The sequence below is a fragment of the Heterodontus francisci genome, unplaced genomic scaffold (genome assembly GCF_036365525.1).
Source record: "Heterodontus francisci isolate sHetFra1 unplaced genomic scaffold, sHetFra1.hap1 HAP1_SCAFFOLD_275, whole genome shotgun sequence".
NCBI lineage: Eukaryota > Metazoa > Chordata > Chondrichthyes > Heterodontiformes > Heterodontidae > Heterodontus > Heterodontus francisci.
Genome location: NW_027142264.1, coordinates 1,146,794 through 1,290,972, shown reverse-complemented (window position 1 = coordinate 1,290,972; position 144,179 = coordinate 1,146,794). Strand labels below are relative to the sequence as shown.

Sequence of the window (144,179 nt, the reverse complement as noted above, 5' to 3'; positions counted from 1 at the left end):
GGTAGAAAACCTCAATCTATTTAAAATATGTCTGGATCTGCACCTCAAATGCTCGAACCTGCAGGGCTATGGACCAAATGCTGGATGGTGGGATTAGACTGGATGGCTCGTATTTTGTCCAGCCCAGACACAATGGGACAATGGCCTATTTCTGTGCCATAAACTTTCTATGATTCTATGTTTCGATTTTCTCACAGTTAAAATTATCCAATCCTGCCAATATCCTCACAAATCTCCTCTGTACCGCCTCTAGCAGGATCACATCCTTCCTGTAAAGCAGTGACCAGAAATACTCTAGCTGCACTCCAACTAGTGTTTAGCACTGCTTTAGCATCATGTCCCGACTCTTCGACTCTTTGGCAGTGTGTGAACTTATAAATACAAGCAGAGTTATAATTCTGTCAGTCTCTGGTACAGTATATGTGCATTGAATTAATTTTCTGTTTATCAATCCCTGGCACACTGTGTGGTTGCAGAATTAATGCTGTAACTGACAATCTCTGATAGCGTGTTTGAATGTGGGACATATTTTGCATATGCCAGTCTCTGTTACTGCATGAGACTGAAACCTTCATTCTATATCAGTCAGTCTCTGGGACTGTATGTGCGTGTGAGATTCGTTATTTTTCTGTTATTTTCCGATGGTGGCGTGTCAGTGTGTGATTCATTCTGTATCTGACAGACTGTGGTACTATACATGAATGTGAGCCTCATTCTGTGCCTGTCAGTCTTTAGTTCTTATGTGAGTGATGAAATCACTTTGCATTTATCAGTCTGTGGTCGTGTATGTGAATGTGAGCCTCATTCTGTGTCTGTCAGTCTTCAGTTCTATACGTGAGTGATGAAATCACTTTGAATTTATCAGTCTGTGGTAGTGTATGTGAATGTGAGCCTCATTCTGTGTCTGTCAGTCTTCAGTTCTATATGTGAGTGATGAAATCACTTTGTATTTATCAGTCTGTGGTCGTGTATGTGAATGTGAGCCTCATTCTGTGTCTGTCAGTCTTCAGTTCTATATGTGAGTGATGAAATCACTTTGTAGTTATCAGTCTGTGGTAGTGTATGTGAATGTGAGCCTCATTCTGTGTGTTTCAGTCTTCAGTTCTATATGTGAGTGATGAAATCACTTTGTATTTATCAGTCTGTGGTCGTGTATGTGAATGTGAGCCTCATTCTGTGTCTGTCAGTCTTCAGTTCTATATGTGAGTGATGAAATCACTTTGTATTTATCAGTCTGTGGTACTGTATGTGAATGTGAGCCTCATTCTGTGTCTGTCAGTCTTCAGTTCTATATGTGAGTGATGGCTTCACTTTGTAGCTATCAGTCTCTGGTACTGTATGTGACTGTGGGACTCACCTAGTTACTTTCACTCTCCAGGTCAATATGTGAGTGATGGCTTCACTTTGTGTCTATCTCTCTTTGGTCCTTTATGTGAAAGTGAGACTCATTCTGTTTCTTTCAGTCTCCAGTTCTATATGTGAATGATGGCTTCGCTTTGTATCTATCAGTCTCTGGTTCTTTATGTGAAAGTGGGACTTATTCTGTGTCTTTCAGTCTCCAGTTCTTTCTGTGAATGATGGCTTCACTTTGGATCTATCAGTCTCTGGTACTGTATATGAATTTGGGACTCACATAGTTCCTTTCAGTATCCAGTTCTATATGTGAGCGATGGCTTCACTTTGCAGATATCAGCCTTTTTAAAAAATTATTTCATGGGATGTGGGCGTCACTGGCAAAGCCAGCATTTGTTGTCCATCCCTAATTGCCCTTGAGAACTGAGTGGCTTGCCAGTCCATGTCGCAGGGCATTTAAGCGTGAAGCATATTGCTGTGGCTGTGGAGTGGAGTGGGCAGGGGGCGGGGTGCTAGAGTTGTGGGGGAGTTGGTGGTGGGGGGGGCGACGCTGGATTCCACCATGCCAGGTCTTGCCTGCGTTCAAGGGGCCTCGGTGATTGCCAGCCCACCGCTCCCCACCCCACCCCTCCCCCCCCGAACCCGATCGATGGAGCAACAGGGGACCTGAACCAAGAGAACGCAGGTCTGGCAGCATCTGTTTAGAGAGAAGTAGATTTAACGTTTCAGATAGTGACCATTCATTTGAACTGACCTGAAACGTTAACACTGCTTCTCTCTCCAACAGATGCTGTCAGACCTGCACAGTATTTCCAGCATTTCTTGTTTTTACTTCAGATTTCCAGCATCTGCAGTATTTTGCTTTTATTTTGGAGTTTCTGACACTGATGGGCTATTTCTGATAAGAAGAATAAGAGGAGATTTGATCGAAGTGTTGAAACTCAAGAGAGATCCAGACATAGCAAATGGGGAGAAACTGTTCCCATTGGCAGAAAGGTCAACAAGTACATAGTCAATGGTAAAATAAACACAACGGTGGCATGGATGTCTAAATAGACCAATCAGAGCGAGACCCTTAAATAAAACACTGCCATAACTTTCAAACTACCAATCACAATCATCCCCTTAACCAATCCTCCATCATCACAGGGCTGTGGGAGCTCCCTATTTAATCCCAGTGTGGAGGTGTTTGGGGAGATTTCCAGGTCTGAAAGTGATTTGAGGACTGTCTGATCCGGCACATTTCTACTCCAATCATTTTAATACAATTATGCAAGCAGAGCCTAATAACCCAATAACTGACCCACTTGAGTGCTTGTGTCTTTTTTACCATAGAGTGAAGTCAAGCACATAATCTATTTTGACCTTAAAGCAGCAGTTTTAACCATAATGGCGAGAGGTATCCCTTCTGACAGAATTGCAGAACTGTTACAGAGCACAAGAATGCCATTTGCCCCATCGTGCCCACACTGGCTCTCTGAATGAGCAATTGACTTAATGCCAATCGCCCGCCTTCTCCCCATAACCCTGCACTTTCTTCCTGTTCACATAAGAGTCTAATTACCTTTAGAATGCCTCGATTCAACCTGCCTCCACCACACTGTCAGGCAGTGTATTCCAGATCCTAACCACTGCCTGTGTGAAGAAGTTTTTCCTCATGTCGTTGTTGTTTCTTTTACCAATTGCTTTAAATCTGTGCCCTCTCGTTCTCGATCCTTTCATGAGTGGGAAGTTTCCCCCTATCGACTCTGTCCAGACCCCTCATGATTTTGAATACCTCGATCAAATCACCTCTCAGCCTTTTCTTCGCCAAGGAAAACAGTCCCAACTTCTGCAACATATCTTCATCACTGAAGTTCTTCATCCCAGTGCCATTCTCGTGAATCTTTGCTGTACTTCTCCAATGCCTTTACATCTTCTTGGAGGGTATCTTTCTCCTCCCTCGGCCACTCGCTGCAGACCTCGCTGTTCCCCCACTCCCATGTCCGATTGTTCCCCACTCCTCGCTTCATGCCACCCCGGTCTCCAGCTCCCCCCCCCCCTCTGCTCCCCCACCCCAGCTCTTGACAGTACCGCTTCCCTCCTCTCGGCCACTCGCTCCTCCGTCACCCCATCACCCCTCATGGCATGCATTTCTTCTTCGGCAGGCATGCAGAGAACAATTAAACGTGGGAGCGAGTGGCCGAGAGGAGGGAAGCGGCGTGGCCTAGAGCAGGAGCATTGTGGGGAGGAGGGGAAGTGGGAAGCGAGTTGCCGGAGAGCGGGGGGTCGAGGAGCGGGGAACAACCAACCAGGGGAGTGGAGGAGAGAAGCAAGGTCTGGAGCGAGTGATTTAGTTGTGTTGACATATAAAAAGTGGATAATGAATTGCCAGCACATTTTATACTCTGCCCGATTTTATTCTCCATCGATCGGGTTGCCAATTCACTGTCTCCCTAAATATCAGAACATGGAAATTCAATCATAACATTCCTTTTGTACTAAATGGTATTACTGGAATATGAAATGGCTCTGAGGATTACAGTTAGCATCCTATACTCCATACTAGTATATTATTGGACCTCCATCCAACTTCATGTAAGGTGAGCTTGCTGGAACTAACCAGCCGGAAGCATTTCCTGTGATAAATTGAGCAGCGCCATCTTTCATCCTGGTAGTTGCGTGAATGTCACAGACATTTAGGTGTCAGTGGAACAGGCTGCAATTCCTCATGTGCAAATACAGCGCCACCTAACGGTTGCATTGTCAGCAAATGCAGCCTTTACTCACAACATCTTATTGCAGTGTAATACCTCAGAGTGCAATTATTACAGTGCAGAATAAGGGGCAGTTTGAGGGCTCTGCCCGGCTCTCACTTTTCACAAGACGATGCTCACTTCTGATTGGAATCGTCGTTTAACTTTGAGAAAGACAAAACTAAAAATTGATAAAGGGGAGGAAATGGATATGCTAGCTGTATGTAAAATTGATAAGGCACCAGGACCAGACGAGATGCATCGAAGGATACTGAGGGAAGTGATGGTGGAAATTGCTGAGTCACTGATAATAATTTTCCAGTCTTCCTTAGACTGGTGGTGCCAGAGGACTGGAGAATTGTAAATCTTACACCCTACTTCAAAATAGGGTGCAAAGTTAAGCCCTGCACCTACAGGAAGACAAGCTAACTTCGGTGGTGGGAAAGGTTTTAGGAAAATAATTTGTGAAATATTTAATAGTCATTTAAACAAAGGTGGATTAATTAAGGAAAGCCAGGAGGAATTTGTAAAGGGCAAATCGTCTTCAACTAACTTGCTTGAGTTTTTCTAATGAGGTAACAGAGAGGGTTGATGAGGGGAATGTGAAGGATGTGGTGTACATGAACTTCCAAAGGCATTTGATAAAGTGCCACATAACAGGCTTATAAACAAAGTTAGAGTCGAAGGATTAAAAGGGAAATGGCAGGCCGGATATGAATTTAGCTGAGCAACGGGAAGCAGAATGTAGTGACGGACAGTTGCTTTTCGGACTGGACGAAGTTATATAGTGGAGTTCCCCATGGGTCAGTGTTGGGACCTTTGCTTTTCCTGATATATATTAACGGCCTATACCTGAATGTACAGGGCGCAATTTCAAAATTTGCGGGTGACACAAAACATGGAAGTATTGTGAACTGTGAGGAGGAGAGTGGTAAACTTGAAAGGGGACACAGACAGGCTGGTGGAATGGGCGGAGAAGAAGCAGGCGATGTTCAATACAGAAAAGTGAGAAGTGACACATTTTTGAAGGAAGAATGAGGAGATGCAATATAAACTAAAGAATACAATTCGAAAGAGGGTGCAAGAACAGTAGGATCTGGGGCTTTAAGGACACGTATCAATGAAAGTGGCACAGCAGGTTGAGAAAGTAGTTAATGAAGTATACAGGATTCTGGGCTTTATAAATAGAGTACAAAATCAAGGAAGTCATGATAAACTTGTATAAAACATTGATTCGGTCTCAATTGGAGTATTAGTTTCAGTTCCAGACACCACACTTCAGGAAGAATGTTAACCCATTAGAGATGTTTCAGAAAAGATTCGTGAGAATGGTTCCAGGGATGAGGAACTTCAGTTACCTGAATAGAATGGAGAAGCTGGGTCTCTTTTCCTTGGAGAAGAGAAGGTTGAGAGGAGATTTGATCGAGGTATTCAAAATCATGAGGGGTCTGGACAGAAAAGACAGTGTGAAACTGTTCACTTTTGTGGAAGGGTCGAGAATGAGTCGACACCAAGTTAAGGCGATTGCAAAGAAGCAATAGCAACCAGGAGAAAAAACGTTTTCACGTAGAGAGTGATTAGGATCTGGAATTCACTGCCTGAGAATGTAGTGGAGGCAGATTCAACTGAGGTATTCAAAAGAGAATTGAATAATTATCTGAAGGGAAGAAAAATAGATGGCTATGGGGAAAATACAGGACAATGAGAATAGATAAGATAACTGCCAAGCTTTGCTTGAAATAAAACCAGGCACATTGACTCTGATTGGCAGTGAACTGTCAGTCACCATAAACTGCTGCATTCTCCATGGCAACGTCTCTACCAATCAGAATCCAATTGTCAACCAATCAGAACTCCCTTACATAGTATAAATGTACTGTTTGTCTTTCCATTGGTATTCTATAGATTTGTCCTGATGAGTGAAAGAGGATAATGTTCGACAAATGTCTTTGTTATCAGCAATACTCGAAAAAATTACGAAGTTTATCAAATTGTCTCAAAAGTAAAACTTTATATTAATTCACTTCTGTCCCACATCGGAATTGGCGGGCTTTTATTCTACGATTCGTAAATCGAAACCAATGTCTTAATTGATCGTTTACAACGTGGCTCTCTGATAGGTTGTGAAATCTCCCATTTCAGATCCCGCCAGTCGGCGGTTTGCTGCGCTGGTGATTTTATCACGAAGGCAGTTTTGTGTGGCCACTTGGCTCCCGCTTTGCCCAGTCCTTTGACTCCTTCCCCTCTCCCAGAAATGTTTAGTTTAGATATACAGCACTGAAACAGGCCCTTCAGCCCTCCGAGTCTGTGCCGACCATCAATCACCCATTTATACTAATCCTGCACTGATTCCTTGTTCCTACCACATCCCCTATAATCTCCCTACCACCTACCTATTCTAGGGGTAATTTATAATGGTCAATTAACCTATCAACCTGCAAGTCTTTGGCATGTGGGAGGAAACCGGAGCACCCGTAGGAAACCCATGCAGACACAGGGAGAACTTGCAAACTCCACACAGGCAGTACCCAGAATTGAACCCGAGACGTTGAAGCTACTGTGCTAACCACTGCGCCACTGTGCCGCCCCTTCACTCGAATCACTATTGAATGAGATGGGAACTTCTGCAGGCTCCTTTTTTTCAATACAGCCTGCCCCGAACTGCCTTCGAATAAGGACAGATAGAGCGCAGGAAGGGGAGTAGACCAAGTGAGGATTAAACAGAGAGCGGGAGAGGAGAGAGACAGTACAGAGAATGGTCTCGGATCGCTCTGCGCCCCCATCTCCAGCTTAAAACGCTTTCTCAATCATGGAACCGAAGTATAAACCCTGACAGACTGGGTCTCCATCGCCAGGTATTTTCAGATGCCCTGGGCTTTTCACTAAGCACGTGTTACAATGAACAGAAAGTATTAGTCCTGTCTCGGGTCAACCTGTCTCCTTCCATTCCAGTCTACAGTCTACTCCAGTTACTGTGCTCTTAACTCCATTGGCTCGAATCTCAACAGGATTCCCGCTTGCACTGACTTCTCCAGAGCAGAGGGAATTTCTCTACAGATTTTGTATTGGATGTGGGCGTCACTGGCAAGGCCAGTATTTGTTGTTCATCCCTAATTAACAACTGAGTGGCTTGCGAGGCAATTTCATAGAGCAGTTAAGAGTAAACCACGTTGCAGTGGGTCTGGAGTCACATGTATGCCAGACCAGGTAAGGACGGCAGATGTACATCAGTAAAGGGCATTAGTGAACAAAATGTATTTTTTTGCTGACAATTGATGATAGTTTCATGGCACAATTCCTGAGACTAGCTTTCATAGAATCACATAATAGAATCATAGAAAGTTTATGGCACAGAAAGAGACCACTTGGCCCATCGTGTCTGCACCAACGGTGAATCGAGCCACCCAGACTAACCCATCTTCCAGAATTTGTTCCATAGCCCAGCACGTTACAGCTCTCGACGTGCATATTCAGGCACCTTTTGAATGAGTTGAGCGTTCCTGGGTTTCCAACCCTTACAGTCTGCGAGTTCCAGAGCCCCACTACCCACAGGGTGAAAAACATTTCCTCATCTCCCCTCGAATCTTTCTGCCAATCACTTTAAATCTTTGCCCCTCTCGTCATTGACCTATCTTGTCCGATATATAGGCCCTTCACCTCCACTCTATCCAGGACCCTCAAAATTTTGTACATCTCTATCAGATCTCCCCTCAGCCTCCTCTGTTCCAAGGAGAACAACCACTGCCTATCCAATCTTTCATCACAGCTGTATTTTTCCAGTACTGGCAACATCCTCATAAATCTCCTCTCTCCCCTCTCTGGTGCAATTTCTGAAATGAGGTGACAGATTTTTCAGTTCCAGAATTTTTTTTCTGTTAATTTATTGAATTTTAATTCCACCAGCTGCCGTGGTGGGATTTGAAACGACGTGCCCAAAATATTATCTTGGACTTCTGGATTACCAGCTCAGTGACATCAAAGCGTGCCCTTCAACAGAGGGAATGGGTGCTCAGTTCTCAGTTCCTCCTCAGGCTTTCAATCTGACTCAAACAAAGCAACTCTCTCTCTCTCTCCAACCTTAGCTCCTTCTTCTATTCCCCAACACTACATACACACACACACGCACACACACACACAAACACACACACATTGACCTGAAACGTTAACTCAGGTTCTCTCTCCAGAGATGCTGCCAAACCTGCTGAGTGTTTTCAGCACTTTCTTTCTCCACTTCGCCTTGAATGCTGTTTCCTTCTCCACTTTCTGCCAGCTCGCCATATTCCTTGATTATATGAGAGACCAAAAATCTGTCCATCCCGACCTGAAATGTATTCAATGATAGAGAATCCACAACACTATGGGGTGGAGAATTCCAAAGTTTCACAACCCTTTGAGTGAAGTAATTTCTCTTCATCCAACTCCTAAATGATCGCCCCATATCCTGAGACTGTGTCCCCCTGTGTTACTTCCTCGACCAGCGGATACCATCTCTTATTGTCTACCCTATCCAGCTCCTTCAGAATCTTGCATGTTTCAATGAGATTGCCTCTCATTCTCTAAACTCCAGATAATATCGAATCAATATACTCAGCCTCCCTTATTAGGGAAACTCCCTCACCCTAAGGTTTACTGAACCTTCACTGAACCACCTCCAATTCAAGTATATCCTTTCTTAAATGTTGAGATGAAAACTGCACACAGTACTCCAGATGTGGTCTCACAAATAGCCTGCACAATTGTAACAAGACTTCTTTATTCCTTTACTCCAACCCCCTTCTAATAAAGGCTGACATGCAATTTTGCCTTCCTAAATGGTTGCTGTGCCTGCACGCTTAATGTCTGTATTCCTGTACAGGCTCACCCAAGACTGTTTGAACAGCAACACTTACAATTTTCAGGGACGGGTTAGGTAGTGAATAATCCGCGCTCTGCTAGACAGTGCACAGTCAGGCACTGACAGTTAGGTTCTGTCCTGATGTCCAGGCAAAACTAGGATGGATAAACTCACCTGCACATCATAGGGGGGAACAATATCTGTCTCACACACAGCACTGATGGTGTGCTCTCAGACACAGTAACTGCCCACCTATCCATACATTCCAGGGAATCACTGCAGGTGAGATACTGCCCCTCCGATCTCCCATCAACTTTCTATCAGGAAAGAGAAAGGCAAGAGTGAGGACAGGAGCAGTCCCAGATTCCAAATGGTACTGCACTTTGAAGAGACAAGCGATGCAGTCTTGCCCCTCACAGATATTGCACCACAGACAGGGACATTATTAATCTCACACTTTGGAAATGTGTCAGAGACAGAGAAATAACAACGTTCCAGATTAACCCTCTCTTGCCTGTTGAGCTGTCTGCAGTCTGGCAGCTGAGGGCAGTTGGTTAATACTCTCAGTGACCGTGTGTATCACTCTGATTGAATTAATCTGATATTTGAGTCATGATGAAAATTTCAAACAAAGTTAACTGTCAGTCACCATAAACTATTGTATTTTCCATGGCAACACCTCTACCAATAAGAGTCCACCTGCCAACCAATCAGCACTTTCTTCTTATACAGTATAATTTCTTGCTTCTCCTTACATTGGTATTCTTGCGGCTTGTCCTGATGAGTGCAAGACGAAAAGCTTTGACAAAATGTCTCTATTTTCAGCAATACTCAAGCTCTGAACAACCAAACGACTAATTTTATCTGCGAATGCTGCCTCATAGATTAACTCCTACACAATCCCAGCAAACACACTGAGACCCTCTTCCCTCCCAACTATCACCAGGATTGGTTTGAGAAATTTCCCTTCAGGATCACAGTCGGTGAATGGTTACTTACATCAGAAGACACTGAGAGAAACTGAGAGAAGTGATCTATCGAGTTGAATAGTTCTAGATTGTAAAGTCAGTTTCAATTACAAACACTTTTTTGACGGTGGTGAATTCAATTTCAGTCGGAAATTTCGGCGCACACTCCAGTGCCAGTACTGAGGGAGCGCTGCTCTGTCAGAAGTACCGTCTACCAGATCAGATATTAAAATAAGACGCCATCTGCCCTGTCAGGTCGATGTAACAGATCCCATGGCATTAGTCTGAAGAAGAGCAGTAGTGGCAGGTGGGGGGTGGGGTCTCCTCGGTATCCTGGGGCCTAATATTTATCATTCATCCAACATTACTGCAGCATATTATCTGGGTTTTGGAATCTGGCTTTTGTGGGATCTTGCTGTGCACAAACTGGCTTCCGATATTCCCACATCACAACAGCGACTACACTTCCCGTATAACTTCATTGGCTGTTGAGCGTTAGGTGACGCACTGAGGTCGTGAAGGGCTCTATAGAAATGCAAGTCTTCCTTCACTGCTGACAATGCATCATTCCAGGAATACAAAGTCTGAATTTCAAAGATTTAATATTTAAATCACGTATACAAAAACCGTATGCCAACATTATTAACAATATATCAACACTCTTTGCTACTCAAGTCCTTCCCAAAGGAGCTCCCATGGTTTCAGTGTGAGGATTGTGAGTGGATTGTCATCAATCAGGTGTTAATAGTTGCTCATAGTCTGTGGTCCCTCAGAACCCGAGTCTGAGGGGTCTTGCTCACAGTCTGCAGTATCACTGCAGTCCCCAGTGCAGTCTGGTCCAGCCCGCTTCCTGGCCGTGTGGCCGCACTGGGTTGTGGAATGGACACGGGCACGGATGCAATGTCACCCCGAGAGAGGGCAGAATGCACCAGGTGCACGGTGCCAATCCCATGGTGCCAGGACTCAGCACTGACCGGTGGGAGAGTTGACTGCAGCAGAGCTGTGACACGACCGAAGCCACGGTCAATATATCCAACCAGCCTTTCCAAACCGGAGGAGACGGTACAGGTTAGAGCCTGAAAGGCGCCTGTTTGAGCCTCGATCAACGATGCCAGGTCGGGGACCACCGGATCCTGGACAGGGGGCATCACAGCGGCGTCCGTGGAGCTCACCATAGGCTCCTTGGTGACTGCAAGGTGGTGAGGTATTGTGACAGAGCATCACCCAGTATGGACACAGACTCCTCCATCCTCTCAGACAGGGTGAGGCAGTTCCTGGACAGGTTGTCCAGTGCCTCCAGCAGTTGATGATGCACTTTCAAGATCCTCATTTTAAAGGCTGGGCTGGTGAACTCTCCATCCGTGTGCTCTTCGGCAGAGCTGGAAGCTGAGCTTGCCCTTCGGCCATCCATCTCCTGCACTCTCCTTTCCACTATGGCCAGCTTCTGCTCACCATTCCTGAATGATTCACTCTCCGTGCATCCTGACAACTGGACATCTCTTCCACCAGCGAATCCCGTGTTGATGTACTGGAATCTTGGAGCTGGTTACAAAGCCTTTTCTGTTCGCTGGTCCCCTTCCATCTCATACACAGCGGGACCCAAGTAATGGCTCAGACCTGGAACAGAGGGGAGAGGGGCAAGTGTCAGTGTGTGATGGGAAGGTTAGATAGCAGCAAGATGAGGGGGCAGCACAATGTGAGTGCAGGGCGCCACAACGTCCACGTGATTGTTTGACAGAAGAGAAAGGATTAGAGAATTAGGTCTTCACCCTGTGTCAACCGGCCTCCAACACTGTCATTCTGCAATCTTCTCCAGCTGCCGAGCCATATGATGTCCAGAGCTTCTTGCTCCATCTGGGTGAGTTCCTGAATACAGGTCCTCTTCCTGGGCTTGTGTGCCAGTTTGTCCTGTGGAGAGAGTGGAAGGGAGTTAGTCTCTGCTGTCTGAGGCTGTAATCTGAAGAGGTGTTGGGGAAACTCCAGATAAAGGAAGAAAACGTGCATTTTTATCGCACCATTCAGGACTCAAGATGTCCCGAACAGTCTGGAGCCAATGGAGGACCTTGGAAATCTCGTCTCTGCTGTAATGTATGAAATGCGGCAGCCAATTTGCCAACAGCGTGGTCCCACTTTGAGATCAATGATCAGGTAATGTGTTTCAGTGCAGTTTGTTGAGGGATAAATGTTGGCCAAGGGAACCCAGGTGAACTCTCTTGTTCATCTTCAAAATAGTGCAATGGGATTGTTTACACCAACTGAGAGGACAGGACCATGGTCTGACATCTTACCTAAAAGGAAACACCAGTGTTAACCTAGATTCTGCTCTCAATTCTGTGGAACAGGACTGTAATCCACCATTTCTAACCCTAAGGTGACCTACTGTACCATGGCAGATACTAGCAAAGATAAGGGCTTGCATTTATATAGCAACTTTGAAGACCAAATGACGTTGTAAAATGCTTTATCGCCAATTAAGTACTTTGAAGTGTATACGCTGTTGGAATAGAAGAAAAGCGGCAGTCAATTTGTGCACAGCAAGATCCCAATTACAGCAATGTGATTCTGACCCGATCATCTGCTTTTGTGGTGTTGATTGAGGGATTAATATTGGGAAGAATTGTCCCTCTGCTCTTCCTCCACATAGTGGCCATGGGATCTTTTACATCCACCTGAGAGGGCAGACGGGATCTCTCTTTGTCATTTCATCGGAAACGTGGCACCTCTGACTGACTTACAAATGTATGGGGACCCGGTGAGACCGCACCTGGAGTACTGTGTGCAGTTTGGTCTCCGCACCTAAGGAAGGATATACTTCCCTGGAGGTAGTTCTGGGTTGGTACCTCGGATGAGAGGGTTGCCCTACGGTGAGATGCTGAGCAAATTGTGCTCATACTCTAGGCAGTTTAGAAGAATGAGAGGGGGTGGCTCACATTCGTACCAATGGCATAGGTAGAAAAAGGGATGAAGTCCTGTAACAAGAATTTAGGGAGCTAGGTAGCAGATTAAAAAGCAGGACCTCATAGGTTGCAATCTCTGGATTACCCCTGGTGCCATGTGCTACTGAGTATAGGAATAGAAGGATAGAGCAGATGTATGCGTGGCTGAAGAGATGATGCAGGAGGGAGGGCGTTAGTTGGCTGGATCTCTCGGTCTGTTTCCAGCGAAGGTGGGACCTGAACAAGTTGGATGAGTTGCACCTGAACCGAAATGGGGCCAACATCCTTGCTGGGAGATTTGTTAGTGCTGTTTTCTTTTTTTTTTTTGGGGGGGGGGGAGGCGGTGCTGGCTAAATTAATTTGGCAGGTGATGTGATACAGAGTGGAGGGACAGTAGTGGTGATACAAGTCAAATATAGAAGAGCAATTGAGTCAGACTGGAAGGCAGTGCAAATATAGACCTGGTATGGCACAAGCGAATAATGCAAGGCTGGGTTGCATCTGTTTTAAAGCAAGGAGTCTTACTAGTAAGGCTGATGAATTGCGTGCGTTGATTAACACATGGGAATATGATATTATTGATATCACTGTGACATGGTTGAGGGAAGGGCAGGACAGGCAGCTCAATATTCCAGGGTATAGAATCTTCAGGCGTGACAGGGGAGGGTGTGAAAGAGGAGGTGGCATTGGACTGTTGAACAGGAAGTCAATTACTGCAGTAAGGAAGGATGATATCTTGGAGGGTTCCTCAAAAGCGCAGGGTCAATAACCAGTGGGCATAGATTTAAGCTAAGGGGCAGGAGGTTTAGGCAGGATTTGAGGGAAGAAACATTCACCCAGAGGATGGAGAAATCTGGAAAACACTGATTGAAGGGGTGGTAGAGGCAGGAAACCTGACAACATTTAAGCAGTATTTAGATGAGCACTTGAAACGCCATAGCATTAAGGCTACGGGCCAAGTGCTGGAAAATGGGATTAGAATAGATAAGTGCTTGATGGCTGGCACAGACATGATGGGTCGAACAGCCTGTTTCTGTGCTGTATAAATCTATGATCTCATTGAAACATATATAACTCTGAAGGGGTTTGCTAAGGCAGACACTGAGAGGGGTTATCCTTCAACTGGGGAATCTAGACACAGGGACACAGCCTCAGTATTAGGGGCCAATCCTGCAGGACTGAAAGGAGGAGAAATGTATTCACTCAGAGGGTGTGAAACATTAGAATTCTACATCTCAGAAGGTTGCAGATGCTTTATTTTTGTGTATTAACAAGACTGTGATTGATACTTTTGTAAACTCTCAGGGAATCGAGGAATATGAGGAGCAGGTGGAAAATGGAGCTGAGGTAGAAGATCAGCCATGATTGTATTGATGGTTGGAGCAGACTTCAGGGGCCATATGGTATATACCTGCTCCTCATGGCCTTAGCAGCACTTGCTCATTGATGGGTCAAGTTAGTTTGTTGTGCTCAGGTCCTGGAGTGGAACCTGAAATCACAGAGTTGTGACTGAGAGGTCACAGTGTTACCAACAGAGCCGCAGAGCCATGTACCACAATGATAGTAGGAATGAGGGTCTTCAGTTAATGTGGAGAGACTGGAGAAGCTGGGATTGTTCTCCTTAAAGCAGGGGAATATAATGGGAGATTTAATAGAGGTGTTCAAATTGGGCGGGTTTTTATACAGTCAATAAGGAGAAACTATTTCTCTGCTCCTGTTCAAATCCAGCAGTGAGATCGTACATGTCACACGTGACTTGTTTAACCCAATCATGTTAAGGACGCACTTCTGACAGTGTCGCACTCCCTGAGCAGTGACCGGGAGTCTTACCCTTGCAGTGCGGGTGATGTCGTTGAACTTCTTGCGGCACTGCCCCCCTGTCCGGATGATATCAGTCCTGGCATTCACATTGAGGGCCACCTCCTCCCAGGCCTGGCGTAGTGTCTGTCTGGGCATCTTCCTCCCGTCCGAGGGGACTTCCTTGCGGGACCTCACCTGTTCCACCAGAATCTCCACTGCTGCATCGCTGAATCTCGGAGCTTTCGATTCCGACATGTTTCAGGGACGGAGGCGGCGAAGAAGCAGCGACTGCAGACAAAGTGAAGGAGGAGAGAGAGGTTTAAAGAGCGCCGGGCCCGCCGGAAATCCCAGCCGGCGGAAATTCCCAACCTTCCAGCTGGGCGAGCAGTCCGTCACTGCACCGCAGACTGGCTCATTGTCCAAATCCCATACAAAGATTTGCCGCCAGTCAAAGTGATTCCTGCCAATGACAGGAGCTTTCAACACTCCCGCCTGATATCCACCCGCAGTCAAAATGCTCCCTGGCTCTGACAACAGCGGTGCTGCTCGAGAAAGAGCTGTGTTAAAGCAGCACAAACACAGTTTGAAATGCAACCCCCACCTCTTATTTAATGTTGAATTCCTTGCTTTAACATTTGCAGCACATCACACAGACAGTATTCTGTCGGTATTCTGTTCAGTACAAACTTGCTGACTGATTTATTTGAACAGGAGATAAATACACCAAACACAGATTGTAAATAGGTGATTAATTCTGCATCTGTGACTAACTGTATTGTGTATAAGTGCAATATTAACTCTGTATCTGTCAGTATCTGGTTTTGTGTGTGAATGTGCTATGAATTTTCTCTCTGTCACTATCTGGGACTATGTGTGAATGCGGCATTAATTCTGACTCACATCAAAACAGAAGGAAATACTCAGCAGGTCTGGGAACATCTGTGGAGAGAACAACAGAGTTAATGTTTCAGGTTTGCGACTTTTCATCAGAACTGTTAAAGGTTAGAAATGTAACAGGCTATGAACAAGTGTAAAGTGGGCGGGGTGGAGGGGAAGAAGAACACAAGGGAAGGTGTGTGAGAGGGCTGAGGACAGGAGAGAGTAAATGATACAGAGGTCATGGAACAAAGGCAAAGGGAGTGTCATTAGTTGCATTAAAAGACAAAGCATTAGTCTGGAGAGAGTGTTAATGACAGACTAATGAACAGATCTGTCCAAATGCAGAAATCTGAAAGAAAAAGTTTAATGCAGGCCCATGGTTAAAATAAAGTACAAAAGACAGTCATACTCTGAAGTTTTTGAACTCAATGTTGAATCTAGAAGGCTGTCGAGGGACATTCTGTTCCTGTCACCCTCTGGTACTCTGAGTGCATATGGGATTAATTCTGTCTGTCACTCCCTTGTACAGTTTGTGAATGTGGGATTAATTCTGCATCTGTTTCGCTTTGGTACAGTGTGTGAGTGTGGAGTTAAGTCTGTATCTGTCAGATTCTCTTACTGTATATGAGTGGGGGAATAATTCTTCAGCTACCTCGCTTTGATACAGTCTATGAGTTTGGGATTAATTCTGTATCTTTCAGATTCTGTTCCTGTGTATGTGTGCAGGATTAATTCAGTCTCTGTCATTCTCAGTTCCTTTGTCAGAGTGTGGGATTCACTCTCTTTCTGACAGTTCCAGATACTGTGTGTGAGTGTGGGATCAGTTGTATTTCTATCACTGTCTGGTGCAGTGTGAGTGCGGGATTCACTCTGTGTCTGTTTCTCTCTGATCCTGTGTGTGTGAGTAGGATTAATTCAGTCTCTGTCATTCTCAGTTCCTTTGTCTGAATGTGGGATTCACTCTCTTTCTGACAGTTCCAGATACTGTGTGTGAGTGTGGGATCAGTTGTGTGCAGTGTGAGTGTGGGATTCACTCTGTGTCTGTCACTCTCTGGACATTGTCTGTCTGAAACTTCCTGATACTATGTATCAGGGACGGAGACACTCTCTGTCTGTACGTCTCTGCTACAGATTGTGAGTGTGGGATTCATTTGACCCTCTCCGGAACTGTGTGTGATGTAATCATTCTATATTTGGTCAGTCTCTGGTATTCTATGTTATTATAGGGTACATAATGTATCTGTCAGTCCCCGATACAATATGGTTTTGGGATTCGTTCTGCATCGATCTGACTGTGTTACTGTATATGATTGTGGGATTCATTCTGTACTTGTCTGTTGTGGTATTGTGTGTGCATGGGAATTATTCTGTCTCTCTTTGCCTCTGATATTGTAAGTTTGTGTTTAATTCTGCACTTGATACAATATGTCAGTGTAGCATATTTTTTGGCTGTTGTTGTTTGCAACAATCTCTGGCATAACAGGTAACTCAGAGTAATATGCAGAGACCCAGACTAATGTTTGCGGACATGGGATCAAATCCCACCACAGCAGGTGGTAAATACTGCGCAATCTCGGGAGTATTTGTATTTTCTCAGCTCAGTAAATGTTATACACTCTGAGGTTGGCGCTCCTGAAGCTCAGGTTGCTCCACTCAAACAGTGAACATTTGATGGGAGGTTCAATGGTGAGGTTGATATTCAGGAAGGGTTTACATGCATTCTATAAGGAGAAAAGGTTTCCCCTGGCAGGTGGATCAGTAACAATAGAATTACAGTATTAAAACATGGTTACAGTATAGAAGGAGGCCATTCAGCCCGTCGAACCAGTGCCCGCTCTCTACAAGAGCACGTCAACTAATCCCACTCCCCTGCCTTTTCCTTGTAACCCTGCATTTTTTGCCTTCAGATAATGATCCAATTTCACTTCAAAAACCACGATTGGATCTGCCTCCACCACAATCTCAGGCAGTGTGTTCCAGATCCTAACCACTCACTGGACAGGAAAAGTTTCCCTTTTCCCTCATGTCGCCTCTGGCAGTTTTGCCAACCACTGTAAATCGGTGCCCTCTGGTTTTTGACACTTCTCCAAATGAGAACAGTTTCTCCCCATCTACTCTGTCCAGATCCCTCATGATTTTGAAAACCTCTATTCACTCTCCTCCCAGCCTTCTCTTCTTGAAGGAAAACAGACGCAGCTTCTCCAATCTATCCATGGATCTGTCCAAACGCAATACTTTAATACTTCAATACTGACTTAATTGGCTGCAAAGCACTTTGGAACATTCTAAGGTCTTGATCGGCGCTACATAAATGCCAGTGTTTCTTTGGTTTCAAAGTTTATCCATGTGTCTGCTTGCACCCAGGTTTATTGGGAAGACTGAAACGATTGTTTTTGATGCACACTCCAAACTCCATTCCCCACCCACCAACTCCATTCCTCTCCCTGACAAATGTCTGTTGTGTGTAACTTTGGTGTCATATTTGTCCCTGAGATGAGCTTCCGACCACACATCACGAAGCATGCCCAATTCCACCTCCATAACATCACCTGACATTGTCCCTGTCTCAGCTCATCTGTTACAGAAACCCTCATTCATGCCTTCGTTACCTCTAGACTTGACAATTCAACACACTCCTGGCTGCTCTCCCACATTCGACACTTCCCACACATGACGTCATCCCAAACTCTGCTGACCATGTACTAAACTCACACCGAGTCCAGTTTATCCCTCACCCCGTGCTCTTTGAACTTCCCTGGCACCCGGTCCCGCAAAACATCGATTGCAAAATTCTCATTTTTGTTTTCAAATCCCTCCTTGTCCCCTCACCCCCTCCCTATCTCTGTAACCTCCTCCAGCCGGGACAATTCTTATCCTCCTTTTCAAATCCCTCCATGTGCCCAACCCCCTCCCGATCTCTGTAACCTCCTCCAGCCTGGACAATTCTGATCCTCCTCTTCAAATCCCTCCATGTCCCCTCGCCCCCTCCCTATCTCTGTAAACTCCTCCAGCCCGGACAATTCTTATCCTCCTCTTCAAATCCCTCCATGTCCCCTCGCCCCCTCCCTTTCTCTGTAACCTCCTCCAGCCAGGACAATTCTTATCCTCCTCTTCAAATCCCTCCATGTGCCCAACCCCCTACCCATCTCTGTAACCACCTCCAGCCCGGACAATTCTTATCCTCCTCTTCAAATCCCTCCATGTGCCCTCGCCCCTTCCTATCTCTGTAACCTCCTCCAGCCAGGACAATTCTTATCCTCCTGTTCAAATCCCTCCATGTCCCCTCGCCCCCTCCCTATTTCTGTAACCTCCTCCAGCCGGACAATTCTTATCCTCCTCTTCAAATCCCTCCATGTGCCCTCGCCCTCTCCCTATCTCTGTAACCTCCTCCAGCCCGGACAATTCTTATCCTCCTGTTCAAATCCCTCCATGTCCCCTCGCCATCTCCCTATCTCTATAACCTCCTCCAGCCCGGACAATTCTTATCCTCCTGTTCAAATCCCTCCATGTCCCCTCGCCATCTCCCTATCTCTGCAACCTCCTCCAGCCCGGACAATTCTTATCCACCTGATCGAATCCCTCCATGTCCCCTCGCCCCCTCCCTATCTCTGTAACCACCTCCAGCCCGGACAATTCTTATCCTCCTGTTGAAATCCCTCCTTGTCACCTCGCCCCCTCCCTTTCTCTGTCACCTCCTCCAGCCAGGACAATTCTTATCCTCCTCATCAAATCCCTCCATGGATCCTCGCCCCTCTGCCTATCTCTGTAACCTCCTCCAGGCTGGACAATTCTTATCCTCCTCTTCAAATCCCTCCATGTCCCCTCGCCCTCTCCCTATCTCTGTAAACCTCCTCCAGCCAGGACAATTCTTATCCTCCTGTTCAAAACCCTCCATGTGCCCTCGCCCCTCCCTATCTCTGTAACCTCCTCCAGCCCAGACAATTCTTATCCTCCTGTTCAAATCCCTCCATGTCCCCTCACCCCCTCCCTATCTCTGCAACCTCCTCAAGCCCAGATAATTCTTATCCTCCTGTTCAAAACCCTCCATGTGCACTCGCCCCCTCCCTATCTCTGTAACCTCCTCCAGCCAGGTCAATTCTTATCCTCCTGTTCAAATCCCTCCATGGTTCCTCGCCCCTCCCTATCTCTGTAACCACCTCCAGTTGGACAATTCTCATCCTCCTGTTCAAATCCCTCCATGTCCCCTCGCCCCCTCCCTATCTCTGTAACCTCCTCCAACCCAGACAATTCTTATCCTCAAGTTCAAATCCCTCCATGTGCCCTCGCCCTCCCCCTATCTCTGTAACCTCCTCCAGCCCGGAGAATTCTTATCCTCCTGTTCAAATCCCTCCATGTGCCATCGCCCTCTCCCTATCTCTGTAACCTCCTCCAGCCCGGACAATTCTTATCCTCCTGTTCAAATCCCTCCATGTCCCCTCGCCATCTCCCTATCTCTATAACCTCCTCCAGCCCGGACAATTCTTATCCTCCTGATCAAATCCCTCCATGTCACCTCGCCCCCTCCCTATCTCTGTAACCACCTCCAGCCCGGACAATTCTTATCCTCCTGATCAAATCCCTCCATGTCCCCTCGCCCCCTCCCTATCTCTGTAACCTCCTCCAGGCTGGACAATTCTTATCCTCCTCTTCAAATCCCTCTATGTGCCCTCACCCCTCCCTATCTCTGTAACTTCCTCCGGCCAGGACAATTCTTATCCTCCTGTTCAAATCCCTCCATGTCCCCTCACTCCCTCCCTATCTCTGAAACCTCCTCCAGCCCAGATAATTCTTATCCTCCTGTTCAAAACCCTCCATGTGCACTCGCCCCCTCCCTATCTCTGTAACCTCCTCCAGCCAGGTCAATTCTTATCCTCCTGTTCAAATCCCTCCATGGTTCCTTGCCCCTCCCTATCTCTGTAGCCACCTCCAGTTGGACAATTCTCATCCTCCTGATCAAATCCCTCCATGTCCCCTCGCCCCCTCCCTATCTCTGTAACCTCCACCAACCCAGACAATTCTTATCCTCCTTATCAAACCCCTCCATGTCCCCTCGCCCCCTCCCTATCTCTGCAACCTTCTCCAGCCAGACAATTCTCACCGTCCTGATCAAGTCCCTCCATGTCCCCTCGCCCCCCTCACTATCTCTGGAACCTCCTCTAACCCGGCAATTTTTATCCTCCTGATCAAATCCCTCCATGTCCCCTCGCCCCCTCCCTATCTCTGTAACCTCCTCCAACCCAGACAATTCTTATCCTCCTTATCAAACCCCTCCATGTCCCCTCGCCCCCTCCCTATCTCTGTAACCTCCTCCAACCCAGACAATTCTTATCCTCCTAATCAACTCCCTCCATGACTCCTCACACCCTCCCTATTTCTGTTAGCTCATCCAGCCCGGACAATTCTCATCCTCCTTATCAAACCCCTCCATGTCCCCTAGCCCCCTTCCCTGTTCCTGAAAGCTCCTCCAGCCCTCGCAATCCACATCCTCCTGTTCAAATTAATCTCTCCATGGCCCCTTGCTCCTCTCCCAATCTCTTAACCTCCCACAGCATCAACGAATCTCATACTCCTGTTCAAATCCGTCCATGACACCTCGCCCCCTCCCTATCTCTGTAACCTCCTCCAGCCCGGACAATTCTTATCCTCCTGTTCAAATCCCTCCATGTCCCCTCGCCATCTCCCTATCTCTATAACCTCCTCCAGCCCGGATAATTCTTATCCTCCTGATCAAATCCCTCCATGTGCCCTCGCCCTCTCCCTATCCCTGTAACCTCCTCCAGCCCGGACAATTCTTATCCTCCTGTTCAAATCCCTCCATGTCCCCTCGCCATCTCCCTATCTCTATAACCTTCTCCAGCCCGGACAATTCTTATCCTCCTGATCAAATCCCTCCATGTCACCTCGCCCCCTCCCTATCTCTGTAACCTCCTGCAGCCCGGACAATTCTTATCCACCTGATCAAATCCCTCCATGTCCCCTCGCCCCCTCCCTATCTCTGCAACCACCTCCAGCCCGGACAATTCTTATCCTCCTGTTGAAATCCCTCCATGTCACCTCGCCCCCTCCCTTTCTCTGTAACCTCCACCAGCCAGGACAATTCTTATCCTCCTCATCAAATCCCTCCATGGATCCTCGCCCCTCTCCCTATCTCTGAAACCTCCTCCAGGCTGGACAATTCTTATCCTCCTCTTCAAATCCCTCCATGTCCCCTCGCCCTCTCCCTATCTCTGTAACCTCCTCCAGCCAGGACAATTCTTATCCGCCTGTTCAAAACCCTCCATGTGCCCTCGCCCCTCCCTATCTCTGTAACCTCCTCCAGCCCAGACAATTCTTATCCTCCTGTTCAAATCCCTCCATGTCCCCTCGCCCCCTCCCTATCTGTGTAACCTCCTCCAGGCTGGACAATTCTTATCCTCCTCTTCAAATCCCTCTATGTGAACTCGCCCCTCCCTATCTCTGTAACCTCCTCCAGCCAAGACAATTCTTATCCTCCTGTTCAAATCCCTCCATGTCCCCTCACCCCCTCCCTATCTCTGAAACCTCCTCCAGCCCAGATAATTCTTATCCTCCTGTTCAAAACCCTCCATGTGCACTCGCCCCCTCCCTATCTCTGTAACCTCCTCCAGCCAGGTCAATTCTTATCCTCCTGTTCAAATCCCTCCATGGTTCCTTGCCCCTCCCTATCTCTGTAGCCACCTCCAGTTGGACAATTCTCATCCTCCTGATCAAATCTCTCCATGTCCCCTCGCCCCCTCCCTATCTCTGTAACCTCCACCAACCCAGACAATTCTTATCCTCCTTATCAAACCCCTCCATGTCCCCTCGCCCCCTCCCTATCTCTGCAACCTTCTCCAGCCAGACAATTCTCACCGTCCTGATCAAGTCCCTCCATGTCCCCTCGCCCCCCTCACTATCTCTGGAACCTCCTCTAACCCGGCAATTTTTATCCACCTGATCAAATCCCTCCATGTCCCCTCGCCCCCTCCCTATCTCTGTAACCTCCTCCAACCCAGACAATTCTTATCCTCCTTATCAAACCCCTCCATGTCCCCTCGCCCCCTCCCTATCTCTGTAACCTCCTCCAACCCAGACAATTCTTATCCTCCTAATCAACTCCCTCCATGACCCCTCACACCCTCCCTATTTCTGTTAGCTCATCCAGCCCGGACAATTCTTATCCTCCTGTTCAAAACCCTCCATGTCCCCTAGCCCCCTTCCCTGTTCCTGAAAGCTCCTCCAGCCCTCGCAATCCACATCCTCCTGTTCAAATTAATCTCTCCATGGCCCCTTGCTCCTCTCCCAATCTCTTAACCTCCCACAGCATCAACGAATCTCATACTCCTGTTCAAATCCGTCCATGACACCTCGCCCCCTCCCTATCTCTGTAACCTCCTGCAGCCCGGACAATTCTTATCCACCTGATCAAATCCCTCCATGTCCCCTCGCCCCCTCCCTATCTCTGCAACCACCTCCAGCCCGGACAATTCTTATCCTCCTGTTGAAATCCCTCCATGTCACCTCGCCCCCTCCCTTTCTCTGTAACCTCCACCAGCCAGGACAATTCTTATCCTCCTCATCAAATCCCTCCATGGATCCTCGCCCCTCTCCCTATCTCTGAAACCTCCTCCAGGCTGGACAATTCTTATCCTCCTCTTCAAATCCCTCCATGTCCCCTCGCCCTCTCCCTATCTCTGTAACCTCCTCCAGCCAGGACAATTCTTATCCGCCTGTTCAAAACCCTCCATGTGCCCTCGCCCCCCCTATCTCTGTAACCTCCTCCAGCCCAGACAATTCTTATCCTCCTGTTCAAATCCCTCCATGTCCCCTCGCCCCCTCCCTATCTGTGTAACCTCCTCCAGGCTGGACAATTCTTATCCTCCTCTTCAAATCCCTCTATGTGAACTCGCCCCTCCCTATCTCTGTAACCTCCTCCAGCCAAGACAATTCTTATCCTCCTGTTCAAATCCCTCCATGTCCCCTCACCCCCTCCCTATCTCTGAAACCTCCTCCAGCCCAGATAATTCTTATCCTCCTGTTCAAAACCCTCCATGTGCACTCGCCCCCTCCCTATCTCTGTAACCTCCTCCAGCCGGGACAATTCTTATCCTCCTGTTCAAATCCCTCCATGTGCCCAACCCCCTCCCGATCTCTGTAACCTCCTCCAGCCTGGACAATTCTGATCCTCCTCTTCAAATCCCTCCATGTCCCCTCGCCCCCTCCCTATCTCTGTAAACTCCTCCAGCCCGGACAATTCTTATCCTCCTCTTCAAATCCCTCCATGTCCCCTCGCCCCCTCCCTTTCTCTGTAACCTCCTCCAGCCAGGACAATTCTTATCCTCCTCTTCAAATCCCTCCATGTGCCCAACCCCCTACCCATCTCTGTAACCACCTCCAGCCCGGACAATTCTTATCCTCCTCTTCAAATCCCTCCATGTGCCCTCGCCCCTTCCTATCTCTGTAACCTCCTCCAGCCAGGACAATTCTTATCCTCCTGTTCAAATCCCTCCATGTCCCCTCGCCCCCTCCCTATTTCTGTAACCTCCTCCAGCCGGACAATTCTTATCCTCCTCTTCAAATCCCTCCATGTGCCCTCGCCCTCTCCCTATCTCTGTAACCTCCTCCAGCCCGGACAATTCTTATCCTCCTGTTCAAATCCCTCCATTTCCCCTCGCCATCTCCCTATCTCTATAACCTCCTCCACCCCGGACAATTCTTATCCTCCTGTTCAAATCCCTCCATGTCCCCTCGCCATCTCCCTATCTCTGCAACCTCCTCCAGCCCGGACAATTCTTATCCACCTGATCGAATCCCTCCATGTCCCCTCGCCCCCTCCCTATCTCTGTAACCACCTCCAGCCCGGACAATTCTTATCCTCCTGTTGAAATCCCTCCTTGTCACCTCGCCCCCTCCCTTTCTCTGTCACCTCCTCCAGCCAGGACAATTCTTATCCTCCTCATCAAATCCCTCCATGGATCCTCGCCCGTCTGCCTATCTCTGTAACCTCCTCCAGGCTGGACAATTCTTATCCTCCTCTTCAAATCCCTCCATGTCCCCTCGCCCTCTCCCTATCTCTGTAACCTCCTCCAGCCAGGACAATTCTTATCCTCCTGTTCAAAACCCTCCATGTGCCCTCGCCCCTCCCTATCTCTGTAACCTCCTCCAGCCCAGACAATTCTTATCCTCCTGTTCAAATCCCTCCATGTCCCCTCACCCCCTCCCTATCTCTGCAACCTCCTCCAGCCCAGATAATTCTTATCCTCCTGTTCAAAACCCTCCATGTGCACTCGCCCCCTCCCTATCTCTGTAACCTCCTCCAGCCAGGTCAATTCTTATCCTCCTGTTCAAATCCCTCCATGGTTCCTTGCCCCTCCCTATCTCTGTAACCACCTCCAGTTGGACAATTCTCATCCTCCTGTTCAAATCCCTCCATGTCCCCTCGCCCCCTCCCTATCTCTGTAACCTCCTCCAACCCAGACAATTCTTATCCTCAAGTTCAAATCCCTCCATGTGCCCTCGCCCTCCCCCTATCTCTGTAACCTCCTCCAGCCCGGAGAATTCTTATCCTCCTGTTCAAATCCCTCCATGTGCCATCGCCCTCTCCCTATCTCTGTAACCTCCTCCAGCCCGGACAATTCTTATCCTCCTGTTCAAATCCCTCCATGTCCCCTCGCCATCTCCCTATCTCTATAACCTCCTCCAGCCCGGACAATTCTTATCCGCCTGATCAAATCCCTCCATGTCACCTCGCCCCCTCCCTATCTCTGTAACCACCTCCAGCCCGGACAATTCTTATCCTCCTGATCAAATCCCTCCATGTCCCCTCGCCCCCTCCCTATCTCTGTAACCTCCTCCAGGCTGGACAATTCTTATCCTCCTCTTCAAATCCCTCTATGTGCCCTCACCCCTCCCTATCTCTGTAACTTCCTCCGGCCAGGACAATTCTTATCCTCCTGTTCAAATCCCTCCATGTCCCCTCACTCCCTCCCTATCTCTGAAACCTCCTCCAGCCCAGATAATTCTTATCCTCCTGTTCAAAACCCTCCATGTGCACTCGCCCCCTCCCTATCTCTGTAACCTCCTCCAGCCAGGTCAATTCTTATCCTCCTGTTCAAATCCCTCCATGGTTCCTTGCCCCTCCCTATCTCTGTAGCCACCTCCAGTTGGACAATTCTCATCCTCCTGATCAAATCCCTCCATGTCCCCTCGCCCCCTCCCTATCTCTGTAACCTCCACCAACCCAGACAATTCTTATCCTCCTTATCAAACCCCTCCATGTCCCCTCGCCCCCTCCCTATCTCTGCAACCTTCTCCAGCCAGACAATTCTCACCGTCCTGATCAAGTCCCTCCATGTCCCCTCGCCCCCCTCACTATCTCTGGAACCTCCTCTAACCCGGCAATTTTTATCCTCCTGATCAAATCCCTCCATGTCCCCTCGCCCCCTCCCTATCTCTGTAACCTCCTCCAACCCAGACAATTCTTATCCTCCTTATCAAACCCCTCCATGTCCCCTCGCCCCCTCCCTATCTCTGTAACCTCCTCCAACCCAGACAATTCTTATCCTCCTAATCAACTCCCTCCATGACTCCTCACACCCTCCCTATTTCTGTTAGCTCATCCAGCCCGGACAATTCTCATCCTCCTTATCAAACCCCTCCATGTCCCCTAGCCCCCTTCCCTGTTCCTGAAAGCTCCTCCAGCCCTCGCAATCCACATCCTCCTGTTCAAATTAATCTCTCCATGGCCCCTTGCTCCTCTCCCAATCTCTTAACCTCCCACAGCATCAACGAATCTCATACTCCTGTTCAAATCCGTCCATGACACCTCGCCCCCTCCCTATCTCTGTAACCTCCTCCAGCCCGGACAATTCTTATCCTCCTGTTCAAATCCCTCCATGTCCCCTCGCCATCTCCCTATCTCTATAACCTCCTCCAGCCCGGATAATTCTTATCCTCCTGATCAAATCCCTCCATGTGCCCTCGCCCTCTCCCTATCCCTGTAACCTCCTCCAGCCCGGACAATTCTTATCCTCCTGTTCAAATCCCTCCATGTCCCCTCGCCATCTCCCTATCTCTATAACCTTCTCCAGCCCGGACAATTCTTATCCTCCTGATCAAATCCCTCCATGTCACCTCGCCCCCTCCCTATCTCTGTAACCTCCTGCAGCCCGGACAATTCTTATCCACCTGATCAAATCCCTCCATGTCCCCTCGCCCCCTCCCTATCTCTGCAACCACCTCCAGCCCGGACAATTCTTATCCTCCTGTTGAAATCCCTCCATGTCACCTCGCCCCCTCCCTTTCTCTGTAACCTCCACCAGCCAGGACAATTCTTATCCTCCTCATCAAATCCCTCCATGGATCCTCGCCCCTCTCCCTATCTCTGAAACCTCCTCCAGGCTGGACAATTCTTATCCTCCTCTTCAAATCCCTCCATGTCCCCTCGCCCTCTCCCTATCTCTGTAACCTCCTCCAGCCAGGACAATTCTTATCCGCCTGTTCAAAACCCTCCATGTGCCCTCGCCCCTCCCTATCTCTGTAACCTCCTCCAGCCCAGACAATTCTTATCCTCCTGTTCAAATCCCTCCATGTCCCCTCGCCCCCTCCCTATCTGTGTAACCTCCTCCAGGCTGGACAATTCTTATCCTCCTCTTCAAATCCCTCTATGTGAACTCGCCCCTCCCTATCTCTGTAACCTCCTCCAGCCAAGACAATTCTTATCCTCCTGTTCAAATCCCTCCATGTCCCCTCACCCCCTCCCTATCTCTGAAACCTCCTCCAGCCCAGATAATTCTTATCCTCCTGTTCAAAACCCTCCATGTGCACTCGCCCCCTCCCTATCTCTGTAACCTCCTCCAGCCAGGTCAATTCTTATCCTCCTGTTCAAATCCCTCCATGGTTCCTTGCCCCTCCCTATCTCTGTAGCCACCTCCAGTTGGACAATTCTCATCCTCCTGATCAAATCCCTCCATGTCCCCTCGCCCCCTCCCTATCTCTGTAACCTCCACCAACCCAGACAATTCTTATCCTCCTTATCAAACCCCTCCATGTCCCCTCGCCCCCTCCTTATCTCTGCAACCTTCTCCAGCCAGACAATTCTCACCGTCCTGATCAAGTCCCTCCATGTCCCCTCGCCCCCCTCACTATCTCTGGAACCTCCTCTAACCCGGCAATTTTTATCCTCCTGATCAAATCCCTCCATGTCCCCTCGCCCCCTCCCTATCTCTGTAACCTCCTCCAACCCAGACAATTCCTATCCTCCTTATCAAACCCCTCCATGTCCCCTCGCCCCCTCCCTATCTCTGTAACCTCCTCCAACCCAGACAATTCTTATCCTCCTAATCAACTCCCTCCATGACCCCTCACACCCTCCCTATTTCTGTTAGCTCATCCAGCCCGGACAATTCTTATCCTCCTGTTCAAAACCCTCCATGTCCCCTAGCCCCCTTCCCTGTTCCTGAAAGCTCCTCCAGCCCTCGCAATCCACATCCTCCTTATCAAATTAATCTCTCCATGGCCCCTTGCTCCTCTCCCAATCTCTTTACCTCCCACAGCATCAACGAATCTCATACTCCTGTTCAAATCCGTCCATGACACCTCGCCCCCTCCCTATCTCTGTAACCTCCTCCAGCCCGGACAATTCTTATCCTCCTGATCAAATCCCTCCATGTGCCCTCGCCCTCTCCCTATCCCTGTAACCTCCTCCAGCCCGGACAATTCTTATCCTCCTGTTCAAATCCCTCCATGTCCCCTCGCCATCTCCCTATCTCTATAACCTTCTCCAGCCCGGACAATTCTTATCCTCCTGATCAAATCCCTCCATGTCCCCTCGCCCCCTCCCTATCTCTGCAACCACCTCCAGCCCGGACAATTCTTATCCTCCTGTTGAAATCCCTCCATGTCACCTCGCCCCCTCCCTTTCTCTGTAACCTCCACCAGCCAGGACAATTCTTATCCTCCTCATCAAATCCCTCCATGGATCCTCGCCCCTCTCCCTATCTCTGAAACCTCCTCCAGGCTGGACAATTCTTATCCTCCTCTTCAAATCCCTCCATGTCCCCTCGCCCTCTCCCTATCTCTGTAACCTCCTCCAGCCAGGACAATTCTTATCCGCCTGTTCAAAACCCTCCATGTGCCCTCGCCCCTCCCTATCTCTGTAACCTCCTCCAGCCCAGACAATTCTTATCCTCCTGTTCAAATCCCTCCATGTCCCCTCGCCCCCTCCCTATCTGTGTAACCTCCTCCAGGCTGGACAATTCTTATCCTCCTCTTCAAATCCCTCTATGTGAACTCGCCCCTCCCTATCTCTGTAACCTCCTCCAGCCAAGACAATTCTTATCCTCCTGTTCAAATCCCTCCATGTCCCCTCACCCCCTCCCTATCTCTGAAACCTCCTCCAGCCCAGATAATTCTTATCCTCCTGTTCAAAACCCTCCATGTGCACTCGCCCCCTCCCTATCTCTGTAACCTCCTCCAGCCAGGTCAATTCTTATCCTCCTGTTCAAATCCCTCCATGGTTCCTTGCCCCTCCCTATCTCTGTAGCCACCTCCAGTTGGACAATTCTCATCCTCCTGTTCAAATCCCTCCATGTCCCCTCGCCCCCTCCCTATTTCTGTCACATCCTCCAGCCGGACAATTCTTATCCTCCTCTTCAAATCCCTCCATGTCCCCTCGCCCCCTCCCTATCTCTGTAACCTCCTCCATGCTGGACAATTCTTATCCTCCTGTTCAAATCCCTCCATGTGCCCTCGCCCCTCCCAATCTCTGTAACCTCCTCCAGCCCAGACAATTCTTATCCTCCTGTTCAAATCCCTCCATGTCCCCTCGCCCCCTCCCGATCTCTGTAACCTCCTCCAGGCTGGACAATTCTTATCCTCCTCTTCAAATCCCTCTATGTGCCCTCGCCCTTCCCTATCTCTGTAACCTCCTCCAGCCTGGACAATTCTTATCCTCCTGTTCAAATCCCTCCATGTCCCCTCACCCCCTCCCTATCTCTGCAACCTACTCCAGCCCAGATAATTCTTATCCTCCTGTTCAAAACCCTCCATGTGCACTCGCCCCCTCCCTATCTCTGTAACCTCCTCCAGCCAGGTCAATTCTTATCCTCCTGTTCAAATCCCTCCATGGTTCCTTACCCCTCCCTATCTCTGTAGCCACCTCCAGTTGGACAATTCTCATCCTCCTGTTCAAATCCCTCCATGTCCCCTCGCCCCCTCCCTATCTCGGCAACCTCCTCCAACCCAGACAATTCTTATCCTCTTTATCAAACCCCTCCATGTCCCCTCGCCCCCTCCCTATCTCTGCAACCTTCTCCAGCCAGACAATTCTCACCCTCCTGATCAAGTCCCTCCATGTCCCCTCGCCCCCCTCACTATCTCTGTAACCTTCTCCAACCCAGACAATTCTCATCCTCCTGATCAAATCCCTCCATGTCTCCTCGCCCCCCTCCCGATGTCTGTAACCTCCTCCAACCCGGCAATTTTTATCCTCCTGATCAAATCCCTCCATGTCCCTTCTCCCCTCCCTATCTCTGTAACCTCCTCCAACCCAGACAATTTTTATCCTCCTGATCAAATCCCTCCATGTCCCTTCGCCCCCTCCCTATCTCTGTTTAGCTCATCCAGCCCGGACAATTCTCATCCTCCTTATCAAACCCCTCCATGTCCCCTAGCACCCCTCCCTATTCCTGAAAGCTCCTCCAGCCCTTGCAATCCAAATCCTCCTGTTCAAATTAATCTCTCCATTGGCCCTTTCTCCTCTCCCAATCTGTTAACCTCCTACAGCATCAACGAATCTCATACTCCTGTTCAAATCCGTCCATGACACCACGCCCCCTCCCTATCTCTGTAACCTCCTCCAGACCCGACGATTCTCATCCTCATTTTCAAATCCCTCCATGACTCCTCTCCCCCTCCCTATCTCATATCCTCCTCCAGCCCCACAACCCCTCGACAGATCTGTGTTCCTCTAATTCTGACCTCTTGACCATTCCCCAATTTTAATTTCTCCACCTTTAACACACGCCTCCAAACCGACATTCGATTTTTAGATTTCGAGATACCGCACTGAAACAGGCCCTTCGGTCCACCGAGTCTGTGCCGACCATTAACCACCCATTTATACTAATCTGACACGAATCCCATATTCCTATCACATCCTCACCTGTCCCTGTTAAACCTCCAAGCTGTTGATCACCTGTCCCTAATGTCTCCTTATGTTACTGACTGCTACATATAGTGTTATAGCGACCACACTGAAGCGCTTGGGGATATTTTATTATGTTGGAGGCGTTAGGTAAATGCAAATTTGATGTTTTTGTTAAACCTGTACAGTGCGCTTGCTTGATGTAGCTCCGCCGCCTCCACCCCGCCTCAGCTGATGAATGAAGGGAAACGCGCATGCGTGCTGTCCACAGAATCAGCAGCAGCAGACGGTATGAAACAGTGGCGAATTGAGAAATCCCGCTCCCCGGGGGGAATGGACCAAATTGCAGCCTCCTTCCAGCAGCACATGGCACTGGGAGAGTGTGTTCACAATGGCTCAGGTCAGCATTGAGTCCGGGGCAAGTTCTGGAGGGGAGGTGGGGCTGAATTGGAAGAGGCAGAATGGAGCAAGAAATGGTCCCAGAGCAGAGAGCGGGCGGGGCTGGGGGAAGGGGATTCTCGGACTGTGTGTGTGTGGGTGTGTGTGTGTGAGTGTGTTTCTGTGTCTGTCTGAGTGTGTCTGTGTGCATGTGTGAATAAAGGCTAAATGAGTGAACATGAAATTTGACATGGAATATAATATGGAGAAATGTGAGGTTATCCACTTTGGGAGAAAAAGGAGAAAAACAGAATAGTTTATAAATGGTCAGACGTTGGGAAGTGTTGAATTACAAAGGGAATTTTTCATGAGACACTGCAAGCTAACATGCAGGTATTACAAGCAATTAAGGCACATGGTATGTTGGCGTTTACTGAAAGAGGATTTGAGTATCGGAGTAAAGATACCTTACTGCAGTTACATAGAGCCTTGGTGAGACCGCACCTGCAGTATTGTGCGCAGTTTTGATCTCCTTAAATGTAAAAAAGTATACTTGCCATAGATGGAGTGTAAATGAAGGTTCCTCAAGCGAAATCCTGGGATGGAGGGATTTCCCTATGAGGAGAGATCAAATAGACTGGGCCTGTATTGACTTGGGTTTAGAAGAATGAGAGGTGATCTCATTCAAACATACACAATTCTTACAGGGCTCGACAGGGTTGATGCAGGAAGGATGTTTCCCCTGACTGGGAATCTAGAACCAGGGGACACAGTCTCAGAATAAGGAGCAGGCTATTTAGGATTGCGATGAGGAGGAATTTCTTCACTCAGAGGCTGGTGAATCTTTGGAATTCTCTACCCCAGAGGCTGTGGAGACTCAGTCATTGATTATGTTCAAGACGGAGATTGATAGATTTTTACAGATTAAAACATCAAGGGTTACAGGGATAGTGCAGGAAAATGGTGTTGAAGTAGATCAACCATGATCTCATTGAATGGTGGAGAGGGCTCAAAGGGCTGAATGACCTACTCCTGTGCCTAGTTCCTATGTTCTTTTGCTGTGGTCAGGGTAAGGGGGAACAAAACTGTGCTGCTGTACTGCAGTGCTGTCCAAAACTGACACTTTGTATCACCGGGTTCCCACTGTGGAAATGACAATGATGCAACTGTAAAGTTCGAACCCTCACCTGTTCTTGTCTTACAGGGAATACTTCTCCTTTGTGCAGGAACCGGAATAGATGTGATGTTTTCCTGGACCAAGGAACCGTGCAGCCCAGCTCCTTCTAACACACAGTAGGTACGTGATCATTCCCACAGTGTAATGGCACAGAGAGCTCACCAGTTCCACTGTCAGGGACACCAGAAGGAATCAGTCTCACACTGATCCCAAGATCCAGACACATATTTTCAGTCTCAACAATGTAAATAGAGCAGGAGAGACAGACATTGTATCCAGTTCAAACCAATTTAGTAATGATGACAGGGAGAGACATGAATCCCAGGTCAACTCTCAGATTTAATTCGTCATAGAGTCATATACAACACAGAGGAGGCTATTCGGACCATTGACTGCATGTTTACTCTTCACAAAGCAATACAGTCAGTCCCACTCCCCGGCTCGATCCTCGTAGCCTTGCAAGTCGACTTCTCTCAGGTGACCATCCAACATCCTACTGAAGTCAGTGATTGTCTCCACTTCCACCACCCTTGTGGACAGTGAGTTCCAGGTCATTACCACCCCCTGTGTAAAACAGTGTTTCCTCATATTCCCCCTGAATCTCTGGTCAAAAACATTCAATCTGTGTAACCTAGTCCTTGTATCATTTGTTAATGGGAACAGTTTTTCCCTTTCCAGCTTGCCTGTTAAAATCTTGTACACTTCAGTTAAATCTCCCCTCAATCTCCTTTGTTCTGAGGAGAACAAGGCCAGATTTTGCAGCCTAACCTTGTAACTAAAATCCTCCATCCCTGAAACCATTCTGGTAAATCTCCTCTGCAGTCTCTCAAGGACCCTCCCATCCATGCTGAGGTATGGTGACCAGAACTGGACACAGTACTCCAGTTGGGGTCTAACCAGAGCTTTATAAAGGGTCAGCTTAACTTCCCTGCTTTTTAACTCAATGCCTCTGTTTATAAAGCCCAAGATCCCATATGCTTTATTATCCAATCTCTCAATATGTCCTGCCAGTTACAAAGATCTATGCACTTGCACCCTCAGGACCCTCTATTCCTGCAAACTCTTTAGAACTGTGCCAATAATTATATATTGCCTCTCCCTATTCCTTCTGCCAAAATGCATCACCTCACACTTGTCAGTATTAAATTCCATCTGCCACCTCTCTGCCCATTCTACTAGCCTGTCTATGTCCTGTTGCAGGCGGTTCATATCATCCTCACTGTGTGCCTCACCTCCATGTTTGGTGTTGCCATCAAATTTTGGAATAGACTCTGTGCAGGCTGAGCTACAAATTAAATATTAGATAGATCTGACAAACTGTCTCCGATTGAGAGGTATAGAATTCATCCCAGGAAGATGCGCTCGGACTCAAATTAAGAAAATAACACTTAACCTGTGTATCAGTAGAAACAATATTCATCCCAATCGTACAACCTTACACCCAACTTAGATGCAAGTCCAAAATTCTGTGCAGTATCAGATTGAGTGATGCTGTAAAATAGTGAAACCCCGAGGGACAACTTTGATCACAGTTCAGCATTCATCCACATTATACAGCTGCAAGATGCAGTATCAATTGTTTTCGGCCCAGAGCTGCACATTACATCCCATTTCAAACTGAAAGTTACAGTGTCAATTCCATCACTGGAGACTGAGCTCCAGGATACAAGCCAGTCCAAAAACCTCATGCACTATCATTAGTGCTGTAAAGGATGGGTTAAAATTATGTATCACTGGTGTGTTTACAGGAGATTGGGTCAATAGTAGTTAAAAACACGTTCATAGTAGTTAATTAAAACTGACAGCATCAAGCCCTGTGTAGTCATAATTTAAATTAAATGTCAAGTAAATACCTACTGAGGTATTAATTTTAAATATATTCGAGGGACCAAAGTGAGATGCAAATGAAATACATACGACAAAAGAACAGCAGATGTACAAACATTCCCCGTAGCCCTGCAAGTCTATTTCTCTCAGGTGACCATCAGGGAATGACAGATCCCTCATTCAAACAGTACCACAGACTAATATGTAAAGACTGAATGCCAGACTCACACACTACTGAGATAGACAAAATAAACAACACATTCACAAACAGTACCAGAGACTGCAAAGTACAGAATTAATCCCAATTGTACCCAATAACAGATTCTGACAGAGAATGTATTTCTCTCTCTCACTGAAAACACACACACACACATTCAGATGTCGTACGAGAGACTTACAGATCAAGAAGATAGTGCCCAGCAACATCAAACAACAGAGACTGACAAATACTGAATGAATCCCACATTCACAAACAATACCAGACACTGAGAAATACAGAATTAAACTCCAAGTTATACACAGTAACAGAGAATGACACAAACAGCATTAATCACTCACTCATACTTTAGTACAAACTGACACAGGCAGAAAAAATACAACACACATAAACAGTACCAGTGACTGAGAGATACAAAATGAACCCCACATTCACAAACAGTAGCAGAGACAGACAGGGAAAGAATCCAACACTCTCATCGAGTAATGAACACTGAGAATGAATCCAAAACACACACGCGCGCGCGTACACACACACACACACTTTACCATAGATAGACAGATACAGATTGCATTTGACACAAACAGTAGCATAGACTGGTCTACATATAAATAGAAAATACATCCCATGCTCACATACTGTAACACAGACTGACAGTAACAATACCAATCCCACACATGTATATAATACCAGAGAATGACAGATGCAGGTAAAATAAATATACCCACACAGGACCAGATAGTGTGTGATACAGAATTAATCTCTCATTCATATTGTATCAGAGTGTCAGAGGCAGAATGAATCTCACACTTACAAACTGCACCAGGGACTGAGAGATCCTGAATCAATTTCTCTCACACAAAGATACAATAGCAGAGACAGTCAGATACAGAATGAATCCGGAGTCCCACAGAGTGGCAGATACAGATTGAAACACTCACCAACATACTATAGCAGATCAGAGTGAATATAGAATGAATTCCACCCACACAAAATACCAAAGAGAGATCCAGAACTAATCCCACACACACACACAGTAACAGACACTGACAGATACAGAAGTAATCCCACACTCACACACAGTAGCAGACACTGAATGATGCAGAATTAATCCCACACTCACACACAGTAACAGACACTGACAGATACAGAACTAATCCCACACTCACACACAGTAACATACACTGACAGATACAGAATTAATCCCACACTCACACACAATAACAGTCACAGATAGATACAGAATTAATTCCACACTCACACACAATAACAGACACAGATAGATACAGAATTAATCCCACACTTACATGCAGTAACACATACAATGTGTGTCTGTGGGATTATTTCAGTGCCTGTCAGTGTATGTTACTGTGTGTGTGTGTGTGTGGGATAAATTCTGTGTCTGTCAGTGTCTGTTATTGTATGAGAGTGTGGGATTAATTCTGTATCTGTCAGAGTCTGATACTGTGTGAGAGTGTGGGATTAATTCTGTATCTGTCAGTGTCTGTTACTGTGTGTGAGTGTGGGATTAATTCTGTATCTGTCAGTGTCTGTTACTGTGTGTGAGTGCGGGATTAATTCTGCATCTGTCAGTGTCTGTTACTGTGTGTGAGTGTGGGATAAATTCTGTATCTGTCAGTGTCTGTTATTGTCTGAGAGTGTGGGATTAATTCTGTATCTGTCAGAGTCTGATACTGTGTGAGAGTGTGCGATTAATTCTGTATCTGTCAGTGTCTGTTACTGTGTGTGAGTGTGGGATTAATTCTGTATCTGTCAGTGTCTGTTACTGTGTGTGAGTGCGGGATTAATTCTGCATCTGTCAGTGTCTGTTACTGTGTGTGAGTGCGGGATTAATTCTGTATCTGTCAGTGTCTGTTATTGTATGAGAGTGTGGGATTAATTCTGTATCTGTCAGAGTCTGATACTGTGTGAGAGTGTGGGATTAATTCTGTATCTGTCAGTGTCTGTTACTGTGTGTGAGTGCGGGATTAATTCTGCATCTGTCAGTGTCTGTTACTGTGTGTGAGTGTGGGATAAATTCTGTATCTGTCAGTGTCTGTTATTGTATGAGAGTGTGGGATTAATTCTGTATCTGTCAGAGTCTGATACTGTGTGAGAGTGTGGGATTAATTCTGTATCTGTCAGTGTCTGTTACTGTGTGTGAGTGTGGGATTAATTCTGTATCTGTCAGTGTCTGTTACTGTGTGTCAGTGCGGGATTAATTCTGCATCTGTCAGTGTCTGTTACTGTGTGTGAGTGTGGGATTAATTCTGTATCTGTCAGTGTCTGTTACTGCGTGTGAGTGTGGGATTAATTCTGTATCTGTCAATGTCTGTTACTGTGTATGAGTGTGGGATTAATTCTGTATCTGTCAGTGACTTTTACTGTGTGTGAGTGTGGGATTAATTCTGTATCTCTCAGTATCTGTTACTGTGTGTGAGTGTGGGATTAATTCTGAATCTGTCAGGGTCTGTTACTGTGTGTCAGTGTCGCATTAATTCTGTCTCAGTCAGTGTCTGTTACTTTGTGTGAGTGTGGGATTAATTCTGTATCTGTCAGTGTCTGTTACTGTGTGAGAGTTTGGGGTTAGTTCTCTATCTGTCATTCTCTCGTCCAGTATGTGGTTTGGTTCTAAGTCTCCAGCTCTCATAATCTGTTACTGTGTGTGATTGTGAAATTAGTTCTGGATCTCTCTCTGGTATTTTCTGTGAGTGGAATTCATTCTATTTTCACTCTGCTCTTCCATAGTATATTCGTGAGTGTATCAATCTGTATCTGCCACTCTGTGAGAATTGTGCATCTGTCAGTCTCTGGTATTATATACATGTGTGGAATTAATATTGTTACTGTCAGTCTCTGTTACAGGATGTGAGCATGGGATGTATTCTATATTTGTCAGTCTCTGCTACTCTGTATGGTTGTAGGATTCAATCCATATCTGTTGGCCGATGGTACTCTGTGTCTATGTGTGTGTGTGTGTGTGTGGTAGAAACTATATTTCATGCCAATGTCTCCCTTACTTAATGTGAATGTGGGGTTCATTCTCTATCTCTCTGTCACTGGTACTGTTTAAGTGTATTGGATATTTTCTGCCTGTGTCAGTTTGTGCTAAAGTATGAATGATTGATTAATGCTGTTTGTGTCATTCTCTGTTACTGTGTATAGGTTTGAGTGTAATTCCTTATTTCTCAGTGTCTGATATTGTTTGTGAATGTGGGATTCAATCAGGATTTGACAGTCTCTGTTGTTTGATGTCAGTGTGTGCTATCTTCTTTATCTTTAAGTTTCTGGTACTGCATCTGAAGGTGTGTGTGAGTGTGTTCAGTGAGAGTGAGAGATAGTGATAGAGAGGAATTCATTCTCTGTCAGAATCTGGTATTGTGTACAAGTGGGATTAATTCTGTATTTTTCATTGTCTTGCACTGAATGTGAATGTGTGGCCCATTTTGTCTCTCTCAGTTGAGTGTGAGTGTGGCATTCTGTCTGTACCTATCAGTCTGTGGTACTGTTTGAATGAGGGATCTGACATTCCCTGCTGCTGTGTGTAAGCATGTGATTCATTCTGTATTTGTCTGTTTGTGGTACTGTATGGGACTGTGAGATTTAGTCAGTATCTGTCAGTCTCTTGTACGTTTGTGCATCTGATGTTCATTTGTCATTTGTATTTCATTTGCATCTCACTTCTGGTCTCTGAAATAATATATTTAACATTAATACCTGAATCTACAGTGATGGAATTGACACTGTATCTTTCAGTTTGAAATGGGATGTATGTGTAGCTCTGGGCCGAAAACAATTGAAACTGTATCTTGCAGCTGTATAATGTAGATGAATGCTGAACTGTGATCAAAGTTGTCCCTCGGGGTTTCACTATTTTACAGCAACACTCAATCTGATACTGCACAGAATTTTGAACTTGCATCTAAGCTGGGTGTGAGGTTATACTATTGGGATGAATATTGTTTAAACTCACACTGCAGGTTAAGTGGGTGACATTTTAATTTGTGTCCTGGAGCATCTTCGTCGTATGAATTCTATACCTTTCAATCGAGTACAGTGTGTCAGATCTATCTAATATTTAATTTGTAGCTCAGCCTGCACAGAGTCTATTTCAAAATTTGCTGACAACACCAAACATGGAGGTGAGTCTAACAGTGAGGATGATATGAACCGCCTGCAACAGAACATAGAGAGGCTAGTAGAATGGGCAGAGAGGTGGCAGATGGAATTTAATACTGACAAGTGTGAGGTGATGCATGTTGGCAGAAGGAATAGGGAGAGGCAATATATAATTATTGGCACAGTTCGAAGGAGTTTGCAGGAATAGAGGGTCCTGAGGGTGCAAGTGCATAGATCTTTGTAACTGGCAGGACATATGGAGAGATTGGATAGTAAAGCATATGGGATCTTGGGCTTCATAAACAGATGCATTGAGTACAAAGGCAGGGCGATTATGCTGAACCTTTATAAAGCTCTGGTTAGACCCCAACTGGAGTAGTGTGTCCAGTTCTCGTCACCATACCTCAGCATGGATGGGAGGGTCCTTGAGAGGGTGCAGAGGAGATTTACCAGAATGGTTCCAGGGACGGAGGATTTTAGTTGCAATGTTAGGTTGGAAAAGCTCGGCTTGTTCTCCTCAGAACAAAGGAGATTGAGGGGAGATTTAACAGAAGTGTACAAGATTTTAACAGGCAAGCTGGAAAGGGAAAAACTGTTGCCATTAACAAATGGTACAAGGACTAGTTTACACAGATTGAATGTTTTTGACCAGAGATTCAGGGGGAATATTAGGAAACACAGTTTTACACAGGGGGTGATATTGACCTGGAACTCACTGCCAACAAGGGAGGTGAAAGTGGAGACAATCACTGACTTCAGTAGGATGTTGAATGGTCACCTGAGAGAAATAGACGTGCAGGTCTACGGGGATCGAGCAGGGGAGTGGGACTGACTGTATTCCTTTGTGGAGAGTAAACATGGAGTCAATGGGCCGAATAGCCTCCACTGTGCTGTAAATGACTCTATTACTTTATTTAAATCTGGTAGTTGACCTGGGATTCATGTCTCTCCCTGTCAGCATTACTAAATTGGTTTGAACTGGATACAATGTCTGTCTCTCCTGCTCTATTTACCTTGTTGGGATTGAAAATGTGTGTCTGGATCTTGCGATCAGTGTGAGACTGATTCCTTCTGCTGTCCCTGACAGTGGAACTGGTGAGCTGTCTGTGCCTTTACACTCTGGGAATGATCACGTACCTACTGTGTGTTTGGCAGGAGCTGGGCCGCACCATTCCTTGGTCCTGGGAAACATCACATCTATTCTGGTTCCTGCACAAAGGAGAAGTATTCCTTGTAAGACAAGAACAGTTGAGGGTTAGAACTTTACAGTTTCATCATTGTCATTTCCACAGTGGGAACCCGGTGATACAAAGTGTCAGTGTTGGACAGCACTGCAGTACAGCAGCACAGTTTTGTTCCCCCTTATCCTGTCCACAGCACAAAAACATAAGAACTAGGAACAGGAGTAGGCCATTCAGCCCATCAAGCCCTCTCCACCATTCAATGAGATCATGGTTGATCTACTTCAACACCATAACCCTGCACTATCCCTGTAACCCTTGATGTTTTTAGTATATATAAATGTATCGATCTCCATCTTGAACTTACTCAATGACTGAGCCTCCACAGCCCTCTGGGTAGAGAATTCCAAAGATTCACCAGCCTCTGAGTGAAGAAATTCCTCCTCATCTCAGTCCTAAATGGCCTGCTCCTTATTCTGAGACTGTGTCCCCTGGTTATAGATCCCCAGTCCGGGGAAAGATCCTTCCTACATCTGCCCTATCGAGCCCTGTAAGAATTTTGAATGTTTGAATGAGATCACCTCTCATTCTTCTAAACTCCAGAGAATAAAGGCCCAGTCTGTTTAATCTTCCCTCATAAGGCAATCCCTTCATCCCAGGAATTAGTTTGGTGAACCTTCATTGCACTCCCTCTATGACAAGTATACCTTTTTATAGGTAAGAGAGCAAATCTGCACACAATACTCCAGGTACAGTCTCAGCAAGGCTCTATCTCATTGCAGCAAGACATCTTTAATCCTATACTAATCTTCTGTCAGACCATTAGTCTACAGTAATGCAGATTCCCAGTGCTGTCTGATCAATAGTTGACAGTACTGCAGATTCCCAGTGCTGTCTGATCAATAGTCTACAGTACTGTAGATTCCCGGTGCAGTCTGATCATTAGTCTACAGTGCTGCAGATTCCCGGTGCTGTCTGATCATTAGTCTACAGTACTGCAGATTCCCAGTGCTGTCTGATCATTAGTCTACAGTACTGCAGATTCCCAGTGCTGTCTGATCATTAGTCTGCAGTACTGCAGATTCCCAGTGCTGTCTGATCAATAGTTGACAGCACTGCAGATTCCCAGTGCTGCCTGATCAATAGTCTACAGTACTGCAGATTCCCGGTGCAGTCTGATCATTAGCCTACAGTACTGCAGATTCCCGGTGCTGTCTGATCATTAGTCTGCAGTACTGCAGATTTCCAGTGCTGTCTGATCATTAGTCTACAATACTGCAGATTCCCAGTGCTGTCTGATCAATAGTCTACAGTGCTGCAGATTCCCGGTGCTGTCTGATCATTAGTCTACAGTACTGCAGATTCCCGGTGCTCTCTGATCATTAGTCTACAGTACTGCAGATTCCCACTGCTGTCTGATCAATAGTCTACAGTACTGCAGATTCCCGGTGCTGTCTGATCATTAGTCTACATTACTGCAGATTCCCAGTGCTGTCTGATCATTAGTCTACAGTACTGCAGATTCCCAGTGCTGTCTGATCAATAGTCTACAGTACTGCAGATTCCCGGTGCTGTCTGATCATTAGTCGACAGTACTGCAGATTCCCGGTGCTGTCTGATCATTAGTCTACAGTACTGCAGATTCCCGGTGCTGTCTGATCATTAGTCTACAGTACTGCAGATTCCCGGTGCTGTCTGATCATTAGTCTACAGTACTGCAGATTCCCAGTGCTGTCTGATCATTAGTGAACAGTACTGCAGCTTCCCGGTGCTGTCTGATCATTAGTCTACAGTACTGCAGATTCCCGGTGCTGTCTGATCATTAGTCTACAGTACTGCAGATTCCCGGTGCTGTCTGATCATTAGTCTACAGTACTGCAGATTCCCAGTGCTGTCTGATCATTAGTCTACAGTACTGCAGATTCCCGGTGCTGTCTGATCATTAGTCTGCAGTACTGCAGATTCCCAGTACTATCTGATCATTAGTCTACAGCACTGCAATTCCCAGTGCTGTCCGATCATTAGTCTACAGTACTGCAGATTCCCAGTGCTGTCTGATCATGGGTCTACAGTACTGCAGATTCCCGTTGCTGTCTGATCATTAGTCTACAGTACTGCAGATTCCCAGTGCTGTCTGATCATTAGTCTACAGTACTGCAGATTCCCGGTGCTGTCTGATCATTAGTCTACAGTACTGCAGATTCCCGGTGCTGTCTGATCATTAGTCTGCAGTCCTGCAGCTTCCTGGTGCTGTCTGATCATTAGTCTACAGTACTGCAGATTCCCGGTGCTGTCTGATCATTAGTCTGCAGTACTGCAGATTCCCGGTGCTGTCTGATCATTAGTCTACAGTACTGCAGATTCCCGGTGCTGTCTGATCATTAGTCTGCAGTACTGCAGATTCCCGGTGCTGTCTGATCATTAGTCTACAGTGCTGCAGATTCCCGGTGCTGTCTGATCATTAGTCTACAGTACTGCAGATTCCTGGTGCTGCCTGATCATTAGTCTACAGTACTGCAGATTCCCGGTGCTGTCTGATCATTAGTCTGCAGTACTGCAGATTCCCGGTGCTGTCTGATCATTAGTCTACAGTGCTGCAGATTCCCGGTGCTGTCTGATCATTAGTCTGCAGTACTGCAGATTCCTGGTGCTGTCTGATCATTAGTCTACAGTACTGCAGATTCCCTGTGCTGTCTGATCATTAGTCTACAGTACTGCAGATCTACAATACTGTTTGATTGAAGCCTTCTGGTTGATCAGCATACACATAATGGCCAGCACCTCAAATAGCCTACAAAACAAAACATATATGTTAATGTTGACAAAGTCTGTTGAACAATTTCTCGCATTAACATTTAATACAATTTTACATAAAGCTTCCTATCACTTTTTTTTCAAATAAAAATATTCTTACCCTAGATTATTTGATGTCATGGGTGAATCTCAACCCTCCAAAGCTTTCAGATTGTCCATCTATCCTTTGAGATCTTTGTAAGTTATTGTAGTACTGCCAGATAAACAATCAGCAAGTACTGCTTGTTCATTGCTTTTACACACTGGACTGCCCTGTTCCTCAAAAAATTACAGTTCAGTCCTCGAAGAGATAAAACATCCCAGAAACCCTGATGTTAACAAAGAACAATGAACAGTACAACACAGGAACAGGCCATTCGGCCCTCCAGGCCTGCACCGATCTTGATGCCTGCTGAATCTAACACCTTCTGCACTTCCCTCTATTCCCTTCCTATTCATATATTTGTCAAGATGGCTCTAAAACGTCGCTATCGTATCTGCTTCCACCACCTCCCATGGCAGCAAGTTCCAGGCACTCACCACACTCTGCGTAAAACATTTGCCTCGCACATCCCCTCTAAACTTTGCCCCTCGCACCTTAAATCTATGTCCCCTAGTAACTGACTCTTCCACCCTTGGAAAAAGCTTCTGACTATCCACTCTGTCCATGCGTTCATAACTTTGTAAACCTCTATCATGTCGCCCCTCCACCTCCGTCGTTCCAGTGAAATCAATCCGAGTTTTTCCAACCTCTCCTCATAGCTAATGCCCTCCAGACCAGGCAACACCCCGGTAAACCTCTTCTGTACCCTCTCCAAAGCCTTCACGTCCTTCTGGTAGTGTGGCGACCAGAATTGCACGCAATATTCTAAGTGGGTCCGAACTAAGGTTCTGTACAGCTGCAACATGACTTACCAATTTTTATACTCTATGCCCCGACCGATGAAAGCAAGCATGCTGTATGCCTTCTTGACTACCTTATCCACCTGCGTTGCCACTTTCAGTGACCTGTGGACCTATCCGCCCTAATCTCTCTGCCTGTCAATGTTCCTAAGGGTTCTGCCATTTACTGTATACCTCCCACCTGCATTAGACCTTCCAAAATGCATTACCTCACATTTGTCTGGATTAAACTCCATCTGCCATTTCTCCACCCAAGTCTCCAACCGATCGATATCCTGTTGGAACCTCTGACAATCCTCATCATTATCCGTAACTCCACCAACCTTTGTGTCGTCTGCAAACTTACTAATCAGACCAGCTATATTTTCCTCCAAATCATTTATATATACTACAAACAGCAAAGGTCCCAGCTCTGATCCCTGCGGAACACCACTAGTCACATCCCTCCATTCAGAAAAACACCCATCCACTGTTACCCTCTGTCTTCTGTGACTGAGCCAGTTCTGTATCCATCTTGCCAGCTCACCTCTGACCCCGTGTGACTTCACCTTTTGCACCAGTCTGCCATGCGGGACCTTGTCAAAGGCTTTACTAAAATCCATATAGACAACCTCCACTGCCCTTCCCTCATCACTCATCTTCGTCACTTCCTCAAAAAAGTCAATCAAATTAGTAAGACACGACCTCCCCTTCACAAAACCATGCTGTCTCTCGCTAATAAGTTTGTTTGTTTCCAAATGGCATTAAATAATGTCCCCAAGAATCCTTTCCAATAGTTTCCCTACCACTGACGTCAGGCTCACCAGCCTAGAATTTCCTGGATTATCCTTGCCACCCTTCTTAAAAAAAGGAACAACATTGGCTATTCTCCAGTCCTGTGGGACCTCACCTGTAGCCATTGAGGATCCAAGATTTCTGTCAAGGCCCCAGCAATTTCTTCCCTTGCATCCCTCAGAATTCTACGGTAGATCCCATCAGGCCCAGGGGACTTATCTAACTTAATGCTTTGCAAGTATTAAAATGCAAAACAAATAATCTAACAGTGATCAAATACAGTTATGTATTTATTGAACATCTTTCTTCCAACTCCTTGAGTACATAAAATTAAAGATCCCAACTCTAGGAACCAAAATAAGTTTTTGTTGATAACTTATAAATACACACAGTATTTATTTTTTCTGTCAGAAATATCAGCCTGTCTCTTCTGAGACTTTCAAACAACTTCTTGACTCCCTCATGATTTTTACGCAGTCTTCTCATGAGATTATCCATTTTCTCTCCACAAAGAAAGACTTGCTCTTCTCGAGCACCTTTCACAATCTCAGGACGTCCCAAACCACATTCCACCCAATGAAGATCTTTGTGAATTGTCATCACTGTTGTACAGTAGGAAACACAACAGCCATTGCCCACAGCAAGTTCCCACAAACAGCACTGTGATAATAACCAGATAAAACAGAAACAAATCGTGTCAAACCATAGTTTCGTTTAGTTTAGTGATGCACCACTGAAACAGGCCCTTCGGCCCACCGAGTCTGTGCCGACCATCAACCACCCATTTATACTAATCCTACATCCCGACCACCTACCGAGACAAGGGGCAATTTATAATGGCCAATTAACCTACCAACCTGCGTGTCTTTGACATGTGGGAGGAAACCGGAGCACTCGGAGAAAACCCATGCAGACACAGGGAGAACTTGCAAACTCCACACAGACAGTACCCAGAATTGAACCCGGGTCGTTGGAGCTGTGAGGCTGCGGTGCTAACAACTGCGCCACTGTACCGCACAAATAGATTAAAATAGATTAAAAAGAAAACTAATAACCTACTCCAACGAGGCACCCAATCAGCAGTGAGGTGAACATTGGATGTGGTAGTCTCAGTTACAGACATAACAGGTCAGTCGTCCCATTCACAGACAGAGCAAGTAAGTAGTCTCAGCTACAGGCAGAGCAATTAAGTAGTCTCAGTTCCGGGATAGCAAGTAAGTAGTCTCAGTTACAGACAGAGCAATTAAGCAGTCTCAGTTACAGACATAACAAGTAAGTAGTCTCAGTTACAGGCAGAGCGATTAAGTAGTCTCAGTTACAGAGATAGCAAGTAAGTAGTCTCAGTTACAGAGATAGCAAGTAAGTAGTCTCAGTTACAGACAGAGCAAGTAAGTAGTCTCAGTTACAGAGATAGCAAGTAAGTAGTCTCAGTTACAGACAGAGCAAGTAAGTAGTCACAGTTACAGAGATAGCAATTAAGTAGTCTCAGTTACAGACAGAGCAAGTAAGTAGTCTCAGTTACAGAGATAGCAAGTAAGTAGTCTCAGTTACAGAGATAGCAAGTAAGTAGGCTCAGTTACAGACAGAGCAAGTAAGTAGGCTCAGTTACAGACAGAGCAAGTAAGAAGTCTCAGTTGCAGACAGGGCAAGTAAGTAGTCTCAGTTACAGACAGGGCAAGTAAGTATTCTCTGTTACAGACAGGGCAAATAAGTAGTCTCAGTTACGGACACAGCAAGTCAGTAGTCTCAGTTACAGAGATAGCAAGTAAGTAGTCTCAGTCACAGACAGAGCAAGTAAGTAGTCTCAGTTACAGACAGAGCAAGTAAGTAGTCTCAGTTACAGAGATAGAAAGTAAGTCGTCTCAGTTACAGACACAGCAAGACAGTAGTGTCAGTTACAGAGATAGCAAGTAAGTAGTCTCAGTTGCAGACAGAGCAAGGATGTAGTCTCAGTTACAGAGATAGAAAGTAAGTAGTCTCAGTTACAGACACAGCAAAAAAAAACAAAAGGTCTTATAAATTGTCATGTAAAAAAAGAATACAGTCAACAGTGGAAGGCTGCAGGACCGTCCTCCACTGGTTGATTGTCCTTCCAGCTACGCTGAAGTTCCTCTCCCTGACGCTACAGCTCGCCGGAATGCAAAGTATACTTCTAGGCAGCCTGGTCAATTTAGGGTATGTACCACTGTGTTCCTTCCACCAGCCCAACAGATCACGTTCGTTTTCCATCGCCAACACAGCAGGTCTCTGTGCTGTGTACTGCTGCACTTCATCATTTGTGTCTATTTCTTCATGAACATTCTTCCATTCAGCAAATGCAGTCACTGCTTTTTTGGCAGCTGTAGGTTCATTATCAACCACTGCCGTTTCCTTCACCAGGTCTTCTGTTTTAATGTTGTTGATAAGTCTGCGCACTTCAAAATAAACTACTTCCCTGTCATGGCTGGATAACATTCGTAGCTGATTAAATTTAGGCCAGAGGAACGTTGCTATTTTGTGCTCGTCATTTATTTTAACTTTCTTCAGAAGCCACCGTCTGTGCCGTTCCCTGACAACTGCTTGCATTGGAGTATCTGAAGAATGTGGCATACAGGGACGTTTAAGTTTCTCAAACCACGGAATTACCAGGTTCAATGTTGGATATTGGTTTCCCTCCATTTCCCTCTGAGCTTCATAAAATGGTCGGAGGAAATCCACCAAAAACTGCAAGACATCAGGGGTGATATTTTCCAGCCTGGAGCTTTCCCCATGCTGTTCCAGTTTCTCGTGCAGCTCATGATAAATATCCTGAATTGAATTCAGTGTCAGATACACAGCACTGTACCTCGTTTCTTCTATTGGATTTAAAGTTTTAGACAACTGTGCAGCAAGACCAGACTGTTTAATATATGTCACCAAGTCTTTGGCATGATGTATAGTTTCTACAACATCCGGAGCTTCAGAAGCGAATTCCTTTGGATCAAGTGAATGTTGAAGGACCGTGTTATATACATGGCACTGACAATCCAGACGTCGATATGGTCTAAGATCAAACACTATGTTGGTGCCTTGATCTGTCACCCAGACGAGTTTATATAAATTTGCTGGGTCGAATCCAAATGTATTCACGAGCAGAATTAAAATCTCCTGACTGATGTTTTTACCAGTTTTGACGTCCTCCAGTGGAAACATTGCTGTTGTTAAAACTTTGGCATGAAGTTTTAAATCTACTGTGATGTAATGACAAGTTATCGACATATAATGGATTTTATTGTAGTCGTCCGTCCACATGTCAGTTGTCATTCCCACATTCACATCCTTCAGTATGTCAGTAATCTGAGAAATTAGTTCTTTTCTCTTTTCTTTGGCCACATCACGACACCTTCGTGAAACTGTACTGGATTTGGTAACACACTTGATGCTGATACTTGACCATATGTTGCACCCTCATTGATAAGCTCTTGTGCTAGCTCAACAAACCCTTCACCAGAGACAGTTTGGAAAGATCGAATATCTTTGCAACAGAAACTCACGCATTTGTCTATAATTTCTGATTTCTTGTGAGTGGGTATGCTTTCTTTTGTCCGTGCAAAGGAAGTTAAGTCTGACCGACTTGGCCCTACTGTGGGTCGAGTACATCCTTTTACAGTGTGCCGCTGCAAAGATGAATTTCCTGTCTTTTTGCTGTGATACTTTCGTAGAAGTTTGCAAGATTTACATTGTACAAATCCACTTGAACTTTTACTATTGCGGAAAACAACAACATTGACATGTTCCCACACAGAAGATTTACGTTTTCCAGCTCCAGGACTTTCCACTGCTAAACATTCTCCAGTCGACAGCACTTGTTTTACATCCATAGTGTACAGTAATGTAAAATCACCTTTGGACACATGTAGTCGGGTCTAGTCGTGTTTGGGTCAGGCAGCCAGGCTTTAAGTCAGATTTCTACTTCCAAGTCCGATTGTTGAAGGGAAAACAAGCAGACACTGTTTAAAATGTGTCCTTAAACTTCTCACCTAGTCATTAAACAATCGCCGCATCGTTAGTGCGGCCTTTTTTTTCTGCTGTTCACTGTCCAATAACAATGAACAGTGAGACTCTGGATCTGAACCAGGAACATTCATTACAGTTTGGAGACAGAAAGCAGCAATGATTTTCAATAGTGAGTACTTCTCATTCTGTCTCTCTCACCCTGTCCAGACACTGCCTGAGAAATACCTCTCTCTTCCCCCCGACTCACTCCATGTCTCAGGACCAGTACCTGCTCAAGGCCTGCGACCAGACCCGAACCCGACAGGACCTGACGACATGTGTCGGGTTTGGGTCGGTCACTCTTCCGGGTCGAGCTCTTGGGCTCGGGTCTGACAAACACAGCATTAATCGGACTTGAAAGGTTGTTTAAAAAGATGAAGATTGGAGCCACGAAGTCAGTGATTGTTTGGTCATGAGTTAAACAGAAACCCATGGAGTTGTGTCCAGACAGGTTGTGCCACACTGTACCAGTATCTGTATTGCTTAAACTAAACACAGCAATTGCCCGGAGGCTCAGTAAGTATCATTTTCCATTACCTGGACTCCTGCTTTACAGGTTGAAATACTTGCTGCAAGTTTATTCAGTGAGCAGCTGAGATGCAAAGAGCAGTGATTATTACAAAATGATTATAAAATATACAGTATTTATATTAAAAATATAACCTGTTCACTGTCAGGACTCTAGTCTGGAAACACACACATTACCTGACCGAACCACAGTGGACCCGAACCCGACCCGACCATCCCTTCACTTCCCTTCCTGACACCCAACCTGCAAGAAGCTGCAGCGCATGCGTGGAGGGCAAAGTGAAGGCACCGGCTCACTGCGCAGACTCAGTTCCAACCCAGACTCCCAGCTCCGGTCAGTTTATTTAAATTTCAATACTGACCAGCAGAGACTGACCGAGTGTGTCCGACCCGAACCCAAACTGGACCCGAGTCCGAAAGCCGGAGCCGCAAGCTGGGACCGAGCCGAGGCGGACACATGTGCTCGGGTCCCGCTCGGGTTGGAGTCGGGTATCCAGGCCTCCAGTGCACATTCCACACAGTCCCCGACTCCCGCTGAACTTCCCCGCTATTCAATGTTAATCTCTGAATACATCTGCAGACTCGCTCCCCAAACCTGGTGTTGTTGCTGGAAGCAGATGTTGTTTGTTCACTTACCCCGGGACCCGGATGTCTCCATTCACAGCTGATTTAAACAATCTTCCGCTCACTCACTGAATGACGCTCAGAGACAGTGTTGGGGGCAGGGGAGCACATGCGCTCTTCTCCTCATGATGACGTCACAGTGGGCTGTGTTATATCGCGCGTGCGCAGCTCTCTGCAACAAAAAGCAATGGGAACTTTCCCCATTTCACCCTCATCAATGTGTGAACAATGAAACTTAACATGGGGTTAGGGTGGAGGGAGGGTGGGGAGGGGTGGAGGGAATCTATAACCTAGAAAGCCGGGAGCTGATCCCATTTAGATGTTCAAATTGCCGTCTCTCCCTGCAGGGTGTTTGTTATTATTGAGACCCCCCTCTCAAAACAGTCCGACAGAAACATGGGAGGAAGGAGGGAGTCGGTGTGTTTGCTGGTACCTTGTAGAATTCATTTCAGCCAGCAAAGGTTTGTCTAAGCGGAGCGAAACCCGCGGTCAATGTGAGTAATACCGAATGGCGATCTTCATCGTTTCATTCTAAACAAGAGAGACACGGAGCTGCCGCGATTATTCCGGACACACAAACACAGTGACAATAGAGCCCGTCCCAGAGTTTCAGCTCCACTTTGTTAAATGTCCTCATGTGCACAGTCATTGCTGTGAATTTTCAGGGCTCAGTTGCGGATGTCCAGTCCTGTATCCCTTAAACACACGGAGCCAGGAGATCCTCACACGCCATTTTGAAAGATTTATGGACAGGAATTGTTCTAAACTTTGGCTGAGTCGATCATAACCTGCTGTTCAATCATTGTATTATTCAAACAATTAATGAGACATTCTGTTCACTACTTGGGTCTTGAACTCGGTTTGAGCAGATCAACAAGTGAAAGGTTCAGCATTTTTCCAGATATAACAGACAGAGCTGGATAGAGGGACTCAGGGTTGATCCTGCACACACAGGGCAGTTTGAGTGACAGTCACACAGGGACGGGAAATGGTCTCGATTCCGTTGCCTACTCACCCAACAAGGACAGTTCGGGACTGACTAAACATCCAACTCACTATAATTCAGTACTGGAGAAAGACAGAGGCTCCATCTTTCCTCACTGTATCTAGTACATTATGTGAGGGAAAGTGTTCCAGTGCCTCTCACTCTCAGACAGCAACTGACATGTGTTCAGACAGTCAGTGTTAGTCTTTCACTTACCATGAATAGGCGCCTCTCCAAGAACCTGCAAATCCAATATCCCGAAGCAGCTGTTCTACTCAGAACTTGGTCATGGTAGGAGAACCCCAGGAGGACAGGAGAAACACTTCAGAGATGTCCTCAAATCATCCCTCATTTGGGAAGACATTTTATACTTCAGGGATATTTATCAGGAACATGCAAAGGCGAACTCGAGGCAGCGAAGACAGCGAAGGGAGCATCACACCTCCGATGCAGTCATTTACCTGACCCTTCCAGCACCATCTGACTCTGATATGACAGGGTCTGCAGATCATGCATTGGACTTATCAGCCATTTCAGAACCCATCAAACTGGAGTGGAAAAAAGTCATCCCTGATCGCGAGAGACTGTCTGAGATGGAAGAGAATAAATAGGCCAATATAATGATCAGCAACAATAATGAACTGGATGGGGAGGAGATCGAGAGCAGGGAGATAGAATAGGGAGGGGAAGTGTCCTGTGATGTTTATATAATGTAACACATTGACAGAGATCCTGTTCTATTTGGGTAAAGACTTACTCAAGATAGAAAAATGTAAACTAGTCTCTCGATGACATACTATTATTTCCAAACTCAAACAGGGCCAGATTATGAAGAAATGCTGTATTTCTCACTGAACCACTTTTACCTGTTGGACTCTCTGCAGATTCGCAGGACAAGGCCATTCAGATATATTTTCAGTCACTAAGAGATTCATTCTGATGACATTAAGCAGAGACTATCAGATGTTTAACTTTCATCCCTCAAACACTCGGATTCACTTTTACACTTCGATGAGATCCGTTTGGACAGTTTAGGAGCCGCCCCCTCAACCCTTCCTCCGCTTTATTCCGTCCATCTTCCAATCTCAGTGTCACACACGTTACCATTAATTTGCTTTTGATCAATACAATTCAAAGGTTTGCAGAGACAATCATTGAAATAATGATGACAGTGATTTGTACAAAATATCCCATATCCACCCTATCACCATGATTACAACCAGGCAGAACCGGGGAAGGAAAAATCTGGTAACAAAGACCATTATTTTTGACAACAGTGGTGAGTTAATAAAGGACAACCAGTACGGATTTGCTCAGGGCAAATCATGTGCGACTAACATGATTGAATTCTTGTGGTTGAAGTTACTGAAGGTAGTACAGTAATTATTGGATATATGCTCTTCCAAAGGCATTCAATCAAGTAGTGAATAACAGACTTACATGGAGAATAGAAATGCATGTTAAAATTGACACTGGTATCCTGAGATGGTAGTTGGTTAAAGGATAGGAGGCTATTCCGTGACCGTGTCTTATTTACACCTTCTCCTTTGTTATCTCTTGCCCCACCCCCGCTTTACTTGCTTATAACCTTTTACAATTCAAATATTTGCTCGTTCTGAAGTAGGGTCACCGACCTGAAATGTTAACTCTGCTTCTCTCTCCACAGATGCTGCCAGACCTGCTGAGTATTTCCAGCATTTCTTGTTTTTATTTCAGATTTCCAGCATCCGCAGTATTTTGCTTTTATTTTAGAGTTTAGTCGTGAACTGATACTTTTTGCTTACTGGGGCAGAACTATGCAGTGGACTGACGCAGAAAACTGTGCGAAGAACAATGTTTTTATCGGGCCCACAATGTCGACGTTTGAGGAGGACAAAATACATAGCAATGTATGCAAATAGTAAAGAGCTGTAGGTTTCAGGTAGATGTTACCTGAACAGAAATGAGACAGAGAATACCCAAGCCATCGCACCTTTAGATTCATGACCAAGATAGACCGACAAGTTACAAACTCAAGTTATGTGACCAAGTCAGAGAGTTTATTAGGTTTAACTAAGATGCACAAAGTTAATACTTAACAAGGCAATAGATATTCAGTAAAACACAACACCCCTTCTTGTTTCTGTGCTTGCTGCGGCATGGACTTCTCTCCTTCTTCTTCCTTTGCTGTGTTTTCTTGACTGTGTTCTACCTTCTCCTTCTAAGTGCTAACGATCTTCTATTGACCCCTCTCATTGCGCAAACTGACAGATACAGAGTAAAATCAACCTTCACATACCAGGAACTGACAGATACAGAGTAAAATCAACGTGTACACACCAGAAACTGACAGGTACAGAGTAAAATCAACATTCACATCCCAGGAACTGACAGGTACAGTGTAAAATCAACATTCACATGCCAGGAACTGACAGGTACAGAGTAAAATCAACATTGACATACCAGGAACTGACAGGTGCAGAGCAAAATCAACATTCACATACCAGGAACTGACAGGTACAGAGTAAAACCAACATTCACATACCAGGAATTGAGAGGTACAGAGTAAAATCAACATTCACATACCAGTAACTGACAGGTGCAGAGCAAAATCAACATTCACATACCAGGAATTGACAGGTGCAGAGTAAAATCAACATTCACATACCAGGAACTGACAGGTACAGAGCAAAATCAACATTCACATGCTAGGAACTGAAAGGTGCAGAGTAAAATCAACATTAACATACCAGGAACTGACAGGTGCAGAGTAAAATCAACATTCACATACCAGGAACTGAAAGGTGCAGAGCAAAATCAACATTCACATGCTAGCAACTGACAGGTGCAGAGTAAAATCAACATTCACATACCAGGAACTGACAGGTGCAGAGTAAAGTTAACATTCACATACCAGGAATTGACAGGCACAGAGTAAAACCAACATTCACACACCAGGAATTGACAGGTACAGAGTAAAATCAACATTCACATACCAGGAACTGACAGGTGCAGAGCAAAATCAACAGTCACAGACCAGGAATTGACAGGTGCAGAGGAAAATCAACATTTACATACCAGGAACTAACAGGTACAGAGTAAAATGAACATTCACATACCAGGAACTGACAGGTGCAGAGTAAAATCAACATTCACATACCAGGAACTGACAGGTGCAGAGTAAAATCAACATACACATACCAGGAACTGACAGGTGCAGAGTAAAATCAACATTCACATACCAGGAACTGTCAGGTGCAGAGTAAAATCAACATTCACATACCAGGAACTGACAGGTGCAGAGTAAAATCAACATTCACATACCAGGAACTGACAGGTGCAGAGTAAAATCAACATTCACATACCAGGAACTGACAGGTGCAGAGTAAAATCAACATACACATACCAGGAACTGACAGGTGCAGAGCAAAATCAACATTCACATACCAGGAACTGACAAGTGCAGAGCAAAATCAACAGTCACATACCAGGAATTGACAGGTGCAGAGTAAAATCAACATTCACATACCAGGAACTGACAGGTACAGAGTAAAATCAACATTCACATACCAAAAACTGACAAGTGCAGAGTAAAATCAACATTGACATACCAGGAACTGACAGGTGCAGAGTAAAATCAACATTCACATACCAGGAACTGACAGGTGCAGAGTAAAATCAACATTCACATACCAGGAACTGAGAGGTGCAGAGTAAAATCAACATACACATTCCAGGAACTGACAGGTGCAGAGTAAAATCAACATTCACATACCAGGAACTGACAGGTGCAGAGTAAAATCAACATTCACATGCCATGAACTGACAGGTACAGAGTAAAATCAACATTCACATGCCATGAACTGACAGGTACAGAGTAAAATCAACATTCACATACAAGGAATTGACTGGTGCAGAGTAAAATCAACATTCACATGCCATGAACTGACAGGTACAATACAGATCGTTGGCCGGTAGTTATTTTAAGGCAGGGAATTAACAAGTGACGCAATGATCGAACCGATCCATGAACGTTCCTGTCGGAGATCTCGAAGTTACCTTCAGCTGATATGTGAGCAGTTGGTATTCAAATAACTGCAGTAAATCGATTCTTTCAGAGAGGCTGTCAGTGGATGTTAAAAGAGCCGATGTGCTTGGTGCTTTATTTTTGTACATTGTGGAGATCTGCAAGGAGCTGTTGTGTTTGGTCACCGCAATGTCCAATCGCAGGTCAAATTTATGTTGCAGTATTTTACAAAGGAAAAAAATGTCAAAGCCATTACAGAATAGAAGTTGATAAAATATTCTCATCATCCAATCAGATTCATTCTCCTGATTGATCGGCGTCGCCCTGCAGCAAGTTTGTTTCCTTCAAGTGTTTCTCCAATTTCCTTTTGAAATCATTGATTGTCTCTGCTTCCACCACACTTGTGGACATACATTGCAGTTGCAATGTAGCAGGTAAAGCAAAAAGTGCTTCTTCACATTTCCATGCAAATCTTTCCCAAAACCATCAATCTGAGTCTCCTAGTCCTTGTACCATCAACTAATTGGAAGAGGTTCTCCTTGTCTTACTTACCTACACCTGTATCAAATTTCCCCTCAATCCACATTGCTGTCAGGAGAACAACCACTTACTTAGATAACACAATCCAGAGCCATCTATCCAAGCTTTTCAATAACAAAAGAATAGTAGTGTTGTAAGTCGTATAGATAGGAGCATCGTCATCACACTTAGACAGGGGTCAACAGAAGATCGTTGGTACTTCAAAGGAGAAGGTAGAATACAGTCAAGAAAACACAGCAAGGGATGAAGAAGGAGAGACGTCCGTGCCGCAGCAAGCACAGAAAAAGAACGGGTGTTGTGTGTTGCTGCATATCTATTACCATTGTTAAGTATTAACTTTGTAGATCTTAGTTAAGCCTAATAAACTCTCTGACTTGGTCACATAACTTGAGTTTGTACCTTGTAGGTCTATCTTGGTCAGGAATCTAAAGATGGGACGGGTTGGGTATTCTCTGTCTCACCTCTGTTCAGCTGGAAATCTGAAATAAAAACAAGAAATGCTGGAAATACTCAGCAGGTCTGGCAGCATCTGTGTAGAGAGAAGCAGAGTTAACGTTTCAGGTGAGTGACCTTTGATCAGAATATTTGCAGCACTGTCTGTTTTTATTTCAGATTTCCAGCACTCACAGTATTGTGTTTTTATTAACATGAACGGATTGCTCAGCTCCAAGTTGAAATCATTGTACAGCATTCTATTAATCAAAACGACGGAGTGATGCAGCGCAGTAAGCGATGGTGGTATAGTGGTGAGCATAGCTGCCTTCCAAGCAGTTGGTCCGGGTTCGATTCGCGGCCATCGCAATCTTAAATTGCAGGTTTACTTTATGTTGCAGTATTTTGCAAAGGAAAAAATTTCAAAGCCTTGACAGAATTGAAGTTGATAAAATATTCTCATCATCCAATCAGATTCATTCTCCTGCTTGATCAGCGTCGCCTTGGAGCAAGTTTGCTTCCGTCAAGTGTTTCTCCAATTTCCTATTGAAATCATTGATTGTCTCTGCTTCCACCACACTTGTGGACAGACAGTTGCAGCCGGTATAACAAAACGTGCTTCCTCATATTTCCCTGCAACTCTTTCCCAAAACCATCAATCTGTGTCTCCTAGTCCTTGTACCATCAACTAATGGGAACAGGTTCTCCTTGTCTAACTTACCTACACCTGTATCAAATTTCCCCTCAATCCACATTGCTGCAAGGAGAACAACCACTTACTTAGATAACACAATCCAGAGCCATCTATCCAAGCTTTTCAATAACAAAAGAATAGTTGTGTTGTAAGTAGTATAGATAGGAGCATAACATCAAGAGACTTTGATTGATGAACTGATTGTCTCTGCCCAACACACCAGATTTTCTGTATCACCTGAACACTGCTCACCGCTGTGTAAAGTTTAGAGTATTTTCATGGCTTACATTTATGCAAGAACTGCAATGTCAAGGTTGCATTGTAAAGCATGACGGTCATCTTCACTGAACTACGTCAAAATGTCATGTTGAGAGTGGTGTCAGTGTGTAAGATGCACGTAGCCATAAGAAAAAAAGGCAAGTCATGTAGCTGGAGGGGGATCCACAATGTGGGGGCGATGGACCGTGACATATTTTACGTTTGTGACAAATAAGAACAACTAAAATAATAGGATTAATGATATGCTTTGTACATCAATATATTGAAGTCTGTTTGATCTGTTGCTTGCTTTATTATGAAATTTGTTTTCAAGGCTATACTTTGTTTAAACCTTTGTGTGAGAACAATGGGAGAGACACCAGCACTCCTTGCAGGGAGAGAGAAGAGATAAAGGCAGAATTAAAGAAAAAAATGTCTGGGATCAGCAAGAATGTAAACTTTAGGATCTTTGCTAAAATAGAAAGAATCGGGAAGCATCTGTAATGTGTGTAGATTCAACTATTAACTAACTAGTGTCAAACAATGATGTCAACCTGGACCAATTAGAAAACTTAGAACAATTCAAAACTTATATGTTAACATCCCTGCACCACAAAAAGGATAAAAGAAAGGGTGTTCCAGGACATCGTCATCACACTTAGACAGGGGTCAACAGAAGATCGTTGGTACTTAAAAGGAGAAGATAGAATGCAGTCAAGAAAACACAGCAAGGGATGAAGAAGGAGAGAAGTCCGTGCCGCAGCAAGCACAGAAACAAGAACGGGTGTTGTGTGTTGCTGCATATCTATTACCATTGTTAAGTATTAACTTTGTACATCTTAGTTAAGCCTAATAAACTCTCTGACTTGGTCACATAACTTGAGTTTGTACCTTGTAGATCTATCTTGGTCAGGAATCTAAAGGTGAGACGGGTTGGGTATTCTCTGTCTCACCTCTGTTCAGGTAACATCTACCTGAAACTTACAGCTCTTTACTATATGCATACATTGCTATGTATTTTGTCCTCCTCAAACTTCGAAATTGTGGGCTCGTTAAAAACATTGTTCTCCGTACAGTTTTCTGTGTCACCTCACTGCATAGTTCTGCCCAGTAAGCAAAAAGGATCAGTTCACTCCGAAACACTAAATCAAAAGCAAAATGCTGCGGATGCTGGAAATCTGAATTAAAAACAAGAAATGCTGGAAATACTCAGCAGGTCTGGCAGCATCTATGTAGAGAGAAACAGAGATAACGTTTCAGGTGAGTGACCTTTGATCAGAATATTTGCAGCACTGTCTGTTTTTATTTCAGATTTCCAGCACTCACAGTATTGTGTTTTTATTAACATGAACGGATTGCTCAGCTCCAAGTTGAAATCATTGTACAGCATTCTATTAAACAAAACGCCGGAGTGATGCAGCGCAGTAAGCGATGGTGGTATAGTGGTGAGCATAGCTGCTTTCCAAGCAGTTGGCCCGGGTTCAATTCCTGGCCATCGCAATCTTAAATTGCATGTTTACTTTATGTTGCAGTATTTTGCAAAGGAAAAAATTTCAAAGCTTTGACAGAATTGAAGTTGATAAAATATTCTCATCATCCAATCAGATTCATTCTCCTGCTTGATCAGCAAAGCCCTGGAGCAAGTTTGCTTCCTTCAAGTGTTTCTCCAATTTCCTATTGAAATCATTGATTGTCTCTGCTTCCACCACACTTGTGGACAGCAGTTGCAGCAGGTATAACAAAAAATGCTTCCTCACATTTCCCTGCATCTCTTTCCCAAAACCATCAATCTGTGTCTCCTAGTCCATGTACCATCAACTAATGGGAACAGGTTCTCCTTGTCTAACTTACCTACACCTGTATTAAATTTCCCCTCAATCCACATTGCTTTCAGGAGAACAACCACTTACTGAGATAACACAATCCAGAGCCATCTATCCAAGCTTTTCAATAACAAAAGAATAGTTGTGTTGTAAGTAGTCTAGATAGGAGCATAACATCAAGAGACTTTGATAGATCAACTGATTGTCTCTGCCCAACGCACCAGATTTTCTGTATCACCTGAACACTGCTCACCGCTGTGTAAAGTTTAGAGTATTTTCATGGCTTACATTTATGCAAGAACTGCAATGTCAAGGTTGGATTGTAAAGCATGACGGTCATCTTCACTGGACTACGTCAAAATGTCATGTTGAAAGTGGTGTCAGTGTGGAAGATGCACGTAGCCAAAGGAAAAAAACGGCAAGTCATGTAGCTGGAGGGGGATCCACAATGTGGGGGCGATGGACCGTGACATATTTTACGTTTGTGACAAATAAGAACAACTAAAATAATAGGATTAATGATATGCTTTGTGCATAAATAGATTTGAAGTCTGTTTGATCTGTTGCTTGCTTTATTATGAAATTTGTTTTCAAGGCTATACTTTGTTTAAACCTTTGTGTGAGAACAATGGGAGAGACACCAGTACTCCTTGCAGGGAGAGAGAAGAGATAAAGGCAGAATTAAAGAAAAAAATGTCTGGGATCAGCAAGACTGTAACCTTTAGGATCTTTGCTAAAATAGAAAGAATCGGGAAGCATCTGTAATGTGTGTAGATTCAACTATTAACTAACTAGTGTCAAACAATGATGTTAACCTTGGCCAATTAGGACACTTACAACAATTCAAAACTAATATGGTAACATCCTTGCACCACAAAAAGGATAAAAGAAAGGGTGGTACAGGACATCGTCATCACACTTAGACATGGGTCAACAGAAGATCGTTGGTACTTAAAAGGAGAAGATAGAATACAGTCAATAAAACACAGCAAGGGATGAAGAAGGAGAGAAGTCCGTGCCGCAGCAAGCACAGAAACAAGAACGGGTGTTGTGTGTTGCTGCATATCTATCACCATTGTTAAGTATTAACTTTGTAGATCTTAGTTAAGGCGAATAAACTCTCTGACTTGGTCACATAACTTGAGTTTGTACCTTGTAGGTCTATCTTGGTCAGGAATCTAAAGGTGAGACGTGTTGGGTATTCGCTGTCTCACCTCTGTTCAGGTAACATCGACCTGAAACTTACAGCTCTTTACTATATGCATACATTGCTCTGTATTTTGTCCTCCTCAAACTTCGAAATTGTGGGCCCGTTAAAAGCATTGTTCTCCGTACAGTTTTCTGCGTCACCTCACTGCATAGTTCTGCCCAGTAAGCAAAAAGGATCAGTTCACAACGAAACTCTGAAAGAAAAGCAAAATGCTACGGATGCTGGAAATCTGAAATAAAAACAAGAAATGCTGGAAATACTCAGCAGATCTGGCAGCATCTGTGTGGAGAGAAGCAGCGTTAACGTTTCAGGTGAGTGACCTTTGATCAGAATATTTGCAGCACTGTCTGTTTTTATTTCAGATTTCCAGCATTCACAGTATTGTGTTTTTATTAACATGAACGGATTGCTCAGCTCCAAGTTGAAATCATTGTACAGCATTCTATTAATCAAAACGCCGGAGTGATGCAGCGCAGTAAGCGATGGTATTATAGTGGTGAGCATAGCTGCCTTCCAAGCAGTTGGCCCGGGTTCGATTCCCGGCCATCGCAATCTTAAATTGCAGGTTTACTTTCTGTTGCAGTATTTTGCCAACGAAAAAATTTCGAAGCCTTGACAGAATTGAAGTTGATAAAATATTCTCATCATCCAATCAGATTCATTCTCCTGCTTGATCAGCGTCGCCCTGGAGCAAGTTTGTTTCCTTCAAGTTTCTCTCCAATTTCCTATTGAAATCATTGATTGTCTCTGCTTCCACCACACTTGTGGACAGACAGTTGCAGCAGGTATAACAAAAAGTGCTTCCTCACATTTCCCTGCATCTCTTTCCCAAAACCATCAATCTGTGTCTCCTAGTCATTGTACCATCAACTAATGGGAACAGCTTCTCCTTGTCTAACTTACCTATACCTGTATTAAATTTCCCCTCAATCCACATTGCTGTAAGGAGAACAACCACTTACTTAGATAACACAATCCAGAGCCATCTATCCAAGCTTTTCAATAACAAAAGAATAGTTGTGTTGTAAGTAGTCTAGATAGGAGCATAACATCAAGAGACTTTGATAGATCAACTGTTTGTCGCTGCCCAACGCACCAGATTTTCTGTATCACCTGAACACTGCTCACCGCTGTGTAAAGTTTAGAGTATTTTCATGGCTTACATTTACGCAAGAACTGCAATGTCAAGGTTGGATTGTAAAGCATGACGGTCATCTTCACTGAACTACGTCAAAATGTCATGTTGAGAGTGGTGTCAGTGTGGAAGATGCACGTAGCCATAGGAAAAAAACGGCAAGTCATGTAGCTGGAGGGGGATCCACAATGTGGGGGCGATGGACCGTGACATATTTTACGTTTGTGACAAATAAGAACAACTAAAATAATAGGATTAATGATATGCTTTGTACATCAATAGATTGAAGTCTGTTTGATCTGTTGCTTGCTTTATTATGACATTTGTTTTCAAGGCTATACTTTGTTTAAACATTTGTGTGAGAACAATGGGACAGACACCAGCACTCCTTGCAGGGAGAGAGAAGAGATAAAGGCAGAATTAAAGAAAAAATGCCAGGGATCAGCAAGAATGTAACCTTTAGGATCTTTGCTACAATAGAAAGAATCTGGAAGCATCTGTAATGTGTGCAGATTCAACTATTAACGAACTAGTGTCAAACAATGATGTCAACCTGGACCAATTAGGACACTTAGAACAATTCACAACTAATATGGTAACATCCTTGCACCACAAAAAGGATAAAAGAAAGGGTGGTACAGGACATCGTCATCACACTTAGACAGGGGTCAACAGAAGATCGTTGGTACTTAAAAGGAGAAGATAGAATACAGTCAAGAAAACACAGCAAGGGATGAAGAAGGAGAGAAGTCCGTGCCGCAGCAAGCACAGAAACAAGAACGGGTGTTGTGTGTTGCTGCATATCTATTACCATTGTTAAGTATTAACTTTGTACATCTTAGTTAAGCCTAATAAACTCTCTGACTTGGTCACATAACTTGAGTTTGTACCTTGTAGGACTATCTTGGTCAGGAATCTAAAGGTGAGACGTGTTGGGTATTCGCTGTCTCACCTCTGTTCAGGTGACATCGACCTGAAACTGACAGCTCTTTACTATATGCATACATTGCTATGTATTTTGTCCACCTCAAACTTCGAAATTGTGGGCCCGTTAAAAACATTGTTCTCCGTACAGTTTTCTGCGTCACCGCACTGCATAGTTCTGCCCAGGAAGCAAAAAGGATCAGTTCACTGCGAAACTCTAAAATAAAAGCAAAATACTGCGGATGCTGGAAATCTGAAATAAAAACAAGAAATGCTGGAAATACTCAGCAGGTCTGGCAGCATCTGTGTAGAGAGAAGCAGAGTTAACGTTTCAGGTGAGTGACCTTTGATCAGAATATTTGCAGCACTGTCTGTTTTTATTTCAGATTTCCAGCATTCACAGTGTTGTGTTTTTATGAACATGAACGGACTGCTCAGCTGCAAGTTAAAATCATTGTACAGCTTTCTATTAATCAAAACGCCGGAGGAATGCAGAACAGTAAGCAATGGTGGTATAGTGGTGAGCATAGCTGCTTTCCAAGCAGTTGGTCCGGGTTCGGTTCACGGCCATCGCAATCCTAAATTGTGTGTTTACCTTATGTTGTAGTATTTTACTAACGAAAAAGTTTCAAAGCCTTGACAGAATTGAAGTTGATAAAATATTCTCATCATCCAATCAGATTCATTCTCCTGCTTGATCAGCGTCGCCCTGGAGCAAGTTTGTTTCCTTCAAGTGTTTCTCCAATTTCCTATTGAAATCATTGACTGTCTCTGCTTCCACCACACTTGTGGACAGATAGTTGCAGCAGGTATAACAAAAAGTGCTTCCTCACATTTCCCGGCATCTCTTTCCCAAGACCATCAATCTGTGTCTCCTAGTCCATGTACCATCAAATAATGGGAACAGGTTCTCCTTGTCTGACTTACCTATACCTGTATCAAATTTCCCCTCAATCCACATTGCTGTAAGGAGAACAACCACTTACTAAGATAACACAATCCAGAGCCATCTATCCAAGCTTTTCAATAACAAAAGAATAGTTGTGTTGTAAGTAGTCTAGATAGGAGCATAACATCAAGAGACTTTCATAGATCAACTGTTTGTCGCTGCCCAACGCATCAGATTTTCTGTATCACCTGAACACTGCTCACCACAGTGTAAAGGTTAGAGTATTTTCATGGCTTACATTTATGCAAGAACTGCAATGTCAAGGTTGGATTGTAAAGCATGACGGTCATCTTCACTGAACTACGTCAAAATGTCTTGTTGAGAGTGGTGTCAGTGTGGAAGATGCACGTAGCCATAGGAAAAAAAAGGCAAGTCATGTTGCTGGAGGGGAATCCACAATGTGGGGGCGATGGACCGTGACATATTTTACGTTTGTGACAAATAAGAACAACTAAAATAATAGGATTAATGAGATGCTTTGTACATCAATATATTGAAGTCTGTTTGATCTGTTGCTTGCTTTATTATGAAATTTGTTTTCAAGGCTATACTTTGTTTAAACCTTTGTGTGAGAACAATGGGAGAGACACCAGCACTCCTTGCAGGGAGAGAGAAGAGATAAAGGCAGAATTAAAGAAAAAAATATCTGGGATCAGCAAGAATGTAACCTTTAGGATCTTTGCTAAAATAGAAAGAATCTGGAAGCATCTGTAATGTGTGTAGATTCAACTATTAACTAACTAGTGTCAAACAATGATGTCAACCTGGACCAATTAGGACACTTAGAACAATTCAAAACTAATATGGTAACATCCTTGCACCACAAAAAGGATAAAAGAAAGGGTGGTACAGGACATCGTCATCACACTTAGACAGGGGTCAACAGAAGATCGTTGGTACTTAAAAGGAGAAGATAGAATACAGTCAAGAAAACACAGCAAGGGATGAAGAAGGAGAGAAGTCCGTGCCGCAGCAAGCACAGAAACAAGAACGGGTGTTGTGTGTTGCTGCATATCTATTACCATTGTTAAGTATTAACTTTGTACATCTTAGTTAAGAGTAATAAACTCTCTGACTTGGTCACATAACTTGAGTTTGTACCTTGTAGGACTATCTTGGTCAGGAATCTAAAGGTGAGACGTGTTGGGTATTCGCTGTCTCACCTCTGTTCAGGTGACATCGACCTGAAACTGACAGCTCTTTACTATATGCATACATTGCTATGTATTTTGTCCACCTCAAACTTCGAAATTGTGGGCCCGTTAAAAACATTGTTCTCCGTACAGTTTTCTGCGTCACCGCACTGCATAGCTCTGCCCAGGAAGCAAAAAGGATCAGTTCACTGCGAAACTCTAAAATAAAAGCAAAATACTGCGGATGCTGGAAATCTGAAATAAAAACAAGAAATGCTGGAAATACTCAGCAGGTCTGGCAGCATCTGTGTAGAGAGAAGCAGAGTTAACGTTTCAGGTGAGTGACCTTTGATCAGAATATTTGCAGCACTGTCTGTTTTTATTTCAGATTTCCAGCATTCACAGTGTTGTGTTTTTATGAACATGAACGGACTGCTCAGCTGCAAGTTAAAATCATTGTACAGCTTTCTATTAATCAAAACGCCGGAGGAATGCAGAACAGTAAGCAATGGTGGTATAGTGGTGAGCATAGCTGCCTTCCAAGCAGTTGGCCCGGGTTCGGTTCACGGCCATCGCAAACCTAAATTGTGTGTTTACCTTATGTTGCAGTATTTTACTAACGAAAAAGTTTCAAAGCCTTGAAAGAATTGAAGTTGATAAAATATTCTCATCATCCAATCAGATTCATTCTCCTGCTTGATCAGCGTCGCCCTGGAGCAAGTTTGTTTCCTTCAAGTGTTTCTCCAATTTCCTATTGAAATCATTGACTGTCTCTGCTTCCACCACACTTGTGGACAGATAGTTGCAGCAGGTATAACAAAAAGTGCTTCCTCACATTTCCCTGCATCTCTTTCCCAAGACCATCAATCTGTGTCTCCTAGTCCATGTACCATCAAATAATGGGAACAGGTTCTCCTTGTCTGACTTACCTATACCTGTATCAAATTTCCCCTCAATCCACATTGCTGTAAGGAGAACAACCACTTACTAAGATAACACAATCCAGAGCCATCTATCCAAGCTTTTCAATAACAAAAGAATAGTTGTGTTGTAAGTAGTCTAGATAGGAGCATAACATCAAGAGACTTTCATAGATCAACTGTTTGTCGCTGCCCAACGCATCAGATTTTCTGTATCACCTGAACACTGCTCACCACAGTGTAAAGGTTAGAGTATTTTCATGGCTTACATTTATGCAAGACCTGCAATGTCAAGGTTGGATTGTAAAGCATGACGGTCATCTTCACTGAACTACGTCAAAATGTCTTGTTGAGAGTGGTGTCAGTGTGGAAGATGCACGTAGCCATAGGAAAAAAAAGGCAAGTCATGTTGCTGGAGGGGAATCCACAATGTGGGGGCGATGGACCGTGACATATTTTACGTTTGTGACAAATAAGAACAACTAAAATAATAGGATTAATGAGATGCTTTGTACATCAATATATTGAAGTCTGTTTGATCTGTTGCTTGCTTTATTATGAAATTTGTTTTCAAGGCTATACTTTGTTTAAACCTTTGTGTGAGAACAATGGGAGAGACACCAGCACTCCTTGCAGGGAGAGAGAAGAGATAAAGGCAGAATTAAAGAAAAAAATATCTGGGATCAGCAAGAATGTAACCTTTAGGATCTTTGCTAAAATAGAAAGAATCTGGAAGCATCTGTAATGTGTGTAGATTCAACTATTAACTAACTAGTGTCAAACAATGATGTCAACCTGGACCAATTAGGACACTTAGAACAATTCAAAACTAATATGGTAACATCCATGCACCACAAAAAGGATAAAAGAAAGGGTGGTACAGGACATCGTCATCACACTTAGACAGGGGTCAACAGAAGATCGTTGGTACTTAAAAGGAGAAGATAGAATACAGTCAAGAAAACACAGCAAGGGATGAAGAAGGAGAGAAGTCCGTGCCGCAGCAAGCACAGAAACAAGAACGGGTGTTGTGTGTTGCTGCATATCTATTACCATTGTTAAGTATTAACTTTGTACATCTTAGTTAGGCCTAATAAACTCACTGACTTGGTCACATAACTTGAGTTTGTACCTTGTAGGACTATCGTGGTCAGGAATCTAAAGGTGAGACGTGTTGGGTATTCGCTGTCTCACCTCTGTTCAGGTAACATCGACCTGAAACTTACAGCTCTTTACTATATGCATACATTGCGATGTATTTTGTCCTCCTCAAACTTCGAAATTGTGGGCCCGTTAAAAACATTGTTCTCCGTACAGTTTTCTGCGTCACCTCACTGCATAGTTCTGCCCAGGAAGCAAAAAGGATCAGTTCACTACGAAACTCTAAAATAAAAGCAAAATACTGCGGATGCTGGAAATCTGAAATAAAAACAAGAAATGCTGGAAATACTCAACAGGTCTGGCAGCATCTGTGTAGAGAGAAGCAGAGTAAACGTTTCAGGTGAGTGACCTTTGATCAGAATATTTGCAGCACTGTCTGTTTTTATTTCAGATTTCCAGCATTCACAGTATTGTGTTTTCTGAACATAAACGGACTGCTCAGCTGCAAGTTGAAATCATTGTACAGCATTCTATTAATCGAAACGCCGGAGGAATGCAGAACAGTAAGCGATGGTGGTATAGTGGTGAGCATAGCTGCCTTCCAAGCAGTTGGGCCGGGTTCAATTCCCGGACATCGCAATCTTAAATTGCAGGTTTACTTTATGTTGCAGTATTTTACAAACGAAAAGGTTTCAAAGCCTTGACAGAATTGAAGTTGATAAAATATTCTCATCATCCAATCAGATTCATTCTCCTGCTTGATCAGCGTCGCCCTGGAGCAAGTTTGTTTCCTTCAAGTGTTTCTCCAATTTCCTATTGAAATCATTGATTGTCTCTGCTTCCACCACACTTGTGGACAGATAGTTGCAGCAGGTATAACAAAAAGTGCGTCCTCACATTTCCCTGCATCTCTTTCCCAAGACCATCAATCTGTGTCTCCTAGTCCATGTACCATCAAATAATGGGAACAGGTTCTCCTTGTCTGACTTACCTACACCTGTATCAAATTTCCCCTCAATCCACATTGCTGTAAGGAGAACAACCACTTACTTAGATAACACAATCCAGAGCCATCTATCCAAGCTTTTCAATAACAAAAGAATAGTTGTGTTGTAAGTAGTATAGATAGGAGCATAACATCAAGAGACTTTGATAGATCAACTGTTTGTCGCTGCCCAACGCATCAGATTTTCTGTATCACCTGAACACTGCTCACCGCTGTGTAAAGGTTAGAGTATTTTCATGGCTTACATTTACGCAAGAACTGCAATGTCAAGGTTGGATTGTAAAGCATGATGGTCATCTTCACTGAACTACGTCAAAATATCATGTTGAGAGTGGTGTCAGTGTGGAAGATGCACGTAGCCATAGGAAAAAAACGGCAAGTCATGTAGCTGGAGGGGGATCCACAATGTGGGGGCGATGGACCGTGACATATTTTACGTTTGTGACAAATAAGAACAACTAAAATAATAGGTTTAATGATATGCTTTGCACGTCAATAGAGAGAAGTCTGTTTGATCTGTTGCTTGCTTTATTATGAAATTTATTTTCAGGGCTATACTTTGTTTAAACCTTTGTGTGAGAACAATGGGAGAGACACCAGCACTCCTTGCAGGGAGAGAGAAGAGTTAAAGGCAGAATTAAAGAAAAAAATGTCTGGGATCAGCAAGAATGTAACCTTTAGGATCTTTGCTAAAATAGAAAGAATCTGGAAGCATCTGTAATGTGTGTAGATTCAACTATTAACTAACTAGTGTCAAACAATGATGTCAACCTGGACCAATTAGGACACTTAGAACAATTCAAAACTAATATGGTAACATCCTTGCACCACAAAAAGGATAAAAGAAAGGGTGGTACAGGACATCGTCATCACACTTAGACAGGGGTCAACAGAAGATCGTTGGTACTTAAAAGGAGAAGATAGAATGCAGTCAAGAAAACACAGCAAGGGATGAAGAAGGAGAGAAGTCCGTGCCGCAGCAAGCACAGAAACAAGAACGGGTGTTGTGTGTTGCTGCATATCTATTACCATTGTTAAGTATTAACTTTGTAGATCTTAGTTAAGCCTAATAAACTCTCTGACTTGGTCACATAACTTGAGTTTGTACCTTGTAGGTCTATCGTGGTCAGGAATCTAAAGGTGAGACGTGTTGGGGATTCGCTGTCTCACCTCTGTTCAGGTAACATCGACCTGAAACTTACAGCTCTTTACTATATGCATACATTGCTATGTATTTTGTCCTCCTCAAACTTCGAAATTGTGGGCCCGTTAAAAACATTGTTCTCCGTACAGTTTTCTGCGTCACCTCACTGCATAGTTCTGCCCAGGAAGCAAAAAGGATCAGTTCACTACGTAACTCTAAAATAAAAGCAAAACACTGCGGATGCTGGAAATCTGAAATAAAAACAAGAAATGCTGGAAATACTCAGCAGGTCTGGCAGCATCTGTGTAGAGAGAAACAGAGTTAACGTTTCAGGTGAGTGACCTTTGATCAGAATATTTGCAGCACTGTCTGTTTTTATTTCAGATTTCCAGCATTCACAGTGTTGTGTTTTTATGAACATGAACGGACTGCTCAGCTGCAAGTTAAAATCATTGTACAGCTTTCTATTAATCGAAACGCCGGAGGGATGCAGAACAGTAGGCGGTGGTGGTATAGTGGTGAGCATAGCTGCCTTCCAAGCAGTTGGCCCGGGTTCGATTCCCGGCCATCGCAATCTTAAATTGCAGGTTTACTTTGTGTTGCAGTATTTTACAAACGAAAAAGTTTCAAAGCCTTGACAGAATTGAAGTTGATAAAATATTCTCATCATCCAATCAGATTCATTCTCCTGCTTGATCAGCGTCGCCCTGGAGCAAGTTTGTTTCCTTCAAGTGTTTCTCCAATTTCCTATTGAAATCATTGTTTGTCTCTGCTTCCACCACACTTGCGGACAGATAGTTGCAGCAGTTATAACAAAAAGTGCTTCCTCACATTTCCCTGCATCTCTTTCCCAAGACCATCAATCTGTGTCTCCTAGTCCATGTACCATCAAATAATGGGAACAGGTTCTCCTTGTCTGACTTACCTACACCTGTATCAAATTTCCCCTCAATCCACATTGCTGTAAGGAGAACAACCACTTACTTAGATAACACAATCCAGAGCCATCTATCCAAGCTTTTCAATAACAAAAGAATAGTTGTGTTGTAAGTAGTCTAGATAGGAGCATAACATCAAGAGACTTTGATAGATCAACTGTTTGTCGCTGCCCAACGCATCAGATTTTCTGTATCACCTGAACACTGCTCACCGCTGTGTAAAGGTTAGAGTATTTTCATGGCTTACATTTATGCAAGAACTGCAATGTCAAGGTTGGATTGTAAAGCATGATGGTCATCTTCACTGAACTACGTCAAAATGTCATGTTGAGAGTGGTGTCAGTGTGGAAGATGCACGTAGCCATAGGAAAAAAACGGCAAGTCATGTAGCTGGAGGGGGATCCACAATGTGGGGGCGATGGACCGTGACATATTTTACGTTTGTGACAAATAAGAACAACTAAAATAATAGGATTAATGATATGCTTTGCACGTCAATAGAGAGAAGTCTGTTTGATCTGTTGTTTGCTTTATTATGAAATTTATTTTCAGGGCTATACTTTGTTTAAACCTTTGTGTGAGAACAATGGGAGAGACACCAGCACTCCTTGCAGGGAGAGAGAAGAGATAAAGGCAGAATTAAAGAAAAAATGTCTGGGATCAGCAAGAATGTAACCTTTAGGATCTTTGCTAAAATAGAAAGAATCTGGAAGCATCTGTAATGTGTGTAGATTCAACTATTAACTAACTAGTGTCAAACAATGATGTCAACCTGGACCAATTAGGACACTTAGAACAATTCAAAACTAATATGGTAACATCCTTGCACCACAAAAAGGATAAAAGAAAGGGTGGTACAGGACATCGTCATCACACTTAGACAGGGGTCAACAGAAGATCGTTGGTACTTAAAAGGAGAAGATAGAATGCAGTCAAGAAAACACAGCAAGGGATGAAGAAGGAGAGAAGTCCGTGCCGCAGCAAGCACAGAAACAAGAACGGGTGTTGTGTGTTGCTGCATATCTATTACCATTGTTAAGTATTAACTTTGTAGATCTTAGTTAAGCCTAATAAACTCTCTGACTTGGTCACATAACTTGAGTTTGTACCTTGTAGGTCTATCGTGGTCAGTAATCTAAAGGTGAGACGTGTTGGGGATTCGCTGTCTCACCTCTGTTCAGGTAACATCGACCTGAAACTTACAGCTCTTTACTACATGCATACATTGCTATGTATTTTGTCCTCCTCAAACTTCGAAATTGTGGCCCCGTTAAAAACATTGTTCTCCGTACAGTTTTCTGCGTCACCTCACTGCATAGTTCTGCCCAGGAAGCAAAAATGATCAGTTCAGTACGTAACTTTAAAATAAAAGCAAAACACTGCGGATGCTGGAAATCTGAAATAAAAACAAGAAATGCTGGAAGTACTCAGCAGGTCTGGCAGCATCTGTGTAGAGAGAAGCAGAGTTAACGTTTCAGGTGAGTGACCTTTGATCAGAATATTTGCAGCACTGTCTGTTTTTATTTCAGATTTCCAGCATTCACAGTATTGTGTTTTTATGAACATGAACGGACTGCTCAGCTGCAAGTTGAAATCATTGTACAGCTTTCTATTAATCAAAACGCCGGAGAAATGCAGAATAGTAAGCGATGGTGGTATAGTGGTGAGCATAGCGGCCTTCCAAGCAGTTGGTCCGGGTTCGATTCCCGGCCATCGCAATCCTAAATTGTGTTTTTACCTTACGTTGCAGTATTTTACTAACGAAAAAGTTTCAAAGCCTTGACAGAATTGAAGTTGATAAAATATTCTCATCATCCAATCAGATTCATTCTCCTGCTTGATCAGCGTCGCCCTGGAGCAAGTTTGTTTCCTTCAAGTGTTTCTCCAATTTCCCATTGAAATCATTGAATGTCTTTGCTTCCACCACACTTGTGGACAGATAGTTGCAGCAGGAATAACAAAAAGTGCTTCCTCACATTTCCCTGCATCTCTTTCCCAAAACCATCAATCTGTGTCTCCTAGTCCTTGTACCATCAAATAATGGGAACAGGTTCTCCTTGTCTAACTTACCTATACCTGTATCAAATTTCCCCTCAATCCACATTGCTGTATGGAGAACAACCACTTACTTAGATAACACAATCCAGAGCCATCTATCCAAGCTTTTCAATAACAAAATAATAGTTGTGTTGTAAGTAGTATAGATAGGAGCATAACATCAAGAGACTTTGATAGATCAACTGATTGTCTCTGCCCAACGCATCAGATTTTCTGTATCACCTGAACACTGCTCACCGCTGTGTAAAGTTTAGAGTATTTTCATGGCTTACATTTATGCAAGAACTGCAATGTCAAGGTTGGATTGTAAAGCATGACGGTCATCTTCACTGAACTACGTCAAAATGTCATGTTGAGAGTGGTGTCAGTGTGGAAGATGCACGTAGCCATAGGAAAAAAAAGGCAAGTCATGTAGCTGGAGGGGAATCCACAATGTGGGGGCGATGGACCGTGACATATTTTACGTTTGTGATAAATAAGAACAACTAAAATAATAGGATTAATGAGATGCTTTGTACATCAATATATTGAAGTCTGTTTGATCTGTTGCTTGCTTTATTATGAAATTTGTTTTCAAGGCTATACTTTGTTTAAACCTTTGTGTGAGAACAATGGGAGAGACACCAGCACTCCTTGCAGGGAGAGAGAAGAGATAAAGGCAGAATTGAAGAAAAAAATGTCTGGGATCAGCAAGAATGTAACCTTTAGGATCTTTGCTAAAATAGAAAGAATCTGGAAGCATCTGTAATGTGTGTAGATTCAACTATTAACTAACTAGTGTCAAACAATGATGTCAACCTGGACCAATTAGGACACTTAGAACAATTCAAAACTAATATGGTAACATCCTTGCACCACAAAAAGGATAAAAGAAAGGGTGGTACAGGACATCGTCATCACACTTAGACAGGGGTCAACAGAAGATCGTTGGTACTTAAAAGGAGAAGATAGAATACAGTCAAGAAAACACAGCAAGGGATGAAGAAGGAGAGAAGTCCGTGCCGCAGCAAGCACAGAAACAAGAACGGGTGTTGTGTGTTGCTGCATATCTATTACCATTGTTAAGTATTAACTTTGTACATCTTAGTTAGGCCTAATAAACTCACTGACTTGGTCACATAACTTGAGTTTGTACCTTGTAGGACTATCGTGGTCAGGAATCTAAAGGTGAGACGTGTTGGGTATTCGATGTCTCACCTCTGTTCAGGTAACATCGACCTGAAACTTACAGCTCTTTACTATATGCATACATTGCTATGTATTTTGTCCTCCTCAAACTTCGAAATTGTGGGCCCGTTAAAAACATTGTTCTCCGTACAGTTTTCTGCGTCACCTCACTGCATAGTTCTGCCCAGGAAGCAAAAAGGATCAGTTCACTACGAAACTCTAAAATAAAAGCAAAATACTGCGGATGCTGGAAATCTGAAATAAAAACAAGAAATGCTGGAAATACTCAGCAGGTCTGGCAGCATCTGTGTAGAGAGAAGCAGAGTAAACGTTTCAGGTGAGTGAGCTTTGATCAGAATATTTGCAGCACTGTCTGTTTTTATTTCAGATTTCCAGCATTCACAGTATTGTGTTTTCTGAACATAAACGGACTGCTCAGCTGCAAGTTGAAATCATTGTACAGCATTCTATTAATCGAAACGCCGGAGGGATGCAAAACAGTAAGCGATGGTGGTATAGTGGTGAGCATAGCTGCCTTCCAAGCAGTGGGCCCGGGTTCGATTCCTGGCCATCGCAATCTTAAATTGTAGGTTTACTTTATGTTGCAGTATTTTACAAACGAAAAAGTTTCAAAGCCTTGACAGAATTGAAGTTGATAAAATATTCTCATCATCCAATCAGATTCATTCTCCTGCTTGATCAGCGTCGCCCTGGAGCAAGTTTGTTTCCTTCAAGTGTTTCTCCAATTTCCTATTGAAATCATTGATTGTCTCTGCATCCACCACACTTGCGGACAGATAGTTGCAGCAGGTATAACAAAAAGTGCTTCCTCACATTTCCCTGCATCTCTTTCCCAAGACCATCAATCTGTGTCTCCTAGTCCATGTACCATCAAATAATGGGAACAGGTTCTCCTTGTATGACTTACCTACACCTGTATCAAATTTCCCCTCAATCCACATTGCTGTAAGGAGAACAACCACTTACTTAGATAACACAATCCAGAGCCATCTATCCAAGCTTTTCAATAACAAAAGAATAGTTGTGTTGTAAGTAGTCTAGATAGGAGCATAACATCAAGAGACTTTGATAGATCAACTGTTTGTCGCTGCCCAACGCATCAGATTTTCTGTATCACCTGAACACTGCTCACCGCTGTGTAAAGGTTAGAGTATTTTCATGGCTTACATTTATGCAAGAACTGCAATGTCAAGGTTGGATTGTAAAGCATGATGGTCATCTTCACTGAACTACGTCAAAATGTCATGTTGAGAGTGGTGTCAGTGTGGAAGATGCACGTAGCCATAGGAAAAAAACGGCAAGTCATGTAGCTGGAGGGGGATCCACAATGTGGGGGCGATGGACCGTGACATATTTTACGTTTGTGACAAATAAGAACAACTAAAATAATAGGATTAATGATATGCTTTGCACGTCAATAGAGAGAAGTCTGTTTGATCTGTTGCTTGCTTTATTATGAAATTTATTTTCAGGGCTGTACTTTGTTTAAACCTTTGTGTGAGAACAATGGGAGAGACACCAGCACTCCTTGCAGGGAGAGAGAAGAGATAAAGGCAGAATTGAAGAAAAAAATGTCTGGGATCAGCAAGAATGTAACCTTTAGGATCTTTGCTAAAATAGAAAGAATCTGGAAGCATCTGTAATGTGTGTAGATTCAACTATTAACTAACTAGTGTCAAACAATGATGTCAACCTGGACCAATTAGGACACTTAGAACAATTCAAAACTAATATGGTAACATCCTTGCACCACAAAAAGGATAAAAGAAAGGGTGGTACAGGACATCGTCATCACACTTAGACAGGGGTCAACAGAAGATCGTTGGTACTTAAAAGGAGAAGATAGAATACAGTCAAGAAAACACAGCAAGGGATGAAGAAGGAGAGAAGTCCGTGCCGCAGCAAGCACAGAAACAAGAACGGGTGTTGTGTGTTGCTGCATATCTATTACCATTGTTAAGTATTAACTTTGTACATCTTAGTTAGGCCTAATAAACTCACTGACTTGGTCACATAACTTGAGTTTGTACCTTGTAGGACTATCGTGGTCAGGAATCTAAAGGTGAGACGTGTTGGGTATTCGATGTCTCACCTCTGTTCAGGTAACATCGACCTGAAACTTACAGCTCTTTACTATATGCATACATTGCTATGTATTTTGTCCTCCTCAAACTTCGAAATTGTGGGCCCGTTAAAAACATTGTTCTCCGTACAGTTTTCTGCGTCACCTCACTGCATAGTTCTGCCCAGGAAGCAAAAAGGATCAGTTCACTACGAAACTCTAAAATAAAAGCAAAATACTGCGGATGCTGGAAATCTGAAATAAAAACAAGAAATGCTGGAAATACTCAGCAGGTCTGGCAGCATCTGTGTAGAGAGAAGCAGAGTAAACGTTTCAGGTGAGTGAGCTTTGATCAGAATATTTGCAGCACTGTCTGTTTTTATTTCAGATTTCCAGCATTCACAGTATTGTGTTTTCTGAACATAAACGGACTGCTCAGCTGCAAGTTGAAATCATTGTACAGCATTCTATTAATCGAAACGCCGGAGGGATGCAAAACAGTAAGCGATGGTGGTATAGTGGTGAGCATAGCTGCCTTCCAAGCAGTGGGCCCGGGTTCGATTCCTGGCCATCGCAATCTTAAATTGTAGGTTTACTTTATGTTGCAGTATTTTACAAACGAAAAAGTTTCAAAGCCTTGACAGAATTGAAGTTGATAAAATATTCTCATCATCCAATCAGATTCATTCTCCTGCTTGATCAGCGTCGCCCTGGAGCAAGTTTGTTTCCTTCAAGTGTTTCTCCAATTTCCTATTGAAATCATTGATTGTCTCTGCTTCCACCACACTTGCGGACAGATAGTTGCAGCAGGTATAACAAAAAGTGCTTCCTCACATTTCCCTGCATCTCTTTCCCAAGACCATCAATCTGTGTCTCCTAGTCCATGTACCATCAAATAATGGGAACAGGTTCTCCTTGTATGACTTACCTACACCTGTATCAAATTTCCCCTCAATCCACATTGCTGTAAGGAGAACAACCACTTACTTAGATAACACAATCCAGAGCCATCTATCCAAGCTTTTCAATAACAAAAGAATAGTTGTGTTGTAAGTAGTCTAGATAGGAGCATAACATCAAGAGACTTTGATAGATCAACTGTTTGTCGCTGCCCAACGCATCAGATTTTCTGTATCACCTGAACACTGCTCACCGCTGTGTAAAGGTTAGAGTATTTTCATGGCTTACATTTATGCAAGAACTGCAATGTCAAGGTTGGATTGTAAAGCATGATGGTCATCTTCACTGAACTACGTCAAAATGTCATGTTGAGAGTGGTGTCAGTGTGGAAGATGCACGTAGCCATAGGAAAAAAACGGCAAGTCATGTAGCTGGAGGGGGATCCACAATGTGGGGGCGATGGACCGTGACATATTTTACGTTTGTGACAAATAAGAACAACTAAAATAATAGGATTAATGATATGCTTTGCACGTCAATAGAGAGAAGTCTGTTTGATCTGTTGCTTGCTTTATTATGAAATTTATTTTCAGGGCTGTACTTTGTTTAAACCTTTGTGTGAGAACAATGGGAGAGACACCAGCACTCCTTGCAGGGAGAGAGAAGAGATAAAGGCAGAATTAAAGAAAAAATGTCTGGGATCAGCAAGAATGTAACCTTTAGGATCTTTGCTAAAATAGAAAGAATCTGGAAGCATCTGTAATGTGTGTAGATTCAACTATTAACTAACTAGTGTCAAACAATGATGTCAACCTGGACCAATTAGGACACTTAGAACAATTCAAAACTAATATGGTAACATCCTTGCACCACAAAAAGGATAAAAGAAAGGGTGGTACAGGACATCGTCATCACACTTAGACAGGGGTCAACAGAAGATCGTTGGTACTTAAAAGGAGAAGATAGAATGCAGTCAAGAAAACACAGCAAGGGATGAAGAAGGAGAGAAGTCCGTGCCGCAGCAAGCACAGAAACAAGAACGGGTGTTGTGTGTTGCTGCATATCTATTACCATTGTTAAGTATTAACTTTGTAGATCTTAGTTAAGCCTAATAAACTCTCTGACTTGGTCACATAACTTGAGTTTGTACCTTGTAGGTCTATCGTGGTCAGTAATCTAAAGGTGAGACGTGTTGGGGATTCGCTGTCTCACCTCTGTTCAGGTAACATCGACCTGAAACTTACAGCTCTTTACTACATGCATACATTGCTATGTATTTTTTCCTCCTCAAACTTCGAAATTGTGGCCCCGTTAAAAACATTGTTCTCCGTACAGTTTTCTGCGTCACCTCACTGCATAGTTCTGCCCAGGAAGCAAAAATGATCAGTTCAGTACGTAACTTTAAAATAAAAGCAAAACACTGCGGATGCTGGAAATCTGAAATAAAAACAAGAAATGCTGGAAGTACTCAGCAGGTCTGGCAGCATCTGTGTAGAGAGAAGCAGAGTTAACGTTTCAGGTGAGTGACCTTTGATCAGAATATTTGCAGCACTGTCTGTTTTTATTTCAGATTTCCAGCATTCACAGTATTGTGTTTTTATGAACATGAACGGACTGCTCAGCTGCAAGTTGAAATCATTGTACAGCTTTCTATTAATCAAAACGCCGGAGAAATGCAGAATAGTAAGCGATGGTGGTATAGTGGTGAGCATAGCTGCCTTCCAAGCAGTTGGTCCGGGTTCGATTCCCGGCCATCGCAATCCTAAATTGTGTTTTTACCTTACGTTGCAGTATTTTACTAACGAAAAAGTTTCAAAGCCTTGACAGAATTGAAGTTGATAAAATATTCTCATCATCCAATCAGATTCATTCTCCTGCTTGATCAGCGTCGCCCTGGAGCAAGTTTGTTTCCTTCCAGTGTTTCTCCAATTTCCCATTGAAATCATTGAATGTCTTTGCTTCCACCACACTTGTGGACAGATAGTTGCAGCAGGAATAACAAAAAGTGCTTCCTCACATTTCCCTGCATCTCTTTCCCAAAACCATCAATCTGTGTCTCCTAGTCCTTGTACCATCAAATAATGGGAACAGGTTCTCCTTGTCTAACTTACCTATACCTGTATCAAATTTCCCCTCAATCCACATTGCTGTATGGAGAACAACCACTTACTTAGATAACACAATCCAGAGCCATCTATCCAAGCTTTTCAATAACAAAATAATAGTTGTGTTGTAAGTAGTATAGATAGGAGCATAACATCAAGAGACTTTGATAGATCAACTGATTGTCTCTGCCCAACGCATCAGATTTTCTGTATCACCTGAACACTGCTCACCGCTGTGTAAAGTTTAGAGTATTTTCATGGCTTACATTTATGCAAGAACTGCAATGTCAAGGTTGGATTGTAAAGCATGACGGTCATCTTCACTGAACTACGTCAAAATGTCATGTTGAGAGTGGTGTCAGTGTGGAAGATGCACGTAGCCATAGGAAAAAAAAGGCAAGTCATGTAGCTGGAGGGGAATCCACAATGTGGGGGCGATGGACCGTGACATATTTTACGTTTGTGATAAATAAGAACAACTAAAATAATAGGATTAATGAGATGCTTTGTACATCAATATATTGAAGTCTGTTTGATCTGTTGCTTGCTTTATTATGAAATTTGTTTTCAAGGCTATACTTTGTTTAAACCTTTGTGTGAGAACAATGGGAGAGACACCAGCACTCCTTGCAGGGAGAGAGAAGAGATAAAGGCAGAATTGAAGAAAAAAATGTCTGGGATCAGCAAGAATGTAACCTTTAGGATCTTTGCTAAAATAGAAAGAATCTGGAAGCATCTGTAATGTGTGTAGATTCAACTATTAACTAACTAGTGTCAAACAATGATGTCAACCTGGACCAATTAGGACACTTAGAACAATTCAAAACTAATATGGTAACATCCTTGCACCACAAAAAGGATAAAAGAAAGGGTGGTACAGGACATCGTCATCACACTTAGACAGGGGTCAACAGAAGATCGTTGGTACTTAAAAGGAGAAGATAGAATACAGTCAAGAAAACACAGCAAGGGATGAAGAAGGAGAGAAGTCCGTGCCGCAGCAAGCACAGAAACAAGAACGGGTGTTGTGTGTTGCTGCATATCTATTACCATTGTTAAGTATTAACTTTGTACATCTTAGTTAGGCCTAATAAACTCACTGACTTGGTCACATAACTTGAGTTTGTACCTTGTAGGACTATCGTGGTCAGGAATCTAAAGGTGAGACGTGTTGGGTATTCGATGTCTCACCTCTGTTCAGGTAACATCGACCTGAAACTTACAGCTCTTTACTATATGCATACATTGCTATGTATTTTGTCCTCCTCAAACTTCGAAATTGTGGGCCCGTTAAAAACATTGTTCTCCGTACAGTTTTCTGCGTCACCTCACTGCATAGTTCTGCCCAGGAAGCAAAAAGGATCAGTTCACTACGAAACTCTAAAATAAAAGCAAAATACTGCGGATGCTGGAAATCTGAAATAAAAACAAGAAATGCTGGAAATACTCAGCAGGTCTGGCAGCATCTGTGTAGAGAGAAGCAGAGTAAACGTTTCAGGTGAGTGAGCTTTGATCAGAATATTTGCAGCACTGTCTGTTTTTATTTCAGATTTCCAGCATTCACAGTATTGTGTTTTCTGAACATAAACGGACTGCTCAGCTGCAAGTTGAAATCATTGTACAGCATTCTATTAATCGAAACGCCGGAGGGATGCAAAACAGTAAGCGATGGTGGTATAGTGGTGAGCATAGCTGCCTTCCAAGCAGTGGGCCCGGGTTCGATTCCTGGCCATCGCAATCTTAAATTGCAGGTTTACTTTATGTTGCAGTATTTTACAAACGAAAAAGTTTCAAAGCCTTGACAGAATTGAAGTTGATAAAATATTCTCATCATCCAATCAGATTCATTCTCCTGCTTGATCAGCGTCGCCCTGGAGCAAGTTTGTTTCCTTCAAGTGTTTCTCCAATTTCCTATTGAAATCATTGATTGTCTCTGCTTCCACCACACTTGCGGACAGATAGTTGCAGCAGGTATAACAAAAAGTGCTTCCTCACATTTTCCTGCATCTCTTTCCCAAGACCATCAATCTGTGTCTCCTAGTCCATGTACCATCAAATAATGGGAACAGGTTCTCCTTGTCTGACTTACCTACACCTGTATCAAATTTCCCCTCAATCCACATTGCTGTAAGGAGAACAACCACTTACTTAGATAACACAATCCAGAGCCATCTATCCAAGCTTTTCAATAACAAAAGAATAGTTGTGTTGTAAGTAGTCTAGATAGGAGCATAACATCAAGAGACTTTGATAGATCAACTGTTTGTCGCTGCCCAACGCATCAGATTTTCTGTATCACCTAAACACTGCTCACCGCTGTGTAAAGGTTAGAGTAGTTTCATGGCTTACATTTACGCAAGAACTGCAATGTCAAGGTTGGATTGTAAAGCATGATGGTCATCTTCACTGAACTACGTCAAAATGTCATGTTGAGAGTGGTGTCAGTGTGGAAGATGCACGTAGCCATAGGAAAAAAAAGGCAAGTCATGTAGCTGGAGGGGGATCCACAATGTGGGGGCGATGGACCGTGACATATTTTACGTTTGTGACAAATAAGAACAACTAAAATAATAGGTTTAATGATATGCTTTGCACGTCAATAGAGAGAAGTCTGTTTGATCTGTTGCTTGCTTTATTATGAAATTTATTTTCAGGGCTATACTTTGTTTAAACCTTTGTGTGAGATCAATGGGAGAGACACCAGCACTCCTTGCAGGGAGAGAGAAGAGTTAAAGGCAGAATTAAAGAAAAAAATGTCTGGGATCAGCAAGAATGTAACCTTTAGGATCTTTGCTAAAATAGAAAGATTCTGGAAGCATCTGTAATGTGTGTAGATTCAACTATTAACTAACTAGTGTCAAACAATGATGTCAACCTGGACCAATTAGGACACTTAGAACAATTCAAAACTAATATGGTAACATCCTTGCACCACAAAAAGGATAAAAGAAAGGGTGGTACAGGACATCGTCATCACACTTAGACAGGGGTCAACAGAAGATCGTTGGTACTTAAAAGGAGAAGATAGAATGCAGTCAAGAAAACACAGCAAGGGATGAAGAAGGAGAGAAGTCCGTGCCGCAGCAAGCACAGAAACAAGAACGGGTGTTGTGTGTTGCTGCATATCTATTACCATTGTTAAGTATTAACTTTGTAGATCTTAGTTAAGCCTAATAAACTCTCTGACTTGGTCACATAACTTGAGTTTGTACCTTGTAGGTCTATCGTGGTCAGTAATCTAAAGGTGAGACGTGTTGGGGATTCGCTGTCTCACCTCTGTTCAGGTAACATCGACCTGAAACTTACAGCTCTTTACTACATGCATACATTGCTATGTATTTTGTCCTCCTCAAACTTCGAAATTGTGGGCCCGTTAAAAACATTGTTCTCCGTACAGTTTTCTGCGTCACCTCACTGCATAGTTCTGCCCAGGAAGCAAAAAGGATCAGTTCAGTACGTAACTCTAAAATAAAAGCAAAACACTGCGGATGCTGGAAATCTGAAATAAAAACAAGAAATGCTGGAAGTACTCAGCAGGTCTGGCAGCATCTGTGTAGAGAGAAGCAGAGTTAACGTTTCAGGTGAGTGACCTTTGATCAGAATATTTGCAGCACTGTCTGTTTTTATTTCAGATTTCCAGCATTCACAGTTTTGTGTTTTTATGAACATGAACGGACTGCTCAGCTGCAAGTTGAAATCATTGTACAGCTTTCTATTAATCAAAACGCCGGAGAAATGCAGAATGGTAAGCGATGGTGGTATAGTGGTGAGCATAGCTGCCTTCCAAGCAGTTGGTCCGGGTTCGATTCCCGACCATCGCAATCCTAATTTGTGTGTTTACCTTACGTTGCAGTATTTTACTAACGAACAAGTTTCAAAGCCTTGACAGAATTGAAGTTGATGAAATATTCTCATCATCCAATCAGATTCATTCTCCTGCTTGATCAGCGTCGCCCTGGAGCAAGTTTGTTTCCTTCAAGTGTTTCTCCAATTTCCCATTGAAATCATTGAATGTCTTTGCTTCCACCACACTTGTGGACAGACAGTTGCAGCAGGTATAACAAAAAGTGCTTCCACACATTTCCCTGCATCTCTTTCCCAAATCCATCAATCTGTGTCTCCTTGTCCTTGTACCATCAAATAATGGGAACAGGTTCTCCTTGTCTAACTTACCTATACCTGTATCAAATTTCCCCTCAATCCACATTGCTGTATGGAGAACAACCACTTACTTAGATAACACAATCCAGAGCCATCTATCCAAGCTTTTCAATAACAAAAGAATAGTTGTGTTGTAAGTAGTATAGATAGGAACATAACATCAAGAGACTTTGATAGATCAACTGATTGTCTCTGCCCAACGCACCAGATTTTCTGTATCACCTGAACACTGCTCACCGCTGTGTAAAGTTTAGAGTATTTTCATGGCTTACATTTATGCAAGAACTGCAATGTCAAGGTTGGATTGTAAAGCATGACGGTCATCTTCACTGAACTACGTCAAAATGTCATGTTGAGAGGGGTGTCAATGTGGAAGATGCACGTAGCCATAGGAAAAAAAGGCAAGTCATGTAGCTGGAGGGGAATCCACAATGTGGGGGCGATGGACCGTGACATATTTTACGTTTGTGACAAATAAGAACAACTAAAATAATAGGATTAATGATATGCTTTGTGCATCAATAGATTGAAGTCTGTTTGATCTTTTGCATGCTTTATTATGAAATTTGTTTTCAGGGCTATACTTTGTGTAAACCTTTGTGTGAGAACAATGGGAGAGACACCAGCACTCCTTGCAAGGAGAGAGAAGAGATAAAGGCAGAATTAAAGAAAAAAATGTCTGGGATCAGCAAGAATGTAACCTTTAGGATCTTTGCTAAAATAGAAAGAATATGGAAGCATCTGTAATGTGTGTAGAGTCAACTATGAACTAACTAGTGTCAAACAATGATGTCAACCTGGACCAATTCGGACACTTAGAACAATTCAAAACTAATATGGTAACATCCTTGCACCACAAAAAGGATAAAAGAAAGGGTGGTTCAGGACATCGTCATCACACTTAGACAGGGGTCAACAGAAGATCTTTGGTACTTAAAAGGAGAAGATAGAATACAGTCAAGAAAACACAGCAAGGGATGAAGAAGGAGAGAAGTCCATGCCGCAGCAAGCACAGAAACAAGAATGGGTGTTGTTTGTTGCTACATATCTATTACCATTGTTAAGTATTAACTTTGTACATCTTAGTTAAGCCTAATAAACTGTCTGACTTGGTCACATAACTTGAGTTTGTACCTTGTAGGTCTATCGTGGTCAGGAATCTAAAGGTGAGACGTGTTGGGGATTCGCTGTCTCACCTCTGTTCAGGTAACATCGACCTGAAACTTGCAGCTCTTTACTATATGCATACATTGCTATGTATTTTGTCCTCCTCAAACTTCGAAATTGTGGGCCCGGTAAAAAAATTGTTCTCCGTACAGTTTTCTGCGTCACCTCATTGCATAGTTCTGCCCAGGAAGCAAAAAGGATCAGTTCACTACGTAACTCTAAAATAAAAGCAAAATACTTCGGATGCTGGAAATCTGAAATAAAAACAAGAAATGCTGGAAATACTCAGCAGGTCTGGCAGCATCTGTGTAGAGAGAAGCAGAGTTAACGTTTCAGGTGAGTGACCTTTGATCAGAATATTTGCAGCACTGTCTGTTTTTACTTCAGATTTCCAGCATTCACAGTACTGTGTTTTTTATGAACATGAACGGACTGCTCAGCTGCAAGTTGAAATCATTGTACAGCATTCTATTAATCGAAACGCCGGAGACACGCTATGCAGCAAGCGATGGTGGTATAGTGGTGCGCATAGCTGTCTTCCAAGCAGTTGGCCTGGGATCGATTACCGGCCATTGCAATCTTAAATTGCAGGTTTACTTTATGTTGCAGTATTTTGCAAACGAAAAGGTTTCAAAGCCTTGACAGAATTGAAGTTGATAAAATATTCTCATCATCCAATCAGATTCATTCTCCTGCTTGATCAGCGTCGCCCTGGAGCAAGTTTGTTTCCTTCAAGTGTTTCTACAATTTCCTATTGAAATCGTTGATTGACTCTGCTTCCACCACACTTGTGGACAGACAGTTGCAGCAGGTATAACAAAAAGTGCTTCCTCACATTTCCCTGCATCTCTTTCCCAAAACCATCAATCTGTGTCTCCTAGTCCATGTACCATCAAATAATGGGAACAGGTTCTCCTTGTCTGACTTACCTACACCTGTATCAAATTTCCCCTCAATCCACATTGCTGGAAGTAGAACAACCACTTACTTAGATAACACAATCCAGAGCCATCTATCCAAGCTTTTCAATAACAAAAGAATTGTTGTGTTGTAAGTAGTATAGATAGGAGCATAACATCAAGAGACTTTGATAGTTCATCTGATTGTCTCTGCCCAACGCACCAGATTTTCTGTATCACCTGAACACTGCTCACCGCTGAGTAAAGTTTAGAGTATTTTCATGGCTTACATTTATGCAAGAACTGCAATGTCAAGGTTGGATTGTAAAGCATGACGGTCATCTTCACTGAACTACGTCAAAATGTCATGTTGAGAGTGGTGTCAGTGTGGAAGATGCACGTAGCCGTAGGAAGAAAAAGGCAAGTCATGTAGCTGGAGGGGGATCCACAATGTGGGGGCGATGGACCGTGACATATTTTACGTTTGTGACAAATATGAACAACTAAAATCATAGGATTAATGATGTGCTTTGTACATCAATATATTGAAGTCTGTTTGATCTGTTGCTTGCTTTCTCATGAAATTTGTTTTCAAGGCTATACTTTGTTTAAACCTTTGTGTGAGAACAATGGGAGAGACACCAGCACTCCCTGCAGGGAGAGAGAAGAGACAAAGGCAGAATTAAAGAAAAAAATGTCTGGGATCAGCAAGAATGTAACCTTTAGGATCTTTGCTAAAATAGAAAGAATCGGGAAGCATCTGTAATGTGTGTAGATTCAACTATTAACTAACTAGTGTCAAACAATGATGTCAACCTGGACCAATTAGGACACTTAGAACAATTCAAAACTAATATGGTAACATCCTTGCACCACAAAAAGGATAAAAGAAAGGGTGGTACAGGACATCGTCATCACACTTAGACAGGGGTCAACAGAAGATCGTTGGTACTTAAAAGGAGAAGATAGAATACAGTCAAGAAAACACAGCAAGGGATGAAGAAGGAGAGAAGTCCGTGCCGCAGCAAGCACAGAAACAAGAACGGGTGTTGTGTGTTGCTGCATATCTATTACCATTGTTAAGTATTAACTTTGTACATCTTAGTTAGGCCTAATAAACTCACTGACTTGGTCACATAACTTGAGTTTGTACCTTGTAGGACTATCGTGGTCAGGAATCTAAAGGTGAGACGTGTTGGGTATACGATGTCTCACCTCTGTTCAGGTAACATCGACCTGAAACTTACAGCTCTTTACTATATGCATACATTGCTATGTATTTTGTCCTCCTCAAACTTCGAAATTGTGGGCCCGTTAAAAACATTGTTCTCCGTACAGTTTTCTGCGTCACCTCACTGCATAGTTCTGCCCAGGAAGCAAAAAGGATCAGTTCACTACGAAACTCTAAAATAAAAGCAAAATACTGCGGATGCTGGAAATCTGAAATAAAAACAAGAAATGCTGGAAATACTCAGCAGGTCTGGCAGCATCTGTGTAGAGAGAAGCAGAGTAAACGTTTCAGGTGAGTGAGCTTTGATCAGAATATTTGCAGCACTGTCTGTTTTTATTTCAGATTTCCAGCATTCACAGTATTGTGTTTTCTGAACATAAACGGACTGCTCAGCTGCAAGTTGAAATCATTGTACAGCATTCTATTAATCGAAACGCCGGAGGGATGCAAAACAGTAAGCGATGGTGGTATAGTGGTGAGCGTAGCTGCCTTCCAAGCAGTGGGCCCGGGTTCGATTCCTGGCCATCGCAATCTTAAATTGCAGGTTTACTTTATGTTGCAGTATTTTACAAACGAAAAAGTTTCAAAGCCTTGACAGAATTGAAGTTGATAAAATATTCTCATCATCCAATCAGATTCATTCTCCTGCTTGATCAGCGTCGCCCTGGAGCAAGTTTGTTTCCTTCAAGTGTTTCTCCAATTTCCTATTGAAATCATTGATTGTCTCTGCTTCCACCACACTTGCGGACAGATAGTTGCAGCAGGTATAACAAAAAGTGCTTCCTCACATTTCCCTGCATCTCTTTCCCAAGACCATCAATCTGTGTCTCCTAGTCCATGTACCATCAAATAATGGGAACAGGTTCTCCTTGTCTGACTTACCTACACCTGTATCAAATTTCCCCTCAATCCACATTGCTGTAAAGAGAACAACCACTTACTTAGATAACACAATCCAGAGCCATCTATCCAAGCTTTTCAATAACAAAAGAATAGTTGTGTTGTACGTAGTCTAGATAGGAGCATAACATCAAGAGACTTTGATAGATCAACTGTTTGTCGCTGCCCAACGCATCAGATTTTCTGTATCACCTGAACACTGCTCACCGCCGTGTAAAGGTTAGAGTAGTTTCATGGCTTACATTTACGCAAGAACTGCAATGTCAAGGTTGGATTGTAAAGCATGATGGTCATCTTCACTGAACTACGTCAAAATGTCATGTTGAGAGTGGTGTCAGTGTGGAAGATGCACGTAGCCATAGGAAAAAAACGGCAAGTCATGTAGCTGGAGGGGGATCCACAATGTGGGGGCGATGGACCGTGACATATTTTACGTTTGTGACAAATAAGAACAACTAAAATAATAGGATTAATGATATGCTTTGCACGTCAATAGAGAGAAGTCTGTTTGATCTGTTGCTTGCTTTATTATGAAATTTATTTTCAGGGCTATACTTTGTTTAAACCTTTGTGTGAGAACAATGGGAGAGACACCAGCACTCCTTGCAGGGAGAGAGAAGAGATAAAGGCAGAATTAAAGAAACAAATGTCTGGGATCAGCAAGAATGTAACCTTTAGGATCTTTGCTAAAATAGAAAGAATCTGGAAGCATCTGTAATGTGTGTAGATTCAACTATTAACTAACTAGTGTCAAACAATGATGTCAACCTGGACCAATTAGGACACTTAGAACAATTCAAAACTAATATGGTAACATCCTTGCACCACAAAAAGGATAAAAGAAAGGGTGGTACAGGACATCGTCATCACACTTAGACAGGGGTCAACAGAAGATCGTTGGTACTTAAAAGGAGAAGATAGAATGCAGTCAAGAAAACACAGCAAGGGATGAAGAAGGAGAGAAGTCCGTGCCGCAGCAAGCACAGAAACAAGAACGGGTGTTGTGTGTTGCTGCATATCTATTACCATTGTTAAGTATTAACTTTGTAGATCTTAGTTAAGCCTAATAAACTCTCTGACTTGGTCACATAACTTGAGTTTGTACCTTGTAGGTCTATCGTGGTCAGTAATCTAAAGGTGAGACGTGTTGGGGATTCGCTGTCTCACCTCTGTTCAGGTAACATCGACCTGAAACTTACAGCTCTTTACTACATGCATACATTGCTATGTATTTTGTCCTCCTCAAACTTCGAAATTGTGGGCCCGTTAAAAACATTGTTCTCCGTACAGTTTTCTGCGTCACCTCACTGCATAGTTCTGCCCAGGAAGCAAAAATGATCAGTTCAGTACGTAACTCTAAAATAAAAGCAAAACACTGCGGATGCTGGAAATCTGAAATAAAAACAAGAAATGCTGGAAGTACTCAGCAGGTCTGGCAGCATCTGTGTAGAGAGAAGCAGAGTTAACGTTTCAGGTGAGTGACCTTTGATCAGAATATTTGCAGCACTGTCTGTTTTTATTTCAGATTTCCAGCATTCACAGTTTTGTGTTTTTATGAACATGAACGGACTGCTCAGCTGCAAGTTGAAATCATTGTACAGCTTTCTATTAATCAAAACGCCGGAGAAATGCAGAATAGTAAGCGATGGTGGTATAGTGGTGAGCATAGCTGCCTTCCAAGCAGTTGGTCCGGGTTCGATTCCCGACCATCGCAATCCTAATTTGTGTGTTTACCTTACGTTGCAGTATTTTACTAACGAACATGTTTCAAAGCCTTGACAGAATTGAAGTTGATGAAATATTCTCATCATCCAATCAGATTCATTCTCCTGCTTGATCAGCGTCGCCCTGGAGCAAGTTTGTTTCCTTCAAGTGTTTCTCCAATTTCCCATTGAAATCATTGAATGTCTTTGCTTCCACCACACTTGTGGACAGACAGTTGCAGCAGGTATAACAAAAAGTGCTTCCTCACATTTCCCTGCATCTCTTTCCCAAATCCATCAATCTGTGTCTCCTTGTCCTTGTACCATCAAATAATGGGAACAGGTTCTCCTTGTCTAACTTACCTATACCTGTATCAAATTTCCCCTCAATCCACATTGCTGTATGGAGAACAACCACTTACTTAGATAACACAATCCAGAGCCATCTATCCAAGCTTTTCAATAACAAAAGAATAGTTGTGTTGTAAGTAGTATAGATAGGAACATAACATCAAGAGACTTTGATAGATCAACTGATTGTCTCTGCCCAACGCACCAGATTTTCTGTATCACCTGAACACTGCTCACCGCTGTGTAAAGTTTAGAGTATTTTCATGGCTTACATTTATGCAAGAACTGCAATGTCAAGGTTGGATTGTAAAGCATGACGGTCATCTTCACTGAACTACGTCAAAATGTCATGTTGAGAGGGGTGTCAATGTGGAAGATGCACGTAGCCATAGGAAAAAAAGGCAAGTCATGTAGCTGGAGGGGAATCCACAATGTGGGGGCGATGGACCGTGACATATTTTACGTTTGTGACAAATAAGAACAACTAAAATAATAGGATTAATGATATGCTTTGTGCATCAATAGATTGAAGTCTGTTTGATCTTTTGCATGCTTCATTATGAAATTTGTTTTCAAGGCTATACTTTGTGTAAACCTTTGTGTGAGAACAATGGGAGAGACACCAGCACTCCCTGCAGGGAGAGAGAAGAGACAAAGGCAGAATTAAAGAAAAAAATGTCTGGGATCAGCAAGAATGTAACCTTTAGGATCTTTGCTAAAATAGAAAGAATATGGAAGCATCTGTAATGTGTGTAGATTCAACTATTAACTAACTAGTGTCAAACAATGATGTCAACCTGGACCAATTAGGACACTTAGAACAATTCAAAACTAATATGGTAACATCCTTGCACCACAAAAAGGATAAAAGAAAGGGTGGTACAGGACATCGTCATCACACTTAGACAGGGGTCAACAGAAGATCGTTGGTACTTAAAAGGAGAAGATAGAATGCAGTCAAGAAAACACAGCAAGGGATGAAGAAGGAGAGAAGTCCGTGCCGCAGCAAGCACAGAAACAAGAACGGGTGTTGTGTGTTGCTGCATATCTATTACCATTGTTAAGTATTAACTTTGTAGATCTTAGTTAAGCCTAATAAACTCTCTGACTTGGTCACATAACTTGAGTTTGTACCTTGTAGGTCTATCGTGGTCAGTAATCTAAAGGTGAGACGTGTTGGGGATTCGCTGTCTCACCTCTGTTCAGGTAACATCGACCTGAAACTTACAGCTCTTTACTACATGCATACATTGCTATGTATTTTGTCCTCCTCAAACTTCGAAATTGTGGGCCCGTTAAAAACATTGTTCTCCGTACAGTTTTCTGCGTCACCTCACTGCATAGTTCTGCCCAGGAAGCAAAAATGATCAGTTCAGTACGTAACTCTAAAATAAAAGCAAAACACTGCGGATGCTGGAAATCTGAAATAAAAACAAGAAATGCTGGAAGTACTCAGCAGGTCTGGCAGCATCTGTGTAGAGAGAAGCAGAGTTAACGTTTCAGGTGAGTGACTTTTGATCAGAATATTTGCAGCACTGTCTGTTTTTATTTCAGATTTCCAGCATTCACAGTTTTGTGTTTTTATGAACATGAACGGACTGCTCAGCTGCAAGTTGAAATCATTGTACAGCTTTCTATTAATCAAAACGCCGGAGAAATGCGGAATAGTAAGCGATGGTGGTATAGTGGTGAGCATAGCTGCCTTCCAAGCAGTTGGTCCGGGTTCGATTCCCGACCATCGCAATCCTAATTTGTGTGTTTACCTTACGTTGCAGTATTTTACTAACGAACATGTTTCAAAGCCTTGACAGAATTGAAGTTGATGAAATATTCTCATCATCCAATCAGATTCATTCTCCTGCTTGATCAGCGTCGCCCTGGAGCAAGTTTGTTTCCTTCAAGTGTTTCTCCAATTTCCCATTGAAATCATTGAATGTCTTTGCTTCCACCACACTTGTGGACAGACAGTTGCAGCAGGTATAACAAAAAGTGCTTCCTCACATTTCCCTGCATCTCTTTCCCAAATCCATCAATCTGTGTCTCCTTGTCCTTGTACCATCAAATAATGGGAACAGGTTCTCCTTGTCTAACTTACCTATACCTGTATCAAATTTCCCCTCAATCCACATTGCTGTATGGAGAACAACCACTTACTTAGATAACACAATCCAGAGCCATCTATCCAAGCTTTTCAATAACAAAAGAATAGTTGTGTTGTAAGTAGTATAGATAGGAACATAACATCAAGAGACTTTGATAGATCAACTGATTGTCTCTGCCCAACGCACCAGATTTTCTGTATCACCTGAACACTGCTCACCGCTGTGTAAAGTTTAGAGTATTTTCATGGCTTACATTTATGCAAGAACTGCAATGTCAAGGTTGGATTGTAAAGCATGACGGTCATCTTCACTGAACTACGTCAAAATGTCATGTTGAGAGGGGTGTCAATGTGGAAGATGCACGTAGCCATAGGAAAAAAAGGCAAGTCATGTAGCTGGAGGGGAATCCACAATGTGGGGGCGATGGACCGTGACATATTTTACGTTTGTGACAAATAAGAACAACTAAAATAATAGGATTAATGATATGCTTTGTGCATCAATAGATTGAAGTCTGTTTGATCTTTTGCATGCTTCATTATGAAATTTGTTTTCAAGGCTATACTTTGTGTAAACCTTTGTGTGAGAACAATGGGAGAGACACCAGCACTCCCTGCAGGGAGAGAGAAGAGACAAAGGCAGAATTAAAGAAAAAAATGTCTGGGATCAGCAAGAATGTAACCTTTAGGATCTTTGCTAAAATAGAAAGAATATGGAAGCATCTGTAATGTGTGTAGATTCAACTATTAACTAACTAGTGTCAAACAATGATGTCAACCTGGACCAATTAGGACACTTAGAACAATTCAAAACTAATATGGTAACATCCTTGCACCACAAAAAGGATAAAAGAAAGGGTGGTACAGGACATCGTCATCACACTTAGACAGGGGTCAACAGAAGATCGTTGGTACTTAAAAGGAGAAGATAGAATGCAGTCAAGAAAACACAGCAAGGGATGAAGAAGGAGAGAAGTCCGTGCCGCAGCAAGCACAGAAACAAGAACGGGTGTTGTGTGTTGCTGCATATCTATTACCATTGTTAAGTATTAACTTTGTAGATCTTAGTTAAGCCTAATAAACTCTCTGACTTGGTCACATAACTTGAGTTTGTACCTTGTAGGTCTATCGTGGTCAGTAATCTAAAGGTGAGACGTGTTGGGGATTCGCTGTCTCACCTCTGTTCAGGTAACATCGACCTGAAACTTACAGCTCTTTACTACATGCATACATTGCTATGTATTTTGTCCTCCTCAAACTTCGAAATTGTGGGCCCGTTAAAAACATTGTTCTCCGTACAGTTTTCTGCGTCACCTCACTGCATAGTTCTGCCCAGGAAGCAAAAATGATCAGTTCAGTACGTAACTCTAAAATAAAAGCAAAACACTGCGGATGCTGGAAATCTGAAATAAAAACAAGAAATGCTGGAAGTACTCAGCAGGTCTGGCAGCATCTGTGTAGAGAGAAGCAGAGTTAACGTTTCAGGTGAGTGACTTTTGATCAGAATATTTGCAGCACTGTCTGTTTTTATTTCAGATTTCCAGCATTCACAGTTTTGTGTTTTTATGAACATGAACGGACTGCTCAGCTGCAAGTTGAAATCATTGTACAGCTTTCTATTAATCAAAACGCCGGAGAAATGCGGAATAGTAAGCGATGGTGGTATAGTGGTGAGCATAGCTGCCTTCCAAGCAGTTGGTCCGGGTTCGATTCCCGACCATCGCAATCCTAATTTGTGTGTTTACCTTACGTTGCAGTATTTTACTAACGAACATGTTTCAAAGCCTTGACAGAATTGAAGTTGATGAAATATTCTCATCATCCAATCAGATTCATTCTCCTGCTTGATCAGCGTCGCCCTGGAGCAAGTTTGTTTCCTTCAAGTGTTTCTCCAATTTCCCATTGAAATCATTGAATGTCTTTGCTTCCACCACACTTGTGGACAGACAGTTGCAGCAGGTATAACAAAAAGTGCTTCCTCACATTTCCCTGCATCTCTTTCCCAAATCCATCAATCTGTGTCTCCTTGTCCTTGTACCATCAAATAATGGGAACAGGTTCTCCTTGTCTAACTTACCTATACCTGTATCAAATTTCCCCTCAATCCACATTGCTGTATGGAGAACAACCACTTACTTAGATAACACAATCCAGAGCCATCTATCCAAGCTTTTCAATAACAAAAGAATAGTTGTGTTGTAAGTAGTATAGATAGGAACATAACATCAAGAGACTTTGATAGATCAACTGATTGTCTCTGCCCAACGCACCAGATTTTCTGTATCACCTGAACACTGCTCACCGCTGTGTAAAGTTTAGAGTATTTTCATGGCTTACATTTATGCAAGAACTGCAATGTCAAGGTTGGATTGTAAAGCATGACGGTCATCTTCACTGAACTACGTCAAAATGTCATGTTGAGAGGGGTGTCAATGTGGAAGATGCACGTAGCCATAGGAAAAAAAGGCAAGTCATGTAGCTGGAGGGGAATCCACAATGTGGGGGCGATGGACCGTGACATATTTTACGTTTGTGACAAATAAGAACAACTAAAATAATAGGATTAATGATATGCTTTGTGCATCAATAGATTGAAGTCTGTTTGATCTTTTGCATGCTTTATTATGAAATTTGTTTTCAAGGCTATACTTTGTGTAAACCTTTGTGTGAGAACAATGGGAGAGACACCAGCACTCCTTGCAAGGAGAGAGAAGAGATAAAGGCAGAATTAAAGAAAAAAATGTCTGGGATCAGCAAGAATGTAACCTTTAGGATCTTTGCTAAAATAGAAAGAATATGGAAGCATCTGTAATGTGTGTAGAGTCAACTATGAACTAACTAGTGTCAAACAATGATGTCAACCTGGACCAATTCGGACACTTAGAACAATTCAAAACTAATATGGTAACATCCTTGCACCACAAAAAGGATAAAAGAAAGGGTGGTTCAGGACATCGTCATCACACTTAGACAGGGGTCAACAGAAGATCTTTGGTACTTAAAAGGAGAAGATAGAATACAGTCAAGAAAACACAGCAAGGGATGAAGAAGGAGAGAAGTCCATGCCGCAGCAAGCACAGAAACAAGAACGGGTGTTGTTTGTTGCTACATATCTATTACCATTGTTAAGTATTAACTTTGTACATCTTAGTTAAGCCTAATAAACTGTCTGACTTGGTCACATAACTTGAGTTTGTACCTTGTAGGTCTATCGTGGTCAGGAATCTAAAGGTGAGACGTGTTGGGGATTCGCTGTCTCACCTCTGTTCAGGTAACATCGACCTGAAACTTGCAGCTCTTTACTATATGCATACATTGCTATGTATTTTGTCCTCCTCAAACTTCGAAATTGTGGGCCCGTTAAAAAAATTGTTCTCCGTACAGTTTTCTGCGTCACCTCATTGCATAGTTCTGCCCAGGAAGCAAAAAGGATCAGTTCACTACGTAACTCTAAAATAAAAGCAAAATACTTCGGATGCTGGAAATCTGAAATAAAAACAAGAAATGCTGGAAATACTCAGCAGGTCTGGCAGCATCTGTGTAGAGAGAAGCAGAGTTAACGTTTCAGGTGAGTGACCTTTGATCAGAATATTTGCAGCACTGTCTGTTTTTACTTCAGATTTCCAGCATTCACAGTACTGTGTTTTTTATGAACATGAACGGACTGCTCAGCTGCAAGTTGAAATCATTGTACAGCATTCTATTAATCGAAACGCCGGAGACACGCTATGCAGCAAGCGATGGTGGTATAGTGGTGCGCATAGCTGTCTTCCAAGCAGTTGGCCTGGGATCGATTACCGGCCATTGCAATCTTAAATTGCAGGTTTACTTTATGTTGCAGTATTTTGCAAACGAAAAGGTTTCAAAGCCTTGACAGAATTGAAGTTGATAAAATATTCTCATCATCCAATCAGATTCATTCTCCTGCTTGATCAGCGTCGCCCTGGAGCAAGTTTGTTTCCTTCAAGTGTTTCTACAATTTCCTATTGAAATCGTTGATTGACTCTGCTTCCACCACACTTGTGGACAGACAGTTGCAGCAGGTATAACAAAAAGTGCTTCCTCACATTTCCCTGCATCTCTTTCCCAAAACCATCAATCTGTGTCTCCTAGTCCATGTACCATCAAATAATGGGAACAGGTTCTCCTTGTCTGACTTACCTACACCTGTATCAAATTTCCCCTCAATCCACATTGCTGGAAGGAGAACAACCACTTACTTAGATAACACAATCCAGAGCCATCTATCCAAGCTTTTCAATAACAAAAGAATTGTTGTGTTGTAAGTAGTATAGATAGGAGCATAACATCAAGAGACTTTGATAGTTCATCTGATTGTCTCTGCCCAACGCACCAGATTTTCTGTATCACCTGAACACTGCTCACCGCTGAGTAAAGTTTAGAGTATTTTCATGGCTTACATTTATGCAAGAACTGCAATGTCAAGGTTGGATTGTAAAGCATGACGGTCATCTTCACTGAACTACGTCAAAATGTCATGTTGAGAGTGGTGTCAGTGTGGAAGATGCACGTAGCCGTAGGAAGAAAAAGGCAAGTCATGTAGCTGGAGGGGGATCCACAATGTGGGGGCGATGGACCGTGACATATTTTACGTTTGTGACAAATATGAACAACTAAAATAATAGGATTAATGATGTGCTTTGTACATCAATATATTGAAGTCTGTTTGATCTGTTGCTTGCTTTCTCATGAAATTTGTTTTCAAGGCTATACTTTGTTTAAACCTTTGTGTGAGAACAATGGGAGAGACACCAGCACTCCCTGCAGGGAGAGAGAAGAGACAAAGGCAGAATTAAAGAAAAAAATGTCTGGGATCAGCAAGAATGTAACCTTTAGGATCTTTGCTAAAATAGAAAGAATCGGGAAGCATCTGTAATGTGTGTAGATTCAACTATTAACTAACTAGTGTCAAACAATGATGTCAACCTGGACCAATTAGGACACTTAGAACAATTCAAAACTAATATGGTAACATCCTTGCACCACAAAAAGGATAAAAGAAAGGGTGGTACAGGACATCGTCATCACACTTAGACAGGGGTCAACAGAAGATCGTTGGTACTTAAAAGGAGAAGATAGAATGCAGTCAAGAAAACACAGCAAGGGATGAAGAAGGAGAGAAGTCCGTGCCGCAGCAAGCACAGAAACAAGAACGGGTGTTGTGTGTTGCTGCATATCTATTACCATTGTTAAGTATTAACTTTGTAGATCTTAGTTAAGCCTAATAAACTCTCTGACTTGGTCACATAACTTGAGTTTGTACCTTGTAGGTCTATCGTGGTCAGTAATCTAAAGGTGAGACGTGTTGGGGATTCGCTGTCTCACCTCTGTTCAGGTAACATCGACCTGAAACTTACAGCTCTTTACTACATGCATACATTGCTATGTATTTTGTCCTCCTCAAACTTCGAAATTGTGGGCCCGTTAAAAACATTGTTCTCCGTACAGTTTTCTGCGTCACCTCACTGCATAGTTCTGCCCAGGAAGCAAAAATGATCAGTTCAGTACGTAACTCTAAAATAAAAGCAAAACACTGCGGATGCTGGAAATCTGAAATAAAAACAAGAAATGCTGGAAGTACTCAGCAGGTCTGGCAGCATCTGTGTAGAGAGAAGCAGAGTTAACGTTTCAGGTGAGTGACCTTTGATCAGAATATTTGCAGCACTGTCTGTTTTTATTTCAGATTTCCAGCATTCACAGTTTTGTGTTTTTATGAACATGAACGGACTGCTCAGCTGCAAGTTGAATTCATTGTACAGCTTTCTATTAATCAAAACGCCGGAGAAATGCAGAATAGTAAGCGATGGTGGTATAGTGGTGAGCATAGCTGCCTTCCAAGCAGTTGGTCCGGGTTCGATTCCCGACCATCGCAATCCTAATTTGTGTGTTTACCTTACGTTGCAGTATTTTACTAACGAACATGTTTCAAAGCCTTGACAGAATTGAAGTTGATGAAATATTCTCATCATCCAATCAGATTCATTCTCCTGCTTGATCAGCGTCGCCCTGGAGCAAGTTTGTTTCCTTCAAGTGTTTCTCCAATTTCCCATTGAAATCATTGAATGTCTTTGCTTCCACCACACTTGTGGACAGACAGTTGCAGCAGGTATAACAAAAAGTGCTTCCTCACATTTCCCTGCATCTCTTTCCCAAATCCATCAATCTGTGTCTCCTTGTCCTTGTACCATCAAATAATGGGAACAGGTTCTCCTTGTCTAACTTACCTATACCTGTATCAAATTTCCCCTCAATCCACATTGCTGTATGGAGAACAACCACTTACTTAGATAACACAATCCAGAGCCATCTATCCAAGCTTTTCAATAACAAAAGAATAGTTGTGTTGTAAGTAGTATAGATAGGAACATAACATCAAGAGACTTTGATAGATCAACTGATTGTCTCTGCCCAACGCACCAGATTTTCTGTATCACCTGAACACTGCTCACCGCTGTGTAAAGTTTAGAGTATTTTCATGGCTTACATTTATGCAAGAACTGCAATGTCAAGGTTGGATTGTAAAGCATGACGGTCATCTTCACTGAACTACGTCAAAATGTCATGTTGAGAGGGGTGTCAATGTGGAAGATGCACGTAGCCATAGGAAAAAAAGGCAAGTCATGTAGCTGGAGGGGAATCCACAATGTGGGGGCGATGGACCGTGACATATTTTACGTTTGTGACAAATAAGAACAACTAAAATAATAGGATTAATGATATGCTTTGTGCATCAATAGATTGAAGTCTGTTTGATCTTTTGCATGCTTTATTATGAAATTTGTTTTCAAGGCTATACTTTGTGTAAACCTTTGTGTGAGAACAATGGGAGAGACACCAGCACTCCTTGCAAGGAGAGAGAAGAGATAAAGGCAGAATTAAAGAAAAAAATGTCTGGGATCAGCAAGAATGTAACCTTTAGGATCTTTGCTAAAATAGAAAGAATATGGAAGCATCTGTAATGTGTGTAGAGTCAACTATGAACTAACTAGTGTCAAACAATGATGTCAACCTGGACCAATTCGGACACTTAGAACAATTCAGAACTAATATGGTAACATCCTTGCACCACAAAAAGGATAAAAGAAAGGGTGGTTCAGGACATCGTCATCACACTTAGACAGGGGTCAACAGAAGATCTTTGGTACTTAAAAGGAGAAGATAGAATACAGTCAAGAAAACACAGCAAGGGATGAAGAAGGAGAGAAGTCCATGCCGCAGCAAGCACAGAAACAAGAACGGGTGTTGTTTGTTGCTACATATCTATTACCATTGTTAAGTATTAACTTTGTACATCTTAGTTAAGCCTAATAAACTGTCTGACTTGGTCACATAACTTGAGTTTGTACCTTGTAGGTCTATCGTGGTCAGGAATCTAAAGGTGAGACGTGTTGGGGATTCGCTGTCTCACCTCTGTTCAGGTAACATCGACCTGAAACTTGCAGCTCTTTACTATATGCATACATTGCTATGTATTTTGTCCTCCTCAAACTTCGAAATTGTGGGCCCGTTAAAAAAATTGTTCTCCGTACAGTTTTCTGCGTCACCTCATTGCATAGTTCTGCCCAGGAAGCAAAAAGGATCAGTTCACTACGTAACTCTAAAATAAAAGCAAAATACTTCGGATGCTGGAAATCTGAAATAAAAACAAGAAATGCTGGAAATACTCAGCAGGTCTGGCAGCATCTGTGTAGAGAGAAGCAGAGTTAACGTTTCAGGTGAGTGACCTTTGATCAGAATATTTGCAGCACTGTCTGTTTTTACTTCAGATTTCCAGCATTCACAGTACTGTGTTTTTTATGAACATGAACGGACTGCTCAGCTGCAAGTTGAAATCATTGTACAGCATTCTATTAATCGAAACGCCGGAGACACGCTATGCAGCAAGCGATGGTGGTATAGTGGTGCGCATAGCTGTCTTCCAAGCAGTTGGCCTGGGATCGATTACCGGCCATTGCAATCTTAAATTGCAGGTTTACTTTATGTTGCAGTATTTTGCAAACGAAAAGGTTTCAAAGCCTTGACAGAATTGAAGTTGATAAAATATTCTCATCATCCAATCAGATTCATTCTCCTGCTTGATCAGCGTCGCCCTGGAGCAAGTTTGTTTCCTTCAAGTGTTTCTACAATTTCCTATTGAAATCGTTGATTGACTCTGCTTCCACCACACTTGTGGACAGACAGTTGCAGCAGGTATAACAAAAAGTGCTTCCTCACATTTCCCTGCATCTCTTTCCCAAAACCATCAATCTGTGTCTCCTAGTCCATGTACCATCAAATAATGGGAACAGGTTCTCCTTGTCTGACTTACCTACACCTGTATCAAATTTCCCCTCAATCCACATTGCTGGAAGGAGAACAACCACTTACTTAGATAACACAATCCAGAGCCATCTATCCAAGCTTTTCAATAACAAAAGAATTGTTGTGTTGTAAGTAGTATAGATAGGAGCATAACATCAAGAGACTTTGATAGTTCATCTGATTGTCTCTGCCCAACGCACCAGATTTTCTGTATCACCTGAACACTGCTCACCGCTGTGTAAAGCTTAGAGTATTTTCATGGCTTACATTTGCGCAAGAACTGCAATGTCAAGGTTGGATTGTAAAGCATGACGGTCATCTTCACTGAACTACGTCAAAATGTCATGTTGAGAGTGGTGTCAGTGTGGAACATGCACGTAGCCATAGGAAAAAAAGGCAAGTCATGTAGCTGGAGGGGGATCCACAATGTGGGGGCGATGGACCATGACATATTTTACGTTTGTGACAAATAAGAACAACTAAAATAATAGGATTAATGATATGCTTTGTACATCAATATATTGAAGTCTGTTTGATCTGTTGCTTGCTTTATTATGAAATTTGTTTTCAAGGCTATACTTTGTTTAAACCTTTGTGTGAGAACAATGGGACAGACACCAGCATTCCTTGCAGGGAGAGAGAAGAGATAAAGGCAGAATTAAAGAAAAAAATGTCTGGGATCCTAAAGAATGTAAACTTTAGGATCTTTGCTAAAATAGAAAGAATCGGGAAGCATCTGTAATGAGTGTAGATTCAACTTTTAACTAAATAGTGTCAAACAATGATGTCAACCTGGACCAATTAGAACACTTTGAACAATTCAAAACTAATATGGTAACATCCTTGCACCACAAAAAGGATAAAAGAAAGGGTGTTACAGGACATCGTCATCACACTTAGACAGGGGTCAACAGAAGATCGTTGGTACTTGAAAGGAGAAGATAGAATACAGTCAAGAAAACACAGCAAGGGATGAAGAAGGAGAGAAGTCCGTGCCGCAGCAAGCACAGAAACAAGAATGGGTGTTGTGTGTTTCTGCATATCTATTACCATTGTTAAGTATTAACTGTGGACATGTTAGTTAAGCCTAATACATTCTCTGACTTGGTCACATAACTTGAGTTTGTACCTTGTAGGTCTATCGTGGTCAGGAATCTAAAGGTGAGACGGGTTGGGTATTCTCTGTCTCACCTCTGTTCAGGTAACATCGACCTGCAACTTGCAGCTCTTTATTATATGCATACATTGCTATGTATTTTGTCCTCCTCAAACTTCGAAATTGTGGGCCCGTTAAAAATATTGTTCTCCGTACAGTTTTCTGCGTCACCTCACTGCATAGTTCTGCCCAGTAAGCAAAAAGGATCAGTTCACAACGAAACTCTAAAATAAAAGCAAAATGCTGCAGATGATAGAAATCTGAAATAAAAACAAGAAATGCTGGAAATACTCAGCAGGTCTGGCAGCATCTGTGTAGAGAGAATCAGAGTTAACGTTTCAGGTGAGTGACCTTTGATCAGAATATTTGCAGCACTGTCTGTTTTTATTTCAGATTTCCAGCATTCACAATGTTGTGTTTTTATTAACATGAACGGATTGCTCAGCTCCAAGTTGAAATCATTGTACAGCATTCTATGAATCAACATCTGGAGGAACGCAGTGCAGGAAGCGATGTTGGTATAGTGTTGAGCATAACTGCTTTCCAAGCAATTGGCCCGGGTTCGATTACCGGCCATCGCAATCATAAGTTGCAGGTTTACTTTCTGTTGCAGTATTTTACAAACAAAAAAGTTTCAAAGCCTTGACAGAATTGAAGTTGATAAAATATTCTCATCATCCAATCAGATTCATTCTCCTGCTTGATCAGCGTCGCCCTGGAGCAAGTTTGTTTCCTTCAAGTGTTTCTACAATTTCCTATTGAAATCATTGATTGTCTCTGCTTCCACCACACTTGTGGACATGCAGTTGCAGCAGGTGTAACAAAAAGTGCTTCCTCACATTTCCCTGCATCTCTTTCCCAAAACCATCAATCTGTGTCTCCTAGTCCTTGTACCATCAACTAATGGGAACAGGTTCTCCTTGTCTAACTTACCTGCACCTGTATCAAATTTGCCCTCAATCCACATTGCTGGAAGGAGAACAACCACTTACTTAGATAACACAATCCAAAGCCATCTATCCAAGCTTTTCAATAACAAAAGAATAGTTGTGTTGTAAGTAGTATAGATAGGAGCATAACATCAAGAGACTTTGATAGATCAACTGATTGTCTCTGCCCAACGCACCAGATTTTCTGTATCACCTGAACACTGCTCACCGCAGTGTAAAGTTTAGAGTATTTTCATGGCTTACATTTATGCAAGAACTGCAATGTCAAGGTTGGATTGGAAAGCATGACGGTCATCTTCACTGAACTACGTCAAAATGTCATGTTGAGAGTGGCGTCAGTGTGGAACATGCACGTAGCCATAGGAAAAAAAAGGCAAGTCATGTAGCTGGAGGGGGATCCACAATGTGGGGGCGATGGACCATGACATATTTTACGTTTGTGACAAATAAGAACAACTAAAATAATAGGATTAATGATATGCTTTGTACATCAATATATTGAAGTCTGTTTGATCTGTTGCTTGCTTTATTATGAAATTTGTTTTCAAGGCTATACTTTGTTTAAACCTTTGTGTGAGAACAATGGGACAGACACCAGCACTCCTTGCAGGGAGAGAGAAGAGATAAAGGCAGAATTAAAGAAAAAAATGTCTGGGATCCTAAAGAATGTAAACTTTAGGATCTTTGCTAAAATAGAAAGAATCGGGAAGCATCTGTAATGTGTGTAGATTCAACTATTAACTAACTAGTGTCAAACAATGATGTCAACCTGGACCAATTAGGACACTTAGAACAATTCAAAACTAATATGGTAACATCCTTGCACCACAAAAAGGATAAAAGAAAGGGTGTTACAGGACATCGTCATCACACTTAGACAGGGGTCAACAGAAGATCGTTGGTTTTTAAAAGGAGAAGATAGAATACAGTCAAGAAAACACAGCAAGGGATGAAGAAGGAGAGAGGTCCGTTCCGCAGCAAGCACAGAAACAAGAACGGGTGTTGTGTGTTACTGAATATCTATTACCATTGTTAAGTATTAACTTTGTACATCTTAGTTAAGCCTAATAAACTCTCTGACTTGTCACATAACTTGAGTTCGTACCTTGTAGGTCTATCTTGGTCAGGAATCTAAAGGTGAGACGGGTTGGGTATTCTCTGTCTCACCTCTGTTCAGGTAACATCTACCTGAAACTTACAGCTCTTTACTATATGCATACATTGCAATGTATTTTGTCCTCCTCAAATTTCGAAATTGTGGGCCCGTTAAAAACATTGTTCTCCGTACAGTTTTCTGTGTCACCTCACTGCATAGTTCTGCCCAGTAAGCAAAAAGGATCAGTTCACAACGAAACTCTAAATTAAAAGCAAAATGCTGCGGATGCTGGAAATCTGAAATAAAAACAAGAAATGCTGGAAATACTCAGCAGGTCTGGCAGCATCTGTGTAGAGAGAAGCATAGTTAACGTTTCAGGTGAGTGACCTTTGATAAGAATATTTGCAGCACTGTCTGTTTTTATTTCAGATTTCCAGCATTCACAGTATTGTGTTTTTATTAACATGAACGGATTGCTCAGCGACAAGTTGAAATCATTGTACAGCATTCTATTAATCAAAACGCTGGAGTGATGCAGTACAGTAAGCGATGGTGGTATAGTGGTGAGCATAGCTGCCTTCCAAGCAGTTGGTCCGGGTTCAGGTTCCTGGCCATCGCGATCTTAAATTGCATGTTTACTTTCTGTTGCAGTATTTTACAAACGAAAAAGTTTCACAGCCTTGACAGAATTGTCGTTGATAAAATATTCTCATCATCCAATCAGATTCATTCGCCTGCTTGATCAGCGTCGCCCTGGAGCAAGTTTGCTTCCTTCAAGTGTTTCTCCAATTTCCTATTGAAATCATTGATTGTCTCTGCTTCCACCACACTTGTGGACAGATAGTTGCAGCAGGTATAACAAAAAGTGCCTCCTCACATTTCCCTGCATCTCTTTCCCAAAACCATCAATCTGTGTCTCCTAGTCCTTGTACCATCAACTAATGGGAACAGGTTCTCCTTGTCTAACTTACCTACACCTGTATCAAATTTCCCCTCAATCCACATTGCTGTAAGGAGAACAACCACTTACTTAGATAACACAATCCAGAGCCATCTCTCCAAGCTTTTCAATAACAAAAGAATTGTTGTGTTGTAGTTAGTATAGATAGGAGCATAACATCAAGAGATTTTGATAGATCAACTGATTGTCTCTGCCCAACGCACCAGATTTTCTGTGTCACCTGAACACTGCTCACCGCTGTGTAAAGTTTAGAGTATTTTCATGGCTTACATTTATGCAAGAACTGCAATGTCAAGGTTGGATTGGAAAGCATGACGGTCATCTTCACTGAACTACGTCAAAATGTCATGTTGAGAGTGGTGTCAGTGTGGAAGATGCACGTAGCCAGAGGAAAAAAAAGGCAAGTCATGTAGCTGGAGGGGGATCCACAATGTGGGGGCGATGGACCGTGACATATTTTACGTTTGTGACAAATAAGAACAACTAAAATAATAGGATTAATGATATGCTTTGTACATCAATATATTGAAGTCTGTTTGATCTGTTGCTTGCTTTATTATGAAATTTGTTTTCAAGGCTATACTTTGTTTAAACCTTTGTGTGAGAATAATGGGAGAGACACCAGCACTCCTTGCAGGGAGAGAGAAGAGATCAAGGCAGAATTAAAGAAAAAATGTCCGGGATCAGCAAGAATGTAACCTTCAGGATCTTTGCTAAAATAGAAAGAATCGGGAAGCATCTGTAATGTGTGTAGATTCAACTATTAACTAACTAGTGTCAAACAATGATGTCAACCTGGACCAATTAGGACACTTAGAACAATTCAAAACTAATATGGTAACATCCTTGCACCACAAAAAGGATAAAAGAAAGGGTGTTACAGGACATCGTCATCACACTTAGACAGGGGTCAACAGAAGATCGTTGGTACTTAAAAGGAGAAGATAGAATACAGTCAAGAAAACACAGCAAGGGATGAAGAAGGAGAGATGTCTGTGCCGCAGCAAGCACAGAAACAAGAACGGGTGTTGTGTGTTGCTGCATATCTATTACCATTGTTAAGTATTAACTTTGTACATCTTAGTTAAGCCTAATAAACTCTATGACTTGGTCACAAAACTTGAGTTTGTACCTTGTAGGTCTATCTTGGTCAGGAATCTAAAGGTGAGACGGGTTGGGTATTCTCTGTCTCACCTCTGTTCAGGTAACATCTACCTGAAACTTACAGCTCTTTACTATTTGCATACATTGCTATGTATTCTGTCATCCTCAAACTTCGACATTGTCGGCCCTATCGAAGTAATGTTCTTCGTACAGTTTTCTGCGTCACCCCACTGCATAGTTCTGCCCAGTCAGCAGAAAGGATCAGTTCACCACTAAACTCTAAAATAAAAGCAAAATACTGCGGATGCAGGAAATTTGAAATAAAAACAAGAAATGCTGGAAATACTCAGCAGTTCTGGCAGCATCTTTGGAGATAGAAGCAGAGTTAACGTTTCAGGTCAGTGACCCTACTTCAGAACGAGCAAATATTAGAATTGTAAAAGGTTATCAGCAAGTAAAGTGGGGGTGGGGCAAGAGATAAGAAAGGAGAAGGTGTAAATAAGACAAGGTCACAGAAGAACCTCCTATCCTTTAACCAACTACCATCTCAGGATGCCAGTGTCAATTTTTACATGAATTTCTATTCTCCATGTAAGTCTGTTATTCACTACTTGATCGAATGCCTTTGGAAGAGCATATATCCGATAATTACTGTACTACCTTCAGTAACTTCAACCACAAGAATTCAATCCTGTAAGTCGCACATGATTTGCCCTCAGCAAATCCGTACTGGTTGTCCTTTATTAATTCACCACTGATGTCAAAAATAATGGTCTTTGTTACCAGATTTTTCCTTCTCCTTTCCAGAACAGGAGTGTAATCCTTCAGTCACCTGGCACATCTTCCATATTCAAAGATTTTGCTCAGAGCTTCTGCTATGTCCCCCAGTAATATGGGATACTTCCTTTCTGGACTTATTAACTTAAAGAGATGTCAACCTCTCCAGAACTTTTTCATCCTATCCAATAACTCTGCACCCCTCCTATATCGGGATATTATCTTCACCCCTTTCTTTTGTGAACATACATCTAACACACTATTTCATGAACAAAAACAAGAAATGCTGGAACCACTCAGCAGGTCTGGCAGCATCTGTGGAAAGAGAAGCAGAGTTAACGTTTCGGGTCAGTGACCCTTCATCACTTCATCTGGTTACAGAATGCTGTGGAAGAGGCTTTCTGTCCGCTGGTTATACAATGTTTCAAAAAGGATAGAGAGTAAACCCGAATAGATGGCGGGATGTGAAAGCGAATCTGTAACTTGTTATCAAATGCAGAAGAATACAATATGAATAAAAAATATTTGCGGTGAAACCAAGTTACCGGAAAATGTGGTGATCTATATTGAACCCGCTCTGTGTTTTACAAATATATTGGCGGGCTTTTCAAATTTGAGAAATCGTTTGCAGTCTGACAATTTCGCGCCGTTATTTTCCGCCCTCATCTCCTTGGCGTCTCCGGATTGGTGAATTCAGCAGTTCTCTGATTGGTCACATGACGAGCACAATGACACCCAGTGCAGAGTGACCAATCACCAGTGCCCCCGACACCATTCCTCCCGAAGGTATAAATGGGACTATTGTGGGCGGTTCTCAGCATTCTTCCTGAAAGTGTTTGTCAGATTGTCGAAATATCTGGAAGAGGGAAGACCGGTGGTAAAGCTCGGTCCAAGGCCAAGTCTCGCTCCTCCCGGGCTGGACTGCAGTTCCCGGTGGGCAGTGTTCACAGGTTCCTTAAAAAGGCGTGTGGGTGCCGGAGCACCGGTCCATCTGGCTGCTGTGCTCGAGTATCTGACAGCTGAAATCCTCGAGCTGGCCGGCAACGCGGCCCGGGACAACAAGAAGACCCGCATCATCCCCAGACACCTCCAGCTGGCCGTCCGCAATGACGAGGAGCTCAACAGGCTGCTGGGAGAGGTGACCATCGCTCAGGGCGGGGTGCTGCCTAATATCGAGGCTGTGCTGCTGCCCAAGAAAACCAGCGCTCTGAGCACCAAGAGAAAGTGAAGCTGCCTGACTTAAGTCTGCGAACCCAAAGTCTCTTTTCAGAGCCACCCACTTTATCTGTTAAAGGGCTGTTTGCTGTCTGAGAAGGCAATTTTATAATGCTAGCGCTGCTTTGTATTGGCATAGAAAGAGGGCACTTGCCCCATCGTGTCGGTGCCGGCCGAAAAACGACCCACCTATTCTAGTCCCACCTTCCAGCATTCAGTCCGTCGCCCTGCAGATTACAGCACTTGAGATGCATATCCAGATTCCCTTTGACTGAGTTGGTGGTCTCTGCCTCAACTATCATTTCAGGCAGTGAGTTCCAGACCCCCACCACCCTCTGGGTGAAAATACAATTCTCGTTTTCCCTCTAATTTTTCTACCTATCTCTTTAAACATATGCCCCATAGTCACTGACCTCTCTGCTAAGACCCTTCACCTCCACTCTCTCCAGTCCCGCCAAAATGGTGTACATTTCAATCAGATCTCCCCTCAGCCTTCTCAGTACTGGATTCGGGCATTTAACTGCTCGCCTCTTGCAATATTTGTCAGGCATTTTAGCAAATCTACCGTTTACACACAACGAAAGCTTTTACACAATGATCGGCTCTCCAATAAAAAGATCTGCTCTAGACCACAGTTCTCTGACAACAGGTGATCGCAGCTCTTTGTTTTGCCGATTTGGTGGCTCTTAAAAGAGCCGTTGTGTTATTTGATGCCAAACTCAGTTCGGGGCAGGGTGAGTTTAGGCGCGCTCCCCGCGGATACGGCGGGCCAGCTGGATGTCTTTGGGCATGATGGTGACTCGATTGGCGTGGATGGCGCACATGTTGATGTCCTCAAAGAGCCCCACCAGGTAAGCCTCGCTGGCCTCCTGCAGGGCCATGACGGCCGAGCTCTGGAAGCGCAGGTCTGTCTTGAAGTCCTGCGTGATCTCCCGCACCAGGCGCTGGAAGGGCAGTTTGCGGATGAGCAGCTCGATGGATTTCTGGCAGCGGCGGATCTCCCGCAGAGCCATAGTGAAGGGTCTGTAACGGTGAGGCTTCTTCACTCCACCCGTGGCTGGAGCGCTCTTGCGGGCCGCTTTGGTAGCCAGCTGCTTGCGGGAAGCTTTCCCTCCGGTCGATTTGCGCGCTGTCTGCTTGGTTCTGGCCATTATGGTAGAAGATGTGGAACAAAGACACTGTAAATGTTGAGACTGCTCAGGGACTGTCTATTTAAGACAGTAGAGGGACCGCCCTAGTGTTGTGATTGGATGCAGCCCCGTCCATCAGTCAAGTTTGAAACCAGCTCTGGGAAGTAGAAGGGCGGCGGAAAATGCTGGGCCCTGATTGATTGAACTGCAACTGAAATTTAATCAATTTCAAAAAGCCCGCCAATTTCCGATTAGCAAACAAGGCAAAGATTAAAATAAACTAATTTGGCCTGAAGAATTATGAAATCTGACTTTTTGTATCTTCATTTATATCGGCTGAGATCCCCCATCTGTCTTACAACTCGGTTTGAATCGGCCTTCACGAATACATTATCAAATGCAACCGTTTAATTCATGACGCACTGAATCAACACGGAACAGAAACATACAGTAAAACAACGCGACAGAGTTGGGTATCCTGGTACATGAATTACAAAAAAGTTGGTTGGCACGTACAACATGAGTTTAGGAAGGCAAATGGAATGATGTCAGTTATTGCAAGGAGAATGGACTATTAAAGTAAGGAAGATTTGCTACAGTTGTCCAGGGTACTGGTGAGACTGCATCCGTAATAATGTGTACAGTTTTGGTCTCCTTACTGATGAAAACAAATAAATTGCATTGGAAGCAGTTCAGAGAAGATTCACTCGACTGATTGCTCGGATGAAGGAGTTATTTTCTGGGAAATGGTTGTACAGGTTGGCCTGCAGCCATTAGAATTAAGAACAATGAGAAGTGATCTTATTGAAATGCATAAGATCGTGAGAGCACTTGGCCGGGTGGATACTGAGAGGATGTTTCCCCTTATGAGAGAGACCAGAACCTGGGAACACAAGGATCCTTGCTAAAAGTGAAAGACACAGGAAGCATCTGTAAAGTGTGTAGATTGAACCAATTAGGATACCCGGAACAATTCAGAACCTAATATGGTCAGATCCCAGCACACCGAGAAGCGTAAAATAAAGGGTGATATGGGATGTCATCGGTACACTTAGCAACGTGTGAACAGAACACTGTTGGCACACTTAGAGGGAGAAGATACACTATTGTCAATACAACAAGAGAAGAAGAAGGAGAGAAGTCCATGTCCCAGCAAGCTCAGAAGCAAGAACCCGTCCTGAGTGTTGCTGTATACTTATTGTTGTTGTTAAGGATTAACTTTGTGCATCTTAGTTAAGCCTAATAAACTCTCTGCTTGATCACAGAACCTTGTAGGTCCATCTTGGTCAAGAATCTCAAGGTGAGACGGGTTGGGTATTCTCTGTCTCACCTCTGTACAGGTAACATCTACCTGAAACTTACAGCTCTTTACTATTCACATACATTGCTATGTATTTTGTCCTCCTCAAACTTCCAAATTATGGTTTCTATAAAAGCAATGTTGTTAATAAAGATTTCTGTGTCACCCTGCTGCATACTTCTTCACATTAAAAAGACATCAGTTCACTACTACACTCTGTCTCCGATCCTTTAGCCAACTACCATCTCAGCATACCAGTATCAATATTTAACATGAACTTCTATTTTCTGTGTAACTCTGTTCTGTACTACTTGATCGAATGCCTTTCAAAAAGCAGATATCCAATATCTACAGTACTACCTTCAGAAAAGTCAACGCCAAGAATTCAATCAGGTTATTTGCACATGATTTGTCCTTAGCAAATCGGTACTGCTTGTCACTTATTAATTCATCATTCTTCAAGTTGAAGTTCATTTGATCCTTGACACTTGTCTCCAATTGTTTTCGACCACTGATGATAAAATTAATTGGTCTGCAGTCACCAGCGTTTTCCTTCCCATTTCTGGAACAGGAGTGTAACATTTGCACTGTTTCAGTCGACTGGAACTACTTCAATATCCAAACATTGTCGTCAGGACTTCTGTTATCTCCCTCAGCAATCTGAGATGCTTTCGCTCTGGACTCATTAACTTAAAGTGATGCCAATCTATTGAGAACCTCCTTTCTGTCTATTTTCATTCTATCCAATATCTCTGTACCTCTCCTCTATCGAGACATTAACTTCATCCTTGCTTTTGTGAACAGACATATAACGCTCTCATTCATTACCTTTTCCAACACAAGGAGATTTCATTTCTTTCTCCCGAAAAGCTCCGTAATTTCTTACACTATCATTTTACATTTTTCTTTACGTATAAATTATTTTTGTTTCTCTTGGTTGCTACTCATTAATATTTTCTTATACTCTTTTAGAAACATGTTTTGTTTTTCTACCTGTACTCTCACTATTCTGTCTGGTTGGAATTATGGTGATGTCGAGGATATGGGATATTTGTACAAATCACTGCCATTATTATTTAAGTGATTGGCGCTGCAAACAATCTTTGAGTCATATTGATCAAAATCAAATAATTGGTAAGGTGTGTGACGCTGAGACTGGAAGGTTGTCTGAATAAGGCAGGGGAGCGGGTGAAGGGGCGGCTCCTCATTTGGCCAAAACAATCTGGTAGAAGTGTAAGAGTGAGTCCGACTATTTCCAGGATGAAGGATAAATATCTGATAGTCTCTGTTTAATATCATCGGAATGAAACTCTTGGTCACGGAAATGATACCTGAAAGGCCTTGTGCTGTCAATCTGCCGAGTGTACGGGAGGGAAGGATGGAGTGGAAGAGCCTCTGTATTTCTCCAGGACTGAATTGCAGTGGGTTGGATGTTTAATCAGTTTCTAACTCTACCTGTTGGGTGAGTAGGCGACAGAAACAATACCAGTTCCCATCCCTGTGTGGCTGTCACTCCTTCTGTTGTGTGTGTGCAGGATTAAACCCTGAGTCCCTCTATCCAGCTCTGGATGCTATATCTGGAAAGAAGCTGAATCTTTCAGTAGTTGGTCTGCTCAAACCCAGTTCAAGGCCCGATAGTGAACAGAATTTCACATTAATTGTTTGAACAATACTATGTTTGAACAGCAGGTTATGATCGACTGGATCAAAGGCTGGAAAAATTCCTGTCCATAAATCTTTCAAAATGGAGTGTGAGGATCTCATGGTTCCGTGTGTTTAAGGGATAGAGCCCTAGACATCGGCAACTGAGCCCTGAAAATTCACAGCAAAGACTGTGCACATAAGGACATTTAACAACCGGGAGCTGAAACTCTGGGACGGGCTCTATTGTCACTGTGTTTGTGTGTCCGGTATAATCGCGGCAGCTCCGTGCCTCTTGTTTAGAATGAAACGATGAAGATCACCATTCGGTATTACTCACATTGACCACGGGTTACACTCCGGTTAGACAAACCTTTGCTGGCTGAAATGAATTCTACAAGTCCCAGCAAACACACCGACTCCCTCCTTCCTCCCATCTTTCTGTCCGATTGTTTTGAGGGGAGGGTCTCAATAATAACAAACACCCTGCAAAGAGAGACGGCAATTTGAACATCTAAATGGGATCAGCTCCCGGCTTTCTAGGTTATAGATTCCCTCCACCCCTCCCCACCCTCCCTCCACCCTAACCCCATGTTCACTTTCATTGTTCAAACATTGATGAGGGTGGAATGGGCAAAGTACCCATTGAATTCTGTAGCAGCGATCTGCGCACGCGCGATGTAGCCCCGCCCACTGATGACGTCACAATGATGGGACAAGCGCATGTGCTCCCCTTCCCCCAACACTGTCTCTGAGCGTCATTCAGTGAGTGAGCGGAAGATTGTTTAAATCAGCTGCGAATGGATACATCCGGGTCCCGGGGTAAGTGAACAAACAACATCTGCTTCCAGCAGCAACACCAGGTTTGGGAGCGAGTCTGCAGATGTGTTCAGAGATTAACATTGAATAGCGGGGAAGTTCAGCGGGAGTCGGGGACTGTGTGGAATGTACACTGGAGGCCTGGATAGCCGAGTCCAACCCGAGCGGGACCCGAGCACATGTGTCCGCCTCGGCTCGGGCCCAGATTGCGGCTCCGGCTTTTGGGCTCGGGTCCAGTTCGGGTTCGGGTCGGACACACTCGGTCAGTCTCTGCTGGTCTGTCTTGAAATTTTAAAAAACTGACCGGAGCTGGGAGTCCGGCTCGGAACTGAGTCTGCGCAGTGAGCCGGTGCCGTCACTTTGCCGTCATCACGCATGCGGTGTAGCATCTTGCATGTTGAGTGTCAGGAAGGGAAGTGAAGGGATGGTCGGGTCGGACTCGGGTCCGCTGTGGTTCGGTCAGGGACTGTGTGTGTGTGTGGACCAGAGTCCTGAAAGCGAACAGGTTATATTATTAATACAAATACTGTATATTTTATAATCATTTTGTAATAATTAATCACTCTTTGCATTTCAGCTGCTCACTGGATAAACTTGCAGCAAGTATTTCAACCTGTAAAGCAGGAGTCTGGGTAATGTACAATGATATTTACTGATCCTTCTGGCAATTGCTGTGTTTAGTTTAAGCAATACAGATACTGGTACAGTACGGCACAACCTGTCTGAACACAACTCCATGGGTTTCTGTTTAACTCATGACCAAACAATCACTGGCTTCGCGGCTCCAACCTTCATCTTTTTAAACAACCTTTCACGTCCGATTAATACTGTGTTTGTCCGACCGGAGCCCAAGAGCTCGACCCAGAAGAGTGACCGACCCAAACCTGACACATGTCGTCAAGTCCTGTCGGGTTCGGGTCTGGTAGCAGGCCTTTAGCAGGTACTGGTCCTGGGACATGGAGTGAGTCCGGGGAAAGAGAGAGGTATTTCTGAGGCAGTGTCTGGGCAGGGTGAGAGAGACAGAATGAGAAGAAGGCACTATTGAAAATCATTGCTGCTTTCTGTCTCCAAACTGTCATGAATGTTCCCGGTTCAGATCCAGCGTCTCACTGTTCATTGTTATTGGACAGTGAACAGCAGAAAAAAAAGGCTGCACTAACGATGCGGCGGGTTTTTAAAGACTAGGTGAGAAGTTTAAGGACACATTTTAAACAGTGTCTGCTTGTTTTCCCTTCAACAATAGGACTTGGAAGTAGAAATATGACTTAAAGCCTGGCTGCCTGACCCAAACACGACTAGACCCGACTACATGTGTCCAAAGGTGATTTTACATTACTGTACACTATGGATGTAAAACAAATGCTGTCTACTGGAGAATGCTTAGCAGTGGAAAGTCCTGTAGCCAGAAAACATAAATCTTCTGTGTGGGAACATGTCAATGTTGTTGTTTTCCGCAATAGTAAAAGTTCAAGTGGATTTGCACAATGTAAATCTTGCAAACTTCTACTAAAATATCACAGCAAAAAGACAGGAAATTCATCTTTGCAGCGGCACACTGTAAAAGGATGTACTCGACCCACAGCAGGGCCAAGTCAGTCAGAATTAACTTACTTTGTACGGACAAGAAAAAAAAAGCATACGCACTCACAAGAAATCAGAAATTATAGACAAATGCGTGAGTTTCTGTTGCAAAGATATTCGATCTTTCCAAACTGTCTCTGGTGAAGGGTTTGTTGAGTTAGCACAAGAGCTTATCAATGTGGGTGCGACATACGGTCAAGTATCAGTTTCAACTGTGTTAGCAAATCCAAGTACAGTTTCAAGAAGGTGTCGTGATGTGGTCAAAGAAAAGAGAAAAGAACTAATTTCTCAGATTACTGACATACTGAAGGATGTGAATGTGGGAATGACAACTGACATGTGGACGGACGACTACAATAAAATCCATTATATGTCGATAACTTGTCATTACATCACGGCAGATTTTAAACTTCATGCCAAAGTTTTAACAACAGCAATGTTTCCACTGGAGGACGTCAAAACTGGCGGAAACATCAGGCAGGAGATTTTAAATCTGCTCGTGAATACATTTGGTATCGACCCAGCAAATTTCCATAAACTAGTCTGGGTGACAGATCAAGGCACTAACATAGTGTTTTCTCTTAGACCATATCAACGTCTGGATTGTCAGGGCCATGTATATAACACGGTCCTTCTACATTCACTTGATCCAAAGGAATTAGCTTCTGAAGCTCTGGATGTTGTAGAAACAGTACATCATGCCAAAGACTTGGTGACATATATTAAACAGTCTGGTCTTGCTGCACAGTTATCTAAAACTTTAAATCCAATGGAAGAAATGAGGTACAGTACTGTATATCTGACACTGAATTCAATTCAGGATATTTATCATGAACTGCACGAGAAACTAGAACAGCGTGGTGAAACCTGCAGGCTGGAAAATATCACCCCTGATTGATGTCTTGCAGTTTTTGGTGGATTTCCTCCGACCATTTTATGAAGCTCAGAGGGAACTCGAGTGAGACCAATATCCTACATTGAACCTGGTAATTCCGTGGTTTGAGAAACTTAAACGTCTCTGTATGCCACATTCTTCAGATACTCCAATGCAAGCAGTTGTCAGGGAACGGCACAGACAGTGGCTTCTGAAGAATGTTAACATAAATGACGAGCACAAGATAGCAACATTTCTCTGGCCAAAATTCAATCAGCTACGAATGTTATCCAGCCATGAAAGGGAAGAAGTTTATTCTGAAGAGTGCAGACTTATCAATAACATTAAAACAGAAGTCCTGGTGAAGGAAACGACAATGGTTGATAATGAACCTACAGCTGCCAAAAAAGCACTGACTGCATTTTCTGAATGGGAGAATGTTCATGAAGAAATAGACACAAAAGATGAAGTGCAGCAGTACACAGCACAGACCTGCTGTGTTGGCGATGGAAAACGAACGTGATCTGTTGGGCTGGTGGAAGGAACACAGTGTTACATACCCTAAATTGACCAGGCGGGCAAGAAGTATACTTTGCATTCCGGCGAGCTGCAGCATCAGGGAGAGGAACTTCAGTGTAGCTGGAAGGACAATCAACCAGTGGAGGACTGTCCTTCAGCCTTCCACTGTTGACTCTATTCTTTTTTTACATGACAATTTATAAGACCTTTTGTTTTTTTTGCTGTGTCTGTCACTGAGACTACTGACTAGCTCTGTCTGTCACTGAGACTACTTAAATGCTATGTCTCTAACTGAGACTACTTACTTGCTCTGTCAGTAACTGAGAGTACTTACTTTATGTCTCCGTAACTTAGACTACTTACTTGCAATCTCTGGACTGAGACTACTTACTTGCTATCTCTGTAACTGAGACTACTTACTTGCTCTGCCTGTAACTGAGACTACTTAATTGCTCTGTCTGTAACTGAGACTACTTACTTGCTATCTCTGTAACTGAGACTACTTACTAGCTCTGCCTGTAACTGAGACTACTTACTTGCTCTGTCTGTAACTGAGACTACTTACTTGCTCTGTCTGTAACCGAGACTACTTACTTGCTATCTCTGGGACTGGGACTACTTACTTGCTCTGTCTGTAACTGAGACTACTTACTTGCTCTGTCTGTAACTGAGACTAATTATTTGCTCTGTCTGTAACTGAGACTACTTACTTGCAACCTCTGGACTGAGACTACTTACTTGCTATCTCTGTAACTGAGACTACTTACTTGCTCTGCCTGTAACTGAGACTACTTACTTGCTCTGTCTGTAACTGAGACTACTTACTTGCTATCTCTGTAACTGAGACTACTTACTAGCTCTGCCTGTAACTGAGACTACTTACTTGCTCTGTCTGTAACTGAGACTACTTACTTGCTCTGTCTGTAACTGAGACTACTTACTTGCTCTGTCTGTAACTGAGACTACTTACTTGCTATCTCTGGGACTGGGACTACTTACTTGCTCTGTCAGTAACTGAGACTACTTACTTGCTCTGTCTGTAACTGAGACTAATTATTTGCTCTGTCTGTAACTGAGACAACTACTTGCTCTGCCTGTAACTGAGACTACTTACTTGCTCTGCCTGTAACTGAGACTACTTATTTGCTCTGTCTGTAACTGAGACTACTAACTTTCTGTCTCCGTAACTGAGAGTACTTACTTGCAATCTCTGGACTGATACTACTTACTTGCTATCTCTGTAACTGAGACTACTTACTTGCTATCTCTGTAACTGAGACTACTTACTTGCTCTGCCTGTAACTGAGACTACTTACTTGCTCTGTCTGTAACTGAGACTACTTACTTGCTATCTCTGTAACTGAGACTACTTACTAGCTCTGCCTGTAACTGAGACTACTTACTTGCTCTGTCTGTAACTGAGACTACTTACTTGCTCTGTCTGTAACTGAGACTACTTACTTGCTCTGTCTGTAACTGAGACTACTTACTTGCTATCTCTGGGACTGGGACTACTTACTTGCTCTGTCTGTAACTGAGACTACTTACTTGCTCTGTCTGTAACTAAGACTAATTATTTGCTCTGTCTGTAACTGAGACTACTTACTTGCTCTGCCTGTAACTGAGACTACTTACTTGCTCTGCCTGTAACTGAGACTACTTACTTGCTCTGTCTGTAACTGAGACTACTTATTTGCTCTGTCTGTAACTGAGACTACTAACTTTCTGTCTCCGTAACTGAGACTACTTACTTGTAATCTCTGGACTGATACTACTTACTTGCTATGTCTGTAACTGAGACTACTTACTTGCTCTGTCTGTAACTGAGTCTACTTACTTGTTCTGCCTGTAACTGAGACTACTTACTTGCTCTGCCTGTAACTGGGACTACTTACTTGCTCTGTCTGTAACTGAGACTACTTACTTGCTCTGTCTGTAACTCTGACTACTTATTGCTCTGCCTGTAACTGAGACTACTTACTTGCTCTGCCTGTAACTGTGACTACTTACTTGCTCTGTCTGTAACTGAGACTACTTACTTGCTCTTTCTGTAACTGAGACTACTTACTTGCTCTGTCTGTAACTGAGACTACTTACTTGCTATCTCTGTAACTGAGATTGCTAACTTGCTCTGTCTGTAACTGAGACTACTTACTTGCTCTGTCTGTAACTGGGACTAATTACTTGCTCTGTCTGTAACTGAGACTACTTACTTGCTGTGTCTGTAACTTTGACTGCTCTCTTGCTCTGTCTGTAACTGAGACTACTTACTTGCTCTGTCTGTAACTGAGACTACTGACTTGCTATCTCTGTGAATGGGACGACTGACCTGTTATGTCTGTAACTGAGACTACTAAATCCAGTGTTCACCTCACTGCTGATTGGGTGCCTCATTGGAGTAGGCTATTAGTTTTCTTTTTAATCTATTTTAATCTAGTGGCGCAGTCGTTAGCTCCGCAGCCTCACAGCTCCAGCGACCCGGGTTCAATTCTGGGTACTGTCTGTGTGGAGTTTGCAAGTTCTCCCTGTGTCTGCTTGGGTTTCCTCCGGGTGCTCCGGTTTCCTCCCACATGCCAAAGACATGCAGGTTGTTTGGTTAATTGGCCATTATAAATTGCCCCTTCTCTCGTGAGGTGGTCGGGATATGGGATTAGTATAAATGGGTGGTTGATGGTCGGCACAGACTCGGTGGGCCGAAGGGCCTGTTTCGGTGCTGTATCTCTAAACTTTGGTTTGACACAATTTGTTTCTGTTCTATCTGGTTATTATCAAAGTGCTGTTTGTGGGAACTTGCTGTGGGAAATGGCTGCTGTGTTTCCTACTGTACAACAGTGATGACAATTCACAAAGATCTTCATTGGGTGGAATGTGTTTGGGGACGTCCTGAGATTGTGTAAGGTGCTCGAGAAGAGCAAGTCTTTCTTTGTGGAGAGAAAATGGATAATCTCATGAGAAGACTGCGTAAAAATCATGAGGGAGTCAAGAAGTTGTTTGAAAGTCTGAGAAGAGACAGGCTGATATTTCTAACAGAAAAGATAAATACTGTGTGTATTTATAAGTTATCAACAAAAACTTATTTTGGTTCCTCGAGTTGGGATCTTTAATTTTATGTACTCAAGGAGTTGGAAGAAAGATGTTCAATAAATACATAACTGTATTTGATCACGATTAGATTATTTGTTTTGCATTTTAATACTTGCAAAGCATTAAGTTAGATAAGTCCCCAGGGACTGATGGGATCTACCGTAGAATTCTGAGGGATGCAAGGGAAGAAATTGCTGAGGCCTTGACAGAAATCTTTGCATCCTCATTGGCGACAGGTGAGGTCCCAGAGGACTAGAGAATAGCCAATGTTGTTCCTTTGTTCAATAAAGGTGGCAAGGATAATCCAGGAAATTCTAGTCCGGTGAGGCTGACGTTAGTGGTAGGGAAACTATTGGAAAGGATTCTTGGGGACATTATTTAATGCCATTTGGAAACAAACAAACTTATTAGCGAGAGACAGCATGGTTTTGTCTTACTAATTTGATTGACTTTTTTGAGGAGGTGACGAAGATGATTGATGAGGGAAGGGCAGTGGATGTTGTCTATATGGATTTTAGTAAAGCCTTTGACAAGGTCCCGTATGGCAGACTGGTGCAAAAGGTGAAGTCACACGGGATCAGAGGTGAGCTGGCAAGGTGGATACAGAACTGGCTCAGTCGCAGAAGACAGACGGTAACAGTGGATGGGTGTTTTTCTGAATGGAGGGATGTGACTAGAGGTGTTCCACAGGGATCAGAGCTGGGACCTTTGCTGTTTGTAGTATATATAAATGATTTGGAGGAAAATGTAGCTGGTCTGATTAGTAAGTTTGCAGACGACACAAATGTTGGTGGAGTTACGGATAATGATGAGGATTGTCAGAGGTTACAACAGGATATCGATCGGCTGGAGACTTGGGCGGAGAAATGGCAGATGGAGTTTAATCCAGACAAATGTGAGGTAATGCATTTTGGAAGGTCTAATGCAGGTGGGAGGTATACAGTAAATGGCAGAACGCTTAGGAGTATTGACAGGCAGAGAGATCTGGGCGTACAGGTCCACAGGTCACTGAAAGTGGCAACGCAGGTGGATAAGGTAGTCAAGAAGGCATGCGGCATGCTTGCCTTCATCGGTCGGGGCATAGCGTATAAAAATTGGCAAGTCATGTTGCAGATGTACAGAACCTTAGTTCGGACCCACTTAGAATATTGCGTGCAATTCTGGTCGCCACTACCAGAAGGACGTGGAGGCTTTAGAGAGGGTACAGAGGAGGTTCACCAGGATGTTGCCCGGTCTGGAGGGCATTAGCTATGAGGAGAGTTGGGAAAACTCGGATTGATTTCACTGGAACGACGGAGGTGGAGGGGCAACATGATAAAGGTTTACAAAGTTATGAGCGCATGGACAGATTGGATAGTCAGAAGCTTTTTCCCAGGGTGGAAGAGTCAGTTACTAGGGGAGATAGGTTTAAGGTGCGAGGGGCAATGTTTAGAGGGGATGTGCGAGGCAAGTTTTTTACACAGAGGGTGGTGAGTGCCTGGAACTTGCTGCCAGGGGAGGTGGTGGAAGCAGATAAGATAGCGACGTTTAAGAGCCATCTTGACAAATATATGAATAGGAAGGGAATAGAGGGATATGGGCCCCAGAAGTGCAGAAGGTGTTAGTTTCAGCAGGCATCAAGATGGCTGGCTTGGAGGGCCGAATGGCCTGTTCCTGTGCTGTACTGTTCTTTGTTAACATCAGGGTTTCTGGGATGTTTTATCTCTTCCATGACTGAACTGTAATTTTTTGAGGAACAGGGCAGTCCAGTGTGTAAAAGCAATGAACAAGCAGCACTTGCTGATTGTTTATCTGGCAGTACTACAAAAACTTACAAAGATTTCAAAGGATAGATGGACAATCTGAAAGCTTTGTCGGGCTGACATTCAACCATGACATCAAATAATCTAGGCGAAGTATATTATTATTTGAAAAAAAAGTGATAGGAAGCTTTATGTAAATTTGTATCAAATGTTAATGCCAGAAATTGTTCAACATACTTTGTCAACATTAACATATATGTTTTGTTTTGTTTTGTAGGCTATTTGAGGTGCTGGCCATTATGTGTATGCTGATCAACCAGAAGTCTTCAATCAAACAGTATTGTAGATCTGCAGTACTGTAGACCAATGATCAGACAGCACTGGGAATCTGCAGTGCTGTAGACTAATGATCAGACAGCACTGGGAATCTGCAGTACTGTAGACTAATGATCAGACAGCACCGGGAATCTGCAGTACTGTAGACTAATGATCAGACAGCGCCGGGAATCTGCAGTACTGTAGACTAGTGATCAACAGCACCGGGAATCTGCAGTACTGTAGACTAATGATCAGACAGCACCGGGAATTTGCAGTACTGTAGACGAGTGATCAGACAGCACCGGCAATCTGCAGTACTGCAGACTAATGATCATACAGCACCGGGAATCTGCAGTACTGTAGACTAATGATCAGACAGCACCGGGAATCTGCAGCACTGTAGACTAATGATCAGACAGAACCGGGAATCTGCAGTACTGTAGACTAATGATCAGACAGCACCGGGAATCTGCAGTACTGTAGACTAATGATCAGACAGCACCGGGAATCTGCAGTACTGCAGACTAATGATCATACAGCACTGGGAATATGCAGTATTGCAGACTAAAAATCAGACAGCACCGGGAATCTGCAGTACTGCAGACGAATGATCAGACAGCACCGGGAATCTGCAGTACTGTAGACTAATGATCAGACAGCACCGGGAATCTGCAGTACTGTAGACTAATGATCAGACAGCACTGGGAATCTGCAGTACTGTAGACTAATGATCAGACAGCACCGGGAATCTGCAGTCCTGTGGACTAATGATCAGACAGTACTGGGAATCTGCAGTACTGTAGGCTAATGATCAGACAGCACCGGGAATCTGCAGTACTGTAGACTATTGATCAGGCAGCACTGGGAATCTGCAGTACTGTGGACTAATGATCAGACAGCACTGGGAATCTGCAGTACTGTAGACTAATGATCAGACAGCACCGGGAATCTGCAGTACTGTAGACTAATGATCAGACAGCACTGGGAATCTGCAGTACTGTAGACTAATGATCAGACAGCACCGGGAATCTGCAGTACTGTAGTCTATTGATCAGACAGCACTGGGAATCTGCAGTACTGTGGACTAATGATCAGACAGCACTGGGAATCTGCAGTACTGTAGACTAATGATCAGACAGCACTGGGAATCTGCAGGACTGTCGACTAATGATCTGACAGAAGATGAGTATCGGAGTCAAGATGTCTTGCTGCAATGAAATAGAGACTTTTTGAGACTGCACCTGCAGTATTGTGTGCAGTTTTGGTCTCTTACCTGTAAAAATATATACTTGTCATGGAGGAAGTGCCATGAAGGTTCACCAAACTATTTCCTGGGATGAAGGGATTACCTTATGAGGGAAGATTAAACAGACTGGGCCTTTATTCTCTGGAGTTTAGAAGAATGAGAGGTGATCTCATTCAAACATTCAAAATTCTTACAGGGCTCGATAGGGCAGATGTAGGAAGGATCTTTCCCCGGACTGGGGATCTATAACCAGGGGACACAGTCTCAGAATAAGGAGCAGGCCATTTAGGACTGAGATGAGGAGGAATTTCTTCACTCAGAGGCTGGTGAATCTTTGGAATTCTCTACCCAGAGGGCTGTGGAGGCTCAGTCATTGAGTAAGTTCAAGATGGAGATCGATACATTTATATATACTAAAAACATCAAGGGTTACAGGGATAGTGCAGGGTTATGGTGTTGAAGTAGATCAACCATGATCTCATTGAATGGTGGAGAGGGCTTGATGGGCTGAATGGCCTACTCCTGTTCCTAGTTCTTATGTTTTTGTGCTGTGGACAGGATAAGGGGGAACAAAACTGTGCTGCTGTACTGCAGTGCTGTCCAACACTGACACTTTGTATCACCGGGATCCCACTGTGGAAATGACAATGATGAAACTGTAAAGTTCTAACCCTCACCTGTTCTTGTCTTACAAGGAATACTTCTCCTTTGTGCAGGAACCAGAATAGATGTGATGTTTCCCAGGACCAAGGAATGGTGCGGCCCAGCTCCTGCTAACACACAGTAGGTACGTGATCATTCCTAGAGTGTAAAGGCACAGACAGCTCACCAGTTCCACTGTCAGGGACACCAGAAGGAATCAATCTCAAACTGATCCCAAGATCCAGACAGACATTTTCAATCCCAACAAGGTAAATAGAGCAGGAGAGACAGACATTGTATCCAGTTCAAACCAATTCAGTAATGCTGACAGGGAGAGACATGAATCCCAGGTCAACTACCAGATTTAAATAAAGTCACAGTGTCATTTACAGCACAGAGGAGGCTATTCGGCCCATTTACTCCATGTTTACTCTCCACAAAGGAATGCAGTCAGTCCCTCTCCCCTTCTCGATTCCCGTAGCCCTGCACGTCTATTTCTCTCAGGGGACCATTCAACATCCTACTGAAGTCAGTGATTGTCTCCACTTCCACCTCCCTTGTGGGCAGTGATTTCCAGGTCATTATCACCCCCTGTGTATAACAGTGTTTCCCCATATTCCCCCTGAATCTCTGGTCAAAATCATTCAATCTGTGTAAACTAGTCCTTGTATCATTTGTTAATGGCAACAGTTTTTCCCTTTCCAGCTTGCCTGTTAAGATCTTGTACACTTCTGTTAAATCTCCCCTCAATCTCCTTTGTTCTGAGGAAAACAAGCCCAGAATTTCCAACCTAACCTTGTGACTAAAATCCTCCATCCCTGGAACCATTCTGATAAATCTCCTCTGCACCCTCTCAAGGACCCTCCCATCCATGCTGAGGTATGGTGACCAGAACTAGACACACTACTCCATTTGGGGTCTAACCAGAGCTTTATAAAGGTTCAGCATAACCGCCCTGCCTTTGTACTCAATGCCTCTGTTTATCAAGCCCAAGATCCCATATGCTTTACTATCCAATCTGTCAATATGTCCTGCCAGTTACAAAGATCAATGCACTTGCACCCTCAGGACCCTCTATTCCTGCAAACTCTTTAGAACTGTGCCAATAATTATATATTGCCTCTCCTTATTCCTTCTGCCAAAATGCATCACCTCACACTTGTCAGTATTAAATTCAATCTGCCACCTCTCTGCCCATTCTACTAGCCTGTCTATGTCCTGTTACAGGCAGTTCATATCATCCTCACTGTTTGCCTCACGTCCAAGATTGGCGCTGTCAGCAAATTTTGAAATAGACTCTGTGCGGCCTGAGCTACAAATTAAATATTAGATAGATCTGACACTTGTACCCGATTGAAAGGTATAGAATTCATACCAGGAAGATGCTCCAGGACACAAATTAAAATGTCACCCACTTAACCTGCAGTATCAGTTTCAACAACATTCATCCCAATAGTGTAACCACACACCCAGCTTAGATGCAAGACCAAAATTCTGTGCAGTATCAGATTGAGTGATGCTGTAAAATAGTGATACCCCGAGGGACAACTTTGATCACAGTTCAGCATTCATCCACATTATACAGCTGCAAGATGCAGTATCAATTGTTTTCAGCCCAGAGCTACACATTACATCCCATTTCAAACTGAAAGATACAGTGTCAATTCCATCACTGTAGATTAAGGTATTAATGGTAAATATATTATTTCAGAGACCAGAAGTGAGATGCAAATGAAATGCATATGACAAATGAACATCAGATGCACAAACATACAAGAGACTGACAGATACTGACTAAATCTCACAGTCCCATACAGTACCTCAAACAGACAAATACAGAATGAATCACATGCTTACACACAGTATCAGGGAATGACAGATCCCTCTTTCAAACAGTACCCCAGACTGATAGGTACAGACAGAATGCCACACTCACACACTACTGAGAGCGACAGAACGGGCCATACATTCACATGCAGTGCGAGAGAATGAAACAGACAGTATTAATCCCACTTGTACACAATACCAGATTCTGACAGAGAATGAATTCCTCTCTATCACTATCTCTCACTCTCACTGAACACACACACACACACACACACACATTCAGATGCAGTACCAGAAAGTTAAAGATAAAGAAGATAGCACACACTGACATCAAACAACAGAGACTGACAAATCCTGATTGAATCCAACATTCACAAACAATATCAGACTCTGAGAAATAAGGAATTACACTCAAACCTATACACAGTAACAGAGAATGACACAAACAGCATTAATCAATCATTCATACTTTAGCACAAACTGACACAGACAGAAAATATCCAATACACTTAAACAGTACCAGTGACAGAGAGATAGAAAATGAACCCCACCTTCACATGCAGTAAGGGAGACATTGGCATGATATATAGTTTCTACCACACACACACACACACACACACACACACACATAGACACAGAGTACCATCGGCCAACAGATATAGATTGAATCCTACAACCATACAGAGTAGCAGAGACTGTCAAATATAGAATACATTCCATGCTCACATACTGTAACAGAAACTGACAGTAACAATATTAATCCCACACATGTATATAATACCAGAGACTGACAGATGCAAGTAAAATACAAATAACCATACAGGATCAGACAGTGTATGATACAGAATTAATCTCTCATTCATATTGAATCAGAGTGCCAGAGAGAGAATGAAACTCACACTTACAAACTGCACCAGGGACTGAGAGATCCAGAATCAGTTTCTCTCACACAAAGATACGATAGCAGAGACAGTCAGATACAGAATGAATCCGGATTCCCACAGAGTGGCAGATACAGATTGAAACACACACTAATATACTATGGAAGAGCAGAGTGAATATAGAATGAATTCCAATCACAGAAAATACCAGAGAGAGATCCAGAACTAATTTCACACTCACACACAGTAACAGATTATGACAGCTGGAGACTTAGAACCAAACCACATCCTGGACGAGAGAATGACAGATAGAGAACTAACCCCAAACTCACACACAGTAACAGACACCGACAGATACAGAATCAATCCCACACTCACACACAGTAACAGATACTGGTAGATACAAAATTAATCCCACACTCACACAAAGTAACAGACACTGACAGAGACAGAATTAATCCCACACTCACACACAGCAACAGACACTGACAGATACAGAATTAATCCCACACTCACAAACAATAACAGACACTGACAGAGACAGAATTAAATCCACACTCACACACAATAACAGACACTGACAGATAGAGAATTAATCCCACACTCACACACAGTAACAGACACTGACAGATACAGAATTAATACCACACTCACACCCAGTAACAGAGACTGACAGATACAGAATTAACCTCACACTAACACGCAGTAACAAACACTGACAGATAGAGAACTAACCCCACACTCACACACAATAACAAAAACTGTCGAGTCAGAATTAATCCCACACTCACACACGGTAACAGACAGTGACAGATGCAGAATTCATCCCACACTCACACACGGTACCAGAAACTGACAGAAAGAGAACTAATCGCACACTCTCATACAGTACCAGACACTGACAGATAGTGAATTAATCCGGCACTCACACGGATTAACAGACACTGACAGATACAGAATTAATCCCACAGTCACACACAGTAACAGTCACTGACAGATACAGAATTAATCCCACAATCAAATACAGTAACAGACAATGACAGATACAGAATTAATCCCGCACTCACACACAGTAACAGACACTGACAGATAGAGAATTAATGCCACACTCACACACAGTTACAGACACTGACAGAATCAGACATAATCCCACACTCACATACAGTAACAGACACTGACAGATACAGAATTAATCCCACACTCACACACAGTAATAGACACTGACAGATACAAAATTAATCCCACACTCACACAAAGTAACAGACACTGACAGAGACAGAATTAATCCCACACTCACACACAGTAACAGACACTGACAGATACAGAATTAATCCCACACTCACAAACAATAACAGACACTGACAGAGACAGAATTAAACCCACACTCACACACAATAACAGACACTGACAGATAGAGAATTAATCCCACACTCACACACAGTAACAGACACTGACAGATACAGAATTAATACCACACTCACACACAGTAACAGAGACTGACAGATACAGAATTAACCTCACACTAACACACAGTAACAAACACTGACAGATAGAGAACTAACCCCACACTCACACACAGTAACAAACACTGTCGAGTCAGAATTAATCCCACACTCACACACGGTAACAGACAGTGACAGATGCAGAATTCATCCCACACTCACACACAGTGCCAGAAACTGACAGAAAGAGAACTAATCCCACACTCACATACAGTACCAGACACTGACAGATAGAGAATTAATCCGGCACTCACACGGATTAACAGACACTGACAGATACAGAATTAATCCCACAGTCACACACAGTAACAGTCACTGACAGATACAGAATTAATCCCACACTCAAATACAGTAACAGACAATGACAGATACAGAATTAATCCCGCACTCACACACAGTAACAGACACTGACAGATAGAGAATTAATGCCACACTCACACACAGTTACAGACACCGACAGAATCAGACTTAATCCCACACTCACATACAGTAACAGACACTGACAGATACAGAATTAATCCCACACTCACACACAGTAACAGACACTGACAGATACAGAATTAATCCCACCCTCACACACAGTAACAGACACAGACAGATACAGAATTAATCCCACACTCACACACAGTAACAGGCACTGACAGAAACATAATTAAGCCCACACTCACACACAGTAGCAGACACTGACAGATACAGAATTAGTCCCACACTCACACACAGTAACAGAGACTGACAGATACAGAATTAACCTCACACTAACACACAGTAACAGACACTGACAGATAGAGAATTAACCTCACACTCACACACAGTAACAAACACTGTCGAGTCAGAATTAATCCCAGACTCACACACGGTAACAGACAGTGACAGATGCAGAATTAGTCCCACACTGAAATACATTAACAGACAATGACAGATACAGAATTAATCCCGCACTCACACACAGTAACAGACACTGACAGATAGAGACTTAATGCCACACTCACACACAGTAACAGGCACCGACAGAATCAGAATTAATCCCACACTCAAATACATTAACAGACAATGACAGATACAGAACTAATCCCGCACTCACACACAGTAACAGACACTGACAGATAGAGAATTAATGCCACACTCACACACAGTTACAGACACTGACAGAATCAGACTTAATCCCACACTCACATACAGTAACAGACACTGACAGAGACAGAATTAATCCCACACTCACACACAGCAACAGACACTGACAGATACAGAATTAATCCCACATTCACAAACAATAACAGACACTGACAGAGAGAGAATTAAACCCACACTCACACACAATAACAGACACTGACAGGTAGAGAATTAATCCCACACTCACATACAGTAACAGACACTGACAGATACAGAATTAATACCACACTCACACACAGTAACAGAGACTGACAGATACAGAATTAACCTCACACTAACACACAGTAACAAACACTGACAGATAGAGAACTAACCCCCCACTCACACACAGGAACAAACACTGTCGAGTCAGAATTAATCCCACACTCACACACGGTAACAGACAGTGACAGATGCAGAATTCATCCCACACTCACACACGGTACCAGAAACTGACAGAAAGAGAACTAATCGCACACTCTCATACAGTACCAGACACTGACAGATAGAGAATTAATCCGGCACTCACACGGATTAACAGACACTGACAGATACAGAATTAATCCCACAGTCACACACAGTAACAGTCACTGACAGATACAGAATTAATCCCACAATCAAATACAGTAACAGACAATGACAGATACAGAATTAATCCCGCACTCACACACAGTAACAGACACTGACAGATAGACAATTAATGCCACACTCACACACAGTTACAGACACTGACAGAATCAGACATAATCCCACACTCACATACAGTAACAGACACTGACAGATACAGAATTAATCCCACACTCACACACAGTAACAGACACTGACAGATACAGAATTAATCACACACTCACAGACAATAACAGACACTGACAGAGACACAATTAAACCCACTCTCACACACAATAACAGACACTGACAGATACAGAATTAATCCCACACTCACACACAGTAACAGACCCTGACAGATACAGAATTAATACCACACTCACACACAGTAACAGAGACTGACAGATACAGAATTAACCTCACACTAACACACAGTAACAAACACTGACAGATCGAGAACTAACCCCACACTCACACACAGTAACAAACACTGTCGAGTCAGAATTAATCCCACGCTCACACACGGTAACAGACAGTGACAGATGCAGAATTCATCCCACACTCACACACAGTACCAGAAACTGACAGAAAGAGAACTAATCCCACACTCACATACAGTACCAGACACTGACAGATAGAGAATTAATCCGGCACTCACACGGATTAACAGACACTGACAGATACAGAATAAATCCCACAGTCATACACAGTAACAGTCAGTGACAGATACAGAATTAATCCCACACTCAAATACAGTAACAGACAATGACAGATACAGAATTAATCCCGCACTCACACACAGTAACAGACACTGACAGAATCAGACTTAATCCCACACTCACATACAGTAACAGACACTGACAGATACAGAATTAATCCCACACTCACACACAGTAACAGACACTGACAGATACAGAATTAATACCACATTCACACACAGTAACAGACACTGACAGATAGAGAATTAATCCCACACTCACACACAGTAACAGACACTGACAGACAAAGAATTAATCCCACAGTCACATACAATAACAGACACTGACAGATACAGAATTAATCCCACACTCACACAAGTAACAGACACTGACAGATACAGAATTAATCCCACACTCACACACAGTAACAGACACTGACAGATACAGAATTAATCCCACCCTCACACACAGTAACAGACACAGGCAGATACAGAATTAATCCCACACTCACACACAGTAACAGACACTGACAGATACATAATTAAGCCCACACTCACACACAGTAACAGACACTGACAGATACAGAATTAATCCCACACTCACACACAGTAACAGAGACTGACAGATACAGAATTACTCTCACACTAACACACAGTAACAGACACTGACAGATAGAGAACTAACCTCACACTCACACACAGTAACAAACACTGTCGAGTCAGAATTAATCCCAGACTCACACACGGCAACAGACAGTGACAGATGCAGAATTAATCCCACAGTGAAATACATTAACAGACAATGACAGATACAGAATTAATCCCGCACTCACACACAGTAACAGACACTGACAGATAGAGAATTAATGCCACACTCACACACAGTAACAGGCACCGCCAGAATCAGAATTAATCCCACACTCAAATACATTAACAGACAATGACAGATACAGAATTAATCCCGCACTCACACACAGTAACAGACACTGACAGATAGATAATTAATGCCACACTCACACACAGTTACAGACACTGACAGAATCAGACTTAATCCCACACTCACATACAGTAACAGACACTGACAGATACAGAATTAATCCCACACTCACACACAGTAACAGACACTGACAGATACAGAATTAATACCACACTCACACACAGTAACAGACACTGACAGATAGTGAATTAATCCCACACTCACACACAGTAACAGACACTGACAGACAAAGAATTAATCCCACACTCACATACAATAACAGACACTGACAGATACAGAATTAATCCCACACTCACACAAGTAACAGACACTGACAGATACAGAATTAATCCCACACTCACACACAGTAACAGACACTGACAGGTACAGAATTAATCCCACCCTCACACACAGTAACAGACACAGACAGATACAGAATTAATCCCACACTCACGCACAGTAGCAGACACTGACAGATACATAATTAAGCCCACACTCACACACAGTAACAGACACTGACAGATACAGAATTAATCCCACACTCACACACAGTAACAGAGACTGACAGATACAGAATTAACCTCACACTAACACACAGTAACAGACACTGACAGATAGAGAACTAACCTCACACTCACACACAGTAACAAACACTGTCGAGTCAGAATTAATCCCAGACTCACACACGGCAACAGACAGTGACAGATGCAGAATTAATCCCACACTGAAATACATTAACAGACAATGACAGATACAGAATTAATCCCGCACTCACACACAGTAACAGACACTGACAGATAGAGAATTAATGCCACACTCACACACAGTAACAGGCACCGCCAGAATCAGAATTAATCCCACACACAAATACATTAACAGACAATGACAGATACAGAATTAGTCCCGCACTCACACACAGTAACAGACACTGACAGATAGATAATTAATGCCACACTCACACACAGTTACAGACACTGACAGAATCAGACTTAATCCCACACTCACATACAGTAACAGACACTGACAGATACAGAATTAATCCCACACTCACACACAGTTACAGACACTGACAGAATCAGACTTAATCCCACACTCACATACAGTAACAGACACTGACAGATACAGAATTAATCCCACACTCACACACAGTAACAGACACTGACAGATACAGAATTAATCCCACACTGACACACAGTAACGAACACTGACAGATAGAGAACTAATCCCACACTCAAATACCGTACCAGAAACTAACAGATAGAGAATTAATCGGGCACTAAAACAGATTAACGACACTGACAGATACAGAATTAATTCCACAATCGCACACAGTAACAGGCACGTGACAGATACAGACTTAATCCCACACTCACACACAATAACAGACACTGACAGATACAGAATTAATCTAACACTCACACACTTGCAGACACTGACAGATACAGAATTAATACCACACTCACACACAGTAACAGAGACTGACAGATACAGAATTAACCTCACACTAACACACAGTAACAAACACTGACAGATAGAGAACTAACCCCACACTCACACACAGTAACAAACACTGTCGAGTCAGAATTAATCCCACACTCACACACGGTAACAGACAGTGACAGATGCAGAATTCATCCCACACTCACACACAGTCCCAGAAACTGACAGAAAGAGAACTAATCCCACACTCACATACATTACCAGACACTGACAGATAGAGAATTAATCCGGCACTCACACGGTTTAACAGACACTGACAGATACAGAATTAATCCCACACTCACACACAGTAACAGACACTGACAGATAGAGAATTAATCCCACACTCACAGACAGTAACAGACACTGACAGACAAAGAATTAATCCCACACTCACATACAATAACAGACACTGACAGATACAGAATTAATCCCACACTCACACACAGTAACAGACACTGACAGATTCAGAATTAATCCCACACTCACACACAGTAACAGACACTGACAGATACAGAATTAATCCCACACTCTCACACCGTAACAGACACTGACAGATACAGAATTAATCCCACAATCACACACGGTAACAGACACTGACAGTTAGAGAATTAATCGCACACTCAAATAGAGTAACAGACACTGACTGATTCAGAATTAATCCCACACTCACACACAGTAACAGACACTGACAGATACAGCATTAATCCCACAATCACACACAGTAACAGATACAGACTGATACAGAATTAATCCCACACTCACACACAGTAACAGTCACGGATAGAGCCTGACTTAATCCCACACTCACATACAGTAACAGACATTGACAGATACAGAATTAATCCCACATTCACACACAGCAACAGACTCTGACATACATAGAATTACTCCCACACACACACACAGTAACAGACACTGACAGATACAGAATTAATCCCACACTCACACACAGTAACAGACACTGACAGATACAGAATTAATCCCACACTCTCACACCGTAACAGACACTGACAGATACAGAATTAATCCCACAATCACACAAGGTAACAGACACTGACAGTTAGAGAATTAATCGCACACTCAAATGGAGTAACAGACACTGATTTATACAGGATTAATCCCACACTCACACACAGTAACAGACACTGACAGATACAGAATTAATCCCACACTCACACACAGTACCAGAAATTGACAGATAGAGAACTAATCCCACACTCAAATACCGTACCAGACACTAACAGATAGAGAATTAATCGGGCACTAAAACAGATTAACGACACTGACAGATACAGAATTAATCCCACAATCACACACAGTAACAGACACGTGACAGATACAGACTTAATCCCACACTCACACACAATAACAGACACTGACAGATACAGAATTAATCCAACACTCACACACTTGCAGACACTGACAGATACAGAATTAATCCCTCACTCACAGCAGCAGTCAATGACAGATAAAAAATTGATCCCACACACACACACAGTAACAGACACTGACAGATACAGAATTAATCCCACATTCACACACAGTAACAGACACTGACAGATACAGAATTAATCCCACACTCTCACACTGTAACAGACACTGGCAGATACAGAATTAATCCCACATTCACACACAGTAACTGACACTGACAGATACAGAACTGATCCCACATTCACACACCATAACAGATACTGCCAAATACTGAATTAATCCCACAATCACACACGGTAACAGACACTGACAGTTAGAGAATTAATCGCACACTCAAATAGAGTAACAGACACTGACTGATACAGAATTAATCCCACACTCACACACAGTAACAGACACTGACAGATACAGAATTAATCCCACAATCACACACAGTAACAGATACTGACTGATACAGAATTAATCCCACACTCACACACAGTAACAGACACGGATAGAGCCAGACTTAAACCCACACTGACATACAGTCACAGACATTGACAGATACAGAATTAATCCCACACTCACACACAGTAACAGACACTGACAGATACAGAATTAATCTAACACTCACACACTTGCAGACACTGACAGATACAGAATTAATCCCTCACTCTCAGTAGCAGGCAATGACAGATACAAAATTGATCCCACACTCACACACAGTAACAGACACTGACAGATACAGAATTAATCCCACACTCACACACAGTAACAGACACTGACAGATACAGAATTAATCCCACACTCTCTTGCTCAATGTGGGAGCTCAGGGACACGGCTGATGTCCCTGACTCCTTCACGTGCAGGAAGTGTGTCCAACTGCAGCTCTTGTTAGACCGCATGACGGCTCTCGAGCTGCGGATGGACTCACTTTGGAGCATGCGCGATGCTGAGGAGGTCGTGGATAGCACGTTTAGTAAATTGGTCACACCGCAGATTAGGATTGCTGAGGGAGAAAGGGAATGGGTGCCCAAAAGGCAGAGAAAGAGCAGGAAGGCAGCGCAGGAGTCCCCTGCGGTCATCTCCCTCCAAAACAAGTATACCGTTTTGGATACTGTTGGGGGAGATGGCTCACCAGGGGAAGGCAGCAGTAGCCAGGTCCATGGCACCGTGGCTGGCTCTGCTGTTCAGAAGGGCGGGAAAAAGAGTGGAAGGGCTATAGTCGTAGGGGATTCGATTGTAAGGGGAGTAGATAGGCGGTTCTATGGTCGAAAACGAGGCTCCCGAATGGTATGTTGCCTCGCAGGTGCACGGGTCAGGGATGTCTCAGATCGGCTGCAGAACATTCTAAAGGGGGAGGGTGAACAGCCAGTTGTCATTGTGCACATAGGCACTAATGATATAGGTAAAAAACGGGATGAGGTCCTGCAAGCAGAGTTTAGGGAGTTAGGAGCCAAGTTAAAAAGTCGGACCTCAGAGGTAGTAATCTCAGGATTACTACCAGTGCCACGTGATAGTCAGAGTAAAAATGAAAGAATAGTCAGGATGAATGCGTGGCTTGAGAGATGGTGCAGGAAGGAGGGGTTCAGATTTTTGGGACATTGGGACCGGTTCTGGGGGAGGTGGGACTATTACAAATTGGACGGTCTACACCTGGGCCGGACTGGAACCAATGTCCTTGGAGGTGCTTTTGCTAACGCTGTTGGGGAGGGTTTAAACTAATGTGGCAGGGGGATGGGAACCAATTGAGGTCAGTTGACAGTAAGGAGGTAGTAACAAAAGCCTGTAAGGAACTAGATAATGAAGTCAGTGTGACTAAGGGGAAGAACAGGCAGGGAGCAGATGATGAATATAAAGGGACTGGTGGTCTGAGGTGCATTTGTTTTAATGCAAGAAGTGTAGTAGGTAAGGCAGATGAATTTAGGGCTTGGATTAGTACCTGGGAGTATGATGTTATTGCTATTACTGAGACTTGGTTGAGGGAAGGGCATGATTGGCAACTAAATATCCCAGGATATCGATGCTTCAGGCGGGATAGAGAGGGAGGTAAAAGGGGTGGAGGAGTTGCATTACTGGTCAAAGAGGATATCACAGCTGTGCTGAAGGAGGGCACTATGGAGGACTCGAGCAGTGAGGCAATATGGACAGAACTCAGAAATAGGAAGGGTGCGGTAACAATGTTGGGGCTGTACTACAGGCCTCCCAACAGCGAGCGTGAGATAGAGGTACAAATATGTAAACAGATTATGGAAAGATGTAGGAGCAACAGGGTGGTGGTGATAGGAGATTTTAATTTTCCCAACATTGACTGGGATTCGCTTAGTGTTAGAGGTCCAGATGGAGCAGAATTTGTAAGGAGCATCCAGGAAGGTTTTCTAGAGCAGTATGTAAATAGTCCAGCTCGGGAAGGGGCCATACTGGACCTGGTGTTGGGGAATGAGCCCGGCCAGGTTGTTGAGGTTTCAGTAGGGGACTACTTTGGGAATAGTGATCACAATTCCGTAAGCTTTAAAATACTCATGGACAAAGGCGAGAGTGGTCCTAAAGGAAGAGTGCTAAATTGGGGGAAGGCCAACTATACCAAAATTCGGCAGGAGCTGGGAAATGTAGATTGGGAGCAGCTGTTTGAAGGTAAATCCACATGTGATATGTGGGAGGCTTTAAAAGAGAGGTTGATTAGCGTTCAGGAGAGACATGTTCCTGTGAAAATGAGGGATAGAAATGGCAAGATTAGGGAACCATGGATGACACGTGAAATTGTGAGACTAGCTAAGAGGAAAAAGGAAGCATACATCAGGTGTAGGCGGCTGATGAAAGACGAAGCTTTGAAAGAATATCGGGAATGTAGGACCAATCTGAAACGAGGAATTAAAAGGGCTAAAAGGGGTCATGAAATATCTTTAGCAAACAGGGTTAAGGAAAATCCCAAAGCCTTTTATTCAAAAATAAGGAGAAAGAGGGTAACTAGAGAAAGGATTGGCCCACTAAAGGACAAAGGAGGAATGTTATGCTTGGACTCAGAGAAAATGGGTGAGATTCTAAACGAGTACTTTGCATCGGTATTCACCGAGGAGAGGGACATGACGGATGTTGAGGTTAGGAAGAGATGTTTGATTACTCTAGGTCAAGTCGGCATAAGGAGGGAGGAAGTGTTGGGTATTCTGAAGGGCATTAAGGTGGACAAGTCCCCAGGTCCGGATGGGATCAATCCCAGGTTACTGAGGGAAGCGAGAGAGGAAATAGCTGGGTCCTTAACAGATATCTTTGCAGCATCCTTAAACACGGGTGAGGTCCCGGAGGACTGGAGAATTGCTAATGTTGTCCCCTTGTTTAAGAAGGGTAGCAGGGATAATCCAGGTAATTATAGACCGGTGAGCCTGACGTCAGTGGTAGGGAAGCTGCTGGAGAAGATACTGAGGGATAGGATCTATTCCCATTTGGTAGAAAATGGGCTCATCAGTGATAGGCAACATGGTTTTGTGCAGGGAAGGTCATGTCTTACCAACTTAATAGAATTCTTTGAGGAAGTGACAAAGTTGATTGATGAGGGAAGGGCTGTCGATGTCATATACATGGACTTCAGTAAGGCGTTTGATAAGGTTCCCCATGGCAGGCTGATGGAGAAAGTGAAGGCGCTTGGGGTCCAAGGTGTACTAGCTAGATGGATAAAGAACTGGCTGGGCAACAGGAGACAGAGAGTAGCAGTAGAGGGGAGTTTCTCAAAATGGAGACGTGTGACCAGTGGTGTTCCACAGGGATCCCTGCTGGGACCACTGTTGTTTGTGATATACATTAATGATTTGGAGGAAAGTATAGGTGGACTGATTAGCAAGTTTGCAGACGACACTAAGATTGGTGGAGTAGCAGATAGTGAAGGGGACTGTCAGACAATACAGCAGAATATAGATAGATTAGAGAGTTGGGCAGAGAAATGGCAGATGGAGTTCAATCAGGGCAAATGCGAGGTGATGCATTTTTCAAGATCCAATTCAAGAGTGAACTATACAGTAAATGGAAAAGTCCTGGGGAAAATTGATGTCCAGAGAGATTTGGGTGTTCAGGTCCACTGTTCCCTGAAGGTGGTAACGCAGGTAAATAGAGTGGTCAAGAAGGCATACGGCATGCTTTCCTTCATCGGACGGGGCATTGAGTACAAGAGTTGGCAGGTCATGTTACAGTTGTATAGGACTTTGGTTCGGCCACATTTGGAATACTGCGTACAGTTCTGGTCGCCACATTATCAAAAGGATGTGGATGCTTTGGAGAGGGTGCAGAGGAGGTTCACCAGGATGTTGCCTGGTATGGAGGTCGCTAGCTATGAAGAGAGGTTGAGTAGATTAGGATTATTTTCATTAGAAAGACGGATGTTGAGGGGGGACCTGATTGAGGTGTACAAAATCATGAGAGGTATGGACAGGGTGGATAGCAAGAGGCTTTTTCCCAGAGTGGGGGTTTCAATTACTAGAGGACACGAGTTCAAATTAAAAGGGGAAATGTTTAGGGGGGATATGCGTGGAAAGTTCTTTACGCAGAGGGTGGTGGGCACCTGGAACGCGTTGCCAGCGGAGGTGGTAGACGCGGGCACGATGGAGTCTTTTAAGATGTATCTAGACAGATACATGAATGGGCAGGAAGAAAAGAGATACAGAACCTTAGAAAATAGGCGACATGTTTAGAGAGAGGATCTGGATCGGCGCAGGCTTGGAGGGCCGAGGGGCCTGTTCCTGTGCTGTAATTATCTTTGTTCTTTTGTTTTTGTTCTTGGTGTCAGTGTATGTCTGCGATACTGGGTGTCAGTGTATTTCTTTCTAACTTGGTGTTAGTGTTTGTCTTTGTTACTTGGTGTCAGTTTATGTCTGTGATACTGGGTGTTAGGGTCTGTCTTTGTTACTTGGTGTCAGTGTTTGTCTTTGTTACTTAGTGTCAGTGTATGTCTGTGTAACTGGGTGTCAGTGTATGTCTTTGTTACTTGGTGTCAGTGTTTGTCTTTGTTACTTGGTGTCAGTGTTTGTCTCTGTTACTTCGTGTCTGTGTATGTCTGTGATACTGGGTGTCAGTGTATGCCTTTGTTACTTGGTGTCAGTGTATGTCTTTATTACTTCGTGTCAGTGCATGTCTGTGATACTGGGTGTCAGTGTATGTCTTTTTACGTGGTGTCAGTGTTTGTCTTTGTTACTTGGTGTCAGTGTTTGTCTTTGTTACTTCGTGTCAGTGTGTGTGTGTGATGCTGGGTGTCAGTGTATGTCTTTGTTACTTGGTGTCAGTGTTAGTCTGTGTTACTGGGTGTCAGATATGTCTTTGTTACTTGGTGTCAGTGTATGACTGTGATACTGGGCGCCAGTGTATGTCTTTGTTTCTTTGTGTCATTGTTTGTCTTTGATACTTGATGTAAGTGTGTTTCTTTGTTACTTGGTGTAAGTGTATGTCTTTGTTACTTGGTGTCAGTGTGTGTCTGTGTTACTGGGTATCAGTGTATGTCTTTGTTACTTGGTATCAGTGTATGTCTGTGTTACTTGGTGTAAGTGTGTGTCTGTGTTACTGGGTGTCAGTATATGTCTTTGTTACTTTGTGTCAGTGTATGTCTTTGTTACTTGGTGCCGAGTGTGTCTGTGTTAGTCTTTGTTACTTGGCGTCAGTGTGTGTCTGTGTATGTCTTTGCTGCTGTGTGTCAGTGTTTCTCTATGTTGCTGGGTGTCAGTGTGTGTTTGTTTGTGTTACTGGGTGTCAGTGTGTGTCTGTGTTACTGTGTATCAGTGTATGTCTTTGTTACTTGTTGTAGGTTTGTGTCAGTGTTACTTGTTGTCAGTGTCTGTCTGTGCTACTGGGTATAAGTGTGTGTCTTTGTGACTTGGTGTCAGTGTATGTCTTTGTTACTGGGTGTCAGTGTGTGTCTTTGTGACTTGGTGTCAGTGTATGCCTTTGTTACTTGGTGTAAGCGTGTGTCTGTGTTACTGGGTGTCAGTGTATGTCTTTGTTACTTGGTGTCAGTGTATGTCTCAGATACTGGGTGCCAGTGTATGTCTTTGTTACCTTGTGTCATTGTTTGTCTTTGTTACTTGGTGTCAGTGTTTTTCTTTGTTACTTCGTGTCAGTGTATGCCTGTGATACTGGTGTCAGTGTCTGTCTTTGTTACTTGGTTTCAGTGTTTGCCTTTGTTACTTGGTGTCAGTGTTTGACTTTGTTACTTCGTGTCAGTGTATATCTGTGTTACTGGGTGTCAGTGTATGTCTTTGTTACTGGGTATCAGTGTTTCTCTTTGGTACTGGGTGTCAGTGAGTGTGTGTCTGTGTTACTGGGTATCAGTGTATGTCTTTGTTACTTGGTGTAGGTTTGTGTCAGTGTTCCTTGTTGTCAGTGTGTGTCTGTGTTACTGGGTATCAGTGTATGTCTTTGTTACTTGGTGTCAGTGTATGTCAATATACTTGGTGTCAGTGTACGTCTTTGTTACTTGGTGTAAGTGTGTTTCTTTGTTACTTGGTGTAAGTGCATGTCTTTGTTACTTGTTGTCAGTGTGTGTCTGTGTTACTGGGTATCAGTGTATGTCTTTGTGACTTGGTATCAGTGTATGTCTTTGTTGCTGGGTGTCAGTGTGTGTCTGTGTTACTTGCTGTCAGTGTATGTCTTTGTTACTGTGTATCAGTGTTTCTCTGTGTTACTGGGTGTCAGTGTGTGTTTGTTTGTGTTACTGGGTGTCAGTGTGTGTCTGTGAATTTAGGTGTCAGTATTTAGTTTAGTTTAGAGATACAGCACTTAAACAGGACCTTCGGCCCACCGGGTCTGTGACGACCGTCAACCACCCATTTATACTAATCCTACACTAAAACGTATTGCTATCACATCCCCAAAAGTCCCTATATATTTCCCTCCCACCTACCTATACTAGGGGCAATTTCTGATGGCCAATTAACCTATCAACCTGCAAGTAGTTGGCATGTGGGAGGAAACCGGAGCACGGAGTAAGTGTGTGTCTTTGTTACTTGGTGTCCGTGTGTGTCTGTGTTACTGGGTGTCAGTGTATGTCTTTGCTACTGGGTGTAAGTGTATGTCTTTGTTACTTGATGTAAGTGCGTGTCTGTGTTACTGGGTATCAGTGTCTGTCTTTGTTACTTGGTGTAAGTGTGTGTCTGTGTTGCTGGGTATCAGTGTATGTCTTTGTTACTTGGTGTCAGTGTATGTCTGTGTTACTTGGTGTAAGTGTGTGTCTGTGTTCCTGGGTATCAGTGTATGTCTTTGTGACTTGGTGTCAGTGTATGTCTTTGTTACTGGGTGTCAGTGTGTGTCTTTGTGACTTGGTGGCAGTGTCTGTCTTTGTTACTTGGTGTAAGTGTGTGTCTGTGTTACTGGGTATCAGTGTATGTCTTTGTTACTTGGTGTCAGTGGATGTCAAAATACTTGGTGTAAGTGTATGTCTTTGTTACTTGCTGTAATAGTCTGTCTTTGTTACTTGGTGTCAGTGTATGTCTGTGTTACTTGGTGTAAGTGTGTGTCTTTGTTACTTGGTGTAATTGTATGTCTTTGTTACTTGGTGTCAGTGTATGTCTTTGTTACTTGGTGTAAGTGTATGTCTTTGTTTCTTGGTGTCAGTGTATGTCTTTGTGACTTGGTGCCAGTGTCTGTCTTCGTTACTTGGTGTCAGTGTTTGTCTTTGTTACTAGGTGTCAGTGTCTGTCTTTGTGACTTGGTGACAGTGTATGTCTTTGTTACTTGGTGTCAGTGCATGTCTTTGTTACTTGTTGTCAGTGTATGTCTGTGTTAATTGGTGTAAATGTGTGTCTTTGTTACTTGCTGTAAGTGTGTGTCTGTGTTACTGGGTATCAGTGTATGTCTTTGTTACTTGGTGTCAGTGTATGTCTGTGTTACATGGTGTCAGTGTGTGTCTGTGTTACTGGGTGTCAGTGTATGTCTTTGTTACTGGGAGTCAGTGTATGTCTTTGTGACTTGGTGTCAGTGTATGTCTTTGTTACTGGGAGTCAGTGTATTTCTTTGTTACTTGGTGTCACTGTATGTGTTTGTTACTTGGTGTCAGTGTATGTCTGTGTTACTTGGTGTAAGTGTGTGTCTTTGTTACTTGGTGTAAGTGTATGTCTGTGTTACTGGGTATCAGTGTATGTCTTTGTTACTTGGTGTCAGTGTATGTCTGTGTTACTTGGTGTAAGTGTGTGTCTGTGTTACTGGGTGTCAGTATATGTCTTTGTTACTTTGTGTCAGTGTATGTCTTTGTTACTTGGTGCCGAGTGTGTCTGTGTTAGTCTTTGTTACTTGGCGTCAGTGTGTGTCTGTGTATGTCTTTGCTGCTGTGTGTCAGTGTTTCTCTATGTTGCTGGGTGTCAGTGTGTGTTTGTTTGTGTTACTGGGTGTCAGTGTGTGTCTGTGTTACTGTGTATCAGTGTATGTCTTTGTTACTTGTTGTAGGTTTGTGTCAGTGTTACTTGTTGTCAGTGTCTGTCTGTGCTACTGGGTATAAGTGTGTGTCTTTGTGACTTGGTGTCAGTGTATGTCTTTGTTACTGGGTGTCAGTGTGTGTCTTTGTGACTTGGTGTCAGTGTATGCCTTTGTTACTTGGTGTAAGCGTGTGTCTGTGTTACTGGGTGTCAGTGTATGTCTTTGTTACTTGGTGTCAGTGTATGTCTCTGATACTGGGTGTCAGTGTATGTCTTTGTTACCTTGTGTCATTGTTTGTCTTTGTTACTTGGTGTCTGTGTTTTTCTTTGTTACTTCGTGTCAGTGTATGCCTGTGATACTGGTGTCAGTGTCTGTCTTTGTTACTTGGTTTCAGTGTTTGCCTTTGTTACTTGGTGTCAGTGTTTGACTTTGTTACTTCGTGTCAGTGTATATCTGTGTTACTGGGTGTCAGTGTATGTCTTTGTTACTGTGTATCAGTGTTTCTCTTTGGTACTGGGTGTCAGTGTATGTCTTTGCTACTGGGTGTAAGTGTATGTCTTTGTTACTTGATGTAAGTGCGTGTCTGTGTTACTGGGTATCAGTGTCTGTCTTTGTTACTTGGTGTAAGTGTGTGTCTGTGTTGCTGGGTATCAGTGTATGTCTTTGTTACTTGGTGTCAGTGTATGTCTGTGTTACTTGGTGTAAGTGTGTGTCTGTGTTCCTGGGTATCAGTGTATGTCTTTGTGACTTGGTGTCAGTGTATGTCTTTGTTACTGGGTGTCAGTGTGTGTTTTTGTGACTTGGTGGCAGTGTCTGTCTTTGTTACTTGGTGTAAGTGTGTGTCTGTGTTACTGGGTATCAGTGTATGTCTTTGTTACTGGGAGTCAGTGTATGTCTTTGTTACTTGGTGTCAGTGTATGTCTTTGTTACTGTGGATCTGTGTTTCTCTCTGGTACTGGGTGTCAGTGAGTGTGTGTCTGTGTTACTGGGTATCAGTGTATGTCTTTGTTACTTGGTGTAGGTTTGTGTCAGTGTTCCTTGTTGTCAGTGTCTGTCTTTGTTACTGGGTATAAGTGTGTGTCTTTGTGACTTGGTGTCAGTGTATGTCGTTGTTACTGGGTGTCAGTGTGTGTCTTTGTGACTTGGTGTCAGTGTATGCCTTTGTTACTTGGTGTAAGTGTGTGTCTGTGTTACTGGGTATCAGTGTATGTCTTTCTTACTTGGTGTCAGTGTATGTCAATATACTTGGTGTAAGTGTATTTCTTTGTTACTTGGTGTAAATGTGTTTCTTTGTTACTTGGTGTAAGTGTATGTCTTTGTTCCTTGGTGTCAGTGTGTGTCTGTGTTACTAGGTATCAGTGTATATCTTTGTGACTTGGTATCAGTGTATGTCTTTGTTGCTGGGTGTCAGTGTGTGTCTGTGTTACTTGCTGTCAGTGTATGTCTTTGTTACTGTGTATCAGTGTTTCTCTGTGTTACTGGGTGTCAGTGTGTGTTTGTTTGTGTTACTGGGTGTCAGTGTGTGTCTGTGAATTTAGGTGTCAGTATTTAGTTTAGTTTAGAGATACAGCACTTAAACAGGCCCTTCGGCCCACCGGGTCTGTGACGACCGTCAACCACCCATTTATACTAATCCTACACTAATCCCGTATTGCTATCACATCCCCAAAAGTCCCTATATATTTCCCTCCCACCTACCTATACTAGGGGCAATTTCTGATGGCCAATTAACCTATCAACCTGCAAGTATTTGGCATGTGGGAGGAAACCGGAGCACGGAGTAAGTGTGTGTCTTTGTTACTTGGTGTCCGTGTGTGTCTGTGTTACTGGGTGTCAGTGTATGTCTTTGCTACTGGGTGTAAGTGTATGTCTTTGTTACTTGATGTAAGTGCGTGTCTGTGCTACTGGGTATCAGTGTCTGTCTTTGTTACTTGGTGTAAGTGTGTGTCTGTGTTGCTTGGTATCAGTGTATGTCTTTGTTACTTGGTGTCAGTGTATGTCTGTGTTACTTGGTGTAAGTGTGTGTCTGTGTTCCTGGGTATCAGTGTATGTCTTTGTGACTTGGTGTCAGTGTATGTCTTTGTTACTGGGTGTCAGTGTGTGTCTTTGTGACTTGGTGGCAGTGTCTGTCTTTGTTACTTGGTGTAAGTGTGTGTCTGTGTTACTGGGTATCAGTGTATGTCTTTGTTACTTGGTGTCAGTGGATGTCAAAATACTTGGTGTAAGTGTATGTCTTTGTTACTTGCTGTAATAGTCTGTCTTTGTTACTTGGTGTCAGTGTATGTCTGTGTTACTTGGTGTAAGTGTGTGTCTTTGTTACTTGGTGTAATTGTATGTCTTTGTTACTTGGTGTCAGTGTATGTCTTTGTTACTTGGTGTAAGTGTATGTCTTTGTTACTAGGTGTCAGTGTCTGTCTTTGTGACTTGGTGACAGTGTATGTCTTTGTTACTTGGTGTCAGTGTATGTCTTTGTTACTTGGTGTCAGTGTATGTCTGTGTTAATTGGTGTAAATGTGTGTCTTTGTTACTTGCTGTAAGTGTGTGTCTGTGTTACTGGGTATCAGTGTATGTCTTTGTTACTTGGTGTCAGTGTATGTCTGTGTTACATGGTGTCAGTGTGTGTCTTTGTTACTGGGTGTCAGTGTATGTCTTTGTTACTGGGAGACAGTGTATGTCTTTGTGACTTGGTGTCAGTGTATGTCTTTGTTACTGGGAATCAGTGTATTTCTTTGTTACTTGGTGTCAGTGTATGTGTTTGTTACTTGGTGTCAGTGTATGTCTGTGTTACTTGGTGTAAGTGTGTGTCTTTGTAACTTGGTGTAAGTGTGTGTCTGTGTTACTGGGTATCAGTGTATGTCTTTGTTACTTGGTGTCAGTGTATGTCTGTGTTACTTGGTGTAAGTGTGTGTCTGTGTTACTGGGTGTCAGTATATGTCTTTGTTACTTTGTGTCAGTGTATGTCTTTGTTACTTGGTGCCGAGTGTGTCTGTGTTAGTCTTTGTAACTTGGCGTGAGTGTGTGTCTGTGTATGTATTTGCTGCTGTGTGTCAGTGTTTCTCTATGTTGCTGGGTGTCAGTGTGTGTTTGTTTGTGTTACTGGGTGTCAGTGTGTGTCTGTGTTACTGTGTATCAGTGTATGTCTTTGTTACTTGTTGTAGGTTTGTGTCAGTGTTACTTGTTGTCAGTGTCTGTCTGTGCTACTGGGTATAAGTGTGTGTCTTTGTGACTTGGTGTCAGTGTATGTCTTTGTTACTGGGTGTCAGTGTGTGTCTTTGTGACTTGGTGTCAGTGTATGCCTTTGTTACTTGGTGAAAGCGTGTGTCTGTGTTACTGGGTGTCAGTGTATGTCTTTGTTACTTGGTGTCAGTGTATGTCTGTGATACTGGGTGTCAGTGTATGTCTTTGTTACTTTGTGTCATTGTCTGTCTTTGTTACTTGGTGTCAGTGTTTTTCTTTGTTACTTCGTGTCAGTCTATATCTGTGTTACTGGGTGTCAGTGTATGTCTTTGTTACTGTGTATCAGTGTTTCTCTTTGGTACTGGGTGTCAGTGAGTGTGTGTCCGTGTTACTGGGTATCAGTGTATGTCTTTGTTACTTGGTGTAGGTTTGTGTCAGTGTTCCTTGTTGTCAGTGTGTGTCTGTGTTACTGGGTATCAGTGTATGTCTTTGTTACTTGGTGTCAGTGTATGTCAATATACTTGGTGTAAGTGTATTTCTTTGTTACTTGGTGGAATTGTCTGTCTTTGTTACTTGGTGTCAGTGTACGTCTTTGTTACTTGGTGTAAGTGTGTTTCTTTGTTACTTGGTGTAAGTGCATGTCTTTGTTACTTGGTGTCAGTGTGTGTCTGTGTTACTGGGTATCAGTGTATGTCTTTGTGACTTGGTATCAGTGTATGTCTTTGTTGCTGGGTGTCAGTGTGTGTCTGTGTTACTTGCTGTCAGTGTATGTCTTTGTTACTGTGTATCAGTGTTTCTCTGTGTTACTGGGTGTCAGTGTGTGTTTGTTTGTGTTACTGGGTGTCAGTGTGTGTCTGTGAATTTAGGTGTCAGTACTTAGTTTAGTTTAGAGATACAGCACTTAAACAGGCCTTTCGGCCCACCGGGTCTGTGACGACCGTCAACCACCCATTTATACTAATCCTACACTAATCCCGTATTGCTATCACATCCCCAAAAGTCCCTATATATTTCCCTCCCACCTACCTATACTAGGGGCAATTTCTGATGGCCAATTAACCTATCAACCTGCAAGTATTTGGCATGTGGGAGGAAACCGGAGCACGGAGTAAGTGTGTGTCTTTGTTACTTGGTGTCCGTGTGTGTCTGTGTTACTGGGTGTCAGTGTATGTCTTTGCTACTGGGTGTAAGTGTATGTCTTTGTTACTTGATGTAAGTGCGTGTCTGTGTTACTGGGTATCAGTGCCTGTCTTTGTTACTTGGTGTAAGTGTGTGTCTGTGTTGCTGGGTATCAGTGTATGTCTTTGTTACTTGGTGTCAGTGTATGTCTGTGTTACTTGGTGTAAGTGTGTGTCTGTGTTCCTGGGTATCAGTGTATGTCTTTGTGACTTGGTGTCAGTGTATGTCTTTGTTACTGGGTGTCAGTGTGTGTCTTTGTGACTTGGTGGCAGTGTCTGTCTTTGTTAATTGGTGTAAGTGTGTGTCTGTGTTACTGGGTATCAGTGTATGTCTTTGTTACTTGGTGTCAGTGGATGTCAAAATACTTGGTGTAAGTGTATGTCTTTGTTACTTGCTGTAATAGTCTGTCTTTGTTACTTGGTGTCAGTGTATGTCTGTGTTACTTGGTGTAAGTGTGTGTCTTTGTTACTTGGTGTAATTGTATGTCTTTGTTACTTGGTGTCAGTGTATGTCTTTGTTACTTGGTGTCAGTGTATGTCTTTGTTACTTGGTGTCAGTGTTTGTCTTTGTTACTAGGTGTCAGTGTCTGTCTTTGTGACTTGGTGACAGTGTATGTCTTTGTTATTTGGTGTCAGTGTATGTCTTTGTTACTTGGTGTCAGTGTATGTCTGTGTTAATTGGTGTAAATGTGTGTCTTTGTTACTTGCTGTAAGTGTGTGTCTGTGTTACTGGGTATCAGTGTATGTCTTTGTTACTTGGTGTCAGTGTATGTCTGTGTTACATGGTGTCAGTGTGTGTCTTTGTTACTGGGTGTCAGTGTATGTCTTTGTTACTGGGAGTCAGTGTATGTCTTTGTGACTTGGTGTCAGTGTATGTCTTTGTTACTGGGAGTCAGTGTATGTCTTTGTTACTTGGTGTCAGTGTATGTGTTTGTTACTTGGTGTCAGTGTATGTCTGTGTTACTTGGTGTAAGTGTGTGTCTTTGTTACTTGGTGTAAGTGTGTGTCTGTGTTCCTGGGTATCAGTGTATGTCTTTGTTACTTTGTGTCAGTGTATGTCTTTGTTACTTGGTGCCGAGTGTGTCTGTGTTAGTCTTTGTTACTTGGCGTCAGTGTGTGTCTGTGTATGACTTTGCTGCTGTGTGTCAGTGTTTCTCTATGTTGCTGGGTATCAGTGTGTGTTTGTTTGTGTTACTGGGTGTCAGTGTGTGTCTGTGTTACTGTGT

At 43.2% G+C, this 144,179-nt stretch overlaps 1 protein-coding gene and 16 non-coding genes across 17 annotated transcripts; 16 read left to right on the top strand and 1 right to left on the bottom strand.

Moving 5' to 3' along the window:
* Positions 1-11,436: 11,436 nt before the first annotated feature.
* Positions 11,437-14,921, bottom strand: LOC137366870 (myb-related transcription factor, partner of profilin-like). Its single transcript, XM_068028443.1, has 3 exons — positions 14,657-14,921; positions 11,660-11,798; positions 11,437-11,507 (listed from the first exon to the last, which is right to left on the bottom strand). Exons 1-3 carry the CDS (start codon positions 14,879-14,881, stop codon positions 11,437-11,439), a joined length of 435 nt encoding a protein of 144 aa, XP_067884544.1. The 5' UTR covers positions 14,882-14,921.
* A 40,521-nt stretch (positions 14,922-55,442) lies between these two features.
* trnag-ucc (transfer RNA glycine (anticodon UCC)) lies at positions 55,443-55,514 on the top strand. Its single transcript has one exon. It is a non-coding gene; the product is annotated as a tRNA-Gly (tRNA).
* A 2,011-nt stretch (positions 55,515-57,525) lies between these two features.
* trnag-ucc (transfer RNA glycine (anticodon UCC)) lies at positions 57,526-57,597 on the top strand. The gene has a single exon. It is a non-coding gene; the product is annotated as a tRNA-Gly (tRNA).
* Positions 57,598-59,609: 2,012 nt separating this feature from the next.
* trnag-ucc (transfer RNA glycine (anticodon UCC)) lies at positions 59,610-59,681 on the top strand. Its single transcript has one exon. It is a non-coding gene; the product is annotated as a tRNA-Gly (tRNA).
* A 6,178-nt stretch (positions 59,682-65,859) lies between these two features.
* Positions 65,860-65,931, top strand: trnag-ucc (transfer RNA glycine (anticodon UCC)). The gene has a single exon. It is a non-coding gene; the product is annotated as a tRNA-Gly (tRNA).
* A 2,012-nt stretch (positions 65,932-67,943) lies between these two features.
* On the top strand, positions 67,944-68,015 carry trnag-ucc (transfer RNA glycine (anticodon UCC)). The gene has a single exon. It is a non-coding gene; the product is annotated as a tRNA-Gly (tRNA).
* A 2,011-nt stretch (positions 68,016-70,026) lies between these two features.
* On the top strand, positions 70,027-70,098 carry trnag-ucc (transfer RNA glycine (anticodon UCC)). The gene has a single exon. It is a non-coding gene; the product is annotated as a tRNA-Gly (tRNA).
* A 2,011-nt stretch (positions 70,099-72,109) lies between these two features.
* Positions 72,110-72,181, top strand: trnag-ucc (transfer RNA glycine (anticodon UCC)). Its single transcript has one exon. It is a non-coding gene; the product is annotated as a tRNA-Gly (tRNA).
* Positions 72,182-74,192: 2,011 nt separating this feature from the next.
* trnag-ucc (transfer RNA glycine (anticodon UCC)) lies at positions 74,193-74,264 on the top strand. The gene has a single exon. It is a non-coding gene; the product is annotated as a tRNA-Gly (tRNA).
* A 2,011-nt stretch (positions 74,265-76,275) lies between these two features.
* trnag-ucc (transfer RNA glycine (anticodon UCC)) lies at positions 76,276-76,347 on the top strand. Its single transcript has one exon. It is a non-coding gene; the product is annotated as a tRNA-Gly (tRNA).
* Positions 76,348-78,358: 2,011 nt separating this feature from the next.
* On the top strand, positions 78,359-78,430 carry trnag-ucc (transfer RNA glycine (anticodon UCC)). Its single transcript has one exon. It is a non-coding gene; the product is annotated as a tRNA-Gly (tRNA).
* A 2,012-nt stretch (positions 78,431-80,442) lies between these two features.
* Positions 80,443-80,514, top strand: trnag-ucc (transfer RNA glycine (anticodon UCC)). The gene has a single exon. It is a non-coding gene; the product is annotated as a tRNA-Gly (tRNA).
* Positions 80,515-84,609: 4,095 nt separating this feature from the next.
* On the top strand, positions 84,610-84,681 carry trnag-ucc (transfer RNA glycine (anticodon UCC)). The gene has a single exon. It is a non-coding gene; the product is annotated as a tRNA-Gly (tRNA).
* A 2,012-nt stretch (positions 84,682-86,693) lies between these two features.
* On the top strand, positions 86,694-86,765 carry trnag-ucc (transfer RNA glycine (anticodon UCC)). The gene has a single exon. It is a non-coding gene; the product is annotated as a tRNA-Gly (tRNA).
* Positions 86,766-88,776: 2,011 nt separating this feature from the next.
* On the top strand, positions 88,777-88,848 carry trnag-ucc (transfer RNA glycine (anticodon UCC)). Its single transcript has one exon. It is a non-coding gene; the product is annotated as a tRNA-Gly (tRNA).
* Positions 88,849-90,859: 2,011 nt separating this feature from the next.
* trnag-ucc (transfer RNA glycine (anticodon UCC)) lies at positions 90,860-90,931 on the top strand. The gene has a single exon. It is a non-coding gene; the product is annotated as a tRNA-Gly (tRNA).
* A 4,096-nt stretch (positions 90,932-95,027) lies between these two features.
* Positions 95,028-95,099, top strand: trnag-ucc (transfer RNA glycine (anticodon UCC)). Its single transcript has one exon. It is a non-coding gene; the product is annotated as a tRNA-Gly (tRNA).
* The last annotated feature ends 49,080 nt before the right edge of the window (positions 95,100-144,179 follow it).

Excerpts from the sequence above, each read along its gene's own strand:
- LOC137366870 (XM_068028443.1), bottom strand. The coding sequence starts at position 14,881 with ATGTCGGAATCGAAAGCTCCGAGATTCAGCGATGCAGCAGTGGAGATT. Across the intron at positions 11,799-14,656 it reads ACATCACCCGCACTGCAAGG|GACAAACTGGCACACAAGCC; the intron begins GTAAGACTCCCG and ends CTCTCTCCACAG. Across the intron at positions 11,508-11,659 it reads TGGAGGCCGGTTGACACAGG|GTCTGAGCCATTACTTGGGT; the intron begins GTGAAGACCTAA and ends CCTCTGTTCCAG.